The 128,302-nt window shown below is 53.1% G+C and overlaps 11 protein-coding genes across 22 annotated transcripts; 4 read left to right on the top strand and 7 right to left on the bottom strand.

The window, feature by feature from the left end:
• The first annotated feature begins 18,739 nt into the window (after window positions 1-18,739).
• On the top strand, window positions 18,740-24,588 carry LOC118571681 (caseinolytic mitochondrial matrix peptidase proteolytic subunit). Its single transcript, XM_036170893.1, has 6 exons — window positions 18,740-18,977; window positions 19,079-19,150; window positions 19,866-19,962; window positions 21,320-21,507; window positions 22,033-22,138; window positions 24,265-24,588. The coding sequence occupies exons 1-6, from the start codon at window positions 18,792-18,794 to the stop codon at window positions 24,432-24,434; spliced, it is 819 nt and encodes a 272-aa protein (XP_036026786.1). The 5' UTR covers window positions 18,740-18,791; the 3' UTR covers window positions 24,435-24,588.
• A 1,238-nt stretch (window positions 24,589-25,826) lies between these two features.
• Window positions 25,827-27,638, top strand: Alkbh7 (alkB homolog 7). The gene is made up of 4 exons (XM_036170625.1): window positions 25,827-26,074; window positions 26,656-26,829; window positions 26,944-27,068; window positions 27,212-27,638. The coding sequence occupies exons 1-4, from the start codon at window positions 25,871-25,873 to the stop codon at window positions 27,363-27,365; spliced, it is 657 nt and encodes a 218-aa protein (XP_036026518.1). The 5' UTR covers window positions 25,827-25,870; the 3' UTR covers window positions 27,366-27,638.
• Window positions 27,527-30,311, bottom strand: Pspn (persephin). Its single transcript, XM_036170626.1, has 2 exons — window positions 28,077-30,311; window positions 27,527-27,989 (listed from the first exon to the last, which is right to left on the bottom strand). The coding sequence occupies exons 1-2, from the start codon at window positions 28,231-28,233 to the stop codon at window positions 27,673-27,675; spliced, it is 474 nt and encodes a 157-aa protein (XP_036026519.1). The 5' UTR covers window positions 28,234-30,311; the 3' UTR covers window positions 27,527-27,672.
• A 244-nt stretch (window positions 30,312-30,555) lies between these two features.
• Window positions 30,556-38,189, bottom strand: Gtf2f1 (general transcription factor IIF subunit 1). 2 transcript variants are annotated; one of them, XM_036170623.1, is made up of 13 exons: window positions 38,018-38,189; window positions 37,887-37,933; window positions 36,739-36,811; window positions 35,137-35,330; window positions 34,017-34,187; window positions 32,679-32,866; window positions 31,828-31,993; window positions 31,670-31,731; window positions 31,460-31,582; window positions 31,290-31,363; window positions 31,078-31,216; window positions 30,872-30,965; window positions 30,556-30,784 (listed from the first exon to the last, which is right to left on the bottom strand). In XM_036170623.1, exons 1-13 carry the CDS (start codon window positions 38,027-38,029, stop codon window positions 30,580-30,582), a joined length of 1,548 nt encoding a protein of 515 aa, XP_036026516.1. In that variant the 5' UTR covers window positions 38,030-38,189; the 3' UTR covers window positions 30,556-30,579. The 2 variants fall into 2 exon arrangements, with proteins under 2 accessions (XP_036026516.1, XP_036026517.1); XM_036170624.1 differs by having other exon boundaries at window positions 31,670-31,728; window positions 38,018-38,183.
• An 89-nt stretch (window positions 38,190-38,278) lies between these two features.
• LOC118571449 (adenylate kinase isoenzyme 1) lies at window positions 38,279-49,846 on the top strand. Of its 6 annotated transcripts, none has more exons than XM_036170465.1 (6): window positions 38,498-38,785; window positions 39,511-39,710; window positions 41,038-41,151; window positions 46,783-46,977; window positions 47,483-47,616; window positions 49,004-49,062. In XM_036170465.1, exons 1-5 carry the CDS (start codon window positions 38,725-38,727, stop codon window positions 47,549-47,551), a joined length of 639 nt encoding a protein of 212 aa, XP_036026358.1. In that variant the 5' UTR covers window positions 38,498-38,724; the 3' UTR covers window positions 47,552-47,616; window positions 49,004-49,062. The 6 variants fall into 6 exon arrangements, with proteins under 6 accessions (XP_036026361.1, XP_036026358.1, XP_036026359.1 ...); XM_036170466.1 differs by lacking the exon at window positions 49,004-49,062 and adding an exon at window positions 48,194-48,568; XM_036170468.1 differs by lacking the exons at window positions 38,498-38,785; window positions 47,483-47,616 and adding an exon at window positions 38,279-38,424 and having other exon boundaries at window positions 49,004-49,846.
• LOC118571447 (KH-type splicing regulatory protein) lies at window positions 48,499-59,221 on the bottom strand. Its single transcript, XM_036170462.1, has 18 exons — window positions 58,819-59,221; window positions 56,596-56,692; window positions 56,082-56,120; window positions 55,752-55,791; window positions 54,455-54,504; window positions 54,251-54,322; window positions 53,147-53,204; window positions 52,809-52,983; window positions 52,619-52,717; window positions 52,323-52,421; window positions 52,132-52,234; window positions 51,560-51,805; window positions 51,325-51,485; window positions 51,138-51,247; window positions 50,937-51,025; window positions 50,655-50,855; window positions 50,506-50,583; window positions 48,499-50,424 (listed from the first exon to the last, which is right to left on the bottom strand). Exons 1-18 carry the CDS (start codon window positions 59,068-59,070, stop codon window positions 50,147-50,149), a joined length of 2,247 nt encoding a protein of 748 aa, XP_036026355.1. The 5' UTR covers window positions 59,071-59,221; the 3' UTR covers window positions 48,499-50,146.
• A 952-nt stretch (window positions 59,222-60,173) lies between these two features.
• Window positions 60,174-69,545, bottom strand: Slc25a41 (solute carrier family 25 member 41). The gene is made up of 7 exons (XM_036170463.1): window positions 69,365-69,545; window positions 66,760-66,915; window positions 65,189-65,341; window positions 65,000-65,107; window positions 62,113-62,280; window positions 61,615-61,762; window positions 60,174-60,863 (listed from the first exon to the last, which is right to left on the bottom strand). The coding sequence occupies exons 2-7, from the start codon at window positions 66,889-66,891 to the stop codon at window positions 60,676-60,678; spliced, it is 897 nt and encodes a 298-aa protein (XP_036026356.1). The 5' UTR covers window positions 66,892-66,915; window positions 69,365-69,545; the 3' UTR covers window positions 60,174-60,675.
• A 2,724-nt stretch (window positions 69,546-72,269) lies between these two features.
• Window positions 72,270-88,602, bottom strand: Slc25a23 (solute carrier family 25 member 23). The gene is made up of 10 exons (XM_036170877.1): window positions 88,235-88,602; window positions 86,904-87,030; window positions 85,923-86,010; window positions 84,602-84,713; window positions 82,939-83,097; window positions 82,701-82,853; window positions 82,410-82,517; window positions 81,795-81,962; window positions 75,755-75,905; window positions 72,270-74,246 (listed from the first exon to the last, which is right to left on the bottom strand). The coding sequence occupies exons 1-10, from the start codon at window positions 88,385-88,387 to the stop codon at window positions 74,062-74,064; spliced, it is 1,404 nt and encodes a 467-aa protein (XP_036026770.1). The 5' UTR covers window positions 88,388-88,602; the 3' UTR covers window positions 72,270-74,061.
• A 1,996-nt stretch (window positions 88,603-90,598) lies between these two features.
• Crb3 (crumbs cell polarity complex component 3) lies at window positions 90,599-94,426 on the top strand. 2 transcript variants are annotated; one of them, XM_036171306.1, is made up of 5 exons: window positions 90,599-90,668; window positions 91,031-91,202; window positions 92,203-92,261; window positions 93,639-93,782; window positions 94,156-94,426. In XM_036171306.1, exons 2-5 carry the CDS (start codon window positions 91,130-91,132, stop codon window positions 94,228-94,230), a joined length of 351 nt encoding a protein of 116 aa, XP_036027199.1. In that variant the 5' UTR covers window positions 90,599-90,668; window positions 91,031-91,129; the 3' UTR covers window positions 94,231-94,426. The 2 variants fall into 2 exon arrangements, with proteins under 2 accessions (XP_036027199.1, XP_036027200.1); XM_036171307.1 differs by lacking the exon at window positions 90,599-90,668 and adding an exon at window positions 90,773-90,813.
• A 207-nt stretch (window positions 94,427-94,633) lies between these two features.
• On the bottom strand, window positions 94,634-107,466 carry Dennd1c (DENN domain containing 1C). Of its 5 annotated transcripts, none has more exons than XM_036171169.1 (24): window positions 106,941-107,288; window positions 105,614-105,678; window positions 105,476-105,519; window positions 105,329-105,378; window positions 103,806-103,925; window positions 102,665-102,734; window positions 102,440-102,520; window positions 102,278-102,343; window positions 102,120-102,182; window positions 101,913-102,023; window positions 99,837-99,937; window positions 99,554-99,599; window positions 99,340-99,441; window positions 99,130-99,255; window positions 98,594-98,698; window positions 98,015-98,108; window positions 97,895-97,935; window positions 97,596-97,667; window positions 96,706-96,735; window positions 96,541-96,585; window positions 96,349-96,456; window positions 95,660-95,727; window positions 95,343-95,550; window positions 94,634-95,242 (listed from the first exon to the last, which is right to left on the bottom strand). In XM_036171169.1, the coding sequence occupies exons 1-24, from the start codon at window positions 106,955-106,957 to the stop codon at window positions 94,694-94,696; spliced, it is 2,382 nt and encodes a 793-aa protein (XP_036027062.1). In that variant the 5' UTR covers window positions 106,958-107,288; the 3' UTR covers window positions 94,634-94,693. The 5 variants fall into 5 exon arrangements, 4 of the variants coding, with proteins under 4 accessions (XP_036027062.1, XP_036027059.1, XP_036027058.1 ...); XR_004943404.1 differs by having other exon boundaries at window positions 95,098-95,242; window positions 96,699-96,735; window positions 106,941-107,463; XM_036171166.1 differs by lacking the exon at window positions 96,706-96,735 and having other exon boundaries at window positions 106,941-107,287.
• Window positions 107,467-108,904: 1,438 nt separating this feature from the next.
• Tubb4a (tubulin beta 4A class IVa) lies at window positions 108,905-116,277 on the bottom strand. Its single transcript, XM_036170919.1, has 4 exons — window positions 116,076-116,277; window positions 114,895-115,003; window positions 114,657-114,767; window positions 108,905-110,634 (listed from the first exon to the last, which is right to left on the bottom strand). The coding sequence occupies exons 1-4, from the start codon at window positions 116,130-116,132 to the stop codon at window positions 109,577-109,579; spliced, it is 1,335 nt and encodes a 444-aa protein (XP_036026812.1). The 5' UTR covers window positions 116,133-116,277; the 3' UTR covers window positions 108,905-109,576.
• Window positions 116,278-128,302: the final 12,025 nt, after the last annotated feature.

Genomic DNA, 128,302 nt, shown 5'->3' on the forward strand with positions numbered 1-128,302 from the left:
TCCCTCCTACAACCAGGACCCCTCCCTCCAACACCAGGACCCTCCCCTCCCTCCAACACCAGCCTCCCTCAACACGCCTCCCTCCAAAACACCAGACCCTCCCCCTCCAAACACCAGACACCTCCCTCCCTCCCACTTCCAAACAACAGACCCACCCTCCCTCCAACACCAGACCCTCCCTCCCTCCAACACCAGACCCTCCCTCCCTCCAACACCAGACCCTCCCTCCTCAACACCAGACCCTCCCTCCCTCCAACACCAGACCCTCCCTCCCTCCAACACCAGACCCTCCCTCCAACACCAGACCCTCCCTCCAACACCAGACCTCCCTCCCTCCAACACCAGACCCTCCCTCCCTCCAACAACCAGACCCCCCTCCAACACCAGACCCTCTCCTCCCAACACCAGACCCTCCCTCCCTCCAACACCAGACCCTCCCTCCCTCCAACACCAGACCCACCCTCCAACACCCCCTCCCTCCAACACCAGACCCTCCCTCCAACACCAGACCCTCCCTCCAACACCAGACCCTCCCTCCAACACCAGACCCTCCCTCCAACACCAGACCCTCCCTCCCTCCAACACCAGACCCTCCCTCCCTCCAACACCAGACCCTCCCTCCAACACCAGACCCTCCCTCCAACACCAGACCCTCCCTCCAACACCAGACCCTCCCTCCCTCCAACACCAGACCCTCCCTCCCTCCCTCCAACACCAGACCCACCAGGCAGGGTTTTCCGTCTATTTTGACCCCCTCTGTATTCAGAGCCAGGAATACACTGGCTGCTTCTTCTTTCCTTTGCTGGTGAAGAAGGAAATGTGGAAATCGACTTGGATGTCTCTGTCTACCCCAGGAGCCAGCAGGGCAGAGGCCACCACCCACAGAGAGCCAGGGAGGCCGGGAGATGGCTCAGCCTGCAAGTCCTTGTCTGGTGAGCATGGGGACTGGGTTCAAATTCTTTTCATTGTTGTCTGCTTAGGTTTTTTTGTTTTGTTTTGTTTTTCCTGACAGGGTTTCCCTGTGTAGTCCTGGCTGTCCCGGAACTCACTCTGTAGATCAGGCTGGCCTCAAACTCACAGAGATCCGCCTGGCTCTGTCTCCCAAGTGCTGGGATTAAAGGCGTGTGCCACCACTACCCTGCTTGGGTTCAGGCTCTAATAACCCACTTTAAAAAGCCAGGTAGGGGGCTAGAGAGACGGCTAAAGGGTTAGAGCACTGGCCATTCTCTCTTGGATTCCCAGTACAAGGTGACTGGGGAGTGGTGGAGTACATCTTTAGTCCCAGCACTGGGGAGGCACTTGCAGGCACATCTCTATGAGTTCAGGGCCAGGGACAACCTGATCTACAGATCGAGTTCCAGGACAGTTAGAACTACACAATGAGACCTTTATGTATAAATAGCAAGATGGACTTCACCTGACGTTGACTTCTGGCTTACACATGCACACACATGAATACACACACACACACACACACACACACACACACACACACACACCACATGCCTGTACACACATGAGACCCAGAGAAGCCTGACTCCATGGGCTGGGGCAGACACCCTTCACTAGTAATCATGTACTCCTGGCCTCTTATCTGGGTGTACCCACCTCCATGTCTGTCTGTTTGTCTGAACTAACCTGTATTCAGTTGGTTTTGCTCTAACAGTGAGGCAATGGGAACACAGAGGCTGCAGATAGTGGAGCAGAGAGGGCTGGACCTCCATCCTTGGTGCACAGCATCCAGGGAAGAGCCAGAGGTGGCCATCAGTGAGCTGGCTCAGAGGAGGACATGGGAGAGTATGGTGGATGGCAGTGCACAGCCCCTTCCACATGTTCCCTGCCCTGGTCTCCAGCTCCTGCCTCCCTGTATTTGCTTGGGCTGTGTGTTCGGTATCTTCACAGTCGCTTGGAGCTGGAGAGAGCACGCGTCAGCAATCAGGAGCACTTGCACTTGTAGGACCCAAGTTGGGTTTCCAGCTCCCGCATCAGACAGCTCACACGTGCCTGTAAGTCCAGCGCCAGGCGGCCAGGGCCTCTTTCTCAAGGCTCCTGGACACATATAGCACACACTCACACAGACACATAGACATATGGACACAGACGTGCAGATAAGTAAAGTCATACAGTCCCTGGGAGCCTTGAAGCTCCCCTAAGCATTCAGAAAACCCAAAGCCGGTGCAAACAGGTGCAGACTGCTGTGACTCCCAAGATTACCCTCTGTCCCACTGAAGCCAGCTCTTCCCCACTCTCCACCTCTGGGCCTTCCCACAGTCCTGCTTGGCTCTTTCAGCCCCGCTTGTACATCATGCAGCTGCTCCAGCTGCTGCCATACTGTGCCGCGGGGTCCACAGCTCCCCCACGTTCTCTGATAAAGCATGCACGCCCTCAGCCAGCTGCTTCTGCTTTGGCCCTGGTTCCGTATGCATAAAACCCGCTCCAGCTTCTGCCACATTACCAGCCATTTCCCAACAGGCTGTGCTTTCTCACATCACAGCCTTAGTGCCGCCATTTTTATCACCCCACACCCTCTTCCTCAGTTAGTAATCAGGCACCTTGTATCTTGGCCACACACTCAGCTTGTGTATTGTTTCTTCTCCTTGTTCCAGCCCACCCCCCCCCCCCCCCCACACACACACAGTTAAAATGTGACTAACAGTGCTCTTGCAAAGGACCTGAGTTCTGCTCCCAGTATGAGTGTCAGGCAGCTGATAACGGTAAGTCCAGCTCTGGAGGACCAGACACCTCTGGTTTCCACGGGCACCCACACTCACATGCATATACCCCCACTTGGTTACTTTGAGTCAGTGTGTCTCTTTACATAGCCTTGGCTGTCCTAGAACTCGCTATGTAGACCAGGCTGGCCTTGAACTCACAGAGATTTTTACCTGCCTCTGTTTATGGAGTGCTGGGATTAAAAGCTTGGTTACCATTCCTGGCCAAAATAAGTCTTCCCAAAATGTAAGTTAAAAGCTTCTTTAGCAGGCACAGTGGTGCATTCCTTTAATTCTGGTGCTCTGTATGTATAGGCAGGCAGTTCTTGGTGAATTTGAGGCCAGCCTGGTCTACATAGTATGTTTCAGGCCAGTCAGTGCTATGTAGAGAGACCTTGTCTAAAAAAAATTATTAAGAATAGATAAGAAAGCTGGGCAGTGGTGGCTCACACCTTTAATCCCAGGGCTTGGGAGGCAGAGGCAGGTGGATCTCTGTGAGTTTGAGGCCAGCCTGGTCTACAGAGCAAGTTCGAGGACAGCCAGGACTATAAAGAGAAACCATGTCTTAAAAATAAACAAACTTATCTCCCCCCCCCTTTTTTTTTCAGGATCTCCAGTAGCCCAGGCTGGCCTCCAACTTGCCAAGTAGCTCAGGTGACACTGGGGATAATCCTCCTGCCTCAGTCTCTGGGGTGCTGGGATGATAGGTGCGTACCATGATTGCTTTTCCTTCCTTCCTCTCCCTTCAGTTTCCACCCTGTCCTTTTGACAGCCTCACACTGTAGCCCAGGCTAGTTTGGAAGTCACCACGCAGGGTGGCCTAACTCTTGATAATATCTTCTTGCCTTACCTGGCTGAGGTTGGCACGTTGGGTCACCACCACACCCCAGCTTCTGCCAATAAAGTTTTATTGGCTTACAACCTCATCCAGGCTCATTTACATATCCCCCAGGGCTCTCTGCCTTGGTGCAGTAGAAGTAAACTCTGGAAAAAGACCCAGTTCAGAGATGGAAAGATGGCTCAGCAGTTAAGAGCACTGACTGCTCTTCCAGAGGACCTGGGTTCAATTCCCAGCACCCACATGGCAGCTCATAACTGTCTGTAACTCCAGTTTGAAGGGATCTGGCACCTTCACACAGACATACATGCTGGTAAAACATACACATGAAGAAAAAAAAGACCCAGTCCATACACAGCCAGAAACTCTCAACAGTTAGGTCTGGTCCTCAAACCTCCACACAGGTGAACACCCACACGCAGAATAAGTAAGTTGATAAATAAAATGCACTTTGCAAGGCTGAGATCGGGCGGGGTGAGGGTCTCAAGCCCCAAACAAAATGAAAGAGCAAAGGCCAAATGGATTCATGCTGAGGGGAGATTCATTCTCATCTTGTGAAACACCCAGACTGCGCGTGGAAATGTACCGGTGGCGTGAAGTCTCTCTCCTGGGCCGTGTGGCGACCCCCAGGTGTGATGGGCACTGCTGCGGACTAGGGCTGCTGGGGAGGGGCGGGGGAAGGCGCGATGGACACTTGGGGATGAGAGGCCGAGCCACGGCCGAACCTGACTCAGTACTCTCTAGGCATCTTTTATAGGGGACCCATCATAGTGGACTGAGCCGGCCAGAGAATTTTCTGGATCATAAGGGCTTCCTCCAAATCATAAAGAGTAACTAGAGACCCAATCCTCTCTGGCTTCTCCCAGATGGCCGTTTCAAACTGATCCAATAACCAGATAGAAACTGAGGACCATGGACCGACCACACAGAAACAAGCCCCTCACTGGAGCATTCCAGGTAGGGCTCCACCCTGACCACGCCCCCAGCCCCTCACTGGGGATTCTAGGCGGGGCTCCACCCTGACCACGCCCCCAGCCCCTCACTGGGGATTCTAGGCGGGGCTCCACCCTGACCACGCCCCCCAGCCCCTCACTGGGGATTCTAGGCGGGGCTCCACCCTGACCACGCCCCCAGCCCCTCACTGGAGCATTCTAGGTAGGGCTCCACCCTGACCACGCCCCCAGCCCCTCACTGGGGGATTCTAGGCGGGGCTCCACCCTGACCACGCCCTCAGCCCCTCACTGGGGATTCTAAGCAGGGTAGAGGTGAGATAACAACCTTCTCTCCTTTCAGCATGTCAGCCCCAGGGACTGAACTCAGGTTGTCGGCAATTGCCTTTACCCCTTGAGTTATCTCACCAGCCCTTCCTGCATTTTTGTTGCAAGGAAACACACACACACACACACACACACACACACACACACGAATGCACGCATGCACGCACAGACACACACATGCACACACGCAAGTGTGTCTTGGATCTACCAAGCTGAAGCTCAAAGTCTAGCTTTAAGTAGGAGGCTCGTTCCTACCCTAGCTTTGTCCCCTGAAGTACCTGCTGCACAATGAGACACCCCCATTGGCGTCTCCCTGTCTCCCCATGAGGCTGTATGGATCAGATGAGATTGTGGAGGTGAAAGGTCTGTACCATGTGCACACAGCAAGTACTGGGTAAAAGCTAGTATTGGGTGTGGTGGCTGTGAGCTTCCAGTCTCAGCGTTCAGATCCAGCGCCATAGGACACGCATGGCAGCTAGCCTGGGCTGCATGTCCCAGAACCTGTCTCCAGAAAAGGGAAGTGCTGATGCTTCCTGTGGCTAAGCAGCTCTGTTCCAGGCAGTGACAGCAAGCTCAAGTAGCCTCTTCAACCTGCCTGCATCTTTCAAGTTTCTCCAACACCATTGTTGTCATGTATGAAGTACCAAGAGTTGAGTACTCCGTTTTGCAGTACATCAAGTACAGGAAGATAAAAATCGGAGCGGTTCAAATAGGATCATGAAAGAGGAAAGGTGGGATATATCCATCATCCTTGGCTGGTGGATTGCAGATAAAAGGACAGGCATCCAGCCGGGCGGTGTGGTGCACGCCTTTCATCCCAGCATTTGGGAGGCAAAGGCAGGCAGATCTCTGTGAGTTCGAGGCCAGCCTGGTCTACAGAGTGAGATGCAGGACAGGCACAAAGCTACACAGAGAAACCCTGTCTGGGGGGTGGGGGGAGACAGGCATCCTTACTTCCTCTAGAAAGCCTGTCTAGGTTCAACCTCACTGACTCAAAGAGTCTCCTCTGGGAGTCCTAAAGGCTGCCAGTGCACCCACCATCACAGCAACATTAGAAATTAGTCTAAAAACCTGCCATTGAGCTCAGTTCAACATGAAGGGGGATGAATGAATGGATACAAGCTGATGCACTTGACCACACACACAGACAGCCAACCGTTCAAATGAGATTCCCTGTGGAGGCACTATGTTTTAACCCAGCATTTTGTAAGCCTACCCCACCCCACCCTTCCCAGAGCCCTTACCCAGGCCCTCACCGTATTGTAGAACTCAGCCACCAGCTCCGAGTGCTGGAAATTGCTCTCGCACCAATCCACCTCAGAGCTCTGGTAGGCAAAGACGCTGGGCATCTTTGCTCTGCTCTGGTGCTGATGCATGTGTCCTGTGCCTGGCAGAGGCGCGCCAGCTGAGTGAGTGAGCCTAGGAGTGCCCAGCCCAGGCGAGGTGGGGACAGAACAGCTCAGGGCCCCCGGAGCAGGCTAAGAGGAAAAACCTGCTGGGCGGCTCCCCTATTGCACCAGGTAGCCTGGCAGATGTGCACGGTAGGGCACCGAGGCCGCCCTGGGCAGCGGAGGAGAGGGTGGTGCTGTTTGGGTGACAATAAGAAGGGAGGAGGCCACCCAAGCTGGCACTTGAGGAGCAAGACATGAGGGGAGTGACTGTTTAATACTGTGGCAATAATGGGCTGGATAGAGCGGCGCCAGTCGGGAGAGTGCCCTGCTAACACATGCACCCACAAAACCAGCTGCCGTGGAGACACCTGTCATCCCAAAGCTCAGGGGCAGAGGCAGGAGGATGGAGTTTAAGGCTGGACTAGGCTTTGGAGACCTCATCTCCAAAGAAAAGGTAAAAATCCCGCTGGGGCTCTGGAGAGATGGCTCAGAGGTTAAGAACACTGGCTGCTCTTCTAGAGGACCTGGGTTCAGTTCCCAGCACCCACATGGTGGCACACAGCCCTGGGGATCCAACTGTCCCTTCTGGCCTCTGTGGAGCACCAGACATATGTGCAAGCAGATGCTCATGCGCATAAGATAAGACAGCACTTTAAAAATGTCTCAAGAGGGTCAGGGCTGGACGGACTCTGTTGGGGGAAGCACTGTCCTAGTGTGCAGGAAGCCCTGGGTTCCACGCCCGCTGTAGCAGGAGATGACAGCATACACTTGTCATCCCAGCCTTCAGGAGGTGGAAGCGGGATGATCTGGAGTACAAAGCCATATAGCAAGTCTGAGGCCAGTATGAGCTAATGAGACCTCATCTCAAAGACAGATAAACTGGGAGGCAGAGGCAGGGGGCGTCTCTGTGAGTTCAAAGCCAGCCTGGTCTACCCAGTGAGTTCCTGACAGCCTGGGCTACACAGAGAGACCCTGTCTCAAAAAAGTAAAAGAATCAACAAAAAACAAACAAACAAACAAACAAAAACCACCCAATAATAAGTCTGCAGAAGGTCTACAGTTCCCGTTTCTTCAGACAGACAGACAGGGAGCAATGTCACATGGTGGTAAAAGTCTGGATGGGCTTTAAAAAAAAAGGTGTTTTGAGACAGGCTGTCATAGTGTAGCTCAAGTTAGCCTGAAACTGGCAATCCTCCTGTCTCAGTTTTCTCTCTTTCTTTTCTTCTACCTGCCTCACTATGTAATGCAGGATGGACTCCAACATACCATGCCCCGTCTCAGTCTTCCAAGTACTACCCGGATAACAGGCTTGGACCACCACACTCTGCCTTTAGTTGTTAGCTACGGTTGTGTAACCGGTGTGTAAGATCTCTCTCTCTCTTTCTCTCTCTCTTTTTCTCTCTCTGGTGTTAATGATGTGAGTGTCTCACTCGGGGATTCTAGGCGGGGCTCCACCCCTGACCACACCCCCAGATCCTCAATGGGGATTCTAGGCGGGGGTCCACCCCTGACCACACCCCCAGATCCTCAATGGGGATTCTAGGCAGACACTTTATAGCTGAGCCATGCCCCATCATCAGTATTTTTCCATGATTCAGCAGATTCAGTGCTTAGCACTCAGTAAATATTCATTGAAGGCTGAGGTGTGGTTCAGTGGTCAAAGCTTGCCACACATCCACAAGGGCTTTGGTTCCATCTTTACCACAGAAATAACATAAAATAAAATGTGATAATGCTTAAGAAAAAAATTATGCCAGGCAGTGGTGGCGCACGCCTGTAATCCCAGCACTTAGGAAGCAGAAACAGGTGGATCTCTGTGAGTTCGAGGCCAGCCTGGTCTACAGAGCTAGTTCAGGACAGGCTCCAAAGCTACAGAGAAACCCTGTCTTGAAAAACAAAACAAAATATGCACTTGGAACACTAAGGGAGAAGGAGATGAATTCTCTACCACTCTAGACCACATAATGAGACGCCATTTATTTTGTTTTTTTAAAGGTTTATTTATTTATTACACATACAGTGTTCTGTCTACATGCCAGAAGAGGGCACCAGATCTCATTATAGGTGGTTGTGAGCCACCATATAGTTGCTGGGGATTGAACTTGGGACCTCTGGAAGAACAGCCAGTGCTCTTAACCTCAGAGCTATCTCTCCAGCCCATGAGATGCCATTTAAAAAATAAATTAAATAATGCAAGTGTGATGGCCCACATCTATCATCCCAGCACTAAGTTGTCGGAGTAGGAGGATCAGAAGCTTGAGGCCTGCCTGGGCTGTGGAGACTGTCTCAAAAAAATATAAAATAAAATAAAAGTCAAGGCATGGTGGTACATGCCTTTAAAACCCAGCACTTAGGAGGCAGAGGCAGGTGGATTTCTATGAGTTTGAGGCCAGCCTGATCTACAAAGCAAGTTCCAGGACAGCCAGGGATACACATAGAAAACCTGTCTCAGAAAACAAAACAAAACAAACAAAAAATAAATAAATTAAAAATGGATTCAAATAATAATAAATGGAATACAATAACATAAAGTAAAATCTTAGCCCTGCATGGTAGCACACATCTTTAATCTTAGCACTCTGGAGGCAGAGAAGGGTGGATTTCTATGAGTTTTTAAAGCCAGCCTGATCTACACACAGAGTTTCAGGCTGGCCTACATAGTGGGATCCTGCCTCAAAAAAACCCATAAAAACAAAAATAGAGCTGGGGATGCAGCTCAGTAGCAAGTCTGTGCCTAGAATCTGCAAAGGCCCTGTGCTCCATCCCAGTACTGAAAGAAAGCATTATGTATGTGTATATGTATGCATCTGTATATGTGTATGTATGTGTGTATATGTATGCATGTATATATATGTACTGTGAATGTATGTATATGTATGTATATGAATATTGTCTTAGTTAGGGTTTCCATTGCTTCAATTGTAGGTGGAGTTTTTCGGCTCCCAAAATAACCACACAGAGACTTATTACTAATTATAAATACTTGGCTGATGGCTTAGGCTTGTTACTAACTATCTCTTTCAACTTAAATTAACCCGTATTTCTTATCTACACTCTACTATGTGGTGCTACTTTTTTTCAGCATGGCATGTTCATCTCCTGCTTCCTCTACAACTGGCTGGTGACTACACCCTCCTTCTTCCCAGCATCCTCAGTCTGGGTCTCCCACTTAACCTCTTCTTGCCTAGCTATTGACCAGTTGGCTCTTTATTAAACCGATAAGAGCAAAACATATTCACAGTGTACAAAATGCTTATTCCACAGCATCAGTGAAACACTGTGACCAAAAAGCAAGTTGGGATGAAAGGGTTTATTCAACTTACACTTCCCACATTGCTGTTCATCACTGAAGGAAGTTGGGACAAGAACTCACACAGAGCAGGAACCTGGAGGCAGGAGCTGATGCAGAGGCCATGGAGGGTGCTGCTTAGTGGCTTTCTCCCCGTGGCTTGCTCAGCCTGCTTTCTTATAGAACCCAGGACCAGCAGCCCAAGGATGGCACCATCCACGGTGGGCTGGGCCTTCCCCCTTGATCACTAAATGAGAAAATGCCTTACAGCTGGATCTCATGGAGGCATTTCCTCAGCTGAGGCTCCTTCCTCTAGCTTGTAAAGGTGGCACAAAACCAGCCAGTACATATGTATATGCATATATGCATGCATATGTATGTCTGTATGTTTATGAATGTATGTGAGCACATGTGTATACATGTGTATGTATATATATGCATGTGTACATAGATATGTATATATATGCACTGTATGCATATGTGTGTACATATGTATATGTGTGCATATATGTTGCCTTACTTAGGGCTTCTATTGCTGTGAAGAGACACCATGACCATGGCAACTTTTTTTTTGTTTTTTTGGTTATTCGAGACAGGGTTTGTCTGTGTTATTTTGGTGCCTGTCCTGGATCTCACTTGAACTCAGAGATCCACCTGGCTCTGCCTCCTGAGTGTTGGGATTAAAGGCGTGTGCCACCACTGCCCTGATGACCACGGCAACTCTTATAAGGAAAACATTTAACTGGAGCTCACTTACAGTTCAGAGGTTCAGTCTGTTATCATCATGTCAGGGAGCATGGTGGCATGCAGGCAGATGTGGTGCTGACTACATCTTTATCAGAAGGCAACAGGAAGTCAACTGAAACACTGAGTGGTATCTTGAGCATAGGAAACCTCAAAGCCTGCCCCCCTAGTGACACACTTTCTCCAACAAGACCACATCTCCTAATAGTGCCACTCCCTATGTGCTTATGGGGGCCAATTACATTCAAACTACCACATGTGCATACGTATAAATATTTGTACACATATGTATGTATATATGTGCATAGATGTACATGTATAATGTGTGCATATAAGTGTATATGTGTGCATGTGTCTAATGCTCTTTACGTCTTGTCCCTCTGGGACCGTTTTTGTTCACACTGCTCCCTCCTATCTTTTCTAACTCAGAGATCCTCCTGCCTCTGCCTCCCAAGTGCTGGGATTAAGGTATCTCCCTTATTTTTTAAAATTCAGAGAGAGAGAGAGAGAGAGAGAGAGAGAGGGAGGGAGGGAGGGAGAGATTGATTCTGTGATGCACCTGTGTGGGCCTGCAGGACACATCTGGAGGTCAAAGGGCAGCTGTGTGCAGTGAGTTCTCTCCTCTCACCTTTACGTGACTTCTGGGTCCAAACTAGGACTTGAGCAACAAGCACTTCCATGCCATGAGACATACGCTTGCCCCTCTGGGCTTTAAATTACATTATTTATTACCGTGTGTGGAGGCCAGAAGGGAGTGTCTATAACCTCTTCCATCACTCCCCTCCCCCCACCCCTCCCGTCCAGAACCCGAGGCTGACCTCTCACCTGCACAGCAAGCAGTCCTCAGCAGTCCATCTTTTCCCACTCAGAGCTGGGGTGAGTGGTGTCTGTGGATGCACTTGGCTTGTTTTTTGGTTTTTTTTTTTTTTTTAGATTTATTTATTTATTGTGTATACAATGTTCTGCCTGCATATATGGCTGCAGGCCAGAAGAGGGCACCAGATCTCATTACAGATGGTTGTGAGCCACCATGTGGTTGCTGGGAATTGAACTCAGGACCTCTGGAAGAGCAGTCAGTGCTCGTAACCACTGAGCCATCTCTCCAGCCCTCACTTGGCTTGTTTTATGAGTACCAGGATCTGAACATTGTCCTCAAGATGACCTGACAGGGGTTCTTTACTGAGAGCCTCCCCAGCTTGCGTTTTTGAGACAGGGTCTATCTATCTCTGAACCTGGTAACAGGCTGGCTGGCTAGTGAGCCCAGGATCCTCCTGTCACTGCCTCCCCAGCATTCACGTGGAACCCTTAGGGCAGGCACCATCTCCCAGCGATGCCCTCGAACTCCTTCCTCATCCTCTTGCCCCCACATCCCAAGTGCTCTGCCAGCAGGCCCAACGAGCCCTTCTCTCTCTCTCTCTCTCTCTCTCTCTCTCTCTCTCAAGATTTATTTATTTAGTATGTATACAGTGTTCTGCTGGCATGTATCCCTGCACTCCAGAAATGAACACCAGATCTCATCACAAATGGCTGTGAGCCACTATGTGGTTGCTGGGAATTGAACTCAGGATCTCTGGAAGAGCAACCAGTGCTCCTAACCTCTGAGCCATCTCTCCAGCTCCCGCCCTTCTCTTTTTTAAATTTAATCTTTAAAAAAAAAAAAGACTCTTAAGAATATTATAGATGTGTGTGTGTGTGTCTGTGTATGTGCATATGAGTACACTGCCTTCACAGGCCAGAAGGGGGCATCTGATTCCGCTTGAGACACACACACACACACACACACACACACACACACACACACACATACACACACACACCTACAGCTGGAACTATAGGTGACTGAGAGCTGCTGGGTTCAGTTCCCAGGTCCTCTGCAAGAGCAGCCAGTGCTCCTAACCACTGAGCCATCTCTCCATCCCTTAGTTTATTTTTAAGCAGTTCTCTGGGCTGGAGATGGCTCAGTGGTTAGGAGCACTGGCTGCTCTTCTAGAGGACCTAGGTTCAATTCCCAGCACCCACATGGCAGCTCACACCTGTCTATAACTTCAGTTCCAGGGGACTCAACACCCTCACATGTATATGCATGCAAAACACCAATGCACATAAAAGTAAATTTTTTTTTCAGAGCTAAGGACTGAACCCACGGCCTTGTACTTGCTAGGCAAGCGCTCTACCACTGAGCTAAATCCCCCAAAAGTATTTTTTTTTTTAAATCTTAAAAAAAAAAAAAAAAAAAAAAAAAAAAAAAAAAAAGTTCTTGCTATGTAGCCCAGGCTGGCCTGGAATCCGAAGTGATCCTCCTGCCTCATCCTCCTGGGTGCTGAGCTGACAGGCAGGTGCCCTCCTGAGACTCAGACATTAGGAAAGAGAGCAGGAAGGGAACACTGCCCAGCCATTCCTTCCACGGGGCACCAGGCAGCTTGGCTGCAATCAGGCCAACACACCCAGAACCTTTGAACTTGACCATCAGCCAGAAATCCCAGCTGGTACCAGGCGTGGTGGCACACACCTGCTCCAACTCTGTAGGTGGAGGCAGGAGGATCAGGAATTCAAGGTTGTCCACAGCTAGGTAGAGTGAGGAGACTCTATTCTCTTCCCCTTCCCTTCCCCTTCCCTTCCCTTCCCTTCCCCTCATTATGTGTGAATGCACCAGGACATGTGTAGCAGTTCAAGGACAACTGAAGGGAACTGGTCTTGTCCTTCCACTTCTCAAACCTGGTTCAAATGGCTGAGGTGCCTATTTACCACATCAAAGCTGGACCTGGCCTTCAGGTTCTTCCAGCATCCCTCAGTCCCTGCCTGTTACACGGTAAGGCTGGCATACTCCGCCCATACCCTGAACCCTCCTGCCCAGGGGCTGGGCTGCCCTTCTCCAGAGCCTCTTCCATAAATAGTTGAGACATTTTGGTCACCCTTGCTTTGTGGACCTTTGGCCTCCCTCCTGGCTGCTGCACCTGGCTCCCTCCCTCCCTCCTCACAAGTCCACTCTGCAGGTGTCTGCCTCCAGCTGTGCTCTCCCACACATCTGCAACAAACTTGCTGCTCCATATCTAGAAGCAGCCAAGTGCTTTCCTGTCCTTTTGACTTCTTCCCCCCTCCCGACCCCCACCCCCCCACCCCTGTTCAGGTCCCGGGGATGAACTCGGGTCCTCAGGCTTACCAGCTGAGGCTTGTTGCCCGATCTTGACTAGATTTGATAGGACAGTCTTCTCCAAATAACACACAAACTGGACACACTTTAGAAGGTGATTCATCGGAACATGGTGCAATGACACACAACTGCCATCCCAGCACTTTGAGGCCATCCCAGGCTATGGAGCCCATAGCACTAGGCCAGCCTGAGCTACATTAGACTGTTTCCAAAGGCATAAAAACCAAAGAGAGAGCTGGGCGGTAGTGGCACACATCTTTAATCCCAGCACTTGGGAGGCAGAGGCAGGCAGATCTCTGTGAGTTCAAGGCTAGGCTGGTCTACAAAGTGAGTTCCAGGGAAGGCACAAAGCTACACAAAGAAACCCAGTCTCGAAAAACAAAAACAAAAACAAAAAAAAAAGGAGAGACTTTTAGATAGAGGGGGTGGGAGGTGGGCTGTGGTGGCCCACACCTTTGTATCCCAGCACTCAGGAGGCAGAGGCAGGTGGATCTCTGTGAGTTCCAGGCCAGCCTGGTCTACAGAGCAAGTTCCAGGACACAGGGCTACACAGAGAAACCCTGTCTCAAAAAACCAAACCAACCAAACAACAAAAAACAACCAACCAAACTAGAGGGGGTGGGGAGGGTCACAGACCCTCTGGGGTGGCAGCAGCCTCCCAGCTCCTGCCCTTTCGACAGCCACACAACCTTCTGAACACAAGGGGCATAGGAGGTCAGAAGTCAAAGTGATGTGCAGGGCTCCACAGGCCAAGTTTTCAGAGGGTGGTCACCTGTGTTGTGTGGGGCCTCTGCCAGGCTCCTGTGAGGGACCCAATAAACTCCCTGTTCACCAAGCCAGATGAGGTGGGGCACTTTCCAGGTGTCCTGTGCAAGGTGGGTGACATTTACTCACATCTCTCAGAGAAAAGTTCAGGCTTCTCTCTCTCTCTCTCTCCCTCCCTCCCTCCCTCTCCCATGCTTCTTCTATTACCCAGGCTGGCCTCAAACTCACTAAGTAGCTAAGGCTGCCCTTAACTCCTGAAAACGGCAGAGCTGAGGCTCACTGAGGCTGCCGAGACTGCCGTGGTGGTGGACGGCTATCTTACCAGGGTGGCTGTCCACAAGGATGAGCCAACGCCCCACTGGTGCTGTGTTATGTAACTCTACTTTCAAAATCAACCCCTCCCATGCTTCTTCTATTACCCAGGCTGGCCTCAAACTCACTAAGTAGCTAAGGCTGCCCTTAACTCCTGAAAACGGCAGAGCTGAGGCTCACTGAGGCTGCCGAGACTGCCGTGGCGGTGACGGCTATCTTACCAGGGTGGCTGTTCCACAAGGATGAGCCAACGCCCCACTGGTGCTGTGTTATGTAACTCTACTTTCAAAATCAAAGAGTCGGTGCTATAGACATCCACAGATTTTAATCTGGTTTGAATAGCCTTGACCTGGATTCCTTGGGGTTTCTCCTCCTCTCCCTGTGTGTAAATCACCCAGCTATCGTGGACTTAGTTTCCAGATTCCAAAGGAAAGACGGTGTCGGCTCCTGTCTGTCACCCTAGACCTCGGGAAAGAGGCTCTGGGACTGGAAGCCAGCCTTGGCAACAGTAAATTCCAGGCCAGCCTGGGCTACAGGAGACCCTGTCTCAGACAAAAATCACCAAATAAGGAAACGTCATAACCCTCTGAAGAACAGAAGGGGATTCCGACCCCTTCCCACCCCTCAGAACTTTAGCTTGTTTGGAAAGGATGACAAGGAAAAATACGGTTACTGCATTCTAGAAAAATCCAATGGTCCGACTTAAACAATTCGTAAGTGAAAAGGAATAAGACCTATTAGCAGCGAGCCTGCTTGGTGCCGTATGTCACCATCTCAGCAGTCCTGAGGCGGAAGGAGGTGGATTGCCTTGAACTCGGGGCCAGCCTGGGCTACAGTGAGACCTTTAGTTTACTGAGGTCTGAATCGTGGCATTCTGAGAGCGCAGAGGTGGCACAGCAGTTGAGAGCACTTGCTGTTCTCGCTTGGGCCTGGGTTTGGTTCCCAGCACCCCCTCAGGCGGCTCACAACCATCTGTACTTTCAGCTCCAGGGGATCTAACACCCATTGCTGCTCCCTGTACATCCCCACATCCCCACAATTAAAAACAATAACAATAAACCTTCAAAATTAACAAAATACAGTTGTTTTGTTATTGCTTTTTTTTTTTTTTTTTTTGGAGACTATTTAGTCCCGGCTGGCTTGGGACTCACAATATAAACCAGGCTGGCCTTGAACTCATCAAGATCTTCCTGCCTCTGCCTCCTGAGTGCTGGGATTAAAGATGTGTTCCACAAATTGGGTTATGGTTGTGCACACCTTTAGTCCTAGCATTTGAAAGGCAGAGCCAGACAGATCTCTGAGTTGAGCACAGCCTGGTTAGTGGGGTTCTAGTGGGGGTTAGCCAGGCCGTGGTGGCACATGCCTTTAATCTTAGCAGAGGCAGGCAGATCTGAGTTCAAGGCCAGTCTGGTCTACAGAGTGAGTTCCAGGACAGCCAGGGCTACACAGAGAAACCCTGTCCCAAAAAACAAACAAGAAAAAAAAGAAATAAAAGAAAGAAAGAAAGAAAGAGAGAGAGAGGGAGGGAGGGAGGGAGGGAGGGAGGGAGGAAGAAAAAGAAAAAAAATGTGTACCACCATGTCCTGGCTTGTTTTAGCTGTTTTTGTTTGTTTGTTTGTTTGAATTCTTTAACAATTCCATACATTTATGTAGAAGTATTTTACTCCGATCCATTCCTGTTCCTCCCAACACTCCGGCAGAGCCCCCCCCCCCCCCCAGATTAAAGTTGTGAGTCCTTTTTCCATAACCTACTGAGACCAGTAACTGCGGCCTGCTGGAATACTGACTGATCTTGTCCAGGCAGCCACAGCTGCTGTGAGGTCAGGAGTGTTCTTGAGACATTTCACAGCCCTTGTCCCACCCTCCAGCTCTTCCGTGAAGTTCCCCAAGCCCGGGTACTGTAAGAGCCCACTCAGGGCCGGGCACTGGCGGCGGCTGCTTCCCCTGCACTCTGACTTGTGAGTCTCTAAGAACATAAACATTCTGAAGGGCAGTTTCACATTCAGCAAGCAACGAGAGGTAAGTTTCTCTCCTTGCCTGTGACTTCCGAGCGTGGGTTCTGGTCGGCTCACAGCACCAAGCTTGATTCTGCTGGGCAGAGTGGCAGCAGTCAGGGTCCACAACTGGATAAGACCACTGATGTCTTCTGTCCCGCAACAGACTGAATGTCACCTTCTGGCACTCTGAGATCAAACTGGAGGGGCGGAAGCCCCCAGGTCAGTTCCAGCCTGACTTCTCTATCCTGCAACTGAGTCCTGTCACCCGATTATGGTGGGCAACCAAGCGCCATGGCAAGAGCCTGTGTTGTTTGGAGAGCTCTGGGAGGAAACATTTCAGGCCTTTGATGTTCATTTCTGGCCTTTAAATTTAATGTTAAATTGATGTTAAACTTCTGGTGAAATTTAAATGCAGGTTCCCAGTTACCAAAATGTATCTTCCTCAGGGAACAAAAGGCTGCCCAGGAAATCTTTCAGGAATCCTGGGACACACCAAGGAAACTGAGATTCAGGAATTCAGCAGCTTGCCTCAGTCTATTATTTGCTAGCTATTTCACCTAGAATAAATTGCTTAACATCTCTGGTCTTCAGTTTCCTTTTAGTAACTTGGAGATGAAGTAGTTCCTGTTTCTTGGGGTGGCTAAGGATATTATTATATAAGATAATGAGGCTGGGGCATGGCTCAAAGGCCCAACTGAGAATCCCCAGTGAGGGGCTGGGGGCGTGGTCAGGGTGGAGCCCCGCCTAGAATCCCCAGTGAGGGGCAAGGTTTGGCTTTGGGAATGGAGATGAACCACTGTGTAGAATGTCTCTCCCTATGAAGCTCTTATTCTACACACATAAAAGACAAAACCCAAAAGATCGGGTTAGGGATTAAGCTCAGTTGTAGAGCGCTTGCCTAGCAAGCGCAAGGCCCTGGGTTCGGTCCTCAGCTCAAAACAAAAAACAAAAAAACCCAAAAGATAATCAGTGCAACTTCCTTAAGTAATACTTACATCAGGCAACAGCTAATTGGGAAAGTTCCAGAATGTGCCTGGGGTGGAAGCAAAGGCAGTCTCTGCACACATGACGTCTCAGCCTGATGTAGGTGTGGGGTGAAAGGCTCAGCACAGAGGGGAGCCCCTGTGTACGGAGGTGTGGCTGCTGGAGTCAAGGGAACGTGCTTAGGCCGCTCACGAGGAGCCATGTCAGTGCTGGAGGGCTCGGTCTCATCTCTTTCAAGGACTTCCAGCTGCTGAGTGAGGAAGCAGCGTGGGCACAGGCTAGGCTGAAGGACAATAGAGGTGTGGCCGTGGAGGGAGTTGATGGGACCTGGGCCTGGCGGCGGCAGCTCAACGTGAAAGGGGACAGTATTTCTCAAGGTGGAGGACCGTGCATCTGACTGTGCACCTACTTCCAAGTCCCACTTGGAATGGGACAATAACGGTGAAAAGGTTCTGCACACGGATAACCCTCTCTGCCGTGGCGGCAATCCAAATCAGACCACATTAGAAAAAGCCCCGGTTTAATGGGTAAAGCCCTCCGGGATGGTTTTTCCGACCACCCAGAGAGGAGACGGGGAACAGAGACCAAAAAACCACGGGTCTGTTTTCCGGGGTGCAGTTTAAGTGCCCTGCGGGCGTGGCCTTGAGCATCTCTGGGGAGGAGCTGTGTTTCGGGGCTTGAGACGGAGCAGGGTGTCGGGAGAAAGGTGAGGGAGGGGAGACGAGGTGGAGCTTCCACCAGAACAAAGGGGACGTCTCTGGAACGCGGAGTACCCTCTGAGAACCAATGCAGAGTTCAGGCCTCCTGTCCTGGGGCCCCTCGAGGTCTCCAAGAGCCTTACCTCAACGCCCCCAACTCCCTAAGCTGCATTGTTTAATAAATTCCTCAGCGAATCCTGAGCTCTACTTCCGGTATAAATCCCACTCCCTTTTTTCGAGAGCCTATACCGGGGAGTCATGGGCGCACAGCACCTGGGAATTGTAGTTCCGGAAGACAGACAGGCGGCAGGCCAGCACATGCACCTGAAGATTGCTGCGGGAGCAATGGTGGCAGACAGGTGTCTCACCTTGGGCCTAGCCTCACCCCGCCGTGCGCTGCTTCCCGCGTGGACGCCGGGGAACGGAAAGGCCCCGTGCAGGAACCTGCATGGGACGGAGACGTGGAGTGCCCCTAGTCATCCGAACGCCTGCTTCCGGTGAAGACCCCGCCCACAGACTTACTCCCGCCTTCTGCGGTCCTGCCCATTCAGTTCCCGGAAATGGACGAGCGGGCGCACCCGCAAAGCCCGTAGGGAGTTGTAGTTCCGGAAGCCAAGTCGGGGCGCGCGGCGGCATGTGGCCCCGGGTGCTGCTGGGGGAGGCCCGGCTGGCTGCGGGCGGATATGGTGCTGTCTTGTCTCGCTTTGCCGTGCGTTTCTCCCCGCCATGTACTGCTGGGAGCGGCTCACCCCTGCAGAAGAGCCTGCATGGAACTGCTACGCGAGCTTTCCCGCTCATCCCTATAGTTGTGGAACAGACGGTACGGGGGCCTGGTGGGGACATGGTGTGGAGGCTTAAGGGGCGGAGGGCGGCCTGCCAGGGTCGCTGACTTTTCTTTCACCTCCGTTCTTAACCCACCAGGGTCGAGGCGAGCGCGCTTATGACATATACTCGAGGCTCTTGCGGGAACGCATCGTGTGCGTCATGGGCCCGGTGAGCGACCCCGGTGCGCTCTGGACACACCTAGCTGTCTCCAACCTTTCTCCCCTGGTCAAGCTCTGTGCCCCACCCACCTCCTCCTCCTCCCTGGTGACCTCCTAGACCCTAGTCCTTGACCTTCAACATTCACTTTTTGAGCCAAACTCTTGCCATGTAGTCCAGGCCAGTTCCCACCACGCCGTCCTTTTGCCTCAGCTTCCCAAATGTTGGGTTTCACGTGTGCATCACCACCGTGGACTGCTGTTGGCAGCTAGTCTTTGTGTGGAAGTCTTCTGAGACAAGGTCTCAGGCTGGCCTTGAAAGCCCCTATGTAGCTGAGGAGGACGTTTAGGGCTGGGATGAAGGTGTACCACCACACCAGGTTTATGCAGTGCTGCCCACTGAGCCCCAGCCCCAGTCAGCTCCTTGGTTTTTTGAGACCTGGTATTTGAACTCCACCTTCTGTTGCCTCCAACTCCCAAGTGCTGGGATGACTGGTCTGTACCGCCACACCAGGTCTAGGCAGTGCTTGAACTCAGATCCTTGAGCATGCTAGGTAAGCACTCTACCCGCTACACTACATCCCAGCCCTGTGCTCAGCTTATTGTCTTCCAGTGTCTGGGGCTCCCTGACCACCCCCTTCCTATGCTCAAGTTCGGGTTCCTGGCTCCTTAAGCCTCCATATAGCCCACCTTCAACCTGGGGACAACTGTGCCCTCCCCACCTACAGATTGATGACAGTGTCGCCAGCCTGGTCATCGCCCAGCTGCTGTTCTTACAGTCTGAAAGCAACAAGAAACCCATTCACATGTACATCAACAGCCCAGGTGAGCAGGGCCTGACCTGGTTGTGGGGCCGGGAATATCCCCTGTCTGGAGAACAGATGTGAAGCAGCTGTCCACAGAATCTAAAATTGAAAATCGCTCCAAGCATGGCAGACTGGCACATGCCTTTAATTCTTGCACTTTGAAAGCAGAGACAGGCAGATCTCTGAGTTCTAGGACAGCCAGGGCTACAGAAATTTAGGATTTTAGCCAGGTGTGGTGTACACCTTTAATCCCAGCATTAAGTAGGCAGAGACAGGCGGATCTCTAGAGGACAGCCAGGGCTACACAGAGAAACCCTGTCTTGGAAAAAAACAAAGAACTAATTAATTGATTAATTAAAATCTCTCCAAAAGGGTCTGTCACTGGTGTGGAACTTTCCAAGTATGTTGGTCTAGCTGGTCAGTGAGCCCCAAGGGTCCTCCAGTCTCTACCTTCCCAGTGCAGGGATCACAGGCATGTGCTGCCATGTCTATTTTTGGGTACTGGGAATCACCTCACATCCACAAGTAACAGGAACTTTACCAACTTACAGTTTTCACTCTGTAGCCAGATTCTCTACAGTTCTCTCACTTTGGTTGGGATGCAGGCACGAGCCACCACACTCTGCAGAAATAGTTGATTTTTAAGAAAAACATTAGGCCAGCGGTGGTGGCGCACGCCTCTAATCCCAGCACTGGGAGGCAGAGGCAGGCGGATCTCTGTGAGTTCGAGGCCAGCCTGGTCTACAGAGTGAGATCCAGGACAGGCTCCAAAATGACACAGAGAAACCCTGTCTCGAGGGAAAAAGAAAAGAAAAACATTAGGATTACATTTATTCATATGAGTGTGTGGGTAGATGGGGTCGTGCATGCCACCACCACGTGTGCACACACAGAGGTCAGAGGACACTCCCCTTCCGTCATGGGGTCCTGGGTTGTCAGACGTGGTGAGGAGCGCTGATTCTTCTCAACAGCCCAAGGATGGGCAGTGTTAATTAGGCTCCTCAGGCCAGGCACCTCTCACAGAATGTTCTACACGGACAAGTGTGCCTTAGAGAGCTGGAGTGGCTGGCCCTATGTGGTGACATATGGCCTGACCAGGGTGCATAGCCAGGAGGTGCCTGGCAGAGCCTTTTGGTGTGTGTGTGTGTGTGTGTGTGTGTGTGTCTGTCTGTCTGTCTGTCTGTGTGTCTGCATGTGTGTTGTCCCGTGTGCACATGTGGCCATAGCTGACTCTGAAGGAAGGACCCTCCTTGAGACCTGTCTCATTCCTGTCACCCATCTACTCCGAATGACGTTTGCACTCGTAGCTTGCTGGACCGCTCGGTGCTGGGGTGGAGGCGGATCCCACTGGGCCTGACTTGCTCCCCTGCCTGCAGGTGGTGTGGTGACTGCGGGCCTGGCCATCTATGACACAATGCAGTATATTCTGAACCCCATCTGCACGTGGTGTGTTGGACAGGCTGCCAGCATGGGCTCGCTGCTGCTTGCTGCTGGCAGCCCAGGCATGCGCCACTCGCTGCCCAATTCCAGAATCATGATCCACCAGCCCTCCGGAGGGGCCAGGGTGAGTGGCAAGTCCTGCAGGGATGTGGGAGGAAGTCTAGGCCACTGTTCTCTGTTGGAGACAGGGTCTCGCCATGCAGCCATAGCTCACTCTGTAGCCCAGGCTAGCCTCGAACCCACCGAGATCAGCCTGCCTCTGCCTCCCAAGTGCTGGGATTAAAGGCGTGCACCGCCATGCCCAGCTCTGTTTTTGTTTTTTATCCTTTCCCCTGGTGCTGGAGATGGAACCCAGGGTCTTTCCCATGCTTAGCAGACATTCTACCCCTGAGGAGCACCTCCCCAGCCATGAAAACACCATCTCAAAACAGTAAGGAGTCCACAGAGCAGGTTCCAGGACAGCCATAGCTGTGTAGAGAGACTCTGTCACAAGACAAAAGAAAAGTACAATAAAAATAGATCAGTGGCGTGGAGATACACTCAGAAACTGCAGGGCCGAAGCACAGGGATGGCTTCCTCAAGCATCCTGCCGGGGACTCCTCCAGTTCTAGGCTTTATCTTCTTCCTCAACTTACCGCTTGCTTCTCAGGGCCAAGCCACAGACATCGCCATCCAGGCAGAGGAGATCATGAAGCTGAAAAAGCAGCTGTACAACATCTACGCCAAACACACCAAGCAGAGCCTGCAGGTGATCGGTGAGCACCCAGCCCCGTAGGGCACACTCCTGTGCGTTGGCATTGTCCTAAACCGGGGCTTCCCCACCTGGACATTCAGAGCCACATTACTGTAGTGGGGTCACCCTGGACCTTGAGGATGTTCAGTAGAATCACTAACCTAAAATGCTCTGTGCCTGTGCCCCTTCCAATGCTGATAGCTAAGTGTCTCTAAAGGATGGGGGTGTGCCTGGGGGTGGAGCATCTGCCTAACTCCCCAGTGAGGGCTGGGGGCGTGGTCAGGGCGGAGCCCCGCCTAGAATCCCCAGTGAGGGCTGGAGGCGTGCTTTATAGATTTCTTACCAAGTGGTTGTGGTAGTGGTACATGCCTTTAGTCCCAGAGGTAGGCGGATCTTGGAGTTCCAGGACAGCCTGGTCTACAAAACAAGTTCCAGGATGGCCAGAGCTACACAAAGAAACTGTGTCTTAAAAAAACTAAACAAAACAAATTAGACATTTCTCCCCCCCCCCTTTTTGTTTGTTTGTTTGTTTGTTTGTTTGTTTGTTTAAGACAGGGTTTCACTCTGTAACTTTGGAGCCTGTCCTGGAACTCACTCTGTAGACCAGGCTGGCCTCAAACTCACAGAGATCTGCCTGCCTCTGCCTCCTGAGTGCTGGGATTGAAGGAGTGGGCCACTACCTCCCGACTCCTTTTTTTTTTTTTTTTTTAATAATTCATTTTATTGTTTATTATATGTATATGGGTATTTCTCCAGCATGTATGTCTGTATTGAATGTGTGCCTGGTGCCTGTGAGGTCACAAGAGGGTGTCAGATCCCCTCGAACCAGAGTTATAAACATTTGTAAGTTGTGTGGGTGCTGAGGCTTGAACCTGGGTCCCCTGCCAGAACAAGTTCTCTTAACCTCCAAGCCACTTCTCCAGCCCTGGGGATATGTTTCTGGCCTGGCAGAGTTCCTAGCCTATTGGGCAGAATTTCCAACTTTGCAAGCTGGGTATGGTGGCACCTACCTGTCATCCCAGCCCTGGGAGGTGGAGGCGGGAGAATCAGGAGTTCTAGACTGATGGAGAGATTCTTGCTAGATTCAGGCTCAGACCAAAATAAACATATCAGCCATGAAAACTGGCTCAGCTGGTCCGTGCTGTCTTGGGTCGGGGGAAAGGTTACTGGTGGTATGAGGCTGGTGCCTGTGAGATTTCAATTTTGGGGGGAGCATGTGCCTGCCACAGTGGATTGTGGAAGTCAGAGGACAGTTTGTAGAAGTCAGTGCTCTCCTGACACCTTGTGCATTGCGGTGACTGAAGTCCAGGTCATTGGTGGCCAGCACCCACTCCTACCAGGCCTACAAGCCATTCTTGAATCTGTCTTGGTGCTGGTCACACATGTTCAGCCTAAGAGCCACCACATGGCACCACATGACCTTTTCCTGGGTGTATTTAATGGTGAGTGTGGCATGTGCATACTGTGATGTGTAGAGGTCACAGGGCAGTGTTCAGGAGGTAATTCTCTTCCACCTTGTGGATCGCAGAACTCAATGTATTTGAGTAGTCAGTAAAAATTATACCAGTGTGGCATGGTGGTTCACCCCTGTTGTCCCAGCACTTGTCAGGTGCAGGCGGGAGAATCAGGAGGCCAGCCTGGGCTACATGAGCTGCCTCAAAAAAAGAAATATCTCTGTGAGTTTGAGGCCAGCCTGGTCTACAAAGCGAGTTCCAGAAAAGGCGCAGAGCTACACAGAGAAACCCTGTCTTGAAAAAACAAAAAACAAAACAAACAAAACAAAAAACAAAAAGAAATATATTTCTTACTGCTGGGGAAACTGAGACACAGAGAAGTTCCCAGTCCCACGGGGAAGAATTGTCAGAGTGAGTGTGTGTCTTATATAACTCAGGGAGCCAAAAACAAAACATGGCAGGCTGGTGGCTAAAATACTAGGAATGTGTATCTGAGGCCTGGAAGCAGGAAGGTCAGGAATGGCTGGTGCCTGGAAGGCGACCTTTGACCTTCAGCAAGGGCACAGATCCCGTGGTAGGGGTTCCATCCTCACAACTCCATAAACCATCCCACCACTGGTGGGGACTTCAACCTAGGAATTTGGGGACAGCGTCCCAGGTCTCTGCTCTTACCTGTATGTACTGCTTCCCCCAGAGTCGGCCATGGAGAGGGACCGCTACATGAGCCCCATGGAGGCCCAAGAGTTTGGCATCTTGGACAAGGTCCTGGTCCACCCACCGCAGGACGGGGAGGATGAGCCGGAACTGGTACGCAAGGAGACTCCCACAGCACCGGCCGACCCTCCTGCCCCGGCAAGCACCTAGGGCCTTACCTCATCTCCCGGAGTGTGGAGACCCAGGACTGTCCACACTTCCTCTGCCGAGCCCAGAGGTATCCCTGGAGAAGAGATGTGGACTGAGGCTGCCCTCCTGCCTGAGACACTGTGACTTTAAATTAAACCTTTATGGTCTTGTCCCATGTCTGAGGCACCTTCGATTACTTCTCCAAGACACCAGGTCCTCTCACCTTGACTCCATGACAAACCACTTCTTTTGTTTCTTGAGACAGGGTTTCTCTGTAGTCCTGGCTGTCCTGGATCTCGCTCTGTAGACCAGGCTGGCCTCGAACGCAAGAGATCCGCCTGGCTCTGCCTCTCGAGTGCTAGGATTCAAGCTGTGTGCCACTGCGTGTGGCTGTTAGCAAACTTTTAAGCCATATGCTAGCCCAAAGCCAGCAGGTAGAACTATAATTCTGTGCATTTTCAATTATGTGTGGGTTTGTGCACATGGGTGCAGTACCCCTCGTGTCCAGAAGAGGGTGCTGGGGCCCCTGGAGCTCCCCTGTGGGTGCTGGAACTTGAGAGAAGTACTTCTTACCTGCTGAGCCTGTCTGCACCGCTGGAGAGTTAGGTAGTATGGGTTGGCTGGAGGGTCAACCAGGAGCAACATGGAGGAGCCCCCAGCAGCTTTGGATTGACCCCCAGAGTTTGCCGTAGGGCTCAAAATCAGGCCGGAGCCAGAAAGAATGGTAGGGGAAATTTTTGTGGATTTTATACTAAACACGGAAGCAGAGGATCAGGTATGTAGATGTAGCTTAAACAGGAAAATTGGACCAGCTTATTTGTGGGAGAGGGGGCAGGTGCCAGAGGCCCTGTCAGTGGACGGCTTGGAGTAGTGACTTGTCTGCTTCCACTGTGTGTGTGTGTGGGTCCTGGGGATCGAACCAAAGCCACCAGGCTCGGGGGCAAGTGCCTTTCCCTGCCGAGCCGTCTTCGTGGGCCAGGTGTCATTAGGGTGGTGTGGCAGTAGACTGTTCTTTGAGGTGTGGGCGGGTTTCATGGGTCTTACTTGTTGGAACGTCTTAATTTTTTATTGTTTGGACAGCAATGCCTGTAGTTCAGGTTGGCCTCGAACTCAGGTGTAGCCAAAGGCCGACCTTGAAGTTGTCGTCCCTCTCCGTCCACCAGGGTGTGCTGGATGCAAGGCGACGGCCCGTGCCAGCCACCCTGGTTGAACCTCTAACCTTGACTTTGCCCCACGTGACCGCAAGCCTCGGTTAGCCGTGCTCAGGCACGAGCCTGAGCGATCGAATCAGGACTCGGGGGCGGGGCCAGCCGTAGACGGACTTGGGGCACAGCTAATGGAGTGAGCGCGCTCGTGTCCAATGGCGTGCGGCAGGGGCGGGCTCGGGGCGGGCTCGGGGCGGGGCGCGGCCAATGGCCCGCGGGGGCGCGGCCCGGCCTTGGAGCGGCCGTCCGAAGATGGCGAGCGGCGGGCGGCTGGCGGGCCGGGCGCTCTCCGGGTGCGGCTGGGTTCGCGGCTCGGCCCCCGCCGTGCTGAGCCGCCTGCGCGATGAGGCGGTGGTGCGGCCTGGCTTTCTGAGCGCGGCCGAGGAGGACACGCTGGCGCGCGAACTGGAGCCGCAGCTGCGGCGCCGGCGCTATGAGTACGACCACTGGGACGCGGTGAGGGGCGAGGCTCGGCCGGGCTGGCGCGGTGTGGTTCGGGTGGGACTGGGAACCCGGCTCCGGCGGCAGCTCGGGTGTGGGACGTGGCGTCTCGGGAGGGACAGAGTTCGGATGTCCTATGGGACAGGGCTGATCTTGATGCCGGAGCCGGGGACGGGGAGAGGCTGAGCTGGGGAAGGGGAACCGGAGGGTCGAGCCCAGGGGAATGGGGCAGTGCAGTATTCACGCGTGGGCTTGATGGGCACCAAGGAAGGGGCTGCAGGGCAAGATCGCTTTAGACATGAGGTTCTGCAGCTCGGGAGGTGACAAAGTTAAGGGTAGAAGACTCCGGTGAGGGGGTGCCAGCAGTTCGGGTCTTGAGTGGGATTGAGTTGAGCCCAGAGACTGAGACACTGGATCCGGGATGGCCAGCACCAGGGACTGGGAATCGGAGCCTGGAGACCAGATGCGGTGTTGAGACCTCGCTGAGCCGCTTAAAGGTCGAATTGAGAGTTAAAGCTGGAAAAGTACTTGCCTGTGGACCCTGCCTCATTTCCCTGTCCTGAAGTTCCCAGTCGTGACCTGAGCTCTCTGTGCAGGCCATCCACGGCTTCAGGGAGACGGAGAAATCCCTCTGGTCTGATGCAAGCCAGGCCATCCTGCAGCGGGTCCAGGCGGCTGCCTTTGGCCCTGACCAGACCCTGCTATCGTTGGTCCACGTATTAGACCTGGAACCTCGGGGCTACATAAAGCCCCATGTTGACAGTGTCAAGGTGGGCAGAAGGCAGACCCTCAGAACTCCCAGCCAGGATATGGGTGGGCAGAAGGGCAGATCTGAGCCTGACCCCCACACGCACAGGTGCACACACACTGTACCCCTCTTCCAGTTCTGTGGATCCACCATCGCTGGTCTTTCTCTGCTGTCCCCAAGTGTTATGAAGCTGGTGCACACCCAGGAACCTGAGCAGTGGCTAGAACTGTTGCTGGAGCCAGGCTCCCTCTATATTCTAAGGTAATGCCTTGCCAAGAGCCGCAGATGAACGCCTCTTCGTGCTCTCACAGCAGAGGAGGCTGCTACCACCACTCAGAAAAAGCACAGAAATGCTAAAGGGGCAGGATCCCCTCACCCACCCCTCAGCCTGTCTCTTCTTGCAGGGGTTCAGCCCGGTACGACTTCTCCCATGAAATCCTTCGAGATGAAGAATCATTTTTTGGGGAGCGCCGGGTTCCCCGGGGCCGACGCATCTCAGTGATTTGCCGCTCCCTCCCTGAGGGAATGGGGCCAGGAGAGCCACCCCTAGGCTGCTGACCTCTACGCCTATCCTCTGGACTTGCGAATAAAGTTGTAAAAAGAATATCATGGGCATCTCCAAATTACCATCTGCCAGGGCTAGGGCCCTCAAGAGACAGGTCTCAGAACTCACACGGCCTGGTGGCTGCTGGGATACCCCATCACACATGCTCATAAGGCCATTAGAACATTTCTTTTATTGCATTAATTGCTGATACCCAATCCCAGGTCCCCTTCTCATCTTCACTATGCAAGTTTCTAATAAATGTCATCTGACCCATTCAGAGCCCAGGCTGTCTCATGGCTGTGATTCTGAGACACAGAGTTAGCCACCACAGCCACAAGCAGCGGCTGAGAGCTGAGGCAGCTGCTGCCAGCGGTGACGATGGTCCAGGAAGGTCACATCAGCATAGCTGGTGGGCTGGCAGCAGGGTTGACCGTGGGCTCGACCCTGCCCTCGCAGCCGGGCCAGCACCAGGCTGTGCTGGGTACGGGCCTCTCGGGGACAGCTGCCAGCACAGTATCGGAAGATGACCTTCTCCTCTGAGGCGTAGCCCAGACCCAGCTCAGCCACCGGCAGGGTCAAGCTCCACAGCTGGCACGGACCAGCCAGGGCTCTTGGAAGGCGGACGTGGTTGTTACCTAGTGCAGGGTAGAACAGGAAGATGAGGCAAGATGAGGGCTTTCAGAGAAGGAACTAGGGAGTCACGAGGCACCCGGAATCCTTACCCAGATGGGGCTTCCAGGTCTCTCCAGTCTCTGCCATCTCCTCAGATGAGATCTCATCTTCTGCCACTGGAGCCCCTTGAGGCCCAGGGCCCCAGCCGAGGCCCAGGTGTAAGAACAGGAGCAGCAGAAACCTGAGCGTTAGTCTTCCCGCAGCCATGGTGACAGGGAGGTCCCAGGATGCTGAGACCCTGGGCCCTCAATTTATTCTCTGCCTGCCCTGGGAATTAAACTCACTGCCAGCACCATGGCTCAAGGAAGCCACTGGGGTCCCACCCACCTTGTCCCCACATCCTCACCCCTAAGAATTGATGGCTCACCCACCCAGACATTCCATAGACCCATTTCCGATTCCCCTGATTTATGAGTGTCCTACCATTAGCCAGAAGCAAGTCCAGAGCCGGCCAACAATCTGTGTCCCCACCCCACCTGCTTTTGGTGGGAAGTGCAGGGAGACTGGGAGGCCTCCTGTAGGTCTTGTACTGGAGTGTGGGCCATGTGGAGCCAACAGGGACTGGGAAGGGTGCATGAAAGATGGAAGAGTCAGTGGGCATCTGTCCATCTCGGCTTTAGCCAGGATTAAGACATCGTACCCTGTCTCCGGGCCTGGCTGAGCCAGCATCAAAACAGGAAAAGGGAGTCTAGGTGATACCCAAGGGCCAGGACTCCCGTTCTTGGAAGGCCAGTCTGAAAAGCCACAGCTATGGTCGGTCAGTGTGGGTTTTGGTGCATCAGAGCCCAAGGGAGGATGGAACTTGCTAGGTCCCATCATTCCAGAAGGAACAGGTTCTGCCAACCTCTGAACCCATGAGACCCAGGGTCAACAACAAACCAGGGACTTTGGAGACAAAGGGATAAAACTGATGTTGGGTATGGCAGTGCATGCTGCTCACTCCCGGCCATCTTGGTGCTCAGGAGGCAGAGGCAGGGTTGCTGCAGGATTTGGCCAGCATAAGCTAGTAGAGTGAGACCATCTCAAAAGTGGTGATGAGAGCTTGGCAGAGTAAAGCCCTTGCCACACCACCTGACCTGAGTGAGTTACAGAAGCCACACGGAGAACTGATTCCACACACACACTCACTCACACGGAGCTAGAGCTGAGTTTGTAGACTGCTTGCTGAGCATGCTCGGAACCCTGGGTTCCACACAAAGCACAGAATAAAATGACATGATGGTACATGCCTGTCATCTCAGCACTGGGGAGGTTGAGGCAGGAGGAAAAGAAACAATGGCTCTCAGCACTGGAAGCAGTTGTCTCCTTCCTGCAGGATTCAGTCTGAAACAGGTCCTCGAACATGAGGCTCTGCCGCTGACTACAAGGCTGTGCACACCTGCCTGCCCTGGGGTGCTGGATGGTGCCTTAGACCCAGGTCCAAAAGGCCAGCAGAAGGTGGGACAGGGAGGCTGGGTGAGCAGGGACATTCCTAGGGATTAGCCCCTTTTCTCAGCCATTCCCCATCACCAGCCAGGGGCAGTAGGTGTGGGAGTGGCTTTTCCACTGGTGTCCAGCTGCCAGTGAGAGGAAGCCCTCCCTGCACCCAGGCTGCTCAGGACCCAGCTTTCAAGGTAGCAGCTGAGGCCAAGGACCAATCAGCCATGTCACCACCTAAGAATGTAAAGCACTCTGCCTGAGCTACGCCCCGCTGGCCTGGATAAAATATATCGCTGGGTCTGTCAGGAGATAAGGGGGACCCCAGGAATGTCACTTGGAAATGGAAAACAGCATCCAGGTGCCAACACCACGAATATGTTTGGATGTGGCCATGACAGGAAGTGCCTGAGCCAAGAACTGCAGACAAATGACCTGGGCTCTAAGCAGGGGACATGACTACTATCCTAGCATTTGGGAAACTGAGTTCCCAGCTAGCCTGGACTACACAGCAAGACCTTCTCAAAATACAAAGAGCGCCATGCCTGTCAGTGGTACATACCTATGATCCTAACACTCCAGAGGTGGAGGTGGGAGGATCAGGAGTTTGAGGCCAGCCTCAGCTACAACAGTAAAAAGAGGACTGGGCATGTAGCTCACTCAAGAGTGCTGGAGTAACAAGTCGGTCCCACTGCTTATCACTTGTGCTGCAACAACAGCAAATCTCAAGCCTGCACTGCTGAAGGACTAACAGAAGCTGAGCATCCCAGTCTACCATAAACCCTACAATGATACAAGGTAGGCATGGTCAGGGCGTAGGCCCTGCCTAGAATCCCCCAGTGAGGGGCTGGGGGCGTGGTCAGGGTGGAGCCCCGCCTAGAATCCCCCAGTGAGGGGCTGGGGCGTGGTCAGGGTGGAGCCCCGCCTAGAATCCCCAGTGAGGGGATGGGGGCGTGGTCAGGGCAAGCCTCTACAAGTAAAATTAAACTTGTGAAGATTGCCCAGGGGACAAGCCCTGGCCATGGACTGAGCTCTGTGGGCAGGAAGGCTGTGTCCTATAAAAATGGAGCTCAGGCCCCAGGAGGAAGGCCGGGTGGCAATGAGGACTCTGGGTCAGCTCTCTCTATTTTATTAGCATCACTCTTTGAGGGAGAAGTGCATCTTATCACCAATCATCTTGCGCTCAGGGTTGAGGCGCTTGAGGATCTGCGCCAGCACATTCACGGTCTGCTCGCTGCTTAGCCCGGTCTTCTTGGTCTGGAACTTTTTCAACAGGTCCTTTGTGGTCATGGGCTTGCGGGTCAGGTAGCGGCGCACAGCGTCCTCTGTCACCTGGACATCACTGTGGGAGGTGGAGGGAGAGAGGCTCTGGTCCTAAGAGTCCCTTGGGGCCAAGTCCCGCCTGCGGTCCAATGGGGTCTGAACCTACCCGCTGCTGGGTGTGGACTTCCCAGACAGGCTCTGGGGAGCCGTGTCCATCCGCAGGCGCTTGGCTGCTGGAGTCTCAGCTGTCCGCTGCTTCCCTGGTGGAAATTTCGAGTAAGGTCCGGTGTGGGGGAGACGGGCACCTGGTGTTCAGGAGGATGTACACGGGCGGCCGGCAGCTCCCCAGGGCAGGCCTTCCTCAGCACTCACCCTGCTCCAGCTTGCTGGCTGCAGCCCGCAGAGTGGAAGACGTGCTTGCTGCTTCTACACTGGGAGTTCCCGGCCGACTGGTGCCCTTAGAACTGCCCCCTGATGGCTTCCGCTCCCTCTTTGGGGGTGTCTTCTTCTTCTGCAGAGACTGGGAAGTGAGTCTGAAGGCTGGGCTGCCACTCCCATCCCAGCACTGGTGGGCTCCGCCTTACCGCCATGAAGAGTGCAGAGGAGGTCTCACTGTCAATGTCGCTCTCCTCCGAGCTGTCCGACTCATCACTGCTGTCTGCACCGGCCAGAGGAGGGCGTGAGCAGAGACCCCAGAGCCCACCCCACCCCACCCCACCCCACCCCACCAGTGGGCAAGCAAGTCCCCACAAACCTTTCCTGCGTTTCTTCTCCTGTGGGGTGGGTGCCTTCTTCTCTTCCTCTTCCTCCTTGTCTTCCTCAGGGGGCTTCTCCTCCTCCTCACTCTCCTCGCTGCTCTCACTCTGCTCGTCCACACCTGGGGACAGGTGAGCAGGTCGCCACATGCTCGCGCGCACGCTCTCGCTCACACACACACACCCCGGGGTCCCCCACTGGCACCTACCCTTGGGGCCATCCTCCTGCTGCGGCACCTTGGGCTTGCCCTCTGTCTCATCTGGGGAGCTGCTGTGGCGCAGACAAGGGCACACATGAAGACGGACGGGTGAGCACAGGCCTGCACACACACACACACACACACCCCGCCTGCCGGCGCCTGCCCACCTGGAGCCGTCTGACATGTAGTCCACCTCCTGACCCTCGAAGTCCCCGTCGTCGCTGTCCTCAAAGGCCTCGTCATCGTCGGAGCCCTTCTTCTTCTTCTTCTTCTTCCTCTTCCGGCCTGCCTTGCTCAGTGGGGCCTTTTTCTTAGCCTTGGAGGCTCTGCTGCCTGTGAAGGAAAGAAGATTGAAGAGGGGCCCACCCCACTCTTCACTGCAGGGGTCTAGGCACCAGCCCTGCCTTGTGTCATCGTGTTGTGTGGAGTTTGGGGAAACTAAGTCATCCAACTAACCCCTTAGGAGTGCCTGTGTGTGTACGTGGATCGAGACAGGGTCTCTCTGGGTAGCCCAGGCTGTCCAGGAACTGGCTCTGCAGACAGCTGGCCTTCACTCAGAGATCCGCCTGCCCCGCCTCCCAGTGCTGGGATTAAAGGCGTGCCCTTTAAGACGGGGTCCATGTAGCCAGGCAGGGCTTGCTGTGAACTCTGGATCCTCTTGCTTCAGGCCTGAGGTCTGGGATTGTGGCCTGCACACCACGTGTGGTGTGTCTTTATGTGTCATGGACCCTGACAAGGAGACCACACCCCATATTAGGCCAGTTCGTAGAGAAAGGAGAAGGCTAGCCTGGGCACTTATCCCTCCTGAGCAAGTAACTCAATCCCCTGCCTTCACCCCTCTCCACCAGTACTGTCGCTCAGTCACCCAGGCCTGTGACCTGCCGCACAGCACCCCTGGAACACTCAAACTGAACCACGGAAGATCTGTTAAGGTGCCATTCACTTCCAGAGGGACCCCATGTCATGAGCTTCCCTGGTGGCCCAGTCCTTCAACAAGGGCCTCTGGGACCCCGCTCACCTTGCTCGCCGCTGGCGTCGCTGGCATCGGAGGACATCTCCAGGTCGTCCTCTAGGTCGTGGATGCGCAGCTCGCTGGGCTTCTTCCGGCTGCGCTTCTCCTTCTCCTCCTCCTCCTCTTCATCCTGGTCCTGGTCCTTGAGCCGCCGCTGCTGCATGATGCTGAAGTGATTCAGGACCTTGTTCCTCCTGCATGTGGGGACAGTGACTGAGCACTCTGAGGACAGCAAAGGAGCTGCATGGGTGGGGGATGGTAGGGCACAGTGACCAGGCCACTTAAGTGGGCATGGCGACCTCTGTGGGGGAGCCAAGGCAGGAGGTCCTCCAAGGTTGTTAATGAGCCACACAGCATGCTCTAGGCAGCCCTGTCTCCTGGCCCACCAACCAACACAAAAAAGAAAGGGGCAGACCAGGAAAATGAGGTCATTTCAGACCCCCAAATCTTGAAATCATACGGAGTGAGCACTGAGACGCCTCAGGTCCATGTGCAACCGAGTGTCTAGGGAGCCCCATGTCTTAGCTCCTCCAACCAAGCTCCGGATCTGTCCAGGCAAATCCAGCTGTCACATTGGTTAGCTAATTAATATTCCTTTATGTTTGTTTCTTTGTTTTGTTTTCTGAGACAGGGTCTCTATATAGTCCTGGCTGTCTTGGAACTCCCTCTGTAGACCAGGCTGACCTTGAACTCACAGAGATCCTCCTACCTCTGCCTCCCGAGTGCTGGGATTAAAGGCATGCATCACCATGCCTGGCAAATTTTGGGGTGTTTTGAAACCAGGTCTCATATGACCCCGGCTGACCTCAAACTTAATAGGCAGAGGCTAGACTTCAACTCCTGATCCTCTTGCTTCCTCCTTCTGGTTGCTAGGGTAACTGGTGTGCGTGTCCATTACCCCATATCACATCCCCCACAATTATTTTACCTCATGAATTACTGATAGAGCAGGGGTCCCACTGGACAAGGCTGTTGTGGACACGTCTACACATGCCTGGAATAAGCCTACACATCGGGAAGGGGCTGCTTTTGACATTGTAGTCCCAGCCCCTTGAGAACATGCACTGGTCCAGGCTTGCAGGCAGGCACAGGCCAACCCCAAACATCACATAAATGCCAACAGCCCTCTCTGGGCACCTCATGCTGGGCACCCCAGTCCTCTGTGGCAGCTTCCCTTCTTGGCACGCATCTTGACTCTCCTCCTAGGTTAGAACTAAAGCAGCTGTGGTCGGGAGGCTGTGCCCATCAGTGGTGCCAGCCCTCACTCAGTTCCCAGGCCAGCCAGCTGCCTGTGCTGGGTGGGCTTGCTCTGAGGGTGTCCACAGTGTAACCCCTGTGGCTCACCTCTCCCACTCCTCCTCGGCCTCCTCAGCAGTGAGTGTGCGGTGTCGGGCCAGCGGCGTGAAATTGTACCAGTTCTGCACAGGGAAGGCCTCAAAGGCGCCATCAGCACACTGCGTGAAGATGTAGTAGGCTGTGTTCTCGGTCACTCCACCCTTCTTTATGCCCTTGAACCTGTGGAAAGCCTAGGTCAGGTCACAACCCTACCCACAAGGTCCGCCTACACCCCATCTACCCTCATCAGCACCCATTTGGGCTCTCCTAGGAACGCCTGGGACAGAAAGAACCAGGCCACTGGATAGAGAGAGGGCTCAGAGGTTAAGAGCACTGGCAACTCTTCCGGAGGTCCTGAGTTCAATTCCCAGCACCCACATGGAGGTTCATAACTGTCTATAATGAGATCTGGTGCCCTCTTCTGGGGTGTAGGAATGTATGCAGACAGAACATTGTATACTTAATATATAAATATTTAAGAAAAAAGAAAAAGAAAACTGCCTTATTTTCTGCCGGGTGGTGGTGGTGCACACCTTTAATCCCAGCACTCAGGAGGCAGAGGCAGGCGGATCTCTGTGAGTTCGAGGCCAGCCTGGGCTACCAAGTGAGTTCCAGGAAAGGTGCAAAGCTACACAGGGAAACCCTGTCTCGAAGAAGAAAAAAAAAAAAAAAAAAAAAAAAAAAAAAACCGGAAAAAAAAAACAAGAAAACAAAACAAACAAACAAAAAAGAACCAGGCCACCATCTCCTTAGCTCAAATCACTCAGCCACCTTGTGGCCACCGTCCTCAAAGATACTGCCAGATCTGGGCCAAGTAGCATTGTTTGCCCTGCCCCCAGCCTGTAACCCACCACGGCTGCTATGCACAGAACACCTGTCATCGGCTCCTTTGCCATGGATCACACTCTACCCTGGGGTTGTCCCAAGTGACATGGCCTCACCTTAAGGCCACACTCAGGACGCTGAGCCAGGCCAACACCACCTGGCCGGCTCATCTTCAAGATCAAACTTCTGAAACAGGTGGTACTGGGACCCCCTCCTGCGTTGAACACACTCAGGGAAGATGCTCCCAAAGTGTGCATGTGTGAAGGACACAGGCAGGCCCCTCCTCACCATCAGCACCACTCACTTCCGGCCCGATTTGCCGTTGACCCGGAGTAGCCAGGGCTGGTCCTCAGGCCGGAACTCCTTCAGGACGATGCCGTACTTCTTCCGTCGCGCCTCCTCCCGGAGCTTCCGGTTGAATTCGCTGCCTGCTCCAGACTCTGGCATCTCCTCCTCCTGATAGATCTTCTTGTTGCTCAAATCTCGCTCCAGCCGGGCCTGGGGGAGCAGCAAGGATGGCCTCTCAGCATCCACAGGACACCCTTCTGTCTCCCTATGCTGGGTTCCATAGCTCCCAGCATGAGGAGTGGGAGTTGAGCATGGCTCGTGTACTGAGACCCCAGCAAGGGGGGGACAGACAGGAGGCCCCTGGAACTCACTGATTAGCAAGCCCCAGGTTGGGTGAGATACCCTGACTCAAAGAACTGACTCCTGAGTACTGCCCTCTGATCTCCAAACTGTGTCACACAAACTCCTGTGCCCCAACAGATGTCATCAAAATAATAACGTGGAAAATGATTCAAGAAGACACCTGATGGGGCTGGAGAGATGGCTCAGTGGTTAGGAGCACTGGCTGCTCTTCCACAGGACCCAGGTTCAATTCCCAGCACCCACATGGCAGCTCACACCTGTCTGTGTAACTCCTGTTCCAGATGAGCCAACACCCTCACATAGACACAGATGAAGGCAAGCACCAATGTACCTAAAATACAAAAACAAAAAACAAAAAACCAAAACACAACAAAAAAAAATCTTAAAAACAAAAAGACACTTGATGTCAACCTCTGGCCTTGACATGCACAGCATGCCCTCAAGCACATGTGCACACACATAAAAGAGATTCAGGTACAAAGAGACTAAAGATGGGCAGTGTCCACCTGGGGATGGCTCAGGAGCAACCCAGACAGAATGGAGATAGTAACACCTTAACATGGCACCCAGGACAGTGGACAGTTTAAAACTTTGGCCTTTTAAAAATTTCCTTATTTATTGGTTTTTCAAGACAGGGTTTCTCTGTGTAGCTTTGCGCCTTTCCTGGAACTCGCTTTGTAGACCAGGCTGGCCTCGAACTCACAGAGATCCACCTGCCTCTGCCTCCCGAGTTCTGGGATTAAAGGTGTGCACCACCAACATCCAGCTCAGACTTCATCTTTAAGGCATGGTCCATGTGTCCCTGGGCTTCACTTGAGCTCACTCTGTAGCCAAGGATGGTCTTCAAGACCCTATACTGCATTCCAGTGCTGGGGTAACAGATATGCGCTACCACACCTATGTTTTTTTTTGGACAGGATTTATGTAGTCAGGCCAGTCTAAAATACTGTTTTTCTGCCTCAGCCTCCAAATGGTTAGAATCACATACCTACTGGGGTCCTAAATGTAGCCACCAACCAGGAACACCTTTAATCCCAGCACTCAGGAGGCAGAGCCAGGTGGATTTCTGTGAGTTTGAGGCCAGCCTGGTCTACAGAGGGAGATTCAGAAAGCTATACAGAGAAATCCTGTCTTGAAAAACCAAAAAACCAAACCAAACAAAAATAGTGTAGCCACCATCATTTCAGGAAAGTGATTACTGCAATCGTCAGCCCAGTTAGGCCCTTACCCTAGTCAGCCAGAATTACAGGCTTACCTGGTTCCAGGTAGCAAAGTTGACTTTATCAGCTGCATTAAAAGCCATGATATTGTACTTTTTGGTTGTATTCCTGGAATGAGCAAGAGACAATTCAATCTATTGATTATTCATTCAACAAATCCGTGATTACACCCTTGGTTGTAAGTGATTCTGGGAACTAATGGAAGACTTCAGAGCCGTGGTTCTCAACCTTCCTAAAGCTGCAACCCTTTAATCCAGTTCCTTATGTTGGGGTGATCCCCAACCATACAATTATTTTCATTGCTACTTCATTAACTGTAGTTTTGCTACTGTTAGGAATTGTAGAGTAAATGTCTGTGCTTTCCAATGGTCCTAGGAGACACCTGTGAAGGGTCATTTGACCCCCAGGGGTTGAGACCCACTGCTCCAGAGCTTCCCAGTTTGTTTAAGAAGCTGAATCCGTCTCCTTCAAACCTATCAGAAAGTCAACCAGACCCACGGGCACCAGACATGCTCACATTCATACACGTAAGATAATAAATACAACTTGAAGTGGGCCGGCCAAAGGTGTAGAGGGACCCTACTGCAGAGACGAGGGCAAGCTGGCAAGGGGTGACGGTGAGTGGGTCCTGGCGGGTTCAAGCCCAACCTGGTCAAACCAGCTAGTGCTACACAGTAAGCCTCTGTCTTCAAAATAAAGGGGGCTGGCTCCACGGTGGAGCGCTTGCCGGCACCCACCTAAGATGGTCAGGGATGAGGGGTATGGCACTCTCGGCACAGAAAACAGGATATAGAACACTGTGACCAGTTTGGGATTTTTCCCGGGACAGGGTTTCTGGGTAGCCCTGGCTGACCTGGAACTCACTCACTGTGTAGACCATCCTCCCGCCTCGACCTCCGAGTGCTGGGATTAAGGGCCTGAGCGTCAGGCTCGGGCAGGCCCCGGCCCTGACCTTAACTACGGTGTGGCTGCCACGGGCTGGCACGGAGCGCAGGGCCGGCCTCGCGGGGCGCGGGGCACGCGGGGCGGTGCGCGGGGCGCGGGGCGCGGGGGTGCGGGGCGCGCGCGGGGTGCGGGGGTGCGCGGGACGGTGCACGGGGGCGCGCGCGGGGGGCGCGGTGCACGCGGGGCGCGGGGGGCGGGCCGGCGGCGACCCCGGCCGGGCAGTGGGGTGGGGACTTACTTGGGCACTCGGACGACATACTCGGTGACATTCTGGCTGCCGGGGCCCTGCAGAGGGAGCACGGGTCTGTGAGGCTAGGAGAGGCCGCGGACCTGCCCTGCGGCCCCCACCCGCGCCTCACTCATACTCACTAGAGCCGCCATGGCCGTTGCTCAAGCGGTTCCGGGTCGCCCTGACCCGGATGCTCTTCCTGGTGTCCCTCGGTCCCGGCACCTTGCCCGGGTGTCACGTTAGTACGATCCTGTGTTGTGGATCTCCAAACCCTTAAGTCTCAGAAAACACTGGAAGTGTTAACAAAAAAAAAAAAAAAAAAAAAGCAAACAAACCAACAAAAACCTCTCTGCGCGTGCGTCACAGCTTAACCCGGAAGTAGAACTGCCCCATCGGGACGGCAGCTACCTCCGTACCCAGCCTAGATCGCCTCCTGCCTCTGCGAGAAATGAATCCGCGGCCTGCCAGCCTTCTCTTTTATGGCACGAATGATTTAATCACGGCGCGTGGGCACGCCCCTCCGTGACGTCACGGCGCAGGTCCCGCGGTGCGTCCTGGGTAGGGTGGGATGGGAGTCTTCTGGCCGGCGCGTCCTCGGCACTCCTGCGCATGCGCCAACCTGCTCGGGAAGCGGGCGCGGAGGCCGCGTTGCTACAGCAACCGGGGCGGGCTCCGCGGGAGGATTCTCGGGCTGCTCCCGGGCGGGGCCTGGGATTCCATCTTCTCTGCGTCCGGGGACTGGGAATCCCGGGCATCTTGCAAAATGAGCCCCTTGTGACGTAGAGCGGAGCCCAGGGCTCCGGGCCGGGTGGGAGACCGGGCCCGCGCACCCCGGCACACGGGCGGGATGGGTCTGTGCGAGTCCACGCTGCCCCAGATGGGCAGAGCCTTGAGGCCCCAGGAGAAGGGTAACGTCGCGTGGTGGTTGGTTTACGGGGTAACGGAAGGGGCGTGGGCGGCAGGTATCCCCACTCTCCGGGGGTGCGCACAGCAGCCCCAGCACGGCGGCGGGAGCGCAGCGGCGCAGTCCCCGCCCCACCGTGGGTGGGTGTCTGTGGGAGGTAACTTGAGTAGTGGAGCCAGTCTCCGCAAGTGGAAATTACAACTCTAGAGGAAGGTCTCAGAGACAGGCGGCCTGCGGGATGCATAGGAGTTGGTCAAGCAGTGGGCAAGGGAGACGCAGACATTGAACCATAAACTACCGAGTGCACAGATGTGCGTGGTAGCCGAGACCTTCATTTCTTCACCCTCAGGGGCCGTGCGCCCTGGCTTACAGAGGCTGGCTAGGAGGACCAAAGCGAGATGAAAGGCAGGAAGAACCAGGGCTGACTGTGGAAGACATCGGGGTCTGAGGCAGGGAGAGGAAAGGGCAGAGGCTTTACCCTAGTATGACTAGAGGCACGAGCAGGCAGGATAAACAGGACCGCACGGTGGGCGGAGCAGCGTGCGGCTGGGCGAGTTTGAGGGCTTTTCCCTTTCGTTATCTGTAAAATGGGGTGATGGAGCTACGGAGGTGCTCCAAGGAAGTCTGTGCAAACCGCTCAAGAGAATCCCCGCAGTGGGATCCTTCGATGCGAGACCAGGGTACCCTAAAGACACGCACTAGTACCCACTGTGTCTTTCCTGAACATAGATGTCCTGAAGTCCCCCCTGATCATCTTCGTGGTGGGCGGCCCTGGCTGTGGGAAAGGGACCCAATGCAGAAACATGGCCAGCAAGTACGGCTTCTGCCACGTGGGGCTGGGCCAGCTGCTGCGGGAGGAGGCTCAGAGGAGGACGCAGCGGGGCCGACAGATCCGGGACATCATGCAGCAAGGACGCCTGGTGCCCACGGTGAGAGTTCAAGGGAGAAGAGGCAGGCTAGGACAGAGTCCCCAGGAAGCCAGGGTGTCCTGGCCCGCCTACTGCCTTGTCCTGCGGACACTGTCATGAGAAGGCTGTGACGTGGGGCCGCTTAAGGGCACCTGCTGCTCCGGCCCAACATCTGGATCTGGATTTGGTTCCCAGCACCCACACGGAAACTCTTTGGGCCTCTGAGGGCTCTGCACAGACGCACAGTCGTCCTTGTAGGCAAACATACAAATAAAAACTTTACCCATGCCCGGCGGTGGTGGCGCACGCCTTTAATCCCAGCACTCGGGAGGCAGAGGCAGAGGCAGGCGGATCTCTGTGAGTTCGAGGCCAGCCTGGGCTACCAGAGTGAGTTCCAGGAAAGTCACAAAGCTACACAGAGAAACCCTGTCTCAAAAAACAAAACAAAACAAAACAAACAACAACAACAACAAAAACCCAACTTTACCCCCCCCACCAAAGTCACAATGAGGGCTGTGGTGGAGGTCATTTGGTAGAGCACTCACCTAGCACGCACAAAGTTGTAGGCCCCATCCCCAGCACAGCAGAAACTTGGTGCATCCTGGGCAACCCAGCACTCAGGAAGAGTTTGGTGGTATCTGTGACCACAGAGTCCATGCCAAGGACCAGAAAGATGGCACCTTGGGTGAAGGCACTTGCATAGCCAAGCCTGACAAACTAGCTCAATCCCTGGGGCCTTTGTGATCGAAGGAGAGAACTGATTGATTGCTACAGGTTGTCCTCTGCCCCAACACGTGCTATGGCACGTGCACCACCCCTCCACTAGACAAATAATAGAGATATAATAAACGTGTGTGTGTGTTTCTGTCTGTTTTTTTTTGTTTTTTTTGTTTTTTTTTTTTTGAGACAGGGTTTCTTTGTGTAGCCCTTGGCTGTCCTGGAACTCCAGGGTAGTCTGGAACTCACAGAGATCTCCTGCCTCTGCCTCTGAGTGCACCACTACCACCCAAGATTTAAGAGTCCAGCTTTGAGCCCTGCAGTGGCGCACACCTTTAATCCCAGCACTCGGGAGGCAGAGACAGTTGGATCTCTGTGAGTTTGAGGCCAGCCTGGTCTATGGATTCTAAGACAGCCAGGGCTGCAGAGAGGCTCTCTCTCTCAAAACAAACAAACAAACAAACAAACAAACAAAAACCCGAAAAGCCTACAAGCAGAAAGGAAAACCACTGGGTCAGACACTGGGTCCTGCTTCTGTCTTGGGTGATGTCCAAACCTTCGTAGCACCTGGCCCCTCCAGGGTGGTGGGTCCTGGACACTGAGTCCTGAGTCAGTGTCCTTTCCTTCCCAGGGTCTCATTCTGGACATGATCAGTGACAACCTGCTGTCTCGTCCAGAGAGCCGCGGCTTCCTCATTGATGGCTTCCCCAGAGAGCTGGAACAGGCTAAAGAGTTTGAGCGGATTGTGAGTGCCCCGACCCAACAGTGCCTTTGGGTGTGTGTGCCTGCGTGCAGGTTCCAGACTACCCCTCTCTCAGCTCCCCTTAAAGCCCCAGGATGAGGCATGAGAGCCTGAGCTGGGAGACCTTCCTTCCTTCAGCTCTCTTCCTTCAGGCCCAGGCTGGCCTCAAACTCTTAACAAGGATAGGCTGACCTTGAAGTCCTAACCTTCCTGCCTCTGCCTTTGGGGTGACACCTGGTTAATGTGCCCAGGGTAGAACCCAGGGCTGCGTGGGGGGCAAGCCCTCTGTTCGCAGTGCCCCCCCCCCCCAGCCTGCACATGCGCTGTAAGGGTTAGAAGCACCACATGGAGGCACAGGCCTGTCAGCCCAGCACCGGGAGCCTGTGAGGCAGGAGGATTATGATCTCCAGGCCAGCCTGGGCTACATGTTGAGTTCAGCTGTCTCAAACAAACAATAAAAATTGAACAAAAACAGGGTCTGCCGAGAAGGCTCAGCAGTTAAGTGCGCTGACTGCTGTTTAGTTCCCACATTGTGGCTCACAACCGCCTGTAACTCCAGTTTTAGGGAATCCGATGCCTTCTGTCCTCCACAAGCTTCTGTGTCTATGGAGCACATAAACTCACCCAGGCAAAAGCTTACACACGTACACATTTTTTGTTTGTTTTTTGAGACAGGGTTTCTCTTTGTAGCCTTGGCTGTCCTGGAACTCCCTCTGTAAAGACCAGGCTGGCCTTGAACTCACAGAGATCTGCCTGCTTCTGCCTCCTGAGTGCTGGGATTAAAGGCGTGCGCCACCACCACCCGGCTCTACTTTTTTTTTTTTTTTTTTAAGATTAAAAAAAATTACTTTTTATTTTTTTTTTAAATGTGTATGAGCCAGGTGGTTTTGGCACACACCTTTAATCCCAGCCCTCACGAGGCAGAAGCAGGCAGATCTCTGTGAGTTCGAGGCCAGCCTGGGCTACAGAGCGAGGAGACCCAGGACAGGCACCAAAACCAAACAGAAATCCTGTCACGAGAAAAAAAAAACAACAAACAAACAAACTAAGGTGGGGAACAAGAGTGGAAGGTACTGCTGGCTCCCACACTCACAAACACGTGTATGAAAAAACTGGGGTGCTGATGGTGAGAGCTGGTGGAAGATTCTAGAGGGTGAGTTTATCCATGCAGTGCTGCCAATGGGCTCAGGAAGCATTCCCACCACTGTTGCCATGGGGACGGACGTGCAGGCCCGCGTTACCAAGCCAGTGGTTTTGAGAAGCTGGGAGCTGTGCTGCAGAAGCAGCGGCTCCCCGCACCCCCTTGTTTAAATATCGGTCACAAATGCTCAAAATGTGAAACTGTGCACCCAAAGGGAACCGTGGCTGGGAGTCGGAGTGTCTCATGCAGACTCCAACTCTCTAAGTACCCAAGGATGACCTTGATGTTGATGGTCCTGCCTCCACCTCCCAGTGCCGGGATGGCAGTGAGACAGCACTGTCCAGCTGGCTTGTATCTGTTTCTGCTGTTTCCGGAGACAGTGCCTCTCTGTAGCCAGGCTGGTCGGGAAATTCCTGCAGTCCTCTGTCTAGGCCCACTGAACGCTAGGGACACAGGCGGGCATCATCACAGCAAGCTGTTGACTGGACAGGTAAAACTTAATTCCTTTTTTGTTTTTAGATATTTAAATTTATGCATATGAGTGTTTTGCTTGCATGTCTGAATGTCCACCACAGATATGGCTGGCTGGCCCCCTTTGTGATCTAGGTCTGAAGATGGTGTTGGGTCCCCTGGAACTGGATTTAGAATGGTTGTGAGCCATCAGGTGAATGCTGGGAATCAAACTGGGTCCTCTCCAAGAATAAGTACTCTACCACTGAGCCCTAACTATGCACTGTACATGGGTGCACTCTATAATACACACAGAATAAATCTTTGTCTTAAAGACTTAAGAATGAAGCCTGGTGGTGCTCTAACATCCCCTGAATCCCCCAGTGAGGGGCTGGGGGCGTGGTCAGGGTGGAGCCCCGCCCAGAATCCCCAGTGAGGGGCTGGGGGCGTGGTCAGGGTGGAGCCCCGCCTAGAATCCCCAATGAGGGGCTGGGGGCGTGGTCAGGGTGGAGCCCCGCCTAGAATCCCCAGTGAGGGCTGGGAAATGTGCCTGAAGCATAGATTTCTTGCCAAGTAGCGGCGCACGCCTTTAATCCTATCACTCGGAGGCAGAGGCAGGCGGATCTCTTGAGTTTGAAGCTAGCTCGGTCTACAAAGTTCTAGGACATCCAGGGCTACACGGAGAAGACTCCCTGTTTCGAAGTAAGGAAGAAGAGGAAGTAGAGATTTTGGCTGGAAAGATGGCTCAGTAGTTAAGAGTACTCGATGATCTTTTAGAGACTGAGCTCAGTTCCCAGCACCCACTTCAGGTGGCTCCCAACTGCCTGCAACTCCAGCTCCACGGGCACCTCATGCCTCTGGCCTCCGTGGGTACCAGCACTCATGCATAGCACACATATACACATAGGTTTAAACAAATATTTTTTAAAACGATGAAGAGGGACCAGTGAGATGTCTCAGCAGGTGAAGTGCTTGTCACCAAGCCTGACAACCCAAGTTCTCTCCCTGGAATCCACGTAAACGTGGAAAACCAACTTCACCATGTTGTCATCTGACTCCCACACATGCCTCCCCTCCTTCCAATAGCAACAAAAGAAAGCAAGCAAAAGGGTGAACTACCAGAAGCATACATGCAGGTGTATGCCTGTCAGAAGTCTGGGCAGCAGGTGACTTCACTGCCCACGGGGAGGGGCCAGGGGAGGGCCGGGGCAGAGACAACCTCACCCTTTTCCATGTTTGCCTCTGCACATGTAGTGTCCACCACTGCAAACCAAGCCTTTGGTTGGGAGGAGCTGGGCTGGGAAGGCAGAGCACTGGCTTGTGATGTTCTAAGCCCTGGGCTCCATCCCAAGGGCCTGTGTAGAAGTGAAACCCCTGGGACCCTAGGATGACTGTGGCTTATAATAAGTGTTGGTTTTGCCCAACCACTGGGCAAGCTTTAGTGAAACATTTCACTATTAGCATAAGAATTTGTACCTTATCAAGCTGATGAAAGGATATGCTGGCCATACTTTCAGGAGGGGAGGCTAAAATCTTCTTAGACTATGGATTAGCCTATAGAAAAATGTCTGCCATAAATCAACCAGTGAAGGGGAAGATGAATAGGAATCTCACTTACACAACTTAAGTAAAACCTAGCTCTCTGAACAGATGAGGACAGGTCTCTTCTGTATCCCAGAATCTAATCAATATTTATATGTATAATTCAGCTATCATTGGGCTTAAAAGGGCTTATTGGGAAATGTCATTATTTTTACTATTTTCTACAGAGAAAATATTTACTGTTTAAAATAACCCTAGACTTTTTAATTATAACCTGTTTTATGTTTAAATATGTTTTTAAAAAAAGAAATAAAACACCCCCCCCCCCAAAAAAATGAAACCCCTGGCCAGGCAGTGGTGGTGCACGCCTTTAATTCCAGCATTTGGGAAGCAGAGGCAGGCGGATCTCTGAGTTTGAGGCCAGCCTGGTCTACAAAGCAAGTTCCAGGACAGCTAGAACTGTTACACAGAGAAACCCTGTCTTGGAAAAAAAAAAAAAAATGACATTTCATTAGTGTGAACTCAATGATATGTGGAAGATAAGTAACTTTGGTGGTGTCCCTGTTCCCAAGGGGAAGCAAAAAACCAGGCCTGGTGGTGCACAGCTGTTACCGCAGCACTGAACTGAGGGATGGAAGAGAAGTGGGGTTCAGAGTCACCCTAGGCTACATTGGGAGTTCAAGGGAGCTTGAGCTTCATGAGACCCTGTCCAAAAGAAAAGAAACAAAACAAACAAACAAACAAACAAACAAACAAACAAAAAGACCAAACGTCTAGGTGAGGTAGCACACATTTAACCCTAGCACCTGGGAAACAGAGGCAGGCAGATCTGAATTCGAGGAAAGCCTGGTCTACAAGGCCAGTCCCAGTGTGGCTGTGCACACCTGTGATTTCATCACCTGGCATTGCAGGCAGGAGTCCCTATCAGCTAGGGTGACATGAGACCCTGTCTCCAAAAGCAAACCAAGTACTAGCCTTACAAGTGTGCAGGCCTGAGTTCCACGCTCAGAGCCCACATTAAAAACCTGGGCGTGTGTGGGGCTGGAGAAGTGGCTCAGAGGTTAAGAGCACAGTCTATTCCTCTAGAGGTCCCGAGTTCAATTCCCAGCAACCACATGGTGGCTCACAACCATCTGTAATGAGATCTGGCGCCCTCTTCTGGAGTGCAGGTGTATGTGCAGGCAGTACACAACAAAATCTTAAAGACCTAGGTGTGGTGTGTATGTGCTCCACTCTTGAATAGAGCAGCCAGGAGCATCCCTGGGGCCCACTGGCCAGCCAGGCTAGCCTACTTTGTAAAGTTTTAGGCCAATGAGAGACACTCAAAAACAAAACAAAACAAAAAAACCCACCACCCTCCTGAATGCTTAAGGGAAGCTTGTCTGTGTATCCAGCATATTAGGCGTTAACAGCTTAGAAGCAAGATTGTAAAACATCAGGAGTTGGGTGGGGATTTAGCTCAATGGTGGCCCGGGGTTCAATCCTCAGCTCCAACAAACAAACAACAACAAACATCAGAAACAAACTTCTGCCCTCTGGGGTTCTCCCATTGTGCTGTAAGCCTGTATTTAAGACCTCCTCCCTTCAATAAACGGCATTCAAAAAAAAAAAAAGAAGAAGAGGGGGTCAAGATCATGAAGGGGAAACCCACAGAGAGCTGACTGGTGCTAGTTGGAGCTCACTGACTCTGGACTGACAGCTTGGGAACCTGAGGGACTGAACTAGGCCCGCTGAATGTGGGTGACAGCTATGTGGCTTGATCTGTTTGGGGTCCCTGGCAGCAGGGCCAGGACTTATCCCAGGTGCATGAACTGGCTTTTTGGAGCCCATTCCCTGTGGTGGGATACCTTGCTCAGCCTTGATACAATGGGGAGGGGCTAGACTCTCCTTCAACTTGGTATGCCAGACTTTGTTGACTACCATGGGAGGCCTTATACACTCTGAGGAGTGGATGGGGGCAGAGTGGGAGGGAGATGAGGAGGCGGGAGAAGGGGAGGGAAGAGGAACTGGGGTTGGTATGTAAAATGGAAAAAAATTAATAAATATATTTTAAAAAAAAACAAAAACAAAACCACAAACCCAAACAAACAAGGTTGTAGGCTACAGAGATGGCTCAGCAGTGGAGAGTATATATTGAGCCAAGCATGGTGGCATTCACCTTCAATCCCAGTCCTGGGGAGGCAGAGGCAGAGAGAGGCAGGAAGGTTCCTGTCTCAAGGAAAAAAAAAAAAAAGGTGTTTTTTGTTTTTTTCCCAAGACTGGGTTTCCTTGTGTAGCCCTGGTTGTCCTGGAACTCGTTCTGTAGACCAGGCTGGCCTCGAACTCAGAGATCCATGTGCTGGTACACCACCATGCTAGGCTCAAAAATTGTTTAAAAGACTATATAGTGCTGTTTGCAGAGGACTGAAGTTCAGTTCTTAGCCTCTCTGTCCAGGCTCATGGCCTCTTGGGAATCTGAACAAGCACCCTCTCCTCACCCTGTCCTGTTGGTTACTGCCTAGGTGGGCAGGGCCCCCAACATCGTCATGGTGTTTGACTGCTCCATGGAAACAATGGTACGGAGAGTCCTGCGTCGAGGACAGGTGGAGCACCGGGCGGATGACTCGGAGCCAGCCATCCGCAAGCGCCTGGAGACACACTACACCCTGTGTGAGCCTGTCCTGACCTTCTACCAGCAAAAGAAACTTCTGCGAAATGTGCGTACCTGGAAGGGAACCCTCTCGGCCAGCCTGCGTCTGCCACTTTCCCCAGTTTGTCGTGAGGGAATTCTATTTCCTTAGGGCTGCACAGGCTGACAGGCCTCATGTAGCCCAGGATGGCCTAGAACTATCATCAACATCAGTCTTGTGAGCACTGACAGGCGTGAGCCACTGGATGGACTCACAGTTCCCGAAAGCTACAGTGGGGTGCCAATGCTGCTGTGAAGTCCGCTGCTGCCCAGTCTGGCTCAGCACATGCTGGGGTGGAGTTAGTGTCAGCACACGGGGCTGACAGATAAATAAGGGATTGGGAAACAAGCATGGGAGACTGCCTTCTGTTCCCTCAAGGACCCATGAAGGCCCCCCTCCCCCTGCCCCGTACCCACTGCCATCACCCAGGCTGCAAACCTGCTCTCACATCAGGGCTTGCCTCAAAGGGGTTATGGGAGCTTAGCTTTTGCCATGGGCTGCACCCTTGACCCCATGGCTTCCTCTCCCCTAGATTTTGGCTGAAGAAGCCCCCGAGAGCATTTTTGCCAAGTGCTGCTCAGTCATTGACAGTCTGCAGTGAGGCAGGGAGGAGCTGGTGTCCCGCCTACCCCATTCCCCACAGCACACAGGACCCAGGCATGTGAGGTGAGACCTTGGTGCTAACAGGGCCCCTTTGTGGGCAGACAGCTAACATAGTTACCTAGAGATGGCAGCTGTCACTGCCTCATGTGGACCCTGGTCATTTTTGTAGTGTGCCAGGGTTTGTGTGCAGGTGGTCTGAGGGCAGCTTTGGGGAAGGGTTTTTGTTCCTGATGCTGTGGCAAGCCCCTCCCCCTGACTGGGGTTAGAGGAGCCACTGTGCCTGACTTTGGGGCCAGCACCTTCTTCACCGGCCATGCTTGACTCATCTCCCTGGCTTTGACTTTGATCACAAAAGGTACCTTCACAGGCTGGCATTGCCTTAGGATGCCAAGCATCCCAAGTGACTTCTGGTGCCCTGGCATCACTCACCCAGGCCTGACCTCTACTTCCTGTTAGCCATACATTTTTGACAAGTGCTTCTCGGTCACTGACAGCCTGCAGTGAGGCAGGGAGGGCCATATGCATGCAAGTCAAGCCTGTGCCCAATGGGATGCTTTCACAAGGCAACCTTAGTGACAAGTGTAGCCACATCCATGGGAACGTGGGCCCGGGGGATCCTCCTCAGTGCCTTGTTTCCCAGGTCCCAGAGGGAGAGTGCAGACGGCTGGGCAGGCTTCCCAAAAAGAAGGGGACCGAACAGCACTCCATCCTCTCTGCCCCAGTCCTCCTGCTTCCTCTACAAGCACAACCCGGGTACTGAAAAGGAGGTTAGGAAAACACACCTGCAAACTGTCTTCTAAAAACCAACACAAAATCCCCACAAGAAGCTGTTCACCTCCAGACACCATCACCAGAGTTATGTTCACAACATCTACACAGGTCACCTGCTTCAGAAGCCTACTTGAAGGGTGGGAGACAGACAGACGGCAGCCAGCAAGACACGGGGAGGTTTTGTTACCATTTATTTGTGAAGTTAAAAACGAGCGATAAAAAGTAAAAACTGCCATACAATTTTTTTTTGTTTTGTTCTCATTTTTTTTTCTCAGTTTATCTCATCTTCAACAGATGACAACGTACCAGGCCAGTCCTGGGGTTGGGGTGGGTACAGGGCGGAGCCAGGGAAGAGCAGGGGGAGAGAGAGAAAGGGGAAAGAGGGCGAGAGAGAGAGATGGGCAGGGCAGGAGGGGCCTGCGACACCCACACCTGGTCCAAGGAATGTTCCAACTCTAACTAAAAAAACGAAAAAAAGAGATAGCAAGTGACTTTCTTTCCTTTTAAAAAGTTTATTTAAAAACAAGAATAGGGCCCCGGACAGGAGGAAGTGAACCGCTTCCCTCAGAGGGTGGGCTCAGAGGGGGGATAGAGATTTATATATTTCTATATATATATCATTTTATAGGTTTGTTCTGCTTTGTGATTTAGTTTTTAAACTTTTTTTTTTTTTTGGCAGAGGTTAAATTCTCGCTATTTTCTAAGGCTGGCTCAACATGAAGGATCCCGATTTTGGAAGGAAAAAGATGTGAGACACACAGAGTGAGAGAGGGGACTGCCTCAGCATGAGGGGACCCTACACCCCGGCGGCTGTTACTCTCTCACCAAACCAATCAAATAAAGAAACCAATAAAAGAAGCCCCCAAATGAACAAAAATGGAGGGAAATATGTTCACAGATGAAGTTCATAGCCATTTGCTTCAATTGCCTGCGGAGAGGGAGAGACAGGGATGGTCACGGCAGGGGCGGCTGGGCTGCAGGAGGCTGCACTCCAGGCAGCGGGCGGGCGGGCGGCCAGGAGGCCGGGCCCAAGCCTGCCCAGGCCAGGCAGGGGCTGTGACTGTCTGTCTCGGGACTCCGCTGAAGTCAGACTGCTCCTTGGTGGAAGGAGAAGCAGGAGGAGGAGGAAGAGGAGAAGGAGGGGGTCTGCAGCAGAAGAAGCCAGAGGCATGGAAGGGGCGCACAAGGAAGAAGTGCCAGGGTGGGGAGAGGGGCAGAGGAGGGAGGCGGTGGGCGGCTCGGCGTCACAACATTCAGATCACGGTGTCCCCACAACACCCCTGTGAGGTAGGTTGGAAGGTGGCAACGATCGTCATGCCCACTTCACAGACAAGACCAGGACACAGAGGCAAGTGCACAAGAGGTGACCTTGCCAGGCAGGGAGGGCCCAGTCCCCTCAGTGGGCTCCTCCATCCCAGCAGAGCCAGGGCCGCCTGCAACACGCAGTTACTTGGACATGGGGGATAAAGATGGTGGTTTTAAAAAAATAAAAAGAATAAAAAAGAACAAAACCCAAAATAGTGATGCTGAGAAGGGGAAAAAAATAAAACAGACATTTTCTTCCCAAGTGGCCAGATTTTGAGCGAGCGGGTTCAGCAACCAGCGTGGCGCTCAGCGCAGTCCCCACTTCCTGCCCCCACCCGGGACACCCCAGCAGTTCAGAGTTCCACCTTTTCGGCCGGTGCCCCCAGCACCCGACAACGTTGCACCAACAGCAGCTGCCGGAGGAGCCTCTTCCGTGAGCCTCTGCACCCAGCGGGCGCTTCCCAGCGGCGGGGCTGTGGGGCTCCGGGAGACTCTGGCCACACGCCCGAGGCTGGCATCAAGGGCACACCCCGCAGGGGAAAGGGTTTCCGGCGCTACCCACTAAGGCAGGATGGACGGTGGCCGGGGGTTGGAAGGAGAAAGGAGGAGGAGGAGGGTGGCAGTTCCCACTTGCCTGCTGCTGTCCCTGCTGGGTGGGAGGTGGCTGTGGGCCACCAGGGCCTGGGGTCTGTCCGTAGTAAGCGGCCTGCTGTCTGTAATACTCTGCCCAGGCAGCACTGTAATCAGGCTGAGAGCCGGGGGGCGCTCCAGGACCCCCACCAGTGGCCACTTGCGCTGTGGGCAGAGAGGACAATGAGTGGCTGGCAGAAGCAGCCGCTCCCCCAGCAAGCCCTCCCCTTGGCCCCAGCAGCTTACCTTGCTTCTTGTAGTATTCCTCCCAGGCCTTGGTGTAGTCCTGCTGTGGGGGTGCTCCAGGCTGCTGGGGCTGCTGGCCTGAGGAACAGCGTGTTAGGGCAGATGGACCTTGTGTGGGACACCCCACTGCTCCCTGGCACTGAACTTACCAATTTTCTTGTAATACTCTTCCCAGGCCTTGGTGTAGTCCGACTGGCCAGTGGGTGGAGGCTGGGGGGGCTCCCCCTGCGCAGGTGGGGCTGCAGGGGCTGGGGCAGGGCCTGGCACAGGACCTGGGGGTTGCTGGTAGTAGTGGGAGTAGTAGGCGGCCCAGGCAGCATTGGGGTCTGCAGCCGCTGCGGCAGCTTTGTCTACAGGAAGACATGCTGGTTGAAGGAGGGCAGAGTTGGCCTGGTGTCACCCCCCACTGCCCACGTGGTGCTGACACTTACTTGGGTCATGGGGGGCAGGCGGTTGCCACTGGGGGTAGGTATTGCCCCAGCCCTGAGGCGGGTACTGGTGAGGAGGGGGACCACCGGCACTGCAGGAGAGGAGAGGGAGTGAGGAGAGCTGGCTCTGGAGTGTGGAAACGGAAGCCCCCACCAACACCCAGAGCTGGGGCCCACAGACCCAGTGAGCCGAGGAATACTCACTGTGGGGGTGCTCCCGGGGGCCCCTGGTTGAAGGGTCCAGGGTTGAAAGGCCCCATAGGTCCAGCAGGGCCTGGTCCTCCAGGGCCTGGTCCAACTGGGCAGAGGGGACCCTGAAGGAAAAAGTGGCAGCTGTGGTGAGCTGACCAGGGGAGGGCGCCTTCGCCAGTACCCCATGGAACTAGCTCACCTCTATCTTCTCTTCGATGAGCTGCTTTGCATGGTCAATCTGCTGGGGTGAACCCCGGATGACGAACAATTTGAAGTTGGGGTCCCCATTGGGTGGCAGCTGCCGAGATATCTCCACAAAGGCGCCTGTCTGCTGGTTGATGGCCTTCACGTTCTCACCACCTGTGGGATCACAGCTAGTGAAGGGCTGGCAAGCGCAAAACCAGGCAGGGGAAGGGCAGAGCAAGGGGACTCACCTCGGCCAATGACCAACCCACACTTGTGGGTAGGAATGGAGAAGGTCATCTCTCCTCCAGGAGGGCCCCAGTTGCCTTGGCCTCGGCCCCGGCCCCTACCCCCAGGGGGCATGCCAGGCGCCCCTGGAGGCCCCGGGGGCCCACTCCGAAGACTCTGGAGGAGGTCATTGATGATCCGGGCTGCATGCTCACACCGATCTGGGGGCCCCATGATGTGAGCAATCTTCTCGGGGCCTGTCCCGTCATCTGACATCCACACCAAGAAACAGTTACTTAAAGCAAAACCAAGCTCCCAGACTGTGCCTCAGTTGGAGACCAGTTCCCCTGACTCGCTGCTGACATGTGGGCAGGCAAACAGGCAGCTTGTTTCCCAGAACACACCCCCACCCCGAGAGTGGCAGCTCGAGTGTCCTCCCACCTTCAGGGTCCACAGAACTAGCTAAGCTTAGGGAGACAATGGTTTCTAAAAAGCAACTGACAGGAACTGGATATCAGCTTCCTGCAGGCTCTGAGGGCCTGCAAGAGGTGGGGGCAACAGCAGTGCCTGGGCCAAAGTGGTACCCGCCCCTGACCTTGCTTGAACTGGATGCGAACTCCAGCGTCATTCTGGATCTTCTTGATCATCTCTCCACTCCGGCCAATGACTACACCGACTGAATGCCGGGGTACAGGCACCTGGGAAGCCAGCAGCAGGCAGGGTCACCTGGTGTGCCCCCACTTCCACCCTGCTCCTGCTGCCCATCTCTGGAGCGCTTGCACTCACATCAATGCCTCCTCCAACTCGAGACCCGTACTCATTGCGGTCCCCAAAGCCACCCTGGTCACGTTCTCGGAGGATGTCCATCACCATCTCACAGGCTTGCTGGAAACACACATTGGACAGTGAGTACAGGGGAGTGTACTGCCCCAGCACCCACCTCCTGGCACCTGGGGGGATCCTCCACGTTCCTTAGAGAGCTGAAGGGTTAAGGAGAGGCTGCTGCTGGCAGCAGTCAGGCAAGACCCCAGGGCAGGCCTGCCAGTGGAGCCTTCTGGAGACCATGCTGCCTGGGCACTCACCTGCACTTTGTATGGGTCCCCGATGATCCGCAGTGGCTTGTCCACATTTGTATTCTGGGAGCCATCCTGAATTAAAATCATCTTCACCCCGGCACGCTCCTGCAATGGTAAATGCCTGTCAGAAGTGGGCTCTGGCAGAGGCCCGCTGGGGACTGTGGAGACTTGTGCTCCGGCCTGTGCCGCCCCGCACCTGCAGCTGCTTGATGGTCTCCCCACCCTTGCCAATGACCAGGCCAGCCTTGCCAGCGGGGATCATGATCTCCTGCACTGTGCCATTCTGACCCCCATTGGCATTATCATGGAACTGTCCTGGGGGTCCTCCACGGCCTCTCGACACAATGTCATCTAGCATCATCTTCGCCTTCCTGGGGAGAGAACAGGGTGACCACTCAGCTCAAGGGTGCCAAGGACCTAGGGCTGTTCAGGATTGAGGGGTGCCAACTCATCCACACAGCTCTAGGGATAGGTCAGGTAGGAGAGACACACGAGTGCCACTAACTCCTGCAGGAGACCCAGCTGGGAACTTACTGGACAGACTCAGGTGCTCCAGTCAGGGACACACTGCGCTCAGGGAGGCCACCACTATCTGCAGAGAAGAAGAATGGTTCAGTGCCCAGAGGGCTTCTGTAGGGACAGGACACTTCCAGGACAGCCTGCAACCCTTTCTGACAAATCATTTCACCCCTTGTCAGGAGACACCTGGAAGGCTGCCTTTTTTTAAAAATTATTATTACTTTGTTTTTGTTTTTGCTTTGTTTTTTGAGACAAGGTTTCTCTTTATAACAGTCCTGGTGGTCCTGGAACTTGCTTTGTAGACCAGGCTGGCCTCGAACTTACTGAGATCCACCTCCCAAGTGCTAGGATTAAAGGCGTGCACTGCCACCACCCTGCTAGAAGGCTCTTTTTAAAAAACTCAATGGGGAAAGATGAAACTCAGGAGGTAGACACACAGAACACCACACCCCCATCACCATAGCACCATGAGGCCAAGAAAAGATGGTGAGGGGAAGAGGGAGATTGTAGAAATCAGTTCAGGGGCTCCCTATAGCAGCGTCCAGGAGGAGCCTGGCTCAAGTCTGAAGGAGAACCCGAAGCACTTCTGTGGAACAGTAGAGCAGACCCAGGCAGTCTCAGAGCCAGGCTGGCTGCCATTCTGCTTTCTAAGGCCCCCATCTGCATCCCATGACACCTTAAGTGACGGCATAGAGCCTGCCACCTGGAGAGAGAGGTGCCTTCATGCCTAAGTTCACATTCTCCTAGGCCACCCCACAAGGGGTAAAGGACATGGTCAGGGAGCAGAGACGCTAATCGCCAACCCTGAGTTCAATCTCTGGATCCCATCTGATTGATGGAGGGAGCCGGATAGCAGCACAGACACACAAGCTCTCATCACCCTGAGAGCAGCTGAGTAGAGCTGACCTCTGACCTCCACGTGTGCTGTGGTAGGTGCGTGCGTGCTGCCCCCCACCCCATAAAAGAAATAAATACAGTAAAAATACAAAGCAGAGGAGGCAGCAGCTACCGTGGCACCTGCTGCTGTTAGTGGCAGTACTGTGCACATGTGCAGGAAGCACCCACCCAGCAGGGCCACCTCTGCACCAGCCTCAGGCAGCTTTAGGTGGAGGGCCGTACCTGGTGAGATCTGGACTTTGCAGCCTGAGTCCTGCTGGATTTTGTTAATCTGCTCACCACCTCTGCCAATGACTGGGTGGGAAGAAAGGAAAAGGTGAAGGCCTAGTGAGGGCACCCAGACCAAGGCTCCCACCAGCAGTCCCCCTGGACACTACCACACAGAAGCCCCTTGGCCCTACCCTCATAGCAGGGACCCACACTCACTCAAGCCCACCATGCCGTCCGGGACCCTATACTCTTCTGTCATTGAGGTCCTGTGGGAAGAGACACTGACGTCAGCCTCCAGCTGAAGAGACTCCAGCTCTCCTGGACATAGAGTCCTGGTCCTCTGAAGCCCCAGGACTTCTGCTGCATACCCTGCTACTGACCACTCAAGAGCAATGGCTTCCAGGCCAGAGTGAAGATTGAGGATACCAGTCTACAAGTGGCATGGGTTGTCCCATTTCCTCAGGTAGGAACAAACACTTGAACTTGTTTTTGGAGACAGTGTTCCATGAAGCTCAGGCTGGCTTTGAACTGATCCCTTGCCTCCACTTGCCAAGTGCCAGGATGAGAGGCATCACCTTGCCTGTAGTCTTTGTTTGAGACAGGGTTTCTTTGTATAGACGTGGCTGTCCTAGAGCTCAGAGATCCTCCTGCCTCTAACGCCCAAGCGCTGGGATTAAAGGTGTGCACTACCACCACTTGGCCTGAACAATTTCCTTCCTTCCTTCCTTCTTTCTTTCTTTTTTTAAAGTTATGTGCATTAGTGTTTTGCCATGGGTGTTGGGTCCCCTGGAACTAGAATTACAGTTGTGAGCTGCCATGTGGGTGCTGGGAATTGAACCTAACTAAGTCCCCTGGAAGAGCAGTCAGTGCTCTAACAGCTGAACCATCATCTTTCTAGCCCTGCCTGTGTGTGTGTGTGTGTGTGTGTGTGTGTTTTAAGCAGGGTCCTGGGGAGGGAATCCACATTGAGTGCTCCATTGGCTAAGTTACAGCTTCCCTACCTTGGACAATTTTTCTTTTTTGGAGCTGAGGATCGAACCCAGGGCCTTGTGCTTGCTAGGCAAGCGCTCTACCACTGAGCTAAATCCCCAACCCCGGCCTTGGACATTTTCATACCATACTGACAGTCCAGACTTCAGTAAAAAGGGGCTCATCACAGAGTTCATCTCATTCTCCAGTCAGTGTCTACTGTATCTCAAGAAGCTACGGCTAGTTCAAAGACAACCAGTAGCCTGTCCCAACAACCTGGTCAGATTCACCCCAGGCAACCTGAGACAGCCAGACAGTAGCAGAGACCCACAGGCTCCGACCATCCATCCAGGGAGCATCTGACCAGTCCTAACCAGCGCTTCTGAGCGCCCAGCCTGGGGAAGGGATCGAGAGGCAGGGCAGTGAGGAGCCTCGTTTCTCCCTTGGCCACAACTCCCCCAACCTGCCAGCATCCCCTGGCTCCATAGATGCCTATATGCCAGACCCCAAACCAGAGACAGCAGGAGGCCAGGGAACAGCTTACCTGGGGGGAGGATGGATGGGTCCCAGTTGAGAACCAATCGCTGGGGAGAGAAATTCAAAGCAAAACCTGGCTTAGTGCCTATCTAGGCCCTACAAGCCCAACCCATGATACCCCACTTACACCAGGGACAAATGGTACCCATGGCATAGTTCTATGTCTAGATCTCATCCTGTGAGGGCACTGTGGCCTCTCTATGGAAGCCCACCTCTAGGGCTTTTGTTTCAATTGCCATAGGCTAGAGGACCCTTAAACTTTCTCAGCCACTGCACACAGGCCTTCTGGACACCCAATGCTCCCAATGCCCCCATGCCCACACGCCAGCGGACTTACAGTCTCCCTGGGAAGCCAGTTTCTTGCTGTCTGGCTGGTCTGTGGATGAGAGAGACTGTCAGATGCGACACCACCCACCCGCACCGCCTCAACCCCAAAGCTGGTGCTGCATGTTCCAGGCATAGTCACCACCATCACGCATGACAGTCGAGGTGGAGGGTTAGGAGGTGCTGGTCCAGAAAGGGGCAATATGCCCAAGTCACTCACCACCCCAGAGTGACAAAGCTCACTTTTAATGTGATCTACCCAGGGGACAAGTGTCCTGCTTAGGAGCACCCTTGGCGATGCTGTGCCCTGTGTCGGTCTCCCACAGGGAAGGAGTAATCTTCAGAACCTACAGCTTTCCCTGGTCACAATCCACCTGCCCTTCTCTCAGCTACCTGATACCTCAGAGTGGCAGATGGAACAAAAACTGGGCGACTCCCCTGTCTTGGAGCCCCATTGGGACAAAGTGCTCTCAGCCTCAGGCTTCCCTCTGGGGTCAAAGCCAGCCACTGCCACCACCAGGAGTTACCTCCATCTTCCAGCTGTCTCTTTTGGCCCCCAAAACTGAAATCGGGAGTGTTGTTATTCACGGTGGTAGCAGCATCACCTCCGATTTTGGCTGCAATCTAGGGTGAGGTAGGAAGTACAGATGAGTTACCACCCCCAAGCAACCCTCAAGTTCGCCCCTAGTCTTGCCTGAAGTGGCTCCCCGATTTCAGAAGGAGTTTGGGTATAAACACTCTGGAAGCTTTTAGGAAAGTCTCCCAAGTTTTCTAAGAACTGCAGACTCCCTGTTCTCTCTGACTGGCAAGACTTGTGCTCACAGGCTATTCTAAGTGCAAAGGAAATAGCAGCTCAGCACAGGATTCCTGGGTCACTTCCCACAAGTGGCCTGGGCAGCAAAAAGAACTTCAACTTTCCTGTTTCTCACCTTTGACATCTTAAAACAATAACAACAACAAAAAACAAACCTGAGATATCTCAGTCAAGCTTCTGTCTTCAAAGCACCTGACATCCCCATATGACCAAAACAAAAGCCCCTTTGGGACACAATGGAGTTCCAAGTGCACAGAGAGCATCTTCACATTATCCTCAAGCCAGCAAACACACACCCCAAATCCTGAATTCCTGATCCAAACTACTTCACTATAAAAACCAAAAGTGTGCCGGGCAGTGGTGGTGCACACCTTTAATTCCAGCACTCGGGAGGCAGAGCCAGGCGGATCTCTGTGAGTTCGAGGCCAGGCTGGGCTGCAGAGCTAGTCCAGCACAGGCACCAAAACTACACAGGAAACCCTGCCTTGAAAAACCAAAATAAAACACCCCAAAGTGTGCTTATCCTCGATAGGGAGTATCACCCCAACTAACAGCACCCACCACCCCAGGGTAAGCTGCATCTTAATCAAAGCATTGTGGGGAATGACCAGAAAAAAAGGCATGCTAAAACCCACCCCACTTTGGAGCAAGGAGGGCAAAGATGACAATGGAGAGGGCAGTAACCCAATGGTTCCTCCCATCTTGGGAGGAACCAGTCCTTAGCCCTGGGACAACCTTGGGCTCCACCATCCACTGTGAGCCTGGGCCATTTAACTTTTTGATCTGACCAGAGTGGGGCTGTGAGCAAAGTTGAGCTGGGTCACGCCAGCACATGACACTTCTATATGCTGTCAACAAAACAAGTCATGTCCTAAAGACAATTCTTTTGAACTAACTCAAACAGTAAAAAGCAGGTTCCCACGTCCGCCTTCCCCATCTCACTCCAAGGCCCAGGCTCTCCAACAAAGGGTCCTCTCTTTACCATCCAGATCCAAGAGGAAGGACTTCTCCCCACCTTCACCAAATCCCTTCCTATGGAAGGGACAGAAATGGGACGGTTTGGAGCACCTGTCCTGATTGGAAATCGGGAGTAGAGGTGTGTAAAGCAAGATCCTCTATCTTTAAGGAACTTCTGGGACGGTGCAAGTATGTGCTAAGACGGGTCTCCACCTTCTAAGTATGTGCTCACTCTCGGAAAACCCCGATTCGGAGCCCTCACATGTCTAAATAGTGGTCTCCTAGCATCCTTGAATGCAACTTTTGCAAACCCTGAGGTAGCTCTTAGGGACCTTAAGATTACAAGCTCTCATGGGTTCCAAGAAGGGTCTCCTAGTATCCCTGACCTCATCCTTTCTGAACTCAGGAATGGCTCTTGCAGACCTGCCTCAGATTCAAAGCCCTCGTGAGTCTTACTAAGAGCAATTCCCTAACTGCAAGCCCTCATGACTCCTAAGAGGGGTCCTCCTCATAACGCCCCAGCTCAGGTCTCTGCCAAACCAGAGGACCTCTCCAAATCACAAACCCTCCCGGATTCTGGAGTGGCCCCCCCAGAATGCAGCCCTTGTTTCCTGAATGGAAATGCTGACCGCAAGCGCGAGGGCGGCTCTTGGGGACACTGACCCAGACCACAACCTTTGTGGGTCCTAAGAGGCTGCTACCCTCCTAGGAGAGCCCTGATCAAGTTCAGGAACGAGTCTCGGAGATCCCCAAGGCTGCAATTCCTCGGATCCTAAGAGGGATCGCCCAGTGCAAAGTCTGGTTCTCGGGGACCCCCTTCCAGCGCACCCCTAACTCGAAGCATCCAGAGGGTCATCCTCGTACTGTGGCGGCCCCAGACTCCCCGCCCAGAGCCCGCCGCCCACGTGACCCTCCCGCGACCCCGCGCGCGCCGCCGCCCCCTCCCCCGCGCGCGCACGCGCCTTCGCGGCCTCCTCACCTGGCGGGCCCGCTGCACGGCGTCGGCGAAGGCGTCCTTGCGGATCCCCGGGCCGCCACTACCGGGAGGCTGCGAGGGGCCCCCGGACGCGCCTCCTCCACCCGGGCCGCCGCCGCCGGGGCCTCCGCCGCCCCGGTCTCCCGCGCCCGGCGGGCCCGGCGGAGGGCCTCCTCCCGCACCCGCGGCTCCTCCTCCGCCGCCGGCAGGAGGCGGCGGGCCGGGCGGGGGGCCTCCGGTGCTGTAGTCCGACATGGAGCGGCGCGGACGGGCCTGGCGCGGAGGCTTCAAGCTGAGGAGGCGGCGGCGGCGGCGGCTCAACGCGGGAACAAGGCCTCGCTCCACAAGGCCGCGGAGCACGATGGGAAGCCAGCGGCTGGGAAGACGACGAGGGGGGGAAGAGAGGTACCACCTCCTCCCGCCGCCGGCGTGACGGACGGCGCGGAGCAGCCAGTTGAATGCGACTGTCGCTCTGCGTCGACCAATCGTGGGCCGTGGATCCGGGCGGCCAATCAGAGTCCCGCAAGACTCAGGGGGCGGGAGGCGCGGAGTGACTGACGACCATAGGACTCAATAAACTGTGGGCTGCTGGAGCTGGGCGGGCAATTCGAAGTCACGCGAGAAGACAGGAGGCCCAATGAAGCGTGAGTTCCAGATTCGCGGGGCGGCTCCAGAGAGAGAGTGACGGCTCTGACTAGTCACGTGGGTCTGGGGGCAGGGCTTAGCGAAAGCGCTCCTGGTTGAGCGGGCGGGCGCTCGGCGAGGTAGTCATGAACGCCAGCCAGTGACTGCACGTAGGAGGCGGTGCTTGTGAAGATTGGCAGTCATTTAATCCAGTCCCTGAAGCGTTTTGGGGTGATGTGCTTGGATTAGGACTTGACGGCTTTTCTCAGACTCCATGTCCCTCGTCTTCTGAGCCAATGGCTGAGCGACAGGGGCAAGCGTTGGATGATTGATGCCTCCCTGGACAAATAGCAGCGACGGAAGTAACAGCGCCGTTTTGATGGGAGCGCACCTGCACTAGGGGTGGAACCCGCTACCAGACGGCGAGAGCGGATTAGCAGGAGCCGTAGTGAATGGCAGCGGACGTGGGCGGTGGTGCCCCGCTGCGGGAATTACGCCCTGACCTCTAGATCAGCGTGCCAGCGGCCTGGCTCTGGGAGGCCTTGCACGTGGCCTGCTCGAAGCCTTGGAGTTCTGTGTTCGTGGGGATGTGTCTGGCCTGAGATTGGGTGAAGTACCCAGGGGTATCTTGAGCCTTCCTTCTCATCCCGAGGACCTAGAGCCTGCATTTCTTCCGACTCCTCAAACTTCCTGCAAGCCCGTTTCCAACATGGACTCGGGTCCCCACAGAGGTCCAGGCCTTCAGCTCCCAACCCAGTACCCAGAAGGGATTCCCAATTACCACCCCGGACCTAGGAGGCCCGGGTCCCCTTACAGGGGTCTAAAACCCTCCTCAGCTGGAGCCAACATTCTCAGGTCCCTACAGGAACTCAAGCCCCTTGCTCCCCAGGTCCTCAGGGTGGGGACCGAATCTAGGACCTCATATATGTTGAGCAAGCTCTCTAACCACTGAGATACGCCCCCATACTCAGGTTCCCCACCTTGAATCTGCTAATCCCAGATAAAAGACAGCCAAAACTAGCTTTATTCTTTGTCCAAACCTTCTGTTGGACGAGCCTGCAAACACCTGGCTGGAATCTCAACTCAGACTGTATCTTGCAGGAGGGAATCTGAGCACTTCTAACTCTAGTCCTGGATGGTTTTTGCAAACCAGAATGGCCCTAAAGCCTGCGCCTTGGTGGGCTTTCTGAGACCCATGGACACTGGGTCTTCCAATCTCTTCCTGTTAGGGGCATGTCATCTGCTCAGGACTTGTACACCCAGGGTTTTCTTCATAGCTTCGTACACCACGTAGCTGATGCCGCCTGCTGGCAACACCTTCAGTAATGTGGGCGTCATGCCTCTGTACAGCCCGGGCCAGCCCTGTTGGCTCAGTATCCGCCTGAAGACTCCCAGCATGGTGGGGTTGGAGCCTTCCACAGTGTCTGGGGATAGACAAACACAAATTCACTGGGTCTGATGTGAGATGTCACTGTGGTCAGTGTGGAAGATCTGGATCTCATTTGGGATTTTGTAGAGATCATTCAGTTATTGCCATATATGTATTTTGAGACGGTCTTATGTAGTGCGGGCTGGCCTAGAATTCCATATGTAGCTAAGGCTAGCTTTGAACACCTGATCCTCTTGACTCTACCTCTTGCTGGAATTACAGCACTACCACACCAGTTTACATGGTGCTGGGGACTGAGCCCTTGGCTTCATGGATAGGCACACAGTACATATTAGGCTCAGCTCCAGCTCCAGCCACAAGGCAGCTGAGGCTAGCCTCAAACTCAATATGTCACCCAAGAATTCCTGATCTTTCTGCCTCCACCTCCCAAGTGATGGGGTGACTGTTAATTTGAGGGCTGGGATTAGATTGGGGAGTAAGCATGAATTTTGGTGGGTTCAGTACTTAGCAAAGGTGTTGCAGATCAGCCGGGCGGTGGTGGCGCACGCCTTTAATCCCAGCGTTCGAGAGGCAGAGCCAGGCGGATCTCTGTGAGTTCAAGGCCAGCCTGGGCTACAGTGAGAGATCCAGGACAGGAACCAAAGCAACACAGAGAAACCCTGTTTGGAAAAACCAAAACAAACAAGAAAGTGTTGCAGGTGGATTTATGGAGAGGCTGGAAGTTAGTGGGTAAAGATGAGAAAATTCAGAAAGCCAGTATGAGGTAGGGAAGGGGCCAGGCTGACCTTGTGCCTGCATCCGTGTGCGCACCAAAGTCAGTGGGTAACTGGCCATCTGGCCACAGGTTGTGGACAGCGTTACAGATGACAAGTTGACCAGGCCACTGGGGTCCGTCATGTCCCTGCCCAACTTCTGCCACAAACCCCGGAGTAGCTGCAAAAGGAGGCAAAAGTGCTAGTGATGATAACTCAGGGTCTAGATGGTGGCCACACCTGTAATCCCACCTCCGGGAGTTCGAGGCCAGCCTGGGCTACAGAGCGAGATCCAGGACAGCCAGGGCTACACAGAGAAACCCTGTCTCCAAAAACAAAAAAAACAAAACAATGGGCTGGAGAGATGGCTCAGCAGTAAAGAGCATTTGCTGTTCTTGCTGAAGACCCAAGTTCAGTTCCCAACACCCAAATGCCTGCTTAAATATATCTAAAAAGCAAAATTTGAGAGAAGGAGGCGGGGGAAGCTATGGGCTGGCCTGAAGCAATGCTCTCCCCTCTGGGGACACACACCTCATAGACAGCCAGATCAGTGCAAGCATAGGGTATGATACCCAGCATGTTGGGCAGGTAGCCTCGGTACAGGGCTCGGGTGCCATCCCGTTCTAAGATCTGCCTGGCACAGTCCAGAAGTCCTTTATACTGTCCAGTAAAGCGAAGGGTCAGCCGAGTCTTGAGTACCTGGAGAGGGGAGGAGGTCCATTTGGTTAAATACCCTCAGGCAGGCTTGTCACCCCAGCCTGGCATTGGTAGGTGGAGCTACTGTCTAGGATCTCAGGGTTCAGTTATGCATATGTAGCATTAGATAGGCCACCTATATGGAAAGAGCAAGCCTTAGAGGAGTGTGCCAGACTGGTTGTTCTCACCGTAGCATATTACTTGTGGCTGTTGAGCTTTTTCAAGAAGAGTTTAAACCCAGGTGTGGTTACCACACTCTCATCCCAGCACTGGGGAGGCCGAAGCAAGAGGATTGCAAAGTTCAGGCCAGTCTGGCTTACACAGCAAGACCCTTTCACAAAACAGCAGGCTGAGGCTGGTGCTCATTTGGTAGAGGGTGTGCCTAGTTTCATCCTAGCACCCCCATAAACTGGGGGTGGCAGCACACACCTGTGATCTCAATGTGTGAAAGTAGAGATGGTACAGGAAGTTTAAAGTCATCCTGCTATACACTGAGTTCCAGTCCAGCCTGGGCTACAGTGAAACCCTGCCCCCCAACTCCTTTTTGAGACAAGGTCTCACTGTGTAGCCCTGGCTGGCCTTGAACTCAAACAGATTCTCCTGTCTCTGCCTCCAGAGTTTTGGAATTAAAGGCATGCACCACGACCATACCCAACCTGGAACCTTGTCTTGAAAACAAAACAAACACCTAAGCCAGCAGGACCCAATCGTGCCACACCACGATGTCATCCAACCATAATCAATGCCCAAGACCCAACCAAATTTCCACTCTGTGTATTTGTTTGAGACTGGGTCTCAAGTAGCCCTGGCTAGCCTCTACTTTGCTGCAAAGCTGAGGAGGATGGAGAGTTCAAGGCTAGCCTGGGCTACCTGAGACTTCATTTCACAGACAGAAGAAGAGGCCAACAAGACACTGCAATGCAGTAAGGCATTTGCTGCTAAGCTTGATCCCAGGCCCCATGTGGTAATCCCAGTTCCTGGGGATTGGAAGAGCTCTTCTGACCTCTGCAGCCCCTGCGTGCACATACACAGACACACAAACAAAAACTCGAGAAAACAGACGGGTAGTGGGATGTAGCCCAGTGGCTGAGTGCTTGCCTACTATGTGCAAAAACCCTGAACTCAATCCTCATTGGTGCTCCTGAACCCCAAGAAAAGAGGCATCACATACACACCAACACACAAACGCGAACATACACACCAGGCATGCACATATATATCCGCGCACACATACATATACAACCAGAAACAAAAACTTCTGAAACACAAAACGTCTCCCCAAATTTTTTTTGCACAGAGTCTCACTCTGTAGGTCTGGCTGTCCGGGAACTCCATAGGCCAAGCTGGCCCTCAACTCACAGAGATCTGCCTGCCTCTGCCTCTGGAGTGCTGAGATTAAGGACGTGGCCACCATGCCAGTCCTAAAAGTCTACTGGGGACTGTAGAGGTGGGTAGTTTGGGTGCTGCGAAACCTTGAGAATCAGCGGGACACGTCATCACTTATCTGTCACAGTTTGGGGGAAGGACACAGCCACACTAAGCTGTGTCCTACATTGGTAGTAAAGGTAGCCTTGGGAGCATGCCTGAAGGAGCGTGTGGCCTGATGTCACACAGCACAGCGATCCTGGCAAACTGTAGGGAGAGCTGAGGCTGACTTGATTTCTGAAAAATCCTCAGCTTCTGTAGAAAGTAGATCTGCTGGTTGCCATGGGCACACCTGTCACCCCAGCACTCAGGAGGTGGAGAAAGGAGGATCAGAAATTTGGGGTCATTTTGGCTACATGGCATGACCAAGGTCAGCCTAGGCTACACTTTAAAAAACAAAACAAGGGGGCTGGAGAGATGTCTCAGTGGTTAAGAGCACTGGCTGCTCTTGCAAAGGACCCGGGTTCAATTCCCAGTACCCACAGGGCAGCTCACAACTGTCAATAACTTGTTCCAGGGGATCTGACACCTTCATACAGACATATGTGCAAACAAAACCCCAATGTACAATAAACAAACAAATAAATAAATCTTTAAAAACAAAAAAAAATCATATCACATTCATCTGTGTGTGTGTGTGTGTGTGTGGTGTGGGAGTGTCAGAATTTGAAATCTATGAGAACATTGTAAGTAAACATGTTAGAAGGTACATAGCAGGTTTCTGAGGTTAGAGATACGGGATGGGACATCCAGAGTGACAGTTCAACACGTGGTACACAGCAAGGAAGAGAGGGTGGTGGCTCCATGGGGAGAGCTTGGGAGGCCCCAGGTTCCATCGCCAGCATCAGAGAAAGAAAGAAATGAAGGAGAAAGCTGGATTTGCTGCCTAGAATTCCAGCACTTGGGAGACCCAGGCAGGACGACCGCTGGTGTCGTAGGCTGTCCTGTGCTACAGTTTGAAAATCTGTTAAACAAAAATCAAGCCAGGCAGTGGTGGTGCACACCTTTAATCCCAGCACACAGGAGAGAGATGCAGGAGGATCTCTGTGAGTTCAAGGGCATCCTGGTCTATAGAGTTCCAGAAACCCTGTCTCAAAAGCCAAAACAAAACGGGAGTGGGGTGGGGGGTGGGGAGTGGAAGGGTGGGGGTGGTGGGAGGGGGAGTGTGGGTGTGTGTGGGGTGGCAGGAGGGTGGAGAAAGTGAGGAAGCAGCTAGGAAGATGAAGAGGGGAAGAGAGGAGGGAGAAGGGGTGGTGCTCCGGAACCAGCACTGGCCACTCGGGTCCTCCGGCCTTACCTCCATGGGGTTGATGAGAGTTTGGGAGATGGCCACAGCCAGGGAGCCCGAGAGCACCCGCTCCTGGAAGGGCAGCGAGCCCTGCACACCGCAGAAGACATTCTTACACTGCAAAGGGAGGGGTATGAGAGAAGCCGCCAGCCGCTGTGCGCCGGGAGGGGAGGGCTGCCTTGCACACTGGGGGCTCACCTGCTCAAACACAGAGAACTTGATGGCGTATTCCGGGGCGATCTTGAGCACGTTGATGCCGTTGCCCCGCCAGAGTGAACGGACACCTCCCTCCTGGATCAGGCTCTGCAGGCCACTCATTAGGTTCCTGAAGTTACTCTTGGAAGAGTACACCTGGGGAGCAGGAGGGGTGAGCAGCCCTGAGACCCCACCAGGTACCCCCAGCCCCTCCCTGGGGGATTCTAGGCGGGGCTCCACCCTGACCACGCCCCCAGCCCCTCACCTGGGGGATTCTGGGCGGGGCTCCACCCTGACCACGCCCCCAGCCCTTCACTGGGGATTCTGGGCGGGGCTCCACACTGACCACGCCCCCAGCCCCTCACTGGGGATTCTAGGCGGGGCTCCACCCCGACCACGCCCCCGCCCCTCCCTGGGGATTCTAGGCGGGGCTCCACCCTGACCACGCCCCAGCCCCTCACTGGGGATTCTAGGCGGGGCTCCACCCTGACCACGCCCCCCGCCCCTCCCTGGGGGATTCTGGGCGGGGCTCCACCCTGACCACGCCCCCATCCTCCTCACTGGGGATTCTGGGCGGGGCTCCACCCTGACCACGCCCCCAGGCCTCACTGGGGGGGATTCTAGGCGGGGCTCCACCCCTGTACCTGTACCTTATCCTCTTTTTATTTTATATTTTGACACACGGTCTTTTCACTAAAATTGTCTGAGCTGGCCTTGAAATGGAGATCCTCCGGCTTCAGTCTCCAGAACAGCTGGCATCATAGACCTGTGCCACTGGGTAGATCCACCTGTCTAAACACATTTATCTAAAAACCCACTGTGGCCAGGTCTGGCGAGGCTGGTCTATGATCTCAACTATTTGGGAGCCTGAGTCAGGAACATTGTAGTTTAAGTCCTTTCTGGGCTACAGAGTGAGTTCAGAGCCCACCTGGGCTACTTACTGAGATGCGTGAAAATAAAAAATGTCAAGAGGGCCAAGGGAGGGATGGCCCAGTGGTTAGAGCATTCGGCTGGCAGCTGGAGAGACGGCTCAGGGGTCAAGAGCGGAGGAACCTGGTTCGATTCCCAGCACCCATGTGGGGGCTCACAACCATCTGCAACTCCAGTTCTAGGAGGTCCAACGCCTCCTTGTGGCTTCCAGTGGCACTGCATGCATGTGGCGAACAAACACGGGGTTAAATTCTCACACATAAAACAAAAATAAATGTTTTCAAAAAAAAAAAGAAAGGAAGGCTGGGAGTGTTGCTCAGCAGTGGGTGCTTCTCTGCATGTGTGAAACCTTGGGGTCCATCCTCAGTTCCCCCTGCAAACACCTCAAAGACATCACCCACAACCCACAGACCTCCAAACCTTTTACCTTGGTCTTGTGATGCTCTCTGTGCCTGGAGTTCTCTAAACCCAGCGCCAGCACGACTCTACATCCCGTCCTCATCACCCACAATGCCAGTCTCAGCACTAACTTTACAAGACTTCTGTGTCTAGTCCCTGGCCATCCCGAGCTCCATCAGTCCCGTCTCTTCCGCCCCTCTGCGCCCATACTGTCCCCTCAAAGGGCTCCAGCTCCGAGGACAAACCTGCATGTATACCCTGGCTCGGTCCAGAGGGGCTGTCCCTGTGCGAGACACGGCCCCAGCCATGGCTCCTGAGAGCAGAAACTTCCACAGGGCCCCTTTGTTTTTCTCTTCCAAGACATCCACAGGAACCATCAGCTGCTCTCCTGTGTCCAGAACCTGCAAGAACATCCGCTGCTTGGCCACATCCGCCCTGAAGGAGCTAGCTCCCTATGGAGCCCCTCTCTGCTTTCCTTCACTGCCTCTATGTGGACAATTCTTTGGAGGGGGTGATTTGATGGTTTTGTTTGTTTGTTTGAGACAGGGTTTCTCCGTGTAGCCCTGGCTGTCCTGGAACTCTCTCTATAGACCATGCTGACACCAAACTCAGAGATCTGCTTGCCTCTGTCTCCTGATTACTGGGATTAAAGACGTGCACCACCATGCCTGACTGACTTCTTTCTTTTCTCTCTCTCTCTCTCTCTCTTTCTCTCTTTCTCTCTTTCTCTCTCTCTCTCTTTCTCTCTTTCTCTCTCTCTCTCTTTCTCTCTCTCTCTCTTTCTCTCTCTCTCTCTCTCTTTCTTTCTTTCAAAGATTTACTTTTTATTATGTATACAATGTTCTGTTTGCATGTATTTCTGCAGGCCAGAAGAGGGAGCCAGATCTCATTACAGATGGTTGTGAGCCACCATGTGGGTACTGGGAATTGAACTCAGGACCTCTGGAAGAACAGCCAGTGTTCCTAACCTCTGAGCCATCTCTCCAGCCTGATTTCTTTCTTTCTTAATGATTAACTTATCTTTTATTTGTGTGTGTGTTCATGTGTTCATGCATGTGAGTATGTGTGCCCCAAGTGGGCCAGAAAAAGACACTGGTCTCACTGGAGCTGGAATTACAGACAGTTGTGGGCCACCATGTGGGTGCTGGGGCCTGAGCTCTCATTCTCTGTAAGAGCTCTTCACTGCTGCAGTCTGTTTTTCCACCTGTGTGTGTGTGTGTGTGTGTGTGTGTGTGTGTGTGTGCATGCATATGTGTGTGTAGTGGTATGTATAAGAGAATATGTGTATGACGTGTGTATGTAAGCGTGAGAGTGAATGTATGTGAATGCATGTGTGTATTTGAGAGTGAATACATGTGAATGCATGTGTGCATGAGTATGTGTGACTGTGTGTCAGAGAGTTCATGCATGTGAGTATGTGTGCAGTGTGTATGTGTGAGAGTATGTGATGTGTGTATAATGTGTGTGTGATCGTGAGAGTGAATGCATGTGAGTGCATGTACAATGGTTATATGTGTGTGTGTGTGTGTGTAAAGTGGTATATGTGTGAGTGTGTGTGCAGTGATGTGTGTGTGTGCAATAATGTGTGTGCGGTGATGTGTGTGTGCAATGTGTGCAGTGATGTGTGTGTGCAATGATGTGTGTGTGTGTGTGTGTGTGTGTGTGTGTGATTTTGTGTAGGCTAGAAGTTGACGTCTAGTGTCCTCCTCCACCACTGTCTACCTTATATGTGGAGGCGAGTCTTTCAAGCCCAGAGCTCACCAGTCATCTGGTCTAGCCAGCAGCGTGTCCCCATCTCTGTCTCCACCTCTGGGCTGTTGGGGTCACAGGTGGCTGTCAGGCCTGCCCAGCATTTACACAGGTTCTAGGGACCTTTATGCTTATGCAGTGGAGAAAGACACTGCACATCAACTTCTGGCCTAGACACATTTACACACACACATCACTGCACACACATTCACACACACATCACTGCACACACATTCACACACACATTCATCACTGCACAGGTTCTAGGGACCTTATGCTTGCTTGAGTGCCAAGCACTTCATCCTGATCCAGCTCCTCAGCAACCCACCTTCCTTCATTTATTTATTTTGAGACAAGGTCTCATCTAGCCCATACTGGCCTTGAACTCATTAAACAGCCAATGGCGACCTTGAACTTCTGATGTCCTGCCTACAACCTCCTGAGAGCTGGGATAACGGGTGTGCACCACCTCATGGTCTGTCTCAATGTGGATTATTCTACTCTGTGTGGGGCAGAAGAGGCTTCCTACCATCTGGGCAGCATAGCTGTGCTTCCCTTTGGTCCAGCCTGAGGTTGTGTACACCTAGCTCCCTAGACTTACCTGCTACAATGGAGGATGTTCAGGGTTGTTTTTACCCATGTGTCCAAACACATACTCATACACATGTGTGCACCCTGGGTTCCAAGATGTAGGTGGGGTGGGGATGGGTGGGTGGGGGAATCAGGGTGGAGCTTTTCTAAATAAGGCCCTGACCCTCTTAAGCAAGATCTGGACCCTCAAACAAGGCTTCTGCGTTACCTCAGGATGAACTCCCATGGCTGCTGAAGGATTAGGGCCTCGGTCTCAGTGTCCCTGGGGCAGCTATCTGGCTCCCAGATAAGAGTGGCTTGTGAATTTAGGGGCAAGGGAGGATGAGGTCACAAGAGTGCTTGTGAGCTCACGGGCATGATGGGTAGGCAGTGCAGTTGACCCTTGTCTCCCACGGCCCAGGAAGAGCTAGTGGGGTCCTCTGAATGGTGCCTAAACAATATTTATTATTCATTTGTTTTGTTTTGTTTTGAGACAGGTGGGCCTGAAGCCCAGGCCCATCTCACACTCACCAATGGATGACTTTAAATTCCTGGTCCTCTTGCTTCTACCTCCCAAGGCAGGAAGCAGACTGGATTTAGTGTTGAAGGGAGACAGAGCTTTAGTGTGAACAGATGGAGAGTTCTGGAGATGAATGGTGGGATAGCTGTGTAGCACAGCCAATGAGCTCTGTGCTGCCACATCTGCGGATGACAAATCCTTTTTTTGTTTCTTTTCTGTTTTGTTTTGTTTTGTTTTGTTTTGTTTCCTGAGACAGGGTTTCTCTGTATAGCCCTGACTGTTCTGGAACTTGCTTTGTAGACCAGGCTGGCCATGAACTCAGAGATCTGCCTGCCTCTGCCTCCCAAGTGCAGAGATTAAAGATGTGTGCCACCACCACCCAGAATATTAAAATGATTTTAAAATTCTTTTTGTGGGAGTGGGGTGGGAATCAGTGAGACAGGATCTCATGTAGCCCAGGCTAGCTCCAAATTTGCTTACAATGACTCTGAGCTCTTGATCTTCTTATCTTCACCAGTCCAAGTGCTGAGATGACAAGTTTGTGCCACCTCACCCAGATTTAATGCCCCTTTCCTCGTGTGTGTGTCTGTGTGTGTGTGTGTGTGTGTGTGTGTGTGTGTGTGTGTGTCTTTTAATTGGAGCTGAGAGATGGCTCAGTGGTTAAGATTGCATACTGCCTCCCTCCTTCAATAAATGGTATTCGACATTAAAAGAAGAAGAAGAAGAGGGGGTCAAGATCATGATGGGGAAACCCACAGAGACAGCTGACCGGTGCTAGTTGGAGCTCACTGACTCTGGACTGACAGCTCGGGAACCTGCATGGGACCAAACTAGGCCCGGCTGAATGTGGGAGACAGTTGTGTGGTTTGATCTGTTAGTGGGGTCCCTGGCAGCAGGGCCAGGACTTATCCCAGGTGCTTGAACTGGCTTTTTGGAGCCCATTCTCTGTGGTGGGATACCTTGCTCAGCCTTGATACAATGGGGAGGGGCTAGACTCTCCTTCAACTTGGTATGCCAGACTTTGTTGACTACCATGGGAGGCCTTAGCCACTCTGAGGAGTGGATGGGGGTAGAGTGGGAGGGAGGTGAGGAGGCAGGAGAAGGGGAGGGAGAGAGAATTGGGGTTGGTATGTAAAATGGAAAAAATTTTAATAAATAAATATATTTTTTTAAAAAAGAATGCATACTGCTCTTGAAGAGGATCTGGGTTCAGTTCCCAGCACCACTGCAACCCCAGCTCCAGAACAGAGGACTCTGACTCTCTCTCTCTCACACACACACACACCAGATACACACAACACAAATCAAATCTTTAAAATGGCCGGGCGGTGGTGGCACACACCTTTAATCCCAGCACTTGGGAGGCAGAGGCTGGTGGATCTTTGTGAGTTCAAGGGCAGCCTGGTTTACAGAGTGAGATCCAGGAAAGGTGCAAAGGTACACAGAGAAACCCTGTCTCGAAAAACAAAACAAAAAAACACAAATATTTAAAATGTAGTATTTTGGTGTGTGTATGTGTTCTGGAGCATGTGCAGAGGTCAGATGACAGCTCTGTGGACTGCACTCCCTCCTTCCACTTGCACATGAGTCCCAGGGATTGCATTCAGGTGGTAAGGTTTGCATGGCAAGGGCCTCACTCAGTGTGTGTGCATGTGAGTGCAGTGTCCTCAGAGGCCAGAAGGGGGCTTCAGATCCTGGAGCTGGAATGACAGGCGATTGTGAGTCACCATGTGGGTGTTGAGACTGCAACTCAGGTCCTCTGCAGGAGCAGTGTGGGCTCTTAACAGTGAATGAACCACCTCTCCAGCCTTCTTGCTGTTTATAAATGGAGTGGAAACTGAGGTTCCAATCTCTTGGAGAAGAGGAAAGAGGAGGAGAGGGGACAGAGGGGAGATGGAGGGTCAGAGGAAGCGGGGGAAGTATTATAGGATATTATTTGAAGGTGTGTTACTTTTGTTTATGCTCTGGAACATTTGTTTAATGATGCAAAGATGTGTTTGATTAAATAAAATTCTCTGGGGTCAGGAGGCTGAGCTAGCAGCTAGCTGACAGGAAGTAGTAGGGAGAAGCTAGGTGAAAAGAGGTTTTTAAGGCAGGGAGAGGAGAAGCATGAGGGCATTTTAGGGGATGTGAGCAAGGAGAGGAGGTGAGCTACTTGCTATTCAGCGTCTCTGAGGAGCAGAATTCCACCTTAACCTTTCAATCTTGAGTTCTTTAGAGAGAAAGAGATTTAGTTATGCTCCCTTCATAGCTTTGAAAGAATCGGTACCTGAGGGAACAGAATCCCCTTAGGCTGAGGCTCTTGCCTAACTGCTGCTGGTAGCAATGGAGTTTAAACGGATGGTTTAAAAGGCAGCAACAGTTTTAAAAAAGAGCCGGGCGGTGGCAGCGCACGCCTTAATCCCAGCACTCAGGAGGCAGAGCCAGGCGGATCTCTGTGAGTTCGAGGCCAGCCTGGGCTACAGAGTGAGTTCCAGGACAGGGTCCAAAACTACAGAGAAACCCTGTCTGGAAAAACCAACACAAACAAACAAACAATAAATAACATCAGGGAAGGAAGGAAAGGAGGCGAAGGGGATAGAGGGGAAGCTGGGAGGTAGGGGAGAGGGGGGGAGGGGAGAGGAGGGAGGAGAGAGGGGAGAAAGGATGAAGGTAGGGGAGAGCCGGGGAGACCCATGTCTCGTCTCCCTCCTTGTGAGTTCCTCCGTGTCGTCCACACACCCATTTCCATAGTTTTTTAAAAGTCACAGGTCTACAACGGAGTCAACAAATGTGCTTTCTACCAAACCTGCAGGCTGAATTTGATCCCCAGGCCCCGCATGGTGGAAGGAGAGGGAAGACTCCCACAAGATCCCCTCTGACTTCCGCATGCCCCTCCCTCAGACAGACAAAGTTAATTTAGAAGTTAAAAAGCAATTGAAAGTGCTTAGAAAATTTATTCTCTTTCCCCTTCAGTGACAGGCACGGGAAGGGGGGTGGGGCTTGGTGGAGGTTGGTCGGAGAGGTGGAGGCCATGGTGGGGTCCTCCTGCACCCCAACACCCCAGTTCCCCTCTCACAGTCCTTTGAAGGGGCCCCCAAAGGCTGGGGAGTTGAGCAGGGCATCCCCAATTATCCTAAGCTCAGAACCCAATGTTGAAGTGCGGAGGGTATGGGAATGTGGTGTCGAGCCAGGGGACCTTGTAGAAAAATAGACCCCCGAGTCAGTCTGGGGATGTTTAATTTTGCATACTGAATGCTGGGTTTCAGGAAGGATGCTGTATATTGGTCCTTAATTGTGACTTTCTGAAGCCCGAGCAGGGCTGGCAGTGCTGGGATGCAGAAGGTCCCCTTGGCTGTGTCCCCGACTTCACCTGGCAGCTCCCCATCCATGAACAAGCAGACCAGACCCTCCCAGAGGGACCTGGGCTCTGGGAGTAACTAGCCTGGAAGGTGGGCAGGGGTGTGGAAGACATTTTAGAGTGGGAAGACGGGAAGGGAGGTGCTTTGGGAGGGGAGTAGTTCCTTCTGGGTGGGGGAGGGGAGGTGTGTCCTAACTGAGGGGAGATCCAGCATTCCTAGGGGGTGTGGTGTGGGACATACATCCCATCCCTTACTGCTTGGTGGGGAGCCACTGGTCTGGGGTCTGGGCCTCCAGAAGGATCCCTGGAAGGTGTGGTTCCATGCAGTGGGAATCAGCTCCAGGGTGTGTCTGGAATATTGGGGTGCCTGTGGGATCTGAGATGCTGCCACTGGGCGGTTGGGATCTAGACTTGGGGAGTGGTCTGAGCACTGGGGGTGCAGGAGCACAGGGCTTGGGGCCTAGCAGTGTCTGGGAGAGCTCCGCCTTCTACGGTTGTGTCCAGAGAAGGGGTTGAACGAATCTGGGGTCTGGAATTTAACAGCTGTGGCATCTGGGATCCACCCTGGAGCTCACACCTGTGGTTCCAGGAACCAGAATCTAGTGGGTTGGGACCTGGGACTCTGGGATCCAGTGATGAGAGACTGAAGGTGGTTCTTGAAACGTACACCCAGCAAAGAGAAAGAGTGTGGAACCCCAAGTCGAGGTACATTAATTGTTCGGGGTGAGGGATCTGGGATCCAGTGACCTAGGGGCAGAGTCCCAGGATCTTAGCATTGCTCTGTCAGGACCCTGTGGCTGAGAGTTCTTGGCTTCTAGAATCCAGTGGCCGGACTATGAGGCAGGTGACAGGGCATTCATCAGCAGGTTTGGGGAATCTCAGTCCTGTGCAGCATGAGGGTCTGGTGCTGGAAGGATCTGAGGTCTGGCTGTGGGGTACATGATGTGTGCCCCCATGCTCGGGGCATTGGGCCATCTGCTGCTGCATAGGGAGGCCCAGCACCCAGTGGGTGGGGCAGGGAAAAGCAGGATTTGACTCTGGGCTCTGGGATAAGGGTTCAGAGCCAGGGTATGGATAGTTCTGCATTTCAAGTGTCAGGCTGCTGATGTGTGAGGCACAGCAGTTGGGGTCTGGTTGTGAAGTTGAGGATCCAGCACTGGGATCCAGTGGCCAAAGAGTGGGGTCCAGTGGTATAATGGTCAGGACACAGGGCCAAGCATCTGGGATTTGGGTACTGGGATCCAGCGGCTTGGGGTGGGGGGTTAGGATCCACTGGTCAGGCCATTAGTCTCCGGTGGCCGAGGATGTCAGCCTGGGAGATGCCATGGTGAAGATGAAGGAATCTCAGGGCGACAGGTTCCTGGTCCCTCACCTGGATGTGACACCCAGAGCCTGCTTCATGTTCTCGTAGACCACGTAGGAGATGCTCACGGCTGGAATGACCTTCATGAAGTTGGGGGCAATGCCCCGGTAGAGGCCCCATACACCCTCCTGGGATAAGATGTGTCGAAGCAGCCCCACCATGGAGACCTGTGGGCCACCCTCAATGGAGGCTGTGGGGGTTGGGGGGCTAGGTAAGACCAAAGCTTCCCCTCTCCTTTCTCCCTCCGTCCCCACACCCAGGGCTGGGCTAGGTGGCCATTTCAAGAGGAGGTGAGATGATTTCAGTGGGCCCTACCATGAGACTCCGGGTATCTGAGGGCCTAGGAACTATCAATCTCAGGGACCACTTTTGAGAATGAATGGAAGCAGCAGGTGTGTGCATGTGTGTGTGTGTGTGCATGTGTGTGTGTGTGCATGTGTGTGTGTGTGCATGTGTGTGTGTGAGAGAGAGAGTGTGTCTGTGTGAGCAAGAGGAGAGAAATCCCCCCTTCCTTAAAGTTAATTTTCTCCTTCTCGTCAGGGCTGACTTCTGCTCATCTTTCCTTCCTCCATCCCAAAGTCGGCTGTTTAGGGGAGCCATCTGTGGTGCTCTGGTCTAAGTCAGGTTCCTGCCTCTCCTCAACCCTAAACCCACCCTCAATGGTGGAATGATTTATGCAGCCTCCTCCCTCCTCCCCACGGGAGGAGTTTCCTGCAGAGTGTTTCTCCAGCAAAAATCAAGGAACACAGACACTAAGGGTCACGCAAACAGATTCCGGGGAAATGGAACCGGGAGGTAACCCATGGGAGAAAGATACAGAGGAAAACCAACAACAGTGGAAAAGCTGCAGCAGGAGGAGTGCCCTGAGTTCTAGCCCAGCCTGGGACATAGCACCTCTGTCTTAAGCTAAACTCAAGGGCTGGAGGGATGGTTCAGCGGGAAAGAGAGCTTCCTGCTCTTCCAGGGGACCAGTGCTCAGTTTCCGGCACCCATGCACGTGACCCCCTAGCTCCAGGAAATCTGACGGGCCTTTGTGGGTGTCTCAGCCACCCACAGCCACACCCGTGCACACACATGCATGCATGCATGCAGAAATAAAAACAAATCTTAAAAAAAAAATCTTGGCCGGGCGGTGGTGGTGGCCATGCCTTTAATCCCAGCACTCGGGAGGCAAAGGCAGGCGGATCTCTGTGAGTTCGAGGCCACCCTGGGCTACCAAGTGAGTTCCAGGAAAGGCGCAAAGCTACACAGAGAAACCCTGTTCCGAAAAGCCAAAAACAAACAAACAAACAAACAAACAAAAACAAAAAAAAACAAAAAAAACAAACCTTGAAATAAAAACAAAACACAGTAGCTAGGCTGTCCTTAAGGCTGGGTGTGGGGATGCACACCTTTAGAAGGCAGGGGCCAGTGGAGATCTGTGAGTTCCAGGCCAGCCAGGGGTACATAGTTAGACTCTGTGCCATAAAATAAAGACTAAAGACACTGTCCTCTCTTGACTTTGGCTAGTTTTGTTCCCAGCATCCCCCATTGTCTTGTTTTCATCCAGCTTCTCGGGTAAACTGAAACCCAGACAACAGGAAGGACTTACGGAGGCCACCCACCCACGGGAACCAAGCCCAGACTCTACCTACACGGACTTAGGTAGGACCCAAGCAGCAGACTTTCCTACCCCAGCCTCCCGTCCAGGCCTCTCACCTTGGGCCTGCATTCGGGTCCGGACCAGTGCCAGGGGGTAACTGGCAATCTGGCCACAGGTGCTGGAGATGGTGCCGCAGGCCAGTAGCACAAGAATGCCTGGGTTTGCTGATTCGTGGCTGTACTGCTGAAGCCAGCGATTCTTCAGGGTCTAGAAGAGAAAGGAGCAAGTGGGTTCATAGTTGACCTGGTGCCAAAGACCTCGTTACCAGCTCTGTATACCACCGTGGCTGTACTAGATTAGATAATGAGGTTTGTCTTCCCCACTGGGTCAGTGCCACCCTCTGATGGGGGGGATTCTAGGCGGGGCTCCACCCTGACCACGGCCCCAGCCCCTCACTGGGGATTCTAGGCGGGGCTCCGCCCTGACCACGCCCTCAGCCCTCACTGGGGATTCTAGGCGGGGCTCCACCCTGACCACGCCCCCAGCCCCTCACTGGGGGATTCTAGGCGGGGCTCCACCCTGACCACGCCTCCAGCCCCTCACTGGGGTTTTTAAAAATAATTTTAAATAATTTATTTTTATTTTATGTACTCTGGTGTTTTGCCTGCATGAATGTCTGTATGAGGGCATTGGATCCTCTGGAATAGGAGTTACACACAGTTGTGAACTGCCATGTGGGTGCTGGGAATTGAACCCGGGTCCTCTGGAAGAGCAGCACTATTCTTTTTTTTTGAGCTAAGGATCGAACCCAGGGCCTTGCACTTGCTAGGCAAACGCTCTACCACTGAGCTAAATCCCCAACCCGAGCAGCACTATTCTTAATCATGGCTGGAGGATTCTAATGATCACTACTTGAGCTATATCCCTTGCCCTTAAAACTTTTTCATTTGGGGCAGGGACTTAGTCTGTAGCGCATACTGGCTTTGAAGTTGGTATCTTCTCAGCCACCCCGTACTGGGATGATAGGCTTGCCAGCCTGGCTTCTGCGAGCAGTTTCCGAGTATTCCTTCCCATTTGCCTTCTGTTCTGTGCACACTCCACTCCTGGGACCTCACCACAGTGACTGTCCAGAGCAGGAAGGATTGTGCATCCAGGATTAAGGAACACTTTGGATTTTGTTTTTGTTTTTTGAGACAGGGTTTCTCTGTGTAGCTCTAGCTGTCCTGGAAGACCTGTAGACCAGGCTGGCCTTGAACTCAGAAATCTTCTGCTTCTGCTTCCCGAGTGCTGGGATTAAAAGCATGCACTGCCACCATCTGGCTTCATTTTGAATTTTTAAAAATTTATTTTTATTTTATGTGCATTGATGTTTTTGCCTTCATGTATATCTGAGGGTGTTGGGTCACTTGGAACTGGACTAACAGACAGTTGTGAGCTGTCATGTGGGGCTGGGAATTGAACCTGGGTTCTCTGGAAGGGCAGTCAGTACTCTTAACCACTGAGCCATCTCTCCAGCCCCCATTGTGGATTTTTAAAGACAATTTTGCATAGCATAGGCTGGTCTCAAACTCACTAAGTAGCTGAAAATGAACCTGAACTCCTGGTCCTCCTGCCTCTGCCCCTCCATGCTGGGGTGAAGGGGGTGTGTACCACCTGGTTTATGAGTACTGGGGATGGACTCCCAGGCTTTGTGCATGCTAGGAGAGTGCTCAACCCCCTGAGCTACATCCTCCATTCCTCTGAAGATAAATTAAAGCCTTCATTCCGGTGCCTTAGGGCACGTTAGCTGATGAGATTAATAAAGGTGACTGGTGTGGGTTCTGAGGGCCACAGCTCCTTATATGAAAAAGAGCGACATAAAGGAGAGAGTCAAGGGACACCAAACCGAGATGGGACTGAGGACTCCACAGCACAGAAGGAATGCTGCAGGAATTGCAGTGACCACCTGTGACTCTAGCTGCCCAAGAGGCTGAGGCAGGAGGATTGATGATGCCCAGGAGCTTGTGATTAGCCTAGGCAACAAAGTGAGGCACTTGTCTATAAGAAAAATAACTAAGATTTAAAATAAAGGAGGGGCTGGGCGGATGGCTCTGAGGGTAAAGAGATTGCTTCATGAGCAAGAAGACCTGGGTTCAGATCCCAGCATGCACAAAGGAGCCAGATAAGGCTTTGAAGACCTGTAAATAATGCAGCTCTGGGGAGGCAGAGACAAGAGGTTCTTCGTGGCTGGCAGCTAGTCAGCCTAGGCATACCAGTGAGCACCAGAGTCAATGAGAGACCCTGACTCCCTCCGACCTCTGACTCCCTCATCTACACAGCAGCTGCAACTAATATTTCAACCAACAGAAGATGCCGATTCATATGGTTCCTCTGTAGCAGATGAGAAACTAAGGGGGAAGGGAGCCATGTGCCCAAAACTCTGGAATTTTCTGGAACCTTCTTCCAAGATCTTCCTCTCCCCTTCTTCCTTTTTCCCTTTTACTTTCTTGGGCATATGTGTGTGCATGTGTGCGCATGTGTGTGCGCATGCCCACTTGAGGCACATGGGGGCCAGAGGCCGCCATCAGGTGATTCACTCAAATCCTCTCCCCTTATCTTTGGAGCCAGGGTTTCTCACCTGAAGCTCATTACATGGCCGATCAGGGAGCTCCAGGAGTCTCCTGTCCTGGAGTTCCAGATGCTCTTCTGACATTTTACTTACATCCTGGATCAGAACTCACATCCTCTTCCTTGTGTGGTAGGCACATTACCAACTCAGCCAGCTCTCTAACTTCCTTTTTAGAGGCAGAGTCTCTTTGTAGCTCTGGTTGGCCTGGAACTCGCTACATAAACCAGGCTGGACTCAAAGTCATGGAGATCCTCCTGCCTCTGTTTCCCAAGTGCTGGGATTAAAGGCGTGCACCACTGCTGCCACCCCCTTTTAATTAATTAATTAATTAATTAATTAATTAATTAATTATTTTATGTGTCTGGGTGTTTTGCCTCCATGTACATCTGCATACCATAAGCATGCAGTACCTATGGGGGCTAGAAGAGGGCATCTGATCCCCTGGAACTGGAGTTACAGATGGTTGAGAGCCACTATGTGGGTGTTGAGACTATGTTTTTAATGAGTTATTCAGAGCTCTTATGGTCTGGTGAGATGGCTCAGTGGATAAAGGTGCTTGCAACCAAGGCTGATGATTGTGTTTGATCACTGGAACCCACATAGTGAAAACAAAGGACCAACTCTTCTATGGTACCCTCTGACCTCCACATACATGCTGCGGCACATGGACACACAGAGAGATTAACATAAAATAAAGAGCTGTTCTGGGCTAGAGAGATGGCTCAGTTGGCAAACTTCTTGCCATGCATGAGTTTGATCCCCAGTACCCATGTCAAAGGCCAGGAATGGTTGTATATGCCTGTAACCACATTGTTGGGGAGGCAGAGATACTTGGCTCACTAATGAACCCCTCCAGCCTTCTTGATGAACCCCAGATTCCAGTGAGAGATCCCATGTCAAAAAATAAGGTGGACAGTACCTGAAATATGACACCTGAGGTTGTCTTCTGGCTTTCACTCACACACACACACACACACACACACACACACACACACACACGGTGTCCTGTTGCCAGGGATAATGGTACATGCCTGTAATGTTAGTACTCAGGAGGCTGAGGCAGGGGGATTACCATGCATTCAGGCCATCACAGGATGCACGGTGTGTGAGCCCCATCTTTAAAAGCAAAAGAGCTGCCGGGCAGTGGTGGTGCACATCTTTAACCCAGTGCTAGAGAGGCAGAGACAGGAGGATCTCTGTGGGTTTGAGGCCAGCCTGGTCTACAGAGTGAGTTCTAGGACAGGCTCCAAAGCTACACAGATAAACCCTATCTCGAAAAAAAGAAAGAAAAAAGAAAAAAAGCTGTGCTTCAGTTGGTAGAACATTTGCCTAACACACATGAAGCCTTGGGTTCCACCCAGCACCACATTAACTTGGCATGGTAGTGTAGACCTGTCATCTCTGCACTCAGGAGTATAGTTAGGAGGGTCAGAAGTCCAGAGCCATCCTCAGCTACATAGCAAGTTTGAGGCCAACTAAGGCTACATAAGATCCTGTCTTAAGAAAATAGAAAAAGAAAAGGGGTAGTGAAGACATGGCACAGTGGTCATTCTTGGCACTGGCTATTCTTGAAGAGGATCCAGTTTTTGTTTTTGTTTTTAGATTTATTTATTTATTATGTATACAGTGAGTGTTCAGCCTGCAGGCTAGAAGAGGGCACCAGATCTCTCACTGTAGATGGTTGTGAGCCACCATGTGGTTGCTGGCAATTGAACTTAGGACCTCTGGAAGAACAGCCAGTGCTCTTTACTTCTGAGCCATCTCTCCAGCCCAAGGATCCAGTTTTAATACAGAGCACCCACGTGGTGGCTCACAACCATCTGTAACTCCAGTCCCTGGGTGACCTGGCACCCTCTTCTGGCCTCCATGGGCACCACATGTGCAGGCAGGAAAACACCCATACACAGTGAAATTTGAAAATAACAAATAATTGAAAAATAAAGGAAGGAAGGAAGAAAATGTGTTGGCCTGGAGACCAGGCCAGAACCCACATATGCTTTGGGGAAGATGGGCATCTGAGGCTTGTTTCACACTGTGTTCACACTCTTAGGAGCTGAGGGGCCCCAATTCCTACAAAGCTAACCCTTCCATAACTCTAAGGAGGCAAATTTGAACCACTGGGTTTCATCTGCAGCACCAAAGGGGGGAAGCAGTTTTATTATTATTCTTGTTTTAAGAAAGGACATCACTTTGTGATCCAGGCCGTCCGTGTGTTTACAAAGATCCTTCTGCCCCTGCCTTCCAAGGCATGGGATTAAAGGCATGCATCAACATGCCGAGTTGCTGTGGTAATCCTCCTCCTGCATCGGCCTGCTGAGTGTTGGATGACAGGCACCAGTCTCCATTTCTGGCTGAAAGTGGCCTTTTTAAATTTATGAAAATATTTATTTTTGTATTTATGTGTGACTATGTGAGTGTATGTGCACCGTGAGAGTGCAGTACTTCTGGAGGCCAGAAAGGGGCATAGAATTCCCTGGAGCTGGATTTATACGGTGCTGTTAGACCTGATGTTGGTGTTGGGAACTAAATTCAGGTCCTCTGCCAAAGCAACAAGCCCTCTTAACAGTTGAGCTATCTTTTAGTCTCCTTTCTTTCTTTCTTTCTTTCTTTCTTTCTTTCTTTCTTTCTTTCTTTCTTTCTTTTTTCAAGGCAGGGTTTCTCTGTGTAGCTCTGCGCCTTTCCTGGAACTTGCTTTGTAGACCAGGCTGGTCTTGAACTCACAGAGATCCACCTACCTCTGCCTCCCGAGTGCTGGGATTAAAGGCGTGTGCCACCAACGCTCGGCTAGTCTTATTTTTCTATTTGGTTGTTGTTGATTTCTTTTAATTTTTGTTTTTCTTTTTTCTTTCTTTCTTTCATAAATTATTTTTATTTTATGTGCATTGGGGTTTTGTCTGCATGTATGTCTGTGTGAGAGTATCAGATCTTGGAGTTACATTTAGCTGTCACGTGGGTGCTGGGAATTGAACTCAGGTCCTCTGGAAGAGCAGTTGATACTCTTAACACACACACACACACACACACACACACACACACACACACACACACCCCACATCCAAGGTTTCTCTGTGTAACAGCCCTGGCTGACCTGGACCTCACTCTGTAGACCAGGCTGGCCTTGAACTGGCAGAGATCCACCTGCTTCTGCCTCCCAAGTGCTGGGATTAAAGGCGTGCACCACTGGGCCCAGTTTAAATTTTGTTTTTCAAGACAGTGTCTCTTCACATAACTAGGCTGTATTGAAACTGACTACCTAGTGCAGGCCAGCCTTGAACTCTGGATCCTCCGACCTCATGCTCCTAAGTTCTGGGACGTCAAGTGTGCACCACCACGTGGAACTGGAAACAAGGTTTTTGCATCATTGAGTGACAGAAGAAGAGCGGTACAATGTCTAGAAGGACCCTCCAGGCTTCCAAGACCCACCACAGTTTTCAAGTCCACGGTTGCCCTCCCTAGCTATGAGAAGTGTTCTGGATTAGCATGGAGTGTCCTAGGCCAGATCCCAGAACCAGAAAGAAGAGAGGGGAGGATAGTAGATATCCACAGACCTCGTAGACGGCTAGATCGATCCCAGCGTAGGGGATGATGCCCAGCACATTAGGCAGGTAGCCACGGTAGAAGGCGCGGGGCCCTTCACGCTCTAGGATCCGCCGTGCGCAGTCCAGGAGCCCTTTGTACTGGCCAGTTCTGCGTAGAGTCAGCCTTGTCTTCAGTACCTGGGTGAGAACTCTGTCAACCCCTTGAAAAACTGCTTCCCAAAATCATCATGCTCAGGAGTGATGTCACCTAGAAGTGGCTACTCCTGAAAACAGATGTTTTCAGGACCCAGCTAAGGCGGAGTAGGTAGAGTGATCACTTAGTGGACACAAAGGTCTGATTTTCATCCCCAGCACCAGGAATGGGGGCTCACGCCTGGCATCCTTGCATTTGGCAGGCCTATCCATAAATGGCCAGTTACTATGACTACCAAGTCGTCCCCCGTCCCCCCCCCCCCCCCAGCCCCGAGTTACATCTCAAAGTGAGATACCCAGACAAGCTAGACAGACAGGAAAGGGCTCCTGGCCCAAGTCAGGCAGTTAGGGTTACAGTTAGCTCCACACGCAGTGCCGAGTGGGAAGCCTTCCCACCCTCCCACGCTGGATCTTTCTTCGCCCCCTCCTCACCTCCATGGGATATATGATGGTTTGAGCTGTGGCCCCGGCCAGGGAGCCAGCCACGAAGCGCTCCTGAACGTGCAGTGTCTCTTGCTGCCCCCGGATGGCCCGCTTGATCTGAGGGTGGAACATGGGGGTGGTGTGGGGTGCATAGGAACCTTGGGGATTATTGAGCTGTCCCTGCATTCCACTGTTCTCCAGCTGGCACGGAGCTGGCCAGTAGTGGTGCAAGCCAAACCCCTGAGGCTTTGTGTTTAGTTTCTGCTTCCCAAGGCCGAATAGACTCTCTCCTGAACCAACCTGTTCGTAAGCCATGAACTTGATGGCCGACTCAGGGGCGATCTTGAGCACGTTGATGCCGTTGCCCCTCCAGAGGGACAAGATGCCCCCTTCTTGAACCATGTTTCGCAGGCCGCCTAGGATGTTGAGCCGGTTGGACTTAGAGGCATGGACCTGAGTGGGGAGAGAAGGTGAACTGGCGATGCCCTCTTACTTCCGGGACCTAGATGATGGGGTGGATCCCTTCAGGTCCTCTCACCTGCATGAAGACCTTGAGACGGTCCAGAGGAGCTGTGCCTGTCCGTGACACAGCCCCCGCCACTGCACCAGCCACCAGCTGCTTCCACCACATGCCTGTAAGTTTCTCCTGCTTAGAGAACTCATCGGGCACCGTCAGGCATTCACCAATGTCCAGGACCTGGGGATGGGGGCTGCAGGTGTCATGTCCCAGCAGAAGTGGGAAGATGTACCTGGGTCCTAAGCGGGGAAGGCTCCTTTATGGATTCCAGGACAGCCCAGAGTTCACCAAAGGACCTTGCTTGGAGAGTCTAGCAGATCCCTTTTGGATCCTGCCACGTGCCGCTAAAACATCCAACCAGCAGTCCTACTGTGATATCCTAGGATTCTCCTGAGAGATCTACACGGAATTCCACTAAAGCAGTGGTTCTCAGCCTTCCTAACACTGCAACCCTTTAATGCAGTTCTTCATGTTGTGATGATCCCCTAAGCACACAATTATTTCCATTGCTACTTTATAACTGTAATTTTGCTACTGTTATGAATTGTAATGTAAATACGTGTGTCTTCTGAATGGTCTTAGGTGACCTTTCGGAAAGGGCTGTTTGACTCCCAAAGGGGTCGCAACCACTGCACGAAAGGCTCCATTAAGTCCCCAAAATAATTCAGTCCACTGAACCCTACCAAAGGAGCCACTGACTCCCACAAGAGTCCTCCCCCAGGAGTCCTCCAAGAGTCTTTCCCAGAAACCCTTTCCTAGGAGTCTTCCCGAGGAGCGCTCTCCATCCTAGAGTCCAGCTTAGACTTCCCAACCGTGGATCTTTGGGGGTGGACGTCTCGGGATCTCTATTTCCTCAGCACGACATCATCACCCCGTTGCCATTTTAAGTCAGTGATTACTTTGGCCTGGTAGCCATGGCAACGAACTGAGCAGAACAATCTGGTGATAACTGGGTCTGTGATAATGGAGCTACTGCACCCCCTGCTAGGGAGGGGGCAGTCACTGTCCCACCCCAGCTGCAAGGAATCCTGGGAAACATTAACTATATAGGCAGCAGAAGGCTAATTGAAAGACTCCATGGTGCCGTTTCCACGGAGTCCCCATCCAGTGATGGGGTGGGACTCGGGCAGTGGTGCAGCTGCTGGGTGGGGGTCACCCAGGCCCTGTGAATGACCCCTCACTATGCTCTCAAATGAAGCTCAAACTCACAGACCTCGGTGGGGGCCTCCTTAGTCTGTTCTCACCTCCCCTGGGGTGGACAGACGCTTGTTCACACCTCCCCAGGACAAGCAAATGCAGTGAGGATCTCTTCCCCACCTTGGGGACCTCCCTCCCCACCCCCAGGGGACTCCTCCGGACCCTCCAGAGACAGTGTCTGCCTACATCTTCCCCTCAGCTGCAGCGTGAGCCTTGGAGCAGGAGAGGAGCACTCGGTAGGCAGCTGGTAGTTGTGTGGGTCGAGCGTGGGAACACCATTTGGTGTATTTTTGTCCCCCAAAACTCCAGTTCCCACCAACTGGCCCTGGAGTCTGAGCAGAGAGCAGAGCTGTCCATTGGGGTTCCCAGGCTCCTGAACCCAAGATGCAGGGATAAAGGACCAGAACTTCCAGAGTCCTGGCCCAGCCCTTCTGAGCCCTGGGGAAGTTGGAGTTAGCCTCCACCCCGTAGGTGGCCCCCAAATTACCGTAGAATGCTTCCAGAAATATAGGACATCCTCCACATTCTCCAGAGAGTGCAGCAGAAAGTGGTCTCGCCATTCCTGCCAATCAATGGTCATGGTGCCATCGCGGTCCATGCTGGAGGTGGGGTGGGTACAGGCTTAGTGTCAGGGCTGGCAGGGGTGGGTGCTACTAGCCTTCATGGATTTGGGGAGCACAGTGTGCACTGCTTCTCTGCAGCACTGGTTTATTTGTTTGTTTGTTTGTTTATTTATGGAGATAGGGTCTCACTCTAGAGTCCAGACTGGCTTGGATTTCATAGCAATCCTCCTGCCTGTGTACCTGAGGCTAGAACAACACCCCATGCCTGCATTTCTTTTTTCTTTTTAAGACAGAATCTTACCCTGGAGACAGGCTGGCCTCAAACTCATGGCAACCGTCCTGCCTTAGCTTTCTGAGTGTTGCTATGACAACACATGAGCTCTCATGTACCATGGCTTGCATGTAGAGGTCAGGGGATAACTTGCTGGGTTAATGCTCTCCTTCCATCACCTGTGTATTGGGGATCCAACTGTCCTCATCAGGCTTGAGGGGTGAGCGCCCTTACCTACTGAGCCATCTTGCCAGATTCACATGCCTAGCTTTTTGGGAGTTATTTATAAGGGAAGTCTCATTCTAAAGTCCAGGTTGGCCTCAAACTCATGGCAACCATCCTGCCTTGGCCTCTTAAGTGTCGTTCAGGCCTCAGGCGTGATCTAGTCACATTTGTAGTGGATAGCCATCCCAGCATTGGCCTGGAAGTTCCAACCCCCATTGAGGCTTCGGTAATGGTCACGCCTACAAGGCAGGGCTGAGGAGGAAGGGGAAGACCCAAGATAGAGAGGAGGGCTCTCTCCTGGGTTCTGGGACGCTGGACGCAGGAGGGACACTGAGCAGAGTTCTCCAGAGGACACCGCCAGACTGCGCCATACCTTTGCCAGACCCTGCAACCTACCCCTTCATTTGTAAGTTATCCCACAAAATAAACCTCCCTTTTAACTACGTGGAGTGGCCTTAATAATTTCACCAATACACATTGTCCGGCTGAAGGATGTAGATCCTTCAGACCAACCCTATGTGGGTAGTTTGTAGTACTCAGCAGCCCTTTTCAGGGCCAGACAGGGACTTCAGTCCACTGGCCTAAGATCTGTTTGACTCCAAAGTCCAACTTTTCATCTTTGCCCTCCCTGAAACGGGGTCTGGGGCCCAGAGGACAGAACTGTCTGGCAAGGGAGAGCAGAGGGTGGGGGTGAGGAGAGCACTGGGGTGAGGCCAGGTCTCCAAGGGCCTGAGACTCCAGTAACGCACCTGTGTAGAATTTTCTCTGCCTGCTCCAGTGAGATGGAGATGCCCAGTGCTCGGAAGCTCTGCTGAATCTCGGAGACATCGATGTGACCTGGAAAGGGTGCCCCAGGAGACACCCAAACCAAAGACTGTACCAGGGTGGGGGATCCAGAAGCCCCGTGTGTGTGTGTGTGTGTGTGTGTGTGTGTGTGTGTGTGTGTGTGTGTCAGAGATCAATGGTCATGTCCTCCTCAGTCTCTCTTCGTACTCCTTTTGAGACAAGGTCTCTCACTGAATCTGGCTGGAGGTCACTGATTCAGCTAGGCCAGCTGGACAGTGAGCCCCAAGATCCTCCAGTCTTCACCTCACCACACCACCCAGCTTTTTAACATGGGTGTTGGGGATTGAACTCAGGTCCTTGTGTTTGCAGAGCAGGCACTTGACTGAGTCAGCTCCTCAGCCTCAGGGGAGAGGTTTTCATACAGGTTGTGGGAGCTTCTCAGAGTTGGAACAGGGCAGCACTGGGCAGTCCTCCATTCCACGAATGAGTTCAGGGGTGATTGCAAAAGTCCCTATGCCAGAAAAGACTAAAGCAATATTTGCTTATTTATTCATTTTTCAGTTCTCCCTGCCCAGCATAGATAGGTTCTAGGGATTGAACTCAGGACCTTGTGGTTTTGTGGCAAGTACTTTACCCTCTGAGCCATCTCTCCAACCTTAAGGCAATACTTAAAGAACCTAGAAGACACTTGATCAAGGGGCTGTCCCTGGATCCCAGTCCCTGAAGCTATTATACTGTGCAAATAGAAACATCTGAGGGTAGAGGCGGGGTCCTCCGCTAAAAGGGAACAGGAGGTGAAATGGGCCGGTTTGGGCTCAGATCACCTAGTTGGGGCTGAGAAGAACTCCCGAAATAGCCCATGAGTCAGAAGCAGCCCTCCCCTTCTGCCCGGCACTGCGGGTTCTAACCCATCTGCCCATCCCCCAGCCCGGAGCCCATCTCACCATCCTGGTTCCGGTCAAGGCTGTGAAACATGAGCAGAAGGCGCTGCTCCCGTTCCTGAAGGTAGCGAGTGAATTCCTCCAGGCTGAGGCCACCATCTGGATCAGCATCCCCCTCAGAGGAGATGCCCTGGAAGAGAAAAAAGGGGACAGGGGGACTCAGCACACTGTACCCCCACAGTGTGTGTTACAATATGCCTTATGCCTCAGGAACCCAGAGCCCCAGCACCTCAAGGAAGGGGGACAGGGACCATCACCCCTGCCCCTCTATCAGCCCACTTTTCAGCAAGATGCCCCAATCCACAATAAGTGTCTGGTTGCTGCCCAGTTTTCCTGGTAGGCAGACTGAGACACTTCCAAGTCACAGAAGCGGTTCAAGGTCATAGAACTGTGAAGTGGCAACCTTGAGCACATTTTTGCTTTTAGACAGGGTTTCACATAACCCTGATTCTCCTGCACCTCCCAAACCTCCCACCTAGCTTTTTCATATTCAATCCGTTTCCTTGGCAGGCTTAAGGTGGAGGGTGTCCCGTTAGAAACAGTCCTGGTTCATATATGGCCCAACCTGTCAAAGCCAATAGATACGGGGCCTCTATATTCCCACCAGGGAAGTGGGACCTCAGACTCAAGGTCAACAAAGATGCAACAGGTCTGATTCGGGGACATCTAGGGGCTCAGGTGTGAGGGATACCTGTGACGCAAGGAGGAAGGGCCACCTCCCATGCTGGGGCTGAAACCCAGGACCTTTGCATATGCTAGAAAAGCGCTTTACCACAGAGCTGCACCCAAGCTCAAATTCCCTCCTAGATAGATCGGACCCCAGTAGAGGCAGGGTGGCCTCAGATGGACTGAATCTCTGGCTGGAGCAGCCTGGGGGCAACCAGCCAGGTCCCGGAAAGCGCCGGCCGGGAATGTAAATAAGAAACTAGGGTAGCTAGCTAGGGGCTCAGTGGGTGCCCCAGCAGGGTGGGGAAGTTGTGTTCACTGCAGGTGGGAGCCGGTCACCCCTCGGATCGCGCGGAGAACAGCGGAGGGTGTGTCTCTGGGCAGTGGGCAGGAAAGCCTCTCGCTGTACGGTCCATTCTCCAGCAAGCAAGAGCCTTGGGGGGGGGGGGGCACTGGGTCCTGGCAGCCGTAGGCGCTGCAGGCCCGGGGCCTTGGCAGTCTTGTCTCGCGACGCCGTTAGGCCAGACGCGTGTGGGCAGGGGGAAGGGAGGTGACAGGTGGTGGTGGGTCCAGCCAACAGGTAGCGTGCGGCTGCTGCAGCCGCCGCACTCAGGGGCACGGGTTGCGGCGCGGGCGGGCCCTGCAGCGGTGGTCACTGCCCGTGGTACCTGCTGTGCACGGTCGGGATCGCCCCCTCCCAGCCTGGCCAGCCCCTGGCGCAACTCATGCACGTCCACGCGGCCGTCCTTGTTGCTGTCCAGCTCCTCGAACAGGCGACCCCAGCGCTGCCGCCGCTCCGCGTCGCCAGAGCCCCCCCGCATGGCGCCCGCCCGGGGGGGAGGGGAGGCCCCGCAGCGCTGGCCTCGGCGGGGGCTTCCCGGCTCCCCCTCCCCCCCGGGGTCCCCACAGGGTCAGCTCCCGCGACCACCCGCACCGCAGCCTCTGCGCTGCGGGGCCGAGCTCCGGCACTGGCTGGGAGTGATAAATGCTAGTCGTCCCCGCCCGCGCCAGAACTTGCGTCTCCTCCTCCGACCCGCACTACTGGGGGGAGGGGGCCGGGGGCGGAGCAGGGGGCGTGGGGAAGGATTCTAAGAGGCTCTGGTATTGCACGTCTGACAGTGCCCGCATTCCTGGGGCCGTGGAAAGGCCACTGTCTAGGTACTCTGCTTGCCTCAGTTTACCCCTTTTCCTTAAATGGTCGTGGCAGGGAATTGTCAGCGATTGGATTTTGTAATCTCGTTTCTTTCGACCTCCCTCTCCTACGGACCCTTATCAGGAATTCAAGTTTTTGCTTCTCCCAGGCTTGCGCAAGAACTGGGAACCAGTATAAGCGTTTCTTTTGCCCGCCCGCTCTCGTCAGATTCCCCAATCGATGACGGAAACAGAAGACCAACAAAAGGGAGCGCTCCCTCCCCAACACTTCATCCCGCCCGCGCGCCTCCATTTCTCGGTGACACTCAAAGAGAGAAACGCAAGGTCAACGCGCGGCGCGACTGCAAAGTCAAACCCCTATTGGCCAGAGCCGCCTGAGCTGCGCCCGGCCGCTCACGTAGGCGGGGCTTCCCGATTGACCCGCCGCCGCCTCCCGCCCCGCAGCCCGCAGCCCGCCAGGCGTTCTTAAAGGGGCTGCGCCCCCATCCAGCCTCTCAGAAGGCTGCTCTTTGCAGACCTGCCTGGGCTGGGAGTCCCGGGCCAGAGTCTCCGACGCCACTGAGGATAAAGATCAGGAGGTGGCCGGGCTCGGGAGGCGGGGCCTCAGCCAGGGACAGTGGTTGCACCTGCTGAAGTCCCTCCCACAAGTTTCGGGTGCAGTTTCTGGTCTCACCGTCAGGGGGACGGGAGCCCGCTTGACCGCGAATAATAAATAATAGCTAACGTTGAGTGCGCCGCGCATGCCAACCTTCCACTGGCGGCGCGGCACCGTCCCTGCCCAAACCCTGTGAGGTAGGCAGGTGGCACTCGTTTTTCCCACGTTACAGAGGAGGCAGCAAGAAGTTAAAATTCCCAGCCGGGATTCCCACTTCGGGCCAGAGCAGAGATTTAAACAGATTTTAAACCACCACTCCTAGAAGGGACGAAGCCTCTTTTATTGATTCTTTAGGGGTTTGGTTTGTTTTGTTCTCGTTTTCCAGATACGGACTCGCTATGTAGCCCTGGAAGTCACTCTGTAGACCAGGCTGATCTGGAACTCGCAGAGATCCACCTGCTTCTGCTCCGTTTACGAAGTGCGCCTCTACAGTGGGTGTCGTAGGGCTTTGTTACGTACTAGAGGAGCACTCTGGCCACTGGACCCCAGCTTCAGCTCTATGGCCATTTGTTGTTTCACTCTTGTTCTGAGTCAGGGCCTCACTCTGTAGGCCTAGAGCGTGCAGCAGCTCTCCTGCTTCAGATTCCCAGTTGCTGGGATGTAATCCTGCGCCGCCATATCCTGTTCATTTTTACCTTTTACCCAAAAATACGTCCACAGGTTATGTGGTTCCCACTCAGGCTGTGCCCATCCATACATGTGTGGTGAGTGGGTGAGAGTCCCACACAACACCCTCCCCCCCAGCTACCAGATGTTTCCACACACAGGTGTTTCTTTGTGCGTGCCATAGGGGCAGAGGTGCTTTCTCAGACACTTCCCTGACAGGTGGACCTCATGCACAATAAGCCAGTTTGTGGAGCCCCCTCTGTGGATGCCCTTCAGTGTGGATGTAAGGCCTTCAAGAGCGAAATTCTGCACGGGCTCTCTTTGACCAGGTGTCTTTACCGTACAGGCATGGCTCGAAGCGGGTGTTTATACATTATACACCCAGGCCCGCATGTTCTACAGAACCGGGTCTGACTTCAGGGGTGAATTCTTCAGTGTCGCGCATCGGAGCCCGCCCCTTACAGGTGTGCATCTCTCTGGCGTGTCGCCACGCCCCCTGCGTCTGCATACGGGTGCTACCGAGGAACCCCGATGTGCTGTCCTTACACCTGCTGCTTCCGCCTCTCGCGGGCTCCCGGTGGCAATCGGGTTCCCGTTACAGGTGCTCCGGCGGCGCGGCCCCGCCCCCTCGGCCCCGCCCCTCTCGGCCAGGCTCAGGTGCACAAGCCGGAAGTGCGCTCCCTGCCTAGGTGGGTGACTAAACTTTCCGGGTCACGTGAGCGGGCGGGGCGGGTGGGATCCGGAGCGACAGGGTGAAGGACAGCGATTCGGGGTTCCAGCCGGGGACCCGGGACTGGGAACCTGCGCGAAGTCCCTCTCGGACGCCTGGGCCAGGTAGGGAGGCAGGGCGCGCAGCCTGTCCTGTCCCCACCTCCTCCTTCGCTTTCCCTGGCCCGGGAACGCGGCCCGAGAGTTAATCTTTAATCTCTGACCCTTGGCGCCGAGGGCGGGGAGCGCACTCCAAGCCTGGTCGCCTGTCGCTGGGGCCTGAGCCCAGCTAGGTCCAGCCCCAAACCCCACGCTGCGGCCTCTCCTTTGGTCTGGTCCCCAGGTCCCGAGTCGCAGGTGCCGTCCTCGACCCAAGATGCGGTAGGAACTGGAGTCCCGGGGAAGTCCTGCCCTTGGCGCCACCAACTCGTCGCCCAAACTCATGGCGACCCCAGGCCTGGGGCTGCTCTTGGCATTTGGCCTGCCGATGCTGCCCACCGGCTGGAGCCAAGCAAGTAGGTACCGTCCCGGGCGGTGCTGGGGTGGGAGGAGGGTTCCTGGGTAGAGCTCAGAAGGGCCGGGCGTTTGCTACCCAGAGAGGGTGAAAGGTCTGAGGAATGGGCCTGGAATGTGTTTGGGGACCGGGTCCAAAAGCGTCAGGGCTAAACCACAAGTTAGTTTAATCCACCTTGGAACTTTTCTCCCCCCATCCCCTTTTTTGCGTTGCTGGGGCTCGAACCCACGGTTTCTTGCACGTTAGGCAAGCACTTTACCATCAAGCAGACCCCGCACCCGCAGCCCAGAATTCCTGAGTCCTTAAGTCTTGTGGAATTTGGGAGCTGGGGGTTGTCGGGCAGAGCCCGGAGGTGGAGGAGGGAGGAGAGTCAGAGCACCTGAGTCTGCATAGTTGAGAGTCTTAAGCAGCCAGGGGACCTGGAGGAGGTCTGAAGGCCCAGCTGACAGGGCTGGCCCTTTGTAGGTGTGGACCCAGGCAGACCTTCCCTCTGTTTCTCTGGTTCCAGTTTCGGGAGCCTGGGGGTGGGGGGGGCTGTGTGAGTCACATACTCCAGGGAAAGGCTGAGCCCCGCCCAAGTCCTTAAGAGCCCTGGGCCAGAGTGATGGGGTGGTGTTGGGGACACTGTTCTGGAAGCCATCTATTCTAATGGTCTGGCTAACAGTGGTGACCTTGGTCAGATTATTCTTGGGCTGAGGGTGTCGGGAGGAACCAATGCCACACCTGAGGGTGGAGTGGGTGACCTGGCTGTACTAGCAGTCTCTATTCCAACTAGAGACTTGGAAGGAGTTTGACAAGGTCTGGCTGAGTGGGGTGTGTGTGTGTGTGTGTGAGTGTGTGTGTGTGTGTGTGTGTGTGTGTGTGTGTGTGTCTGCCTGTCTGTGTGTGTGTATGTCTGTCTGTCTGTCTGCCTGCCTCTGTGTGTGTGTGTGTGTATGTGTGTATGTGTGTATGACTAGTGAAGAGCCTGTTATGGATTTTTTTCTCTTTCTGTTCCACAGCACCAGACCCTTCCAATAGCACAACTCCATCCCCAGACCCTGGTTCCAGTGGGGGCCTGGTGAGTTGGGAGGGTGCAAGCAGCTAGGGCAGGTGTGTGAGAGACCAGGACACTGGCAATGCAGACAGACATTATTATTGTTAAGGCTTACACATTCTAGGCTTGCTCCAACCAGGTTACTCCAGCCCTAGCCTGGAGTTTTTCTTCCCCTCCTCCCCTCCTTCCCTCCCCCCCTCCCTCCCTTCTTTCCCTCTTTTCTTCCTCCCTCCCTCCCTCCCTCTCTTCTTTCCTTCCTTTCTTCCTTCCTTTTTCCTTCTCCTCCTCCTCCTCTCCCTCCTCCTCCTTCTCCCCCCCCCCTTTAAGTGGGGTCTGGTGTAGCTCAGGCTGGCCTCAAAGTTCCTCTGTAGCCACATGACCTTGAACTCCTGATTCTTCTGCCTTTATCTCATTGCTGAGTTGGTGTGTGCGCCATCATGGTAGGTCTATGGGGTGCTGGGAGTCAAAACCAGGGTCTCACACATTCCAGGCAAGCACTCCACCCATGAAATGTGACCACTTCGAGTCCCAGACAGAGTGCTGGGCGGTGGTGGCTCAGGCCTTTAATCTCGAACACAGGAGACAGATACAGGAGGATCTCTGTGAGTTCGAGGCCAGCCTGGTCTACAGTGAGTTCCAGGACAGCCAGAGCTGTTACACATAGAAACCTGTCTTACAAACAAACAAACAAACAAACAAACAAAGTCCCAGACAGAGGTATCAAGACCTCTCCATGTAAGGGTGAACAAGAATATTGTGTCCTGATGGGTGTGGTGGCCCACACACTGGAGAGATAGGCAGGTGGGGCTCTGAGTTCAAAGCCAGCCTGGTCTACATAGTGAGTTCCTGTCTTAAAAAAAAAACAAAAAACTGTGTCTTGCCTGGTGGGCTTGGTGATACACGTGTCATCCCAGCTCTTAGGAGGCTGAGGCAGGAGGATTTTCACAATTCAAGGCCAGCCTGGGATAGATGAGACCTATCAAAAGACCATAAAAGGGCTGGGTGTGGTGACACAAGCCTGTTGTCCCAGAGCTGGCATTGTGGAAGAGGAGCAGGCAGGAAGCTCAGGGTTCTTTTTAACTATATAGTAAGTTCAAGGCCAGCCTGGGTTACCTGAGACTCTGAAGAAACAGACAGAGAACACAAAACAAAGGAAAAAAGAAGAGAGGACAAGAGAATTACATCTGTCCAGAACCCAAACAGTCACATGTAGCCCAGAATAGGCAGGTGTGAAGAGGGCAGGGACAGAGGTACCGTGTGGGAGGTGTGGAGGAGGTGTTTCTAGGTATGAGCAAAGCCTTGAAACCCCAGAAAGCAGAAGCAGCCTGCCGGGTGACTTGGGAGGGTGAGTAGGGCCCACATGCAGGTAGTCACGCCTGTCCCCTCTCCCTCTCTCTGCAGTCGTCAGAGGGCCTTGTGGCCATCATCGTGGTCTTTTCCATCCTGGGAGTGGTCCTCCTAGGGGTGGGGCTGTTCCTGCTGATGCGGAAACTTCGAGAAAAGCGCCAGACGGAGGGCACCTACCGGCCCAGCAGCGAGGAGCAGGTGGGTGCCCGTGCTCCACCACCCCCCAACCTCAAGCTGCCCCCGGAAGAGCGGCTCATCTGAACGCCGGGGTGTCGGCCATAGGCTGCTGCCGCCGCCGCCGCCGCCGCCGCCCAGGACTGCCTTGGCACACCCTGGCCCACAGCAGCCATCTCGGAGACATGCCAGCCTCTGATGGCTCAGGAGGACTTGGGGTGGGGACCCCTGGGAGCACCCGGCTGGTGGGCTATGCAGCATGCCGCCTCTGCTTGGCTCTGCTGGGGACGCCAGGCCCGGGGGACCTCACTTCCTCACATTTACCTCATCTGATCTTGCCTCTGCTGTGTCTCCTACCATGACTGCAGGCCCAACAATCCCCTGTCCTCTCTTTCAGTTTTCCCACGCAGCAGCTGAGGCCCGGGCCCCCCAGGACTCCAAGGAGCCAGTGCGGGGCTGCCTGCCCATCTAGCTCCTCCCCCTTCTTCCCTGTCATCCATCTTCCCTACCTTGCTGTGTGACCTTGGGGGAAGGCAGCACCCTCTCTGAGCGATCAGACTCACCCAATGCTTAAGAATAGAAGGGAAGACAGTTCTTCAAAGACCTTGACTTTGAGGGCAGAGGAGGATTGGGGCTGCTCACTTTTTATATATTTATATGAAATTGATAGTAAGGTATAATAAAGGTTTCTTTTCTTTTTTAAAGCTTGTGGGAATATCAGCTTAGATGAGTTCGGTTTGACTTGTAAGCTCTTCAGGGTCCTAACAGGATGGAGATGGCGGGGAAGGGCCTTCAGATGACTCTTAAAGATGGTTAGAGGTCGCTTCTGGTGGTGGGTGAGGTAGGTTTCTGAGCTGACAGAGACCCCAGATAAATTTGCCAAGGGGGGAAAATCAGCTTTATTGAGAGCCGGGGTCCTCTCCACACCCCTGCTCTTAGTTTTCAAAACACTTTTTCAGATCAGCAACGCGAGGCTGCCTGGCTGCGGGCCCTTGCCAGTTGCTTACTCCAAGCTCCTTCAGGGGTTGGACTTGAGCAGGATCCCGCAGGACCCGGGGAGGCTGGTTTCTGGGGTTCTCTGGAGAATTGGAGTGTGAGGGAGATCGAATGGATTGTAATGTCCCAACAGTGTCATAGCTGAGCTTTGTGGGGGCAAGAAGTTGGGGGCTCTTTGGCGGGCTGGGCTGAGTGGGCACTGGGAGGAGCCTGGAGCAAGGGCTTTGTGGGATTCTAGGATCCGGCTTGGTGGGAGCAGAGAATTCGGGGTCCCCTTGGTAGCTGGGGTCTGCTGAAGTGGCTGAAGATGCTTGCGGAGAGATGTCTGAGGGCTCCTGGGAACAGTTCATGGAGTAGCTTGTAACCTCTAAAGATGGAGTGTCCTGAAGAGACTGCAGGTCCCCTGGCAAGGACCAGGGCTGGAGCTCCGGGGATCGCTGATGCTCATCCTCTTCCAGTTGCCATGGTGACCTCGATGGGATGTCAGGCTGGGCAGAGGTGGGGGGGGGGCAGGAGGTGTGGTTGAAGTCAGGTGAGGATGGGACTGACAGGTTGGGAGGGCATGGCGGCAAGGGTCATGGGTCTTACCAGACTGAAGCAGCTCTCCGACGCCCCCTGCTGGCAGCAGCTCAAGCTCTGGCTGGCCCTCAGCCGGCCGCCACTCTTGGTTTCTACGCTTAGACTGTCTAGAATCTCGCTCAACAGATCCAGTTCTTCTCCGGACCCCAAAAAGCTGCCGTCTAGAGTTTCCTCTGCCCAGGGACTCTGGGTGTCCTCGGGGCTCAAGGCAGGGCTCCTGGAATGAGGATGGACATCCTGGGCTTCACTGGGCTGCTTCGGGGTCTGGAGGCAACCCACCTCATCAGTCGCTTGTGTCCCCAACCTTGACCTGCTTCATTTCTTACCTCTCCCCGAGGGGTTCAGAAGGTCCCTCTTCTCTTCTGAGCCTCCTGCTAGGGCGGAGGGGCCTGTTCTGAAAAAGATAAGGGAGGAAGAATGGGGAGGGGCCCAGGAGCTTCAGAATCCAGGGCTGGGGCTTTCCAGCTTGAATTGGAAAGAGAGCTAGGCATGTTGCGGCCCGTCTGTCCTCTTAGCATTCTGCAGCCTGAGGCAGGAGCATCATTGCAAGTTTGAGCCCTGACTGGCTACATAGTGAGACTCCTCTAAAAACAGAACAAGGGCTGGGGTGAATCTCTGAGTTTGAGATGAGTCTGGTCTAAAAACAAACAAATAAAAACAAACAAACAAAAATCCCCAAAACCAGGGAGCTGAGAGAATGCAACTCAGTTGCTAGAGGGTTTGCCTAACATGCACAGGGTCCTGGGTTTGATCTCTAGCACCGTTTAAACTGGGCGTGGCTGATCAGGAGCTCAAAGTCATACTTGGCTGTATAGAGAGTTTGAGAATAGCCTGAGCTACGTTGGAGCCTCAACAAAGGGAAATAGTTTGAAGGACCCTGGGTATGAATGGTGGATTCGGGGAGAATCGTGTGTGTGTCTGTGGTGTGTGTGTATGTGGGATGGGCGAGAGCAGGCGTCCTCACTCTGGGTGTGTGTGCATGTGTGCATGCAGTGGGGAAGATGGGCATCCTCACCCGCCCAAAGTGCTGGCTGATGGGCAGGCGCTGTTGCAGGCGATCTGAGCGGCTGACGAGGCTTGGGGTTCTCAGGGAGCCTCCCCTCTGCAGGCCAGAGTCTCCATCCTGTGAAGGGATGCACATGTGGGCTGGGGTACCGCCCCAGTCCCCTGAATTACCTGTGGGTGGGGAACTCACCCTGGGTCTTACCTTAGTCATAAGCAGGTTCTGCACCCCCTTCAAGCCACTCTTTGCCTAGGATGATGACCCAATACCGTTAGCCCTGACACAGGGAGACGGACTTGGCTCCCCAGGACGGCTGTTTCCTGCCATCCGTCCATCCTGTGTCTTCCAAGCTATGTCTGTACCTTTGACTAATGCACAGTGTTCCTGGAGGGAGTCACCCTGCCATAAACCGAAGGGTTGACCATCATGTGTCAGGGTTAAAATCAAATGGACGGATCTGAACTGTAAAAGCAGGTCTAAGGGTAATTTTGAGCTCCAGAATGTCCCCCCTCCCCCCAAAAAACTCAAGAATGGAAGCTAAGGAACAAAGTAGTGAAATGATCTGGCTGCCAGTGTGTGTGTGTGTGTGTGTGTGTGTGTGTGTGTGTGTGTGTGTTTTATTGGGGGGAGAGGGAACATGAGTCATGGCACAACTCTGGAGGACAGTGTATAACTCAGGTGTTAGTTCTCTGTGGATTCTAGGGAAGCCCTAAAGTTTATCAAAAAATTTCTATTTATTTATTTATTTATTTACTTACTTACTTATTTACTTTTTGAGACAGGGTTTTTCTGTGTAGCCCTGGAACTAGCTCTGTAGCCCAGGCTGGCCTCGAACTCACAGAGATTCACCTGCCTCTGCCTCCCGAGTGCTGGGATTACAGGCGTGCGCCACCACTGCTGGGCTAACACAAGCAACGTCTACAGGTTGTCCTCTGATCCACACATGCACGATGGCATAAACAAATACCCAAAATAAATAAATGTAACCCCCCCCCCCAAAAAGCCGCAAGTTATTGGGTGTGGTGGGGCACGACAATCCCAGCATTCAGGAGGCAGTGGCAGGTGGCTCTCTGTGAGTTTGAAGCCAGCCAGGGCCACATAGTGAGACCATCTCTCAAAACAAACTCCAAAGGGGAAAGTACGTAAGAATGCCAACCCTGTCTTCTACATGCACACATTCATATACAACACAAAGACTCCCTCTGTCCCTTCCCCGTGGTCACCCTAGCCAAGAGGAACTGCCACACAGCCGGTCTCACCGATCGGTACATGTTCCTGACAGCTGGTCGGGTTTTGGCCTTCATCGAATGCAAGAGGGCATCACCACCTTTCTGTAAGGGGTTGGGGGAGAAAGCACCAAAAGAGAGAAACTGGGGCCCCCGAGGTCACCAGGGCTGGACCCAACACTCCACTTCCCACCTCGGGTTGTCTTCTGCTGAGCAGCCCTGCCCCCCTGTGCCTCCACCCGGGAGCTTAACCAAGCCTCTTCCTGGGGCCTGTGGTGAGAGAAGAGCGGGTGGGGTTGGTTATGGACAGGAACAGGGATGGCTTTTGTTACCTTAAGACTATCTACCCAGAGCTGGTAGGATCGGAGGGCTCCTGGAGAAACGGAGAGAATTATGAGTACCAAGGCAGGCCTAAGCTTGGGGAGTTGATGGGGTGAGAGCCCAGGGCTCACCTGAGGAAGCCCCACAGCAGGCAATGATCTCTTGCTCGAACTGGTCTGAGAAGCCTTCCCCAGCATTGAGTTTTTCCAGTCGGGTTTCGATGAACTTGGGATATAGAGAGAGGGTCAACATATCACTAGGAAGTGCCTGTTCCCTGAAGAGGTAGAAGGCGCCCTGCCAGGTCCCTCCCGAGGCCCCAGGAGTCAGGAAACCTAAAGACTAGGCATCGGTGGTGGCGCACGCCTGTAATCCCAGCACTCGGGAGGCAGAGGCAGGCGGATCTCTGTGAGTTCGAGGCCAGCCTGGTCTACAGAGCTAGTCCAGGAAGGCTCCAAAGCCACAGAGAAACCCTGTCTCGAAAAAAACCAAACCAAACCAAAACAAACAAAAAAGACTAGGCATCCAACTTGGCCCCTGAAGTCAGGATCTGTCCCCAAATCCATCCTCGCTCCTCCCCCTTGGCCCCGCCCTCAGGGACCCACAGCCCATCCTTATTCCCACCCTAGGCCAGGCCCCTAGGCGCCGCCCCCAGGGGTCAGCAGCCACCCTTCCCCCTAAGCCCCACCCTCAGCCCCCCCTTGGGCGCTCACCTGCTTGAACAGTTGCAGGTGCACCGCCCTCTTGTGGAAGGTCTGCAGCGGCGACCCCGGCCTCTGCGCCAAGAAAGCTTCTTCGCTGAAGGTCACCGGCTGACCCTGGAAGAAGGATCCCTTCCAGAGCTCCCTGCAGCTCCTCTGTCTCCCACCATCTCTTTTTCAACCTCATAACACATATAGCAAGCACTGACTGGGCGCCTGCTGTGTACTCATGGGACACCTCATCCTCGTCTGTAATGTGGCTGTCAGCATTAAATAATGTTGATAGTGTGGGAGGCTGAGGCAGGAGGATTGCTGCCGGGTTACATAGTGAGCTCCAGGGCAGCCTGGGCTACAAGAGACCCAGTCTCAAGAAAAAAAAAAAAAATTAGGAGGTTCAGGAGTCCAAGGTCATCCTGGGCTGCACATTGAGTTTGAGGCCTGCCTAGGCTACACGAGACCGTGAGCCACTAGGTGTTCTTAATGTTGTGACTTTTCCAGGGTCCTTCAAGAGGCCTGTCCTTGGGCATCTCCCCTCTTCACTTGCTCACCGGGATGCAGACAAGGGCGTCGCGGTACCCTCCGAAGAGCAGGGCCTGGGCTTTTAGGAAGAGTCGGGACACCCCTTCCCCGGGGCTCAGCGCCACCTTCCTTAGTCGAAGCCTCAGCAGGGATACCTGGCAACACAGGAGAGACCCTGAGATGGGCAGAGCTGGAGGCTCCATCTTGAGGAGCAGGGGGTGGGAGGCGGCGGCACTAACAACGTCTGCGGGCAGCGCTTGCACGTCGTCAAAGGGCGTCTCCAGCGTGTTGGAGTCAGCGTTCAACACCACCACGTCTTCCAGTGCCTTCTCCCGAACTCTCTGCCGGAGACAAATGCGGGCTGTCATTCAGAGCCCCACACAGATCAGGGGCTCCGAGGAACTCGGGGGAGAGGAGGGACTCCCTCCCCAGCCCGAGCCTTGGGTGTTTCACCTCAGCGAGACTAGCGTGGACTCCGATGAGGTAGGGCATGGGTGCGCTGTGGAGAGGACGGGAGAGGGGGGTACATGCCTTGAACCCCCAAGCCTTTTGCCTATTATATGTAGCCCAGGCTAGCCTGGAACTCTTTATTTTCTTTTTTAACTTTTTGTCATAGGACCTCAATGTAGACCAGGCTGTCCTGGAACACAAAGAGATCCTCTTGCCTCTGTCTCCCAAGTGCTAAGATTAAAGGTTAGCAACACTCCAGGCTCTCCCTGCCCCCCTCTTTTCTCACCAGCAGTAATCCAGCAGGTGTGGGGGCAGCGTGGGAATCAAGACGTGCTCCCAGCGCATGGGATAGAGCAAAGCACAGGACGCGTGAACGCAGGCTGTCAGCTGGGGGTAAGAAGGAGGGAGGTGGTGGAATTAGACCTTAGACTCCCCCACCCACCACCTGGGTCGCTGAGATGGGCGCTTCCACCTCCCCCATCTGTCCTGTCTCCTCCATCCATTGCTGGGGAGCTGGGCGGAACTCAGACCCTCTAAGGAAGTAGAGACCCAAGATTTGGGGCAGTTACAGCTCCATGTGCTCAGATTAAAAAAAAAAAAAAAAAAAAAAAAAAAAAAAAAATAACTCATGCAGTGGTTCTGTAATCCTGGCACTCAGGAGTCGGAGCTGGGGTGGGGGTGGTGGGGGGTGGTGGTGGTGGTGGTGTTGATGTGAGTTTGAGACCAGGCTCAGCTACAGAGTGAGTTCTAGGTCAGTGTGGACTGAAGTGAGACTGTCTCAAAAACAAAATAAAACAAACAAACAAACAAACAAATACCCCAACAGAAGAGGGTGGGTGTGATGGCTCAGAGAGTAAAGGATCCTGTGGCCAAGTCTGAGGACCTGAGTTCGATTCCCAGGGTCCCATATGGTAGAAGGAAAGAACCAACTCCTCCAAGTTGTTCTCTGACCTGCACACTCAGGCTGTGGAACACAGGCCCCTCACAAGCAAAATCAGTAAGCTGTAATTTCACAAAACCAGTACCGAGGATATGGCCCTGTAATGAAAGCTTGCCTACCCTGTGCAAAGCCCTACGGAATACCGTTAAAAGCAAAGCTAAAAAGCAGCCGGGCGGTGGTGACACAGGCCTTTAGTCCCAGCACTCGGGAAGGCAGACCACTGCACTCTGTGAGTTCCAGGACAGCCAGGGCTACACAGTGAGACCCTGTCTTGAAAAAAACAAAGCAAAAACAAAAACAAAAATGCTAAGCACACAGAAACACACTTGCGGGCAGGAGAGGCGGCTCGGTGGTTAAAGCACTGTCCGCTCTTGCACAGGAACCGGTTCTCAGCAACCCCAAGGCTATTCCCACGGCCTCTAACTCCAGTGCCATGGCGGGGATCTTCCGGCCTCTTCCACACCACAGACAGACATACACATTAAAAAAAAAAATCTTAAAAAAATAATATAAAACATAAAAGAGGAGCGGAAATAAAAAAATAAAATTATGTTTATTTGCCGGGCGGTGGTGGCGCATGCCTTTAACCCCAGCACTCAGGAGGCAGAGGCAGGCAGATCTCTGTGAGTTCGAGGCCAGCCTGGACTACCAAGTGAGTTCCAGGAAAGGTACAAAGCTACACAGAGAAACCCTGTCTCAAAAAATCAAAACAAAACCAAAAAAAATTATGTTTATTTGTGAGTGGTGTGTGTGTGTGTATGTGTGTGTGTGCGCGTGTGTGTGCTCACTTGTGCACATTGGAGGACAACTTGTAAGGTCTATCTTTCCTTCCAGCATGTCTGCTGTAAGCACCTTTGCTCATGGCCTTAGGATTTTAAAAACTCCTTTCTTTCTTTCTTTCTTTCTTTCTTTCTTTCTTTCTTTCCTTCCTTCCTTCCTTCCTTCCTTCCTTCTTTCTTTCCTCCCTCCCTCCCTCCCTCCCTCCCTTTCTCTCTCTCTCTTTCTTTATTATTTGTTTGTTCGTTAGTTAGTTCGTTTGTTTGTTTACTGAGACCTGGGCCTCATGTATCAGGCTAGCCTCAAGCTAGGTATTTCAGGGTGACTTTGAACTTCTGATTCTCCTGCCTCAGGCTGAGATTACAGGTGTGTAGCACCGTGTCTGCCGGCCTGGTTGATGCCGGTTTAGGAATGGAACCCAGGGCTTCCTGCTTGCTAGGCAAGCACACTTAACTCACTGAGCTAAGGCCCCATCTTCGGAGGAGGGGCGGGAGTGGGGGGCGGAGCTAGGCCGGGTCTGGTCCTCGGGATGAGCCTGTGCTACTAGATAGTGCTACCAATGAGGAGGCTCCACAGGGGTGGGGCTGAAAGAGGGGATTTTAGAGTCCACCCTGAGGTCCCATAGGGGAGGAGATCCCTCCTCACCGTGCTGAGCTTGCTGGCGGTGAGCAAGACCCTCCTCTCGGCCAGCAGCGCCGCGAAGAGCCCCACGATGTTCTCGTCCCTCACAGCGACCACCAGCTCCGTGAGGTTCCTCTGGGGGATGGAGAGGCACAGCGGCTGGGCGTGGGGCGAACAGCCGAGATTCGCCGTCCCGCCTTTTGTCCTTCACGCTGCGTGCTCCTTACTCACGTTCTCAGGAATTGACGGCAGGCCGGCAGAATCCGGGTCCACAGGGTCCACAAAACAAGAAAGCTGGTAGGGGCATGGGGAGAAGATTCAGTCAGTCTGCCCTGGTGATGGTGGTCTCAGCTAGGGCTGGGCGGGGTAGGAGGGTCAGCTCCACTCACCGGCTTGCCCTTCCCCAGGGCAGGAGGCAGGATCCCACACTGGCTCCAGATGGCCGAGCTGCTGCCCTGGGGAACAGGGGTAAGTGTGTGGGGCCCCGGGCCGGGCTCGCAGCCTCCACCGCCAGCAAGAAGCCAGCGCCCAAACACGCGGGAGCTACTCACCATCTCTGGTTCCCCTGAAAACCCTGGTCCAGGGAGAGGGTGTTGCTGCAAGTTCTGTAGGAGTTCTTCGGCTTCTGAGACCTGAGGGATGCAGGAGGAGTTTGCCCTGGAGGGTCGATTTGGGATTCTGAGGGTCTCCCCTAGGCTGGGGATCCTAAGAACAGCCTCGGCTAGGTGAGGTGATGGAAGGGCTGGGGTGGGAACTGAGGGTGGGCCTGCTCTCACTTGGTTCTGGGCTAGGAGGTCCCCCACAGTGTTGAGGATCTTGTAGAACACTTCAAACCAGGGAAGGTGGCTGGAGAGAGAGAGAGAGAGAAGGCGGGGAGGGGGTCAGGGTCTAGGAAGTGCCCCTGGGGGACCCCGTAATTTTACAAATTTATTGTTTGAGAATTGCATGTGTGCGTGAAATCTACCCCCATCTCACTTCATCAAATCCACCCCCATCTCCACCCCATCAAACCCACCCCCATCTCCACCCCATCAAATCCACCCCATCAAATCCACCCCATCAAATCCACCCCATCAAATCCACCCCATCAAATCCACCCCATCAAATCCACCCCCATCAAATCCACCCCCATCTCTACCCCTTCAGTATCCCCCACCTCCAATCTTCCTCCATTCAACTTCACACGCAATGTTGTTTTTAAAATCTATTCAATCAGCCAAGTGTGGTGACACACGCCTTTAATCTCAGCTCTTAGGAGTCAGAGGCAGGAGGATCTCTGGGAGTTTGAGGCCAGCCTGGTTTATATAATGAGTTCCAGGCCAGCCAGGGCTGCATAGTGAGTGAGACCATCTAGGGCTGGGGATTTAGCTCAGTGATAGAGCGCCTGCCTAGCAAGTGCAAGGCCCTGGGTTCGATCCTCAGCTCAAAACAAAACAAAACAAAACAACAACAACAAAAAAAAACCCACAAAAACCAAAAACCAACCAACCAAACAAACAAACAAAAACCAAACCAAAACAAAAAAAACCCCTGCCCCTCACTGAGTCCACTTAGTGTTATCTGTAAGTACACAGGTGTAGGGCCGTCCACTGGAGAGTGCAAGCCTCCCAAGAGAAGAATGCTTTCTACCCCCTCAGGACTTCATAAGCCCTGCCCCCGTGCTGGGATCTGGGCTGGCTTGACGGCTTGCAGGTCTTGTGCCTGTGTGCGTTCATGAGCATGGGTTCTGTAATGTCCAGGAGACACCGTTTCACTCTGGTCCTCTGGCCTTTGGCTCGTATGGTCTCTCCGCCCTCACCTCTGAAATGGTCCCTCAGCCTTGCGTGGAGGCTGGTGATACACATGTCCCTGTCCATCACGAGGCCTAGTGTGTGTCCCCATCTGCCCCACTCGGTTTCAGGGCCCCATGTCACCCACCTGAGGATACAGAGGCAACTGCATGCACCGGCACGCAGGCGGCAGAAGCCAAATCTACGGGTGCCCACCAGGTCAGTGAGGGCGATGGTGAAATGCTGGACCGCGGGGCTGGGCGGCTCCCTGGAGGGAGAGGCTCTGGTGGAGACTGGGCATTTTGTGCCTCACTTCCTTGCTCTTCACTCCTTCTGTCACACTCTGCAGATGGCCCGTGAATGCACGGTTTCTTTGTTTGCGTGACATCTGAGCTCAGTATTTTGTGGGTCCCCTCCAGTCAGGAACCCTGAACCTTGGAGGCTGTAGCTCCGTCACTAAGATGTGTGCCCTGTAAGACTGAAGACCTCAGTTCTAGCCCCTACGCCCCCCTCTTTGAAAAGAAAGAAAATCTGGAGGCCAGGGAGGGAGGTGGCTTACCAGGAAAAGGGGCTTGCCATGCAAGCCTGGTGGCAAGAGTTTGCTCTCTAGAGACCCACATGGTGGAAGGAGAGAACCAACTCCACAGAGTTATCCTTTAACCTTGGGCTCCTGTGGTGCAGGCACACACCTCCACCAGAGACACACAGTAATCATAGAATAGAATAAAATTAAATCTGGTGTACTGGTGAACACTTATAATTCTGGAGCCAGGGAGATATAAGTCATGAAAGCCCTGGGAGCCGATGGCTAGCCTGTAAAGCTTCCTTGAAGACCTCCAAGCCAGTGAGAGACTCTGTGTCAAAAATCAAGGTGTATAGGGGCCGGAGAGACAGCCCGATGGTTAGAGCGCCAGCTGCTCTCCCAGAGTTTGGTTCCCAGACCCATATGGTGGCTCACAATGTCTTAACTCCAGTTCCAGGGGATCTGATGCCCTCTTTTGACCTCCCTGGGCACCAGGCATGCCCATGGCGTACAGACAAGCAAAAACACAGGATAGAAACCTAAAACACAAAACCAAACCAAACCAGTGTGGGGCTGGTTTAAAAAAAAAGAAAAAAAAAGAAAGAAAGAAAGAAAGGAAGGAAGGAAGGAAGGAAGGAAGAAAGGAAGGAAGGAAGGAAGGAAGGAAGGAGGAAAGGAAGAAAGAAAGAAAGAAAAAGATGGCCATGTGGTGGCGGCGGCAGAGGCAGCGGTGGAGGGCATACCTTTAATCCCAGAGGCAGAGGCAGGCAGATCTCTGAGTTCAAGGTCAGCCTGGTTTACATAGTGAGTTCCAGAACAGCCGAAGCTATATAGAGAGAACCTGTCTCAAAACAAACAAACAAACAAACAAACAAAAAAAACCCAACCCCCTCCCAATATAAATAAATACAAAAAAATTTATAGAAAGAGAAAACTGTGGCCGGCTTCTGGGAAATGACATGTGGTCTGCCTCTGGCCTCCATATGCCAGTGCTCACCCATGAACACACACTTAGGCTGACACTGAAGGACCACCTGACTTCAGTTCTTGGGTCTCTGGGTCCCTGTGCCTATAATTCTTTAGTTGTCAGGGTCCTTCTTGGGGTCCCCAAGAGCCTGGGAGTCCCCACCTCTCTGTCCCTTTCATACCTTTCTACGTCGAAAGGGAAACAGAACTTGGGTATCATCTGCATGGCCTCCTGGAGAGGGGAAGAAGCATTAACACAGGGCTCATGTCAGCCTCACCCCTCGATTCAGGGTTCAAGGCCCACCCCTCCTAGGGCGCTTTCTGAATACCTGTTCCTGGAAGTCGGGCGGGAACTGCCGCAGGATCTGGGGATCTGCGGGGAGAGTAGCCTGCTGAGCTCACATTGTCCTCTGGGCCTCACATCCTCCCTGCCATCCTTCCAGCCCTGGCCAGCCCTCTCAACTTACCCTCCTCCAGGGAGTGGGGGCGGCCTGCTTCGAAGAACCAGTCAAACACAGCAGGGGGTTGTTTTCTGTGGGGGGAAGGGGCTTTAGCGGGAGGGAGGGAGTGAGGGTTCTGATTCTTGCATCTGTGCCTCTGTGTGTGTGTTCCCTATTCTGAACATGTGTGTGTAACTAGGTGTGCCAGTGTGGGCACCCTGAGGGGTGGAGCTAAGTGTGAACGCTGCTGAAGGATGTGGAGGGGGTTAGGTAGAGAGGAGAAGGAAAAAGAGAGGAAGCCAGCATGGTGGCCATACTTTTAAGCCCAGGCAGATCTCTGTGGGTTCAAGGCCTGCCTGCTCTACATATGAGTTCCAGGTCAATCAGGGCCACATACTGAGACCCTGTCTCCAAAGAGAGAACTAGAGACTGAGATGTGTGTGTGTGTGTGTGTGTGTGTGTGTGTGTGTGTGTGAGAGAGAGAGAGAGAGAGAGAGAGACAGAGAGAGAGAGACAGAGAGAGAGAGAGACGGAGACAGAGACAGAGAGAGAGACAGAGAGAGAGAAGAAAGAGGCAAGAGAGATGGGGCCTGGCCTGTGATGGTGTGTCTGAGTGTAAAAAGCACGTGTGTGTGTGTGCATGCATGCACAAGTACACACGCGTACTTGTGATTCTGTCTGGTGTCTGTCCTTTAAATCTACAGGATAGAACTGCAGGCTCAGGTGTGTGCCGGTCTCTTTTCTCTCTGTGCCTTTCAGAGTTTTTAAGGCTTGTCCTTGTGTTTCTGAAGGAGAGTTTGTGAGGTCCACACTCTGCAGCAGAGAAAGGAGAGCAAGGTGCCCTGGCACTGAACGGTGAGCCCTGCAGCCTCCCCTTCCCTGTGCCTGCCACGTCTTGAAGAAGATGCTGGGGCCCAGCTGTCAGAGGCCAACACTCTTCCGTCCTGTTAGACCCAGACATGGGCTCCTCCAGCACCTTGTGGTCATGCGGACACAAGGCACCCATAAGTCCCTGACTAAGGTTAACACACAGTCTCCCACCATCCTCTCTCACACCCATCCCCTCCGGGAAACCACCTTCCTAAAACACCGTCCTTACTGGGGCGTCACACTCTTAAAATCCCTGTTTTCATCACACATACCCGGAGCCAGGAACATTGAAGAGGAATCATGCACGGCCCGAACAGGTGCCTGGGGGGTCCACCCCTGTGGGTGGGTGGCTGCGCCTCCTGGGCCCTCCCCTGCTGAAGCCCCAGCTACCATGTTTTTTTTTTGTTTTTTTGTTTTTTGTTCCCCCACCCCCTATGAAGCCTAGCAATCTTGCAGTGCAGGAAGGAGGGAAGCCAGCTCTTACTTCTCTGTGGATCCCATGGTCTCCGCAGGGCTGGCCCAGCTGGGCCCTTTCCCCCTGGGCTCCTGGGGCTGGGGGAGCCTGTGCTTGCTTGGGGCAGGGCCCCTGATCTGCTCAGCTTCCTGTGTGGCTGAGAGAGGAAGTTTAACAGGGTGACGTTCTGAAGAAGGAGGCCCCTGCCCCCACCCGCTGTGAGCAACTCAGAAGTTCTGGCTTCCTAGCCTAGGTGGGGACAGGGTGGGTGAGAAGCAGGGCAGGCTGGGAGATCTCCATGGTCACACTCAGGTCCTTTCTTTCTGAGTCCCCTGAAAATCTGTGAAGACCACTCAGGTAACTTCCTGTTGTTTCATTTATGGGGGTGGGGGGGGGGTGGGGGGGCAGGGGTGGGTGGGGGCAGCTACACTGAAGGACAAAAGAGAGTCACAGAGGGTGATTACTGGGGTCATGCAGGAGTCCTGATGGAGATGCAGAGAGGTCCAGACCCAGGTAAGGTGATGCATGCGCATGTGCACATACGCACACCACATACACATACATGCACACACACACCCCCATCATGCACACATGCACCTCTCACACATACACACCTCATGGCCCGTATACACACCTCATGGCCCGTACACACACACACACACACACACACACACACACACTCTCATACATACACCTCACTGAGAGAGGTCACAGAACTGACTGAAGACAGGCCTGGGTGTTACTGAACTTAGAGTCTCTGTCTGTACCCCAAGATGTTAAATTTAGAACACTGGTATGGCTCAGTAGTTAAAAGTAAGGACTGCTCTTGCACAAGATGTGGGTTCTCTGCACCCACATAGGTGGCTCACAACCCCAGTTCCAGGGGATGTGATGACTCTGGCTTCCACAAACCCATATACATAATTACAAATAAAATCAACATCATATTTAAAAAAATATAAAACAAGATTAAAGAAAAGTCAAGTGTGGTTACCCATCCTCGAGAAACCAATCAAAACAACCCAATTAGCTATATCTTTAATCCCAGCACTCAGGAGGCAGAGGCAGAGGCAGGCAGAGCTCAGTGAGTTTGGGGCCAGCATGGACTACATAGTGAGTTCCAGGACAGCCAGGGATATATAGTGAGATCCTGACTCAAGAACACTAAAAACCCAAACCAAACCAAATGCAGAAAAAGAGATGTGTTCAGTGTGGCCACTTGGGAAGAGAGACAAATCCAGGGACCTCTCAGGCCCACCTTCCTGATGTGGCCACACTGAACAAATCCTATCTGACCTCTTAGGGTACAGACTGTGGCCCCAACTTTAGTAACGAGAGCAGAGAGTAGACACCATGTTCCTGGTGGGCAAAGGACTTATCCTATATCTCGGGGTTGGTCTGGTCCACCCTGGTCTGTTTGGCTCTGCGATCTCTGTACCCCACCACCCCAAGATCTGGTCTTTGTTAAGTTTCAAACCCCAGACAAATGGCTGAGATGCGGAGTTAACATATCAAAGCGGACCTGGCCTTCAGCAGCCCTCAGTCCCTACCTGTTATAGGTAGGCATGTATGGCTGGCATACCCTGCCCTCTACCCTGAACTCTCCAGCACAGGGGCTGGGCTGCCCTTCCCCCAGAGCCTCTTCCCTATATAATCCAGACATTTTGGTTGTGCACCCTTCTTTTGGACCTATGGCCTCCTGGCTGCTCCACCTGGTTCCCATCTCTTCCCTTCCCCTCCCACTCTCTCCACATGACCCAGCTCAGTTTGGCCTTGTCCACTCTGGACTCCCCCAGATACCCCTGCCTCTGACTTGCTGTCCCACACACCTACAATAAACCTTTTCCCCCACCATACTTAGGAGCAGCCGAGGCCTTTTCTGTCCTTCTTATTTATTCTCTTCACTCAGTCTTCAGTGGCCCTCTTCCTCCCTGTGGGCCACTCCCCTCCCTGGCTGCCCTCAGAGGAGAAAATAAATTGAACAGAAAACCCTATCAAAGCAATGACTCTTTTATTGATGGGGGGGGGGTCAGCAAAGAGCAGGGTGGGGTGGGCAGCGGGGAGGAGCTCTCTCACCGCAGGCCACAGGCCTCTCTTTCCTTTCCCTCCAGCTCTTCCCTGGTAAAGCCAAGCTGGTGACATCTAAACTAAGGCACGAGGGCAGGAACACACTGGGACTTATGGGAGCCAGAGTGAGGGTGTTGGCTGGGTCGGGAGTGGGGAGCTGTGAGGTCAAAGGTAAGGTAAGGTGAGAGGTGAAGGGGGGCGCTTGAGCATGGGTAAAATGTAAATCAAGATCTAGAGAGACATCTGGGGATGTCAGTGGTGGGTAATGGTTCAGGAGTGCAGGGGAGGGCTGTAGGATAAAAGACACGATTTTTAAGACTCAAGGAGATGAAGAGTGTGTGTGTGGGGGCAGGGGGGTTATGGGTATTAGAAGAGGGTTGGAGAGAAGGTGGGGTTCTGGGGTTAAAGGTGATAAGTAGAAGCAACCTGGGCTCTGGGCTTGGACGGTGCTAGCAGGGGATATGATGATGCTCACGGGGTCCAAAGGGGGTAGGCAGCTGCGGGCAGATGTGGAGTGTTCAGGGTCAAAGCTTTGCTGGTGTGCCCCAGGGTCCGGGTGATTGGCAGGAGGCCCCAGGGTGAGGGTGATGGCAGGGGGCCTAGGCCACCTCCTCTTCGGCCTCCTCCTCGAACTCGCCCTCCTCAGCCGTGGCATCCTGGTACTGCTGGTACTCGGACACCAGGTCGTTCATGTTGCTCTCCGCCTCGGTGAACTCCATCTCGTCCATGCCTTCGCCCGTGTACCAGTGCAGGAAGGCCTTGCGTCGGAACATGGCGGTGAACTGCTCCGAGATGCGCTTGAACAGCTCCTGGATGGCCGTGCTGTTGCCGATGAAGGTGGCTGCCATCTTCAGGCCGCGCGGCGGGATGTCACACACGGCTGTTTTGACGTTGTTGGGGATCCACTCCACGAAGTAGCTGCTGTTTTTGCTCTGCACACTTAGCATCTGCTCGTCCACCTCCTTCATGGACATCCGTCCCCGGAAGACAGCAGCCACGGTCAGGTAGCGGCCGTGTCTCGGGTCACACGCGGCCATCATGTTCTTAGCATCGAACATCTGCTGAGTCAGCTCAGGAACCGTGAGGGCCCGGTACTGCTGGCTGCCCCGGCTGGTCAAGGGTGCGAATCCGGGCATGAAGAAGTGGAGACGAGGGAAGGGTACCATGTTCACCGCCAGCTTGCGAAGATCCGCATTGAGCTGGCCCGGGAAGCGCAGGCAGGTGGTCACCCCACTCATGGTGGCGGACACCAGGTGGTTGAGGTCCCCGTAGGTGGGGGTGGTGAGCTTGAGCGTGCGGAAGCAGATGTCGTACAGGGCTTCGTTGTCGATGCAGTAGGTCTCATCGGTGTTCTCCACCAGCTGGTGCACAGACAGCGTGGCGTTGTAGGGCTCCACCACCGTGTCGGACACCTTGGGCGATGGCACCACGCTGAACGTGTTCATGATCCTGTCTGGGAACTCCTCCCGGATCTTGCTGATGAGCAGGGTGCCCATGCCTGAGCCGGTGCCACCACCCAGCGAGTGGGTCAGCTGGAAGCCCTGGAGACAGTCACAGCTTTCCGCCTCTTTGCGCACGACGTCCAGGACCGCATCCACCAACTCGGCGCCCTCGGTGTAGTGACCCTTGGCCCAGTTGTTGCCGGCTCCGGATTGACCTGGGGAAGGGACAGGCTTGGATTCGCAGGCATGGGGAAGGGTGGACTCTCCAACCTATCAGTGCTGAAGAGTCCCCGGCCAGGCTCGGAGGGTAGAGCCCTGCCCAAGAGGCCCTGGGTTCCCCTGTGTTCCCTCCTAGCCAGGGCAGAAGCCAGATGTGCTAGCCTCATCTGTCATTCTAGCGCTCAGGAGGTGGTGGCAGGAGGATCAGGCATGCAAGACTAGCCACAGCTACATAGTGAGTTGAGGCCAGCCTGGGCTACATGAGGCCCTGTCTCAGTCATTAATAAATGACACTGAAAAGGCTGGACTAATGTTAACATTATTGTTATTTTAATTATTGAATTTACTTTTGGGTACTGTGGTGGTTAGTTTTATTTTATTTATTTTCACTTTGTTATTATTATTATTATTTTATTTTTTTGAGACAGGATTTCTCTGTGTAGCTTTGGAGCCTGTCCTGCAACTCACTCTGTAGACCAGGCTGGCCTCAAACTCACAGAGATCTGCCTGCTTCTGCCTCCCAAGTGCTGCAATTAAAGTTGTGTGCCACCATCGCACGGTTTCTTTTTATTTTAATAGCGTTATTTTAGCTGGGTGTGGTGGTGTGCACCTTTAATCTCAGCACTGGGGAGGCAGATCAGGTGGGAGCTCTGTGAGTTCAAGGCCAGCCTGGTCTACATATCAAGTTCTAGGACAGCCAGGACTACATAGTGAGACTTTTAAAAAACAAACAAACAAACAAACAAACAAGCAAACAAATAAAGCTCTATTCTTATTCATGTGCACAAGAGCACATGTTTCCCTGAAGATCAGCAGAGGGTGTCAGATTCCCTGGAGTTGGAGTTACAGGTGGTTGTGAGCCACCTGATGTGGGTGCTGGGAACCCTTGGGTCATTTGGAAGACAGCAGTGCTCTTAACCACTGAGCCATCTCTCTCTCTCTCTCTCTCTCTCTCTCTCTCTCTCTCTCTAAGCTGAGGATCAAACCCAGGGCCTTGCTCTTGCTAGGCAAGTGCTCTACCAGTGAGCTAAATCCCCAACCTCTGAGCCATCTCTCTAGCCGACACCCCCCCCAAACTTTTTTGCTTAGGTGGTTTTATGTTATTTATTTATTTTTGGTTTTTTGAGACAAGGTTTCTCTGTGTAGCCCTGGCTGTCCTGGAATTCACTCTGTAGAAAAGGCTGGCCTTGAACTCACAGAGATCTGCCTGCCTCTGCCTCCTGAGTGCTGGGATTAAAGTCGTGCACCTCCACTGTCCACTGCTGACTATTTTATTTTTTATATAGGTTCTCACCATGTAGCTCTGGCTGCTCATGGACTCTGGCGGTCTGCCTGCTAAGTGCTTTGATGACTGGGCTAGGCTGCCATGCCATGCTTGGATTATTTGTTTATTTAATAACAGGGTCTCAAACCCCATGTGTAGCCAAGGATAACCCTGAATTCCCGACCTTCCTGCTCCATGGAGCGCTGAGATGTTGACAGATACCAGGAAACCCAGTTTCTATGGTGCTGGCCATGGATCCAGGGCGTTTTTCTTTTTTTCTTTTTTTTTTTTAGCTGAGGATCGAACCCAGGGCCTTGCTCTTGCTACCACTGAGCTAAACCCCCGACTCGGATCCAGGGCTTTGTGCAGGCCAGGTGAGTGCTCACCAGGCTCTGTTCCCTCCTGCCTCTGCCACAGCCACACAGGCTTCCTGGTGGCTCCTTTGTCACACCAGGCTCCAGATTTATTTTTTGGCCAAGACATAAAATTTATACACATTTGTGGGGGGACCACACTGTATTTTGATACAGGGCTATACTGTCCAATGTTTGAATTAGGATAAAGATAACAACTTCCTCAAATGGACATCACTGTTCTATTTATCCTACAAACATTTAAAATCTTTCTCCTCAGCTGCTTGAGATTCTGAATATTGTCACTGTCTGCAGTAACCCTACTGTGTAATAACACAGCAAATTATTACTATTAACAACAGTCACTTAATATAATAGGCATAAATAGTAATTGATACTTTATTATCAAACAATCATTATTATTATTAAGATGTAATTAATTTAATTACATAGTTACCTTTCAAATTTTATTTTATTCTTTTATTAGTTAATTTCTACTCTTCCCTCCCCCCTTAGACAGGGTCTCACTATGCAGCCCTGGCTGTCTTGGAACTCCCTGAACTCAGATCCTCCAGCCCTGCCTCTCAAGTGCTGGGATTAAACGCGTGCACCACCATGCCCAGTTTATTTTATTCGTGTTTTTTATGTGGGTGAATGTTTTGCCTGCATGTTTGTCTGTGCACCATGAGTGTAGTGCCCTCAGAGGCCAGAGGTGAAGATGGCTGTAGGATCACCAGGGTCCTGGGAGACAAACAGGGAGGGTCCCCTGCTAGAGTAGAGTGCAGTCAACTGTTACGTCATCTCTCCAGCGCCCACTATTACGTGCTATAATAATTATTATATTTAATAGTAAGTGTTTCAGTTTCGCCACACGTTCATCCAGATGCTAGAAGGCTCCTACAAAAAGCTAAATAAAACCATACCCCATAAGCTTGAAAAATCTCTGCTCCTCCCAGGAGTGCCCAGACCAGGCTGCAGCCTTTCCCGTCTGTGCTCCCTGTAGTAGCCAGAGGGCGCCCGTGAGCTGATTCCGTCTCCGCTGTCCTCCCCCGCCCGCTTCCTCCCCACCCTGCAGCCCACAAGTCCCGCTCGCCCTGCCCTGTTCCCTCCTGCCTCGACCGACCTCCATCTCTCCTCATTCCCTTTGCTAAAGTCACGCGGGCCTCCTGGATACTCCTTCATCAGCTCTGGGACCTTTGCACCAGTGCCTGGAATTGCTTCTCTACCCGAATTCACATGGCCCCTCCCTCACCTCTAGCTGGCCTCTGCTCCATGTCACCTGTGTGTGAGTGTGAGCGTGAGCGTGAGCGTGTGCGTGTGCGTGTGCGTGTGTGTGTGTGTGTGTGTGTGTGTATGCACTCGTGTAGGAGGCCAATGTCTGGTGTTTTCCTCTATCTCTCTCCACCTTATTATTTATTTGTTTGTTTGTTTGTTTGTTTATTTATTATCAGGACAGGGTCTCACACATGGCTATTGCCAGTGAGCTCCAGGGTTTCACTTGTCACTGTTCTCCCCAGAGCTAGTGTTACAGACATGAGTTCCTGTGCTTGTATTTTCAAATGGGTGCTTGGGATTTGAACTCACATCTTCATGCTTGAACACCCAGCACTTGACCAACTGAGTCATCTCCCCAAGCCTCCTTGTAATCTTTTCCTTTCTTTCTTTTCTCTCTGCCTTCCTTTCTTATGTCCTCCTCCTCTGCGTCTCTCTTTGGGACACACACTCTTTGTGTGCATGCTCTTTGGCTCGCCTCACATTTTTGTATCTTTCTCTCCTCAGCCATATCCGGAGGACCTTTATGCACCATACCCACACAGGCACTGTTATCTTCCACAAACTTTGTATCCACCAGAGAGGGGAACTCCCTTGCCCAAGGTCACTGGCTGGGCTGCAGTAGGGGACAGGACAGCTGCGGGCTTGCCCTCACTCTGACCCGACGCCATCCCCATGGAGCCGACATTCCAAGGACTTACTGGAGACTATTGCTAAACACCAGCCCTGTGGTCGTAGCTCCTCTCCTAATTGGAAGATGAGCTCAGAGCCCTTCTAGAAAAGTATGGTGTCTACACAGAACCTGCTCACATCTTTCCTACATACACCATCTCCAGAGGGCTGGGGCTCAGTGGCTGCAGCGCTCCTCTGGCATGCAGGAAGCCCTAGGCTCCACCCCCAGCAGCACAGAAACCCACCTGCCCTCCCAGAACTGGGAAGGCAGCGGCAGGAGAATCAGGAACTCAGGGTCATCTTAAGCCGTGTAAGCTAGTTCAAGGCCAGCCTCAGCTATATGGCGAGCTGGAGGCTGCCCTGTCCCTCTGAGTTTGCAGCAACCACGGTGGACTCTTTGATGCTAGTTAGAAATGAAAACAAACATGTTGTGTGCCCACACCGGAGAGGGACTCACCAAACACAAAGTTGTCTGGCCGGAAGATCTGGCCAAAAGGGCCAGAGCGGACGGAGTCCATGGTGCCGGGTTCCAGGTCAACCAGCACGGCTCTGGGAACATAATTTCCACCTGTGGAGATGGCAGATGGATGAAGGCTGGGGTGAGCGCCAGGCCCTGCAGGCTCCTGGGCACATCCTGTCCCTTCCTGCCAGCCCCCCCCCCCCACCGAAGGTGTCCACCCCACTGGCCACCCTACCTGTGGCCTCATTGTAGTAGACATTGATTCTTTCCAGCTGGAGGTCACTATCCCCATGATAGGTCCCAGTGGGGTCGATGCCGTGTTCGTCACTGATAACTTCCCAGAACTAGAGAGAGACGTGTGATGGCAAAGTTGAATAGATTTTCCTTTTGTTACTGTTCAAAAACAGTTTATTTCACGTGGGGGAGCCTCACGCCACATGCTTGAGTGGAGGCCAGAGGCCAACTTGCCAGAGGCTGTTCTTTCTTTCCAGCACATGGAGATCAAACTTGGGCTGTCGAGCTTGGCAATCGGCACCGGAGGAGCCGTGTTGCCTGCCCTACTGTTTGTTTGTTTGATGTGGGGATGGGTGACGGGAAGGGCTGAGTAGCTTTTTCTGATTTGCTGTTTAAAAAAAAATTGTTGTTTATTATTTTTTAGGCAGGGTCTCCTATAGCCTAGGCTAGCCTGAAAGTCACTAGAGAGCCTAGGATGATATTGAACTCTTGCCTCCACCTCCCCAGTGGCTGGGGTGATAGGTATGCACCACAACACCTGGGCAAAGGCTCTACCCACTGGGCAACACTGCCCCTATTTATTTATTTATTTATTTATTTATTTATTTACTTATTTATTTACTTATTTACTTACTTACTTACTTATTTGTTAACACAGGGTATCACATAGCCCAGGCTGGCTTCCACCTTACTGTATATGGGAGGCTGTTTTTGGGTTCCTGCCTCTACCTTCCAAGTGCTAAGACTGGGACACAGTGACAGTCTGGAACACCCTTACGGCCACTTCTCCAGTTACTGACTCCTCTCCTGCTAGGTGACTGGAGAACTCAAAGCCACAGCTAGCATGAGCCAGCAAGAAGTGGGGGGTAGGGACAGGATGGGCCCCACCAGAGCCACTGGGTGCCAGCCCATCCCGGCGGCAGCCCTGGGAGGAGGGGCCGTGCCTCTTTGTGCCGGCAGCTGACGGTGACAGTAGCCCAGCTGTGAGGCCAGCTGTGGCCAAGGGACACAAGGCCAGGCCCTGCCCCCATCACCGGCCTCTTTGTTCCCGGCCGGCCGGGCTCTGTCCTGGCTCCCCTCCCCCACCACCCTGGGACGCAGAATTCCTGGGGGAGTCTTAGGGGAGCCAAAGACCCCTCTCTGCGCCCCTCCCGTCGCCACCCCTTCCTCAGCCCCGCGCACCTTGGCCCCGATCTGGTTGCCGCACTGCCCGGCTTGCAGGTGCACGATCTCTCGCATGGTGGTGGTGCTGCTGGACTGGTGTCGACCGGCCGCTGTGGCTCTGGCTCTGGACACTGGGTGAGGTGGCGGCTGCGGAGCTGTCTCTGCGCCCCTGGGCGCCTCTATATCAGCGGAGCCGTAAGCGCGTCACCGCCCGGGTCACCCGCAAGCTCCGCCTCCTGGGCCTGCCTAGGATGCTCCCAGTGAAGGGATGGAGGGAGGATAGGGGGAGTATGGAGGGAGGGGCCTGGGGATGTAGGAATCTCCCTGGCAAGCACCTTCTCTGAGACCTCAGGGTCCTGGTGTATCCCCACTCCAGCTTCCAGGTGCCATCAGTGAGTCTCGTTCCTCTCCACTGGGGTTTCATAGAGACTGCTTGGAGAGGTGCCTCGGGGTCTCATAAACACCATCTAGGACAGCGCCCTCCACCCCATTCCCTCCTCTGTGTCTGCTTCTCCCCTTTCCACTCCAGCCAAGATCCCCTACTTCTCAGAACCTTTGTATAGGCAGGGCAGGGTGGTGGCTCCCAGCCCCAGGATCTCCAGAGTCCAGATTTGGTGGCAGGTGTGTGTGTGTGAGATACTACTGGTTCCTGGGGGTCTCTTCTGGAACCTTCTACAGTTTTCCTTCCGTGTGCAAGGATGCTTGTGCAGGCTGGGGACTGTTCTGAGGAGCCCTGGAAGGCCCTAGAACTCCCTTGGGTCTCTTGAAAGATGGATATCACCCCCAGGAGGCTTGGAGACTAATATAAGAGGGCTAAGACTCATAGCTGGACCCCACAAATAGAAGGGTGCTTCCCCCACATCAACATGTCTTTGCTTCAGTGTTGATCATTATTTCTTTAATTACAGGGTTTCCTATGTAGCTCAGGCTAGCCTGGAACTCACTATGTAGCCCAGGCTGGTCCTGAACTCATGAACTTTCTGCCTTCAGCCTTTGGAATGCTGGGATTACAGGTGATCAACAGCATGCCTGGCCTCAAAGTGATATCCAAAACATCTGCGAGTTCACGAGTCTGCCCCAGCACACTGGGGATCAGAGGGCAGCCATTTATCTCCTGTCTGCTTCCAGACAGGGCCTTTCTTCCAGCTGGCCATGGACTGCCAGGTTCTAGGGCTCTTCTGCTTTCTCCTCCTCCCCTCTGTAGGGTCTCTGGGGTCACACACACTCCTTGCTGTGTTCCTAGCTTTTATGTAGGTTTGAGGGATTTGAACTCAGGTCCTTAGGCTTGTGAAAGTGCTTTCACCCATCCAGTCCCCTCCCCCATCTGAGATAGGGTTTCTCGAAGCTGGCCTTCCTCTTGATTAGTAGCCAAGGGTGACCTCTACCTCGGGAGTGCTGGGATGTGGGCTGTGCACTGCCATGTCCTGGGTTTATATGGTGTTGCGGCAGGACTCGGCCTCAGGCATGACCCACCATGCTGTTTCCCCTCACTGCAGACGCAACTGTGATATTGCCAGCTGGCGAAGACTGATGCTCCCCACTCCTGCCCTTCCCCTCTCTCCTGCCCTTCCTCCCTTTCTTCCTTTCTTTAGTCAGACTTTTTTTCTCCCAGATCCACCACCACCTCCCCCACCCTCCCAACTTCAAGTCTTCCTGGTTTTTATTTAATTTAATTTATTATTATTATTATTATTTTATGTGCATGGGTGTTTTGCCTGCATGTATGTCTGTATATTATGTACATGTAGTGCCAGCAAGGGCCAGAAGGACATCAGATCCTTTCTGATCCGCTAGGCCTGGAGTTAGTTACAGACAGTTGTGAGCTGTCATGTGGGTGCGGGGAATTGAACCTGGGTCCTTTGGCAGTCATGCTTTTACCCACTGAACCGTCTCTGTAGCCACCCCAGATACTTTCAATTAACCAGCTTTCTTCCTTGACTGTTTGTCCCTCGCCCCATCCGCTCTTCTCTCCCTCCCACCCCTGCCAGCACCTCCCCCTCCTTTCTACTTTTCCCTATACTACATTTGTCTTGCCACCCAGCGAGATTCACCAGGGTTGTTTGTGTGTGTGGCCTTCAGATTTAGCCATTGGATCCTGGTGTGCATCAATGGGTAGAACACTGGAGACAATGATTACCTCTCCTCCATCAGAAGCCATCAGAAGCCATCAGAAGCCGATGGTTCAGCAGCGACAGGAAGGGCCCCACAAGCCCCTCTCCAATCTGTGATCAACTGTGGGTAGAATCAGTCTTGTGCAAGCCAAGTGCAGGCCGCAGAGGTGGCTGTGTGAACGTTCACGACTGCAATGTTTGTGTTGTGCCCAGAGGATGCCACTGCAGCTCTGCTGAAGGTCTCCTGGCTCTTAGAGTCCTCCTCTCTTCCATGTTCCCAGATCCTTAGCTGCGGGGTACTAGCATCCTGTTTAGGGATGAGCACTCACTCCATCACTCTTCATGCTCAGCGCTTTGAGCATCCACGAGCTTTCACCACTGTTGGCTGCGGAGAGAAGCTTCCCTAGTCAAGGCTGGGGGTAGCGTCTGTCTGTGGGTATAAACATAAACTTTTACAAGTCCAGTCAACTTAGGAAAACAACAGTAGTAGGCCCCCCTCCTCTGCCGCTCTCCTGCCCCGAGCTCCCTATGAGCTCCTTATGAGATCCCCAGCTGTGAGATTTTAAACAGTTTGGGATTAAAATTCTGAAAAATGAAGCAGTAAAACTGCCTAGAATCTTTGATGAGGGGCCGGGGGGCGTGGTCAGGGTGGAGCCCCGCCCAGAATCCCCAGTGAGGGGCTGGGGTATGGCTCATGCATAGAACCCTGCTTGGAATGTGCATGGCCCTTAGTTCCATCTCCAGTACTGCATAAAAAAGCAAGGAGTGGTGGTGCACGCCTTTAATCCCAGCACTTGGGAGGCAGAGGCAGGTGGATCTCTGTGAGTTCGAGGCCGGCCTGGGCTACCAAGTTAGTTCCAGGAAAGGCGCAAAGCTACACAGAGAAACCCTGTCTCAAAAAAAAAAAAAAAAAAAAAAAAAAAGGCAAGGAGTGAGCCAGGTGTGATGTTGCACACCTTTAGCTCAGCACTTGGAGGCAGAGGCAGGTGGATTCCTGAGTTCAAGGCCAGCCTGGTCTATAGAGAGAGTTCTAGGAAAGTCAGAGCTACACAGAAAAACCCTGTCTCAAACAACAACAACAAACAAACAAAAGTTAGGAGCTATTTACACTAAATTCAACAGCCACATCCTTTTCTAGGGGCATTATGGGTATCTGTTTAGGTTTTAATGCAGTGATTGGAGATGCCAGGACATGCCAATTTTGGAGACAGGAAATGGAGGCTCCGGGAGGGTGGAGCAGCTTGCTACAGTGTACTGACATAGTTGGCGCTGGGAAAAGGCCATGAACTGGAACATCCCAAGCCCAGGCTCTTATCACTGTGTGATTCCAGCTACTTTGTTGCTTGGTATTAGACAAAACAAAACAAGCTGGTGGCCACCTGGCTTGCCTCTCAAGAATACAATGTTGCTGGGGTCCAACACCATCAGTAACCTGCAGCAGGGCCTCCGCCTGTGTCACATGTCTGCCCCCGCGAGCTGGCTGCTGGCTGCATACGTACTGTTGACTCAGCCTGGATCTGTGCTGTCTTTGTAAGGGGCGGGGATCTGACTCTAAGGGGTGACTGCATCAATGCTCTGCCCCCCCAATCCCACTCATAGCCTTTCCCTGGGAGCATTCTGCCAGTTCCTCACCCCGATCTTAGGCCACAACATAGCTAGGTCTTGTTTCTCTGTGTCCTGGTGGTACTCGGTCCAGTGTGTGGCCCTGACTTGGCTTGAGTCCTCTGCAGCTGTGGGAGATGCAGGCTTCTGCAAATGATTGTTGTGTAGGGTGTGGGGCAGGGATACTAAGTCCAACCAAGCCATGCCTGGCACTGTGGAGTGTGTATATGCATATTGGTGTATACAGGGGAGGTGTTAGCCACGGCCCCACTGTGGAGTGTGTGAGTGTGTATGTGTGTGTGTGTGTGTGTGTGTGTAAAGGGGAAGGTGTTAGTCTGGGCCACACTGTGGCGTATGTACGTATTTGGTATTTGTGTGTGGACAGGGGAGGTGTTAGGCAGGGCCATTCCCAAGCTGTGACGATCCCTTGACATAGTAATTTGGTTTTCCAACTCCAGTGACTTGTTTTAGATCCCTGCCCTTTTCACCCTCAGCTGATCCAGACATCCAGAAGGCCAGTTCCTGCACGAACCATAGGCTGTTCCTCAGTCCGGTGACTTCGAACCCCCCCCCCCCCAACTTCGAAGGAAAGCTGGGACTGTGCCACGTGTTCCTGGTCTCTCTTCAGAGCCTCACTGTATTGTTGACTGTCTGTAGAGTTAATAACTCTTAATGACTCTCTCACCCAGAAAGAACAACCCACCCCCAAACTCTGTCCTGGTTTTATGTCTGCTACTGCAAGAAAATACCCTGACAAAAAACAACTTATAGGAGAGAGGTGTTAGCATTTAGGGATCTGTACTGGCTGCCCTTAGGGTCCTGACAGGACATACCTCAGCTGCAGCCACTAAGAGCACCCCTGAGCACGTTTGCTACATTTCCTTATAAAAGGCAGGCCCTGCCCACCTCCCCTGTCTTTCTCTCCTTTCTCATCCCTGGGGACCTGTCTCTGCCCCTTCTCTGCCCCCTTCTCTGCCCTCCTCTCAATAAACCTTCCACGTGGGCCCTGTGGTATGGTGTGACTCCTCTCACCATTTTTAAAATATAACAAGAGGGACTTATTTTGGCTTTGTTATAGTTCCAGGTTATAGTTCAACAGTTGTGGAGAAATCAAGATAGGGGCTGGTCATGTGACACGAGCAGAGAAATGAGTGCCTGCTTGCTCATTCTCTGCTCCATTTCTTTACTCTTACACAGTTCAGGACCCCTGCCTAGGGAATGGTGCTGCCTACCATGGGCGGGGGCTTCCCACATCAGTTAATGCAATTGAGACAATCTCTCATTGAGACTCTCTTCCCAGATGATTTTACGTTGTGTCACAGACTGGCAGGACACGATGTATTGTCTGGCTTGGTACGAGGTGTTTAGAGTAGAAGGATTCTCAGAGATGAGTAAGGGCTGAGCTGTGTCTGCTTCTTTAGTCTCTTCCGCAACACCAGCAGGCTGCATGGAAAGCCAGTGATTCCACTGCTCTTGCCACGGAGGAGGTGGCTTTAGTGGGTGCACAGCCAAACCATGGGATTGCAAGTGTGGCCAAGGAGGGGCTGGCCATGTCACAGAAGATGACCATAGGACAGACCAGGACTTACTTCACAGATCTTTTCTTTCTTTCTTTCTTTCTTTTTTTCTTTTTTTTTTAAGATTTATTTATTTATTATGTATACAGCATGTTCTGCCTGCAGGCCAGAAGAGGGCACCAGATCTGATTACAGATGGTTGTGAGCCGCCATATGGTTGCTGGGAATTGAACTCAGGACCTTTGGAAGAACAGCTAGTGCTCTTAACCACTGAGCCATCTCTCCAGCCCTACTTCACAGATCTTTATGATGGCCAATATGGAGAGCTGCAGGCATGGGAGGTGGGTCAAATCTTCCAGCTTGCTCCTCCCTTCATACAGAAAAGGGGTAGACTTCTCAGCCAAACCAAGCAGAAGTCCTGGGCTCCATCCCCAACATTGCAGAAACTGAGTTGGTGACTCACACCTGTCATCTCAGGGCATTTAGGAGATGGAGGCAGGAGGATCAGGAGTTCAAGGTCATCCTCAGCTACATGGTGAGTTTGAGGCTAGCCTGGGCTACAGATTCAGTCCTTGAAAAAAAAGTTTGCTAGGCATGGTGGTGCACACCTTTAAACCCAGAATTTGGGAGGCAGAGGCAGGCAGATCTCTGAGTTCAAGACCAGCCTGGTCTACTTAGAGGTTTCCAGGCTAGCCAAGGCTACATAGTGAGACCCTATCTCACAGTCTCCAAAAAGTTATGTATGTATGTTTCTGGATTATTCTGGTACATGCTTGGGGTCATATATGGGATCAGTGCATGTGTCTGAGCCTCGATCTGTGTCCAACAGTTTGTTATTATTGTGAAAGTTGTATGTGAGCGGGGGATGGGGTCTGTCACCTCCTGACATCACCAAACAAGTCAGGCAGGGGAGGGGCTGTCAGATTGATGCCAGTTCTCTGTTAGGGTGGCCTCCCTAAGTCTCCCATTCCTTTCTTGAGCTAACTTGCTTCCTCCTCCCCTCCCCTTCCTCTCTTCCCCTCCCCTTCCCTCCCCTTCCCTCCCCCCCCTTCCTTTCACATAGCCCATGCTGGCCTTGAACTCCTGATCTATGTTCTGGGATGACAGAGGGGCTACACACAGTTTGTGCCATGCTGGGGATGGAACTTTGGGCTTCGTACAAGCTAGGCGAGCCCTCTGCCAGCTAAGCCGTGTCTGCAGCCCCCTGAGTCTCCTCAATGCACCATCCACTGAAGTCTGCTAGAGCCAGGCAGCTGGACTCAGCTTCCACAGCCCCTGACTCCCTTCCTGGCCTTGGGGATAAGGGGTCAGATAACGCTACTTTCCCAAGAAGGGTGCCTTGGTCACCATCAGTGCCCCCTGTCTGTCTGTATGGAGGGGGTGGTGGCTTGTGGCCACTGTGTTAGACACTTGTCTAGTCACTGGGACAGAACACCGGACAGAAGCAGTTTAAGGAGGGACGGTTTGCTTCGGCTCACAGTCTAGTGAGCCATGGTTTTCTTCTTTTGATTGTTTTAAGACAGCGTTTCTCACCGTGTAGCCCTGGCTGTCCTGGATCTCACTCTGTAGACCAGGCTGGCCTCCATCTCACAGAGATCTGCCTGCCTCTGCCTCCTAACCAAAAGCGTGTGCCATTATCACCTGGCTATGATCTTATTTAGTCCTGGACCACACATGAGTGGGTGAACTTTTCAGTAATGTAACATCAATGGGCAAAACAAAAAACAAACAAACTAACAAAATTATCCCAGCCAGTGTGGTGGCTTACACCTTTAATCTCAGCTTTTGGGAAGCAGAGGCAGGTGACTCCTTGTGAGTTTGAGGCTAGCCTGATCTACAAAGTGAGTCCTGCCTCAAAACAATCAAAGGGTCTGGAGAGATAGCTTGCAGAGGACTAGGGTTCAGTTAACTGACTCCACATGTGGCTCACAGCTGTTTTAACACCAGTTCCCCGGGATCTGTTGCCCTCTTCTGGCCTCCATGGGCACGGCACACAAGTCATGCACAGACATACATGCAGGCAAAATACAAATACATAAGTAGTTAAAAATGATAACGCAGAAAAGAAAGAGAAACAGAAATAATTGAGCCCAGGCTTAGTTTGGTGAACCAGTGAGTTTATTAGGGTTTCTTGGTGTCCTACTTAGGGTTTCCATTGCTGAGATGAGACGCTATGATCCAAGCTAGTTAGAGAGGAAAGGGTTTATTCAGCTCACACTTCCAGATCACAGGCCATCATTGAAGGAAGTCAGGACAGGGACTAAAGCAGGGCAGGAACTGGAGGCAGGAGCTGAGGCAGAGGCCATGGAGGGTGCTGCTTACTGGCTTGCTCCCCATGGCTTGCTCAGCCTGTGTTCTTACAGAACCCAGGACCAGCAGCCCAGGGATGGCCCCACCCACAGTAGGCTGGGCCTCCCCATCAATCACTAATTAAGAAAACGTCCTAAAGGCTTGCTTGCAGCTAGATTTTTTTTTTTTTTCCAGCTAGATCTTATGGAGGTGTTTTCTTAGCTGAGGTTCCCTCCTCTCAGGTGACTCTAGCTTGTGTCAAGCTGACGTACTTGGGAAAGGGGTTGCTAAGGCAGTGTGGGATAGCTCAGACAGAATTAAGTGCCTCCATCAGATTGGCCCATGGGCAAGCCTGTGAGGCATTTTCTTGATTGCTGATTGATGTGTGAGGGTCCTGCCCACTGTGAGCAGTGCCATCCCGGGGCAGGTGGTCCTGGGCTTCAGGAAGGCAGGCTGAGCCCTCAGGGGGAAGTGAGGGTTTTCGTTTACTCTGTGGTCTTTGCTTCAGTTCTTGCTCCCAGGTTCCTTCCAGTTCGTCCCCGAATGGTGGACCATGAGCTGTAAGATGAAAATCCGCTTTCCTCCGCAAGCTGCCCTTGGCCAAACAGGCTAGATCAGATACGCAATACACAATCTGGGAGACAGATACACAGCCTTGCAAGCCAGCATGGTGGGGCAACACTAACCTGGGCAGAGTCAGACGCACTTTCTCCCATTGGCACGAACACACATTGGGTCCCAAAGGGAATGGTGAACCTACTGGTCCGGCACTCACTCGAGTCCAAGCGCATCGCCAAAAAAAAGCTTGAGATAAGGTGTAGCCCACCCACAACTGGCTGGGATAATTATTCGACGCGGTAGGGGCAGGAGCCTTCCCTCCCTCTGTTTCATCACCTGTCCTTAAGATTTAGTTGGATCTAGTTGTTTGGGGCCCATTGATGTTACATTACTGAAAGGGAAGTGGGTTGCCTTCAAGACTATGAGGACCATGTCCAGATGTGGTGATCTTCTGAACTGGGGGTTAAAGAAAATCGCCCCACGACTGGCTGAGAAACCATTGCTGCTCTTTGTGCAGGGGGACCCTGGTCAGCAGGTTCAACTATACCACGTCAGCGCTTAACAGAAACCCCAATGCTCACAGGGGTCACCATTAACCTCTAGCTAGCCAAGGGTGATGTGGACTTAACGCGCCACCTACTTCTGGCCTCCGCTCTTGATATCGAGTTATCACGGCATCCACTCACGAGACAACGCGAGTACACGATACACCCTCCAAAAGAAAGAGCACTAAGCTCTATTGAGAAATTATTGACCATAATGGATCGAGGGGTGAGTGTGGTAGGTGCCAGCCACGAGCCTAGGGAGATCGCTTTGCTAAGAGCAGAGCACAGTAAGCGAGAGGAGAGGGCGCGGGAAGACCTATGCCGGCACTGAGCGGCTCTAGGAGGCCAAAGAGCATCAGCTGCGACATGGGAATGAGACGGTTTAGGAGCGATGTCTTCTTAAATACCTACACTGAGGAAATGGCCGGGACACAAGGGAAGAAGAGGAGACCCTTATCTCACACTAGGTTAAGCAATGTCAGGCACAATCAGTCAGACTGCGAGTGCGCATACAATGTCAGAATAGCCGTCGTTTATGGGCCTCTGGAACGCAATAGAGAACAGGTGGAGTAAGGGAGAGGGAGATGAATGGGAATCCGTGCGTGGGTCATTTAGGTCCGGGTGAACGAGTTGGCCGGGGCCTTGGGCATGCCTTGGGATTGAGAAGTCGTGAAGCCCTCCCAAGCCTTGGGGCTGATAAACGCTCGGAAGACCTAAACCTGCCTTAAACCAGTTGTGGGGGATTAAGGCAGAGGAAGCATGGGCGGAGGCTGGGGGGAAAGCGCGAACAGGGTCTGCCCTGGCAACAAAGACTTCCAACAGGTGAGGCAGGGTGAGGCGGCGGCTAGGAGGGTGAACTCCGCCCTCTCGGGCAATAGCCAACAGGAACTCCCGAGACAAGTGGAGTATGGCTGGGGGAAGGGGAGGCGGGGCGCGGTAGAGAGAGAGGGACAATGGGGCCGCTGTGAGGGAACCTGAGAAAGAGCAGGCAAGAGGGCAGGGCCAGGGAGGATAGTAGTGAGAAGCAGCCTCTTGTACCGTCCGAGCTCGGGTGGTAGAGAAGATTTGACAAGCCGGGAAGTGTGTGGAGTCTGACCGAGACCCCATGAGAGTTGAGTAAACGGTGCCCGAATCTACTGAGGAGGGGACCGCAGGAAAGCGCTATCACAGCGGAAGAGCCGAGTCAGTGGAGGGGCGCGGGGTGAATGGAAGGGAAAGGCTCGGAACATGTTGGGCCAGACTCTGCGGAACTCGAATGGGGCCAGCTCAATAAGGGACAAGCCTGGAAGGAAGTAACGTGTCAGGTGCTGGTGCATCGGGAGGCACGTTAGGGAGCAATTGACACGAGTAGCGGAGGGGGGGGAGGCCTGGCAGCGTAGCTGAACCGCGGGCTATGTCCAGTGTCCGGGAAAAGGGTGCAAGGATGGGGGAGGCGCGCCTCTCCGGGAGAACAGTGAGGAAGTGGACAACGGTGGATCGGGGGGACATGTGGGTACCAGGGAGAAGGCCCCGGGGAAACCAGGAGAGTTTTCGACACGTTCTCGGGAAGTGGGCGGGGGCTAGGGAGGTGCCGGGAATTGTCGGGGCTTGGAACATCCAGTAGTCCTCACTCTAAGGCCGGCAAACGCCATATGCGCGTGTCCATGGCCACTTTTCGTGTGCGAAAGCAAACTCGTGTGTCTGGCACTAGGTTGGAGCGCCCACAGGGACCCGCTCCTGTCTCACTCCTTACCAATACACCCTCCACTGACCACGAAGACATCCTAAGCTGGCGAGTCATCCATGCGTTCTCCGAGGGTCCGGTCAGGCTTCCCAAAGGCTGGTGGGTCCTCCGTGGCTTGTGCCAAGGGTTCATTCTGTGTGTCACGGGAGCTCCTTACCCGAGTGACTGCTATTATAAGGATACTGAAGAGCGGAACCATGAGACATCGCGCGGTGGGCACATCCGTGCAACCGGGAGTGTGGAGGGAAAGCGTGTCCAGACCAAAGGGGGGAGGGGCAGACGCAGGATGTCGCCCGAAAACTGCTGGGGAGGGAAAAGCCGAGGCTGGGAGAACAGGGGGGGAGGTTCTGGTCTTAAGCCCAAAGCAGCTATGGAGTGCCTGGAGGCTTGATAAGTAAAGGATTACGTTGGGAAACAGCAATGCTGTTTTTGTGTTTGAGTGTCGTTTGTTTTTTAATTTCTATTCAACGAAGCATAGGATGCCTCAGAGACCCAGGACGGGTGGTAAGGAGCGCACTTCTGTATGACGCACTCCAGCACTCGGGAGACAAAATGACGGCAGGTGGCACTCTTCCGCTCGCAGCTTTCGCACGCGCCAGAGGTCTACAGAGCGCCAGTCCTCCACGGACCACGGCCTTCCAAAGCTACGAGACAGATAGAACTCTCTCTTGTTCTGGGTCTGGCATAGATCACCAGAAAATTAAAGATAATAGAAGATAAAAGAGATCAGCGCCATGCCTCACTAGGTTCCCTCGGGGCCTCCAGCTTTTGTGCTTAAAGAATCGGGCTTTATGCCAGATGCAAATTACTTTCAGTCCAGCACATACCTCTAGATTGTCCACAATGTTGAGCAGAGGCTGAAAGATTACACAGACAATTTGCCATTTCTAGGTAAAATGCCAAAATCGAAACAACAACAGATAAACAGCGAGGGGTGGGGTGGGGTGCTGGGATCAAATCTATGTGGAACCCTCATAGCCCTTATGTGACGAGCTTAGTACTGCACTACCCCGCATCAAATTTAAATACCTTTTAAAAAATTTCTCTACCTTTGTATTTCATATGAAGTCATTGTGTAGGGTAACTGCTCTAGGAGTGAAGTGCTAAATAAGATAGAGCCTCAACATGAAACCTATGGAGGTCAGGCCACCAATGAGCGAATGTCATAACATAACTTTTGATTGCCGGAGCTAGCGGATTGTGGAGAGATATACAGAAGGGTGCTACGACCTATGAAGTAGCCACCAATGTGTGGGTGGTGGGCTGAAGGCCTGGAAACCCTCACTAGTAACTACGCCTTGTCCTAACTCGCAGAGGAGCAGGAGTGGGCTCGGTGTCTTGCTCGAAATTCAACTCCACGGCATAGAGTCTGCCTTGCCCAATTCACCAGACTCGCCTCTTTTCTTTCTTGTCCTGCTCTGTCTGTATGTTTCTCCCTCTCGTTCTTTCCCTTGTGAAGACAGAGTTCCTAGTCTCGAAGGCCTAGAGGGTACTAGCCTGAAACGCCATGGGTTTGGGGGTTTAAAAGGTGTGCACCACCATGCCTAGCAACTTTTTTTTCAAGGAGCGTAGCTTTAGGAATTCTACGTCTCGCTTAGCGCCACTTGGGCGACGAGAGGACCTATTCCAGTAGGTTCCTCACATAGAACTTTCAGCACTCGCAACAGGTCATGTGAATTCCACTTCGAACAGATCCGTCACCTGTACTATTTCTCTCTAGTGTATTTGCATATTGTTTGTGTGGGTGTAGTAGTGTCGTTGTGCCTCGTGGTGTGGCTTGGATTGTGGTGTGGCATCTGTGTATCATCCTGTGGTTTCTGTGGATTCTGTGACTCGTGACCGTGTTCCTGTATACTCATTGTCCTTTGAATCGTAGGGTGTTAGTTTGTGTTCCTGTGTT

The sequence above is a fragment of the Onychomys torridus genome, chromosome 21 (genome assembly GCF_903995425.1).
Source record: "Onychomys torridus chromosome 21, mOncTor1.1, whole genome shotgun sequence".
NCBI lineage: Eukaryota > Metazoa > Chordata > Mammalia > Rodentia > Cricetidae > Onychomys > Onychomys torridus.

Excerpts from the sequence above, each read along its gene's own strand:
- LOC118571681 (XM_036170893.1), top strand. The coding sequence starts at position 18,792 with ATGTGGCCCCGGGTGCTGCTGGGGGAGGCCCGGCTGGCTGCGGGCGGA. Across the intron at positions 18,978-19,078 it reads CTATAGTTGTGGAACAGACG|GGTCGAGGCGAGCGCGCTTA; the intron begins GTACGGGGGCCT and ends TTAACCCACCAG. Across the intron at positions 21,508-22,032 it reads AGCCCTCCGGAGGGGCCAGG|GGCCAAGCCACAGACATCGC; the intron begins GTGAGTGGCAAG and ends CTTGCTTCTCAG.
- Alkbh7 (XM_036170625.1), top strand. The coding sequence starts at position 25,871 with ATGGCGAGCGGCGGGCGGCTGGCGGGCCGGGCGCTCTCCGGGTGCGGC. Across the intron at positions 26,075-26,655 it reads AGTACGACCACTGGGACGCG|GCCATCCACGGCTTCAGGGA; the intron begins GTGAGGGGCGAG and ends CTCTCTGTGCAG. Across the intron at positions 27,069-27,211 it reads GGCTCCCTCTATATTCTAAG|GGGTTCAGCCCGGTACGACT; the intron begins GTAATGCCTTGC and ends CTCTTCTTGCAG.
- Pspn (XM_036170626.1), bottom strand. The coding sequence starts at position 28,233 with ATGGCTGCGGGAAGACTAACGCTCAGGTTTCTGCTGCTCCTGTTCTTA. Across the intron at positions 27,990-28,076 it reads GACCTGGAAGCCCCATCTGG|GTAACAACCACGTCCGCCTT; the intron begins GTAAGGATTCCG and ends ACCCTGCACTAG.
- Gtf2f1 (XM_036170623.1), bottom strand. Across the intron at positions 36,812-37,886 it reads TATGTCGTCCGAGTGCCCAA|GAATACAACCAAAAAGTACA; the intron begins GTAAGTCCCCAC and ends TGCTCATTCCAG. Across the intron at positions 30,785-30,871 it reads AAGTCCACACCCAGCAGCGG|TGATGTCCAGGTGACAGAGG; the intron begins GTAGGTTCAGAC and ends CACCTCCCACAG.
- LOC118571449 (XM_036170464.1), top strand. The coding sequence starts at position 38,725 with ATGGGTCTGTGCGAGTCCACGCTGCCCCAGATGGGCAGAGCCTTGAGG. Across the intron at positions 38,786-39,510 it reads CTTGAGGCCCCAGGAGAAGG|ATGTCCTGAAGTCCCCCCTG; the intron begins GTAACGTCGCGT and ends TCCTGAACATAG. Across the intron at positions 39,711-41,037 it reads AAGGACGCCTGGTGCCCACG|GGTCTCATTCTGGACATGAT; the intron begins GTGAGAGTTCAA and ends TTTCCTTCCCAG.
- LOC118571447 (XM_036170462.1), bottom strand. The coding sequence starts at position 59,070 with ATGTCGGACTACAGCACCGGAGGCCCCCCGCCCGGCCCGCCGCCTCCT. Across the intron at positions 53,205-54,250 it reads CAAAGTCCAGATCTCACCAG|ATAGTGGTGGCCTCCCTGAG; the intron begins GTACGGCCCTCC and ends TCTTCTCTGCAG. Across the intron at positions 50,584-50,654 it reads AGAGTATTACAAGAAAATTG|GCCAGCAGCCCCAGCAGCCT; the intron begins GTAAGTTCAGTG and ends GCTGTTCCTCAG.
- Slc25a41 (XM_036170463.1), bottom strand. The coding sequence starts at position 66,891 with ATGGTTCCTGTGGATGTCTTGGAAGAGAAAAACAAAGGGGCCCTGTGG. Across the intron at positions 65,342-66,759 it reads GAGCCAGGGTATACATGCAG|GTGTACTCTTCCAAGAGTAA; the intron begins GTTTGTCCTCGG and ends CCTGCTCCCCAG. Across the intron at positions 61,763-62,112 it reads CTGATCTGGCTGTCTATGAG|CTACTCCGGGGTTTGTGGCA; the intron begins GTGTGTGTCCCC and ends CTCCTTTTGCAG.
- Slc25a23 (XM_036170877.1), bottom strand. The coding sequence starts at position 88,387 with ATGCGGGGGGGCTCTGGCGACGCGGAGCGGCGGCAGCGCTGGGGTCGC. Across the intron at positions 81,963-82,409 it reads CCATCATATATCCCATGGAG|GTACTGAAGACAAGGCTGAC; the intron begins GTGAGGAGGGGG and ends GTTCTCACCCAG. Across the intron at positions 75,906-81,794 it reads TCGATCTAGCCGTCTACGAG|ACCCTGAAGAATCGCTGGCT; the intron begins GTCTGTGGATAT and ends TTTCTCTTCTAG.
- Crb3 (XM_036171306.1), top strand. The coding sequence starts at position 91,130 with ATGGCGACCCCAGGCCTGGGGCTGCTCTTGGCATTTGGCCTGCCGATG. Across the intron at positions 91,203-92,202 it reads CACCGGCTGGAGCCAAGCAA|CACCAGACCCTTCCAATAGC; the intron begins GTAGGTACCGTC and ends TCTGTTCCACAG. Across the intron at positions 92,262-93,638 it reads CTGGTTCCAGTGGGGGCCTG|TCGTCAGAGGGCCTTGTGGC; the intron begins GTGAGTTGGGAG and ends CTCTCTCTGCAG.
- Dennd1c (XM_036171165.1), bottom strand. Across the intron at positions 99,938-101,912 it reads CCGCCAGCAAGCTCAGCACG|CTGACAGCCTGCGTTCACGC; the intron begins GTGAGGAGGGAT and ends TCTTACCCCCAG. Across the intron at positions 95,551-95,659 it reads TCTGAACCCCTCGGGGAGAG|GAGCCCTGCCTTGAGCCCCG; the intron begins GTAAGAAATGAA and ends TCCTCATTCCAG.
- Tubb4a (XM_036170919.1), bottom strand. The coding sequence starts at position 116,132 with ATGCGAGAGATCGTGCACCTGCAAGCCGGGCAGTGCGGCAACCAGATC. Across the intron at positions 115,004-116,075 it reads GCAACCAGATCGGGGCCAAG|TTCTGGGAAGTTATCAGTGA; the intron begins GTGCGCGGGGCT and ends GTCTCTCTCTAG. Across the intron at positions 114,768-114,894 it reads CTACTACAATGAGGCCACAG|GTGGAAATTATGTTCCCAGA; the intron begins GTAGGGTGGCCA and ends CCATCTCCACAG.